The sequence below is a fragment of the Petromyzon marinus genome, chromosome 51 (genome assembly GCF_048934315.1).
Source record: "Petromyzon marinus isolate PM22_M1 ecotype Great Lakes invasive population chromosome 51, UKy_Petmar_22M1.pri1.0, whole genome shotgun sequence".
NCBI classification, from domain to species: domain Eukaryota; kingdom Metazoa; phylum Chordata; class Hyperoartia; order Petromyzontiformes; family Petromyzontidae; genus Petromyzon; species Petromyzon marinus.
The window spans coordinates 538883-645063 of record NC_133717.1 but is presented as its reverse complement, the minus strand read 5'-3'; the positions used below and the strand labels follow the sequence as shown (position 1 = coordinate 645063).

The following is a 106181-nucleotide window of genomic DNA, read 5'->3' as shown; positions in this document are numbered from 1 at the left end:
CGGCTCTGTTAGACACAGCTCGGCATTACAAACGGTCCCCGGTGTGGGGATGAGAGTCCAGCCCAACGTGCAAGCACAGACCAATGAAACGAAGTCTCATTGTAGTCCCCTCATGACCCTGGTGCACGACTACTGGCCGGGTTGGACGTCTGCCATATTCATCACATTCCTCTTTATGGCCACTACAAATGCCATCACATCTTTTCACACCACCCAATGAGAGGCCATGATTAACATAAAAAATTTATGACTTGATATTACGATTCTTTACCCAGGGGAACTTTAATGAATTAGTAGGGTCCTGTCAAGTTTTCACAGTAGGGGGCGATGTTGCTGCTGCTGTGTGATCCAAATTGAGTAATTGGCAGGTAATGTTTCAGCGCTGTGATATTGTGGCCAATACCGGTTGCATTGTGTGGTTTTGCCTTTTAGCTATGGGAGGACACTGGAGAAGCCGGTGGAAAACCCATTCCAGACCACCAGGGGGCGAGTAATCTCCACAAGCAGAATTGGAATATTTAGACTGGAGGAATCCGATGAGCTATAAAGCGCTTTCAAATATGTTCAGTAGATACAGGGTGAGAACGTACAAAGAAGAAATCAAAAGGGTTGGTGAGATGTTAACTACCTCGCCTGGTATACAAGAGGGTGGAGGTTCGATCCCAAACCTGACGCCTCTATATTTGGAGTTTGCGTGTCTCTCCCCGTGGTCCTGTGGATTTTTCTTCGGGTCCTCCAGTTTTTCCCCTCCACATTGAGAATGAACGTCATGCGTTTAGAGTATTTGGCTGCTATTCATTTCCACATGATACGCCACTTCATTGAGCTATCATTTGTGGCAGGTCGCTTCTGAAAAAGAGATATATCGCTCATTGGGCCTTACCTAGTAAAATAAAAAAAATATTTTTAGTTTAGTCAAACCTGGCCTCTTCTTGCTGCGACTGTTGCCACTGCACTGCTACCACCCCTGCCTGCCCTGTTGGTTTGTTTGAGGAGAATAAGTAATATTTTTAAAAAAGATTTAAACACGCTTTTCATGAAATGTACCGTACGAGTAATGGCAGAACTCCACGACTCCAGGAAGTGGCCCCGAAGCTTGCCACAAAGTAAGGGGCCGTGGTGATTTACAGCCAACGTTAGTTGAGCGTGGGCAATTAGACCCAAGCTGAAACAACATATAAAAAAGATTGTTACATGTTTTGATAGAATATAGTATTGTCATCAGTATGACATACGTATACCAAGTTTGCAGTCGATACCACATTGGGAAGTGGGTTAAAATTTAGTTACAAGGTTTGAGGATATGTGGGAGCTACCGTCCCCCGCCATCACCGAATTGTCGGGGCCATTACTCTCCGACTCCCCCGTAACACTCGTCCCACTACCCCCCGGCTGCTCTGTGGGGTCCGGGCTACCGACCCCCAATTCGTCGCCCCCTTGCGCTCCCGACTTTGCGGCTGCCCGCGTCGGCGTGTTTCAATTGGTGCAGTGGTCTGCTTTTACGCTTGCAGCGCGGTTTGCTGTTCAGGGGCGGCGAACCGCGATGAGCGTGCTCGCAAAGTAAAACCCCGTCTCGCCCGTAAACAAACAGGTGTGGCGCGCCTACGCGTGATTCCCTCACTCACACGCTCCACGTGCTCTGGAAATGGCGTTAGACAACCGCGCGAATACGCGCGCGTGCCAGGCGCTTAGCTCGCTACCTCGCTATTAGACAAGCGCGCAGGCGCGCGACCGCAACACAATCACACAGGCGCGCGGGCGCTAAGCACTGCTGTAGCCGATCGTACGGGTACGCAAACACCAAGCAGCACCCCGCGGACAGCCGCGTAGGCATGCGCACGCTAAGCGCTCCGCCTCGATGTAGACAACCGCGATCACCCGACGCCACACTCCCAGAGACCACACGACACCAGTTATCCTCCTACTAGTGATTGTATTTACCGAGAGTAACCCGCAAACTACGTGTGTCTGTGCGAGTCAGCCGGCCCTCTTAGCCTATCCTACGGGGACCCTAGGCTCAATTTACCCTGCCTACCGCTCCGCTCTCTACCCTCGATTAAATAGCTCCAACTCACCTCTCCTTCACTTACGCTTACGTCCACTCTGCTGCGCTGGAAGTGGTGGGAAGGCGATGCTGGGAGTCGTCTCCGCAGAAGATCGTGCCTGGCTGCGCTGAAATTCGTCACGCGGACGATCCGAACGGCCGGCCCCAATGCTCCGTGGACCGCGATGATTTTGAAGAATGACTCTCTCTTGCTACGCCAATCCCCCGTATTTTATACACCCGATCGCAAAGGCTGTCCGTGGTCCTTTCATTTGTCTACCCGTGCCCCTTTTTCGCAATCGGAGGCCGAATTATTCCCGTCTCTTTCACATTCGGATTCGTGACCTTACCTAGAACAAAAGGCATTCAGATGCTTCCGCACCCGTGCCCGTCCTGTTCATTCAGAGGCCGAGTTACTTTCGTCTCTTTCACATTCGGATCTGTAATATTACTTATGACAAAGGCGTACCGCCGTTCCCACCCTCTGTGCCGCCCTGTCCATTCAGAGGCTGAGTTACTTTCGTCTCTTTCACATTCGGATCTGTAATATTACTTATGACAAAGGCGTACCGCCATTCCCACCCTCTGTGCCGCCCTGTCCATTCAGAGGCTGAGTTACTTTCGTGTTCCTTTGTTATCTAGACCCCTAATCCTAACAAAGGCATTCCGATCTGTACTCCCCTTGGCCTCCTGACTCGTGCTCGTGTGTGTGTGGTTTCACTCGCGGTGGCTCAACGGCCTCCGCCGTGACCACGCAACTTTAATGTCAGGTCACGGCGCCGCGGTGCGTGTCGGCCTCTGGGGAAGATCGCCCAATTTCCCGGCCGCGGGAAACCATGAAGCTTGATCCCATTAGGGGCTTCTGGATAAAAACCTGTCGGCCAGGTGACCTTCCCTCCCGGCCCTACGTGGGGTGTGTATTCGTGGGGGGGGGGGGGGGGGGGGCGTGCCGCGTCGGCGCCGTCACTCCCCGGTGGCGGTGTCACGACGGTGCTTACGGCCCCCGACGGAGCTGCTCCGCCGCGGCGGTACCACCACATACGACAACAACAGACAGTTAAATAAAAGTGTGTAATAATAATACAAACACCCGGATTGAGAAATATTTGAGGGATGTCGATTTCAATGTTTCTCATGTTCAGGATTGTAAACTAGAGCGGAGAGTGTGTTTGAGTGATGTTTCTCTGTTATGTAAGTGTTCAGTATCTCAATTGTTTTCGATGAATCTGTTGTTTAACATGTTGAAGTCTCAACACGGAGGAATCTTCCTACACACACACAAGGTTAGTTAAGTCGGAAATGTACTGTGCTAGATGGAGTGAGTCTCAACGTCAACAGTTGAGCGTGCGTGACGAGCAACGACCAGTTAATCGGTGTACGGGGTAGATCCGTGGGGGAGTAACGATCTATAGATAGTGCTAATTATATGCAAACTGATACGCTAGTTTTAGGCTAACGGAGCAAACAAGACAAACGAAGAACACTACAAGTGAGCTGGAAAAAAAACTAGAATCCATGCTTGAACTTATTTTGTACCATCTGTAGCCAACCGTGCTAATGGGAAATGTGTGACTGAGGTGGTGAGTTAATTTCCACTCTCGAACGTGACGATGCTCGGTGAGGATCTGTAATGCATGCCGCCCGATTTTCATTAGATTTCAGAAAGGGAATGATTCGGGGGGAGTGATTCAGAACCGTGGGAAACCCGCAGGCAAACGGTAAGGCAGTCAGAACCGACACCGCCAACAATTGCCCGAGCTCTATGTTCCTACATTGGGATGGTCGACTTCACCGTTCACGAGGGTTTGTTTATACCTGCAGGAGAAAAGCGGAGCGCCTGGAGAAACCTCACGCGGATGGCATACAGATGTAATTTAAACCAGCTTGCTGTACTGCCATCATACCCCTGGCAAGCCAGGAGTTGGCAACACCGAAACTCACGGGTAGGAAGGGAGTTCCACGAATGTTGAGTGAGACCAGTCTTAAGCTATAAACATTTCCCAGGATGTATTTTATTAAAAACTGGGAACTCGAAGCGGTCTCTAGATGTGAGTAATGTGTGTGTGTATTTTAAACTAGGCAGTTGCTCGAGCATAGACGCAAAACGACAAATGACCAGCTAACGGCGCTGTCGAATTGTAAGAGGTAAAGGGTTTTAACGCGTTTCTTAAAATTCCAAAGCGCAGCAGTTCGAGGGGAAGTAGAACCAGAAGTGAGGTCACCTGCAGTGTGGTGAGTGAGTGGGTGAATGGTGAGTGTGTGAGTAGGTGAGGGAATGAGTGAGTCTTTGTGACCTGCAATATGGTGGTCTGGTCGTCTGAGTCCTCAACATGGGTGGAGGAATCCGCGAGCGAATTTCACGGGAAAGTGACCACGGTAGTAGCAGCTGTTGTATATGTCGGTTGTGAAAATTTGATGAAAATAATACAAATTAAATGAATTTTGGAGTTTGTGTAATTATCCGAAATTATGTAAACAGATGTAATTATGTGCATAAATTATGCTAATTTGAGAGCTAATCGTATTAATTTATGCGAGTGGGTGTGATTATGCTAATACAAGCCGTTATGATGATTAGGCCCCGCCTCACTGACGAGGGTCGGATTATCAATCAGGATCATGCAATTAATCGTATGAAGTTATGCCAGTGTGATGCAAGCATGCCAGAGTAACTCGGCTTCGTTTCCTAGGTTCGTATTAACGCTCGGTAATACAATTATTCTCTCTTTAATATTTACTGAGTATGTATTAGTGTGTTTATGTCAGGTCTCCAAATTCAAATCTCAACGCAGAATACAGTTCTTATAAATAAGATTATTACGCATGAACTCAGGAAGAAACACCCAGACACTTCTGTGTTAAGCAATTTTATTCTAAACGAAACCTTAACTTTATAATATGCGAACTCTCAGGCTTGGAATTATCAACACAGTACCAACACAGTAACCATCAACGATTGCGTTATTTCACTTTGGCAAGTGCACATATGATTAATTCCACCGCGTAACGTGAGCTCAGTTGGTGGGAGAGTCGTTAAAACATGCATGCATGCTATTCTAACAAAAACCTTAACACTCTATTATGAATTATTATACTTGAAATTGGCCACACAGTACTCCCGGATGCTCATTTATTGATCCATATGCAACCCTCAATGCAATTCTTGTCACGTTCTTAACAGGGTAGCAGAACAATTGATTAGGCAGAGTAACACAAGCATGTATGGCAATTAGGAACGAAAGGTCCTTAAAATTATTTGACGATATTCATACTAAAAGGCAATCAAACAATTATTTCCCAAAGGCACAAATAGACAATAGAATCATCGGCAAGATTATATAATTAATTAAATTCCTTGGAGTAAGGGCGGGCGACGGTGTGCGTGCTCTCCCACTAGCGATCCTTATCTTGGGCGAAACTTTAATTAATTTGTGGGCAAGATCGCTTGATAAAAAGAAACCGGTTTAACAAGATATTCTCCCCGTGAGCGGAGAGCTTCGTGGCGAAGGTTTCCAGGGTTTAATTTATAGTGATTAATCTATTGGTAAGTTATGCGATTGGAAGTACAAATTACAAAGAAAAATATAAATTTTTCGATTTAAAGCTTTCGTGACTGCAGGGATTCATCTTCTGAGTTCTTTCGGTAAAGTCACGTAGAATGGGAATAAAATAATAAAAATAACAATAAAATTCTCACGACGTTTCGGCCACAGCACAAGTAGCCCTCCTCAGGTGAAGAAACAGGACTGTCCGGAAGACAGCGCTTGAGTGAACACTGCCAAGCATGGACAGCATCTTTTAAGCTGTGTGGGAGGAACAGAGCGCCTTGACAAAGGAGTTAACATATAAATTAGCATGTGACTTTACCGAAAGAACCCAGAAGAAAAATATTAATGTACTTAAAACGACGTATTCTCATCACTCGGTGAGCCGCGATGCCTTCGCGGCCACTGATTGTTCACGTACTTGATGATTAAGCTCCTTGTTAATGATTTGTGTATGTGTTGAGTGATATGGATTGGGTTAAGTGGGCCAGTGTTCGGAATCAATTCCTTGCATCAAGCAGACACAAGGTGATGTGGTGGCAGTGTGGGGCAGAGTGCATATCATACAAATAGCGGGGTTTTCCTTCTTTCACGCGGTCGGCCAGAGTTCGGCCCCGCAGCAGGTGGGCGAGTTGACACGGTGCGCTGTAGGCGCGATGATCCGTCGGCAGATGGCGCTCGTAGTTTGCCCGCTGGCAGCTGACTCGGTGCTCACCGTTGACGCGCTCTCTGGCGATGAATTATGGCTCCGTTCGTTGATGGCCGGTTTGGTCAACGTTTGACCCTTTCCGCTCTCTGGTGGCTGATGCCGGAATTCTCGTCAGCTTCGCTAGTCTGCAGTGATTCTTGAGAGTCGAGGTTCAGAGCGGAGTGCTTTTAGCGAGTCTCGCCATTCTGGCGAGTTGTAGAGTCTTCTTCTGCGTCGGTGGTGGCTAATCTTCTGATGGTCGCCGTCTTCTCCGCTGGTTGCCGAGTTGATTTCAATGCTCGCGGGCCTCTCTTTTATGTAAAAATTTCTCCTTCTGGCTCCGCCTCCTCACAAGGGGCGGAGTTCCTTTTGATCTAGCTGTGTGTCGTGGGGTTGGAGTGTGTGTGTCCGTGGGTGTGTATGTGTGAAGTGGGGCCTTACCATCAGCCCCACCAAAACAAAGCACCTGCCTGGGTATTTTGTACCATCGGACACTCCACCCCCACAACTCCCGATCGGTGATGGGGCAGTTGTGGAGAGAGTGGAGAGTTTCCCATACCTGGGCAATGTGCTTATGACTGGCTCCAGTTTAACAGCAGAGGTCTCACTCCGAATCAGTCGAGCGGCAATATCTTTTCATCGGTTGCGTAACGCTGTGTGGAAGCTACCTGGTCTGTCGCTCCGCACTAAGCTTCAGGTCTTCTCGGCCACGGTCATTCCCTCCCTTCTCTATGCTTGCGAAACGTGGACCCCCCTAATGGAACATCTTCGCCGGTTAGAAACATTTAGGCTGGCCTGCCTACGATCCATCCTGGGTTTAACCAGACTGGATTGTGAGGAGCTCACAAATCCTTGAAAGATCTGGGCAAGGTCCCATCGGTGAGCTCCTCCGGCGGGCAAGGCTGCGATGGCTGGGTCATGTAGCCCGCATGCCCAGCCACCGCATGCCGAAACAGCTTTTGTTCAGCCGGATTGAGGGGGCAATCGGGCGCGGCACGGGCTAGAGAAGAGATGGAGTGATGTGGTACAGGAGGACATGGAGCTGAGTGGACTTGCCGATGACTGGTACCAGCGGTGTCAAGATCGGCCTCTGTGGAGGAGGCTCTTCAAGGATGCTACTGGGCAGTTGGAGGTAGTCGCCCTCCAACAACAACGGAGGGCGGAGGAGCGACGCTCACAACAACGAGCGGAGCGCCAGGTGGCTAAAGCACAGCAGGTTGGCACAGTAGGGGGCACAGGTGGTGCATCAGCCAGTCATCTCAGTCAGTCGACCCGTGGCACCTGGGTCTGCCCCGTGACCTCCTGCCAGCGGGCGTTCGACACTTCACGTGGCCTCAGGGTGCACATAGCCTGGCACAAGCGTCGTGGTGACGTCACCGCCACTTAGTGGCGAATGGCGGTTGTTGTTGTTGTTGTATGTGTGCGTGTCATTTATGGCATGGTTCTGTTCGTTGCCTTCCTCAAGCCATAAACCATCAGAAGGAACAGATGCTCCAGATTGCCCTGAAGGCGTCCCTTTGACTGCGTTATACAATCTGGGGGGAGGAGCTAGCCTTCCGTCCGATCGAGCCCTCATTTCTTGACGCCCACATTTCTCAACACACAAAGGGTGGGTTGAGGCTTTTAAAGTTTAACATTTATTTTATCATATTTTGGTACCGTACCACTCACAGTTACGATTCTGTCTGTGACTCAAGGTATTGTAGTAGTTTTCCATCATGGTATTTGATTTTTATTTTCACGAGGAGATGATCCGCTGGTGTATGTAAATTCTTATCACGTGCTGCTGGAAGACAGATGGCCGGGAGGCTCTCTCTCTCTGGCTGGCTCTTGGTTTAACCTGCACAAATATTATTTGGGTCTATGTTTCAGGGTTTAATTTGTGTTGTAACACTGTCATCCCGACGCATGTCTCGGGTTTCATTCATTTTCGTCTCCCCGTCTGTATACAGAGATTTGCATTGTTATGATGGAGTTATTATTATTTTTTATATCCTGAGTTTAAGGTGTAAGTTCCTTGACTGTTGGAATTTGTATTCCTTGGTGTTTGCGAGGTCGGGTAGCGGGCAAGGTGTATCGTAATTTAAGGTGAATAACGTTAGCATTAATGTTATGTATGACACTGTGTATTTTGTGGCCGGGCTTCGTGTTAATTACTTGTCTGCTCGCTTCGCTGTCTGGAAGCTGCCAGGCCATGAGGAATTCCTTTGATCTCGCTCTGCGTAGTGGGGTGGTGTGCTGTGTGTTATTTATTAAGTCACCGCACTTCCGTGGGCGCAGATGTCCCTCGCGATAAAGAGTAATTCCTTCGCTCTGGTGTTAATTCCTGCTCTCCCGCGCTGCGGGAAGACAAAGGTGACCGGGGTCTCTCTGGAACACAGTTTATCCTGGCTGTGTAAGCCCGACCCATTCTGCCTCATCTCTTCTCGATAACCCTTAATTTAACACTGCATCATTATTATTTGTTTATGTTCCCCAAGATTTGTGATTTAACATTGTATAAACTTTGACTTAGGAATAACTCTGAATGCCAGAACTATTCTTGATGCTTCGGTCAGGTCGTGTAGAAAATTATTAAAGGTGAAAATAACATTTTAGTGTCGAATTAATAAATGGGTAATGATTCACTGATGTAGATTGTGTCCTGGTTTTTAATTGGAGTGAGTGTGAGGATTGATGTTAGCTTATCCTTGGGTTGAGTTCTGAACTTTAACCGTTGTTTTAATAGCAAAGAAGAGGAAAATTGTTTAAACTCGCTTGTGCGCGTCGCGTCACACTGTCTGCGGGCTGATGAAAGGGGGGGGGGGGACCCCGAAGCCTGGAATTCCCCCTTCCCTTTTGTCTTTGATTCTGGGTTTTATTGTTCATCTCCTGTGGTGTGTGGGGTGAGGGCCCCGGAATTTATTATTATTTTAATGGCCCTTTTACGATCTCCAGCTGCTGGCTGCTGGTCCTTGTCGGTTTGAGGGTGTTTATTTATTATTATTTATTGATTATTATAAAAAATATATTTTCGCAAATATTATTAATATCAATTCTAGATTTAAAGCTTTCGTGACATGTACACCTGGCCCTCAAAAGGAATGGATACTCTGACCGTACCATCCGCCAAGCTGTTTCTCCCTCCATACAGAAATAACCACTTGATACTCCGGTCAAAACCATCACACTACCATATATAGCAGGCGTTACTAAAAGATTTCCAAAATTCTAAACAAACACAAGATCCAGGTCCTGTTCAATACAGTACACAAAATTCGTGATCTGATCCCATCCGTGAAGGATGTCATTCCTGACTTACAGTACCCCGGGGTTTACAAATTGAGTTGTACCTGCGGTGATTGCTATATCGGGGAGACAAAGCGACATGTCTCTGACCGAATTCGCGAGCACAAATCAGATTTGAAACACGGCAAAACGAATTCTTCTGCCGTAGCTGATCATTGTTACAACGCTGTGGGTGATCACGATCTAATTTTCTCCGATACCAAGGTTCTTTGCAAACCCACGGGTTTTTATCAGAGATTTGTTCACAAGGCAATTCAGATCTACAAACACAGACACAATTTCAAATTAAGCAACCATTGGAAAGATGTTCTAAATCGAACCAAACATTAAACTAATTTTCAATGGTACAGTATATTTTTCAAGTAGTGGTACCCCAAACTTTCCCAGCTCTTAAATTCCCTTTTCACACCATCAATAGGTAAACTCCCCCCGCCCCCCGCGCCAACCGGCATGTGCACCCGCATGTACACCACCTCTATGCTAAGTCGGCCAATCAAATGCTAATTTTTATGCTAATTCCTTTGTCAAGGCACCTTGTTTCCTCGCACACAGCTTAAAGGTCGCGGTCTGAGCGTGGCTGTGTTTCACTCCAGCGCTGTCCTCGAGACAGCCTGATACATTCACCTGATGAAGGCCGCTTGTGTTGTGGCCGAAACGTCGTGATTTTTGTTGTTTTATTTTTTACCTATGTGACTTTACCGAATAGAACTAAAGAGTATTATTAATATATTTTTTTTAAAAAAAAGGCCTATATATCCAACACAGCTATAGAAGAGTGACAAGGAGGCGCCTGACCAGTTACAAATTTGGGATGGTGAAACGCTTGATTGATGTTTCGCTCGAATCGAATTGTGGAGTAAATTTCTAATTGTCGGAGGAGGTTCGTGGTAGCTGCTCCTGTGAAGATCCGCGTCGACTCCTAATTACTATTTTTATTTTGATTTGAAGCTTTCGTGACTGCAGGAATCTATACTCTTTGGTTCTTTCGGTAAAGTCACGTAGGTATAAAATACAATAAATCACGACGTTTCGGGCGCAACACACCTGATGATGGACGATTGTGTTGCGCCCTCACCACGGAGAGAGAGAGACACGCAAACTCCAAATATACAGCAGGCTTCACGGGTCGGGATCGAACCCACGCCCTCCTGTGTATCCAGCGAGGTAGTTAACATCTCACCACGGAGAGAGAGAGACACGCAAACTCCAAATATACAGCAGGCTTCACAGGTCGGGCTCGAACCCACGACCTCCTGTGTACTCCGCGAGGTAGTTAACATCTCGTCAGGCGCGAGGCGGCCTCGCGTGTTCCGAGCGCGCTCCGTGCGGCTCCCCTCCACGCGGGGTGGCGGGGCCGCGTGTCCTTCGCATCCTCCGTTTTCTAATAAATGTTTATTTGCCCTCTTCGTTCACTTCGTGTTGCTGTTGATATAACTATCATGTCAGCTCGTTAGCACCGTCGCAATGACACCGCTCGCTCCCGGAGGCGCCAGGAAGAAGAACGACAGACGGCAACAGTTCAGCAGCGAGGAGCCGGTGATACATTTTCCCCCTCCAAGCTCTGCAGTCCTCTCTATACGTGAAAGTGTAATTGGCCAATTAATGAATATTTTACACGGAGGGAGGAAACCGCAGCACCCGGAGAGAAGCGAGGGGTTACGGCTCCTGGACGCCTACCCACGGGAAGGAGCTTCACGGCGTCTGTGATCCACCAAACCTCGCGGCTGCCCCCCCCACCTGCAGCGCCGGAACACGGCCAGGAGTCGCAACGTCAGCAGCTGAAGCTTCTTCATCCTCGGCAGCTGAAGCTTCTTCATCCTCGGCAGCTGAAGCTTCTTCATCCTCGGCAGCTGAAGCTTCTTCATCCTCGGCAGCTGAAGCTTCTTCATCCTCGGCAGCTGAACCTTCTTCATGCTCGGCAGCTGAACCTTCTTCATCCTCGGCAGCCGCCTCGTATCGCGAAGCCCTCGCCTGCCGCTCGCCACGCGGGCAACGAGATCCGCGCCACAGCAGCAGCGAGCAAGACACGCTCGAAGTGAAACAACATAGCACGCGATATATCGCGACATATCGCACGGTACAGAACGATATAATGCACGATATAATATTGAGCGATATAACAAGATATCGCCATTTCGCACGAAACATTGAAGCATATCGCAAAATATCCCACAGTATAAAGCGATATATTGCGATATAACACGATGTACTGTATATCGTGATATATCGCGGCGACCCCGCAGAGGCGGGGTCAGCCGCGCGGGCCGTGACGTCATGCGACCGCGGCCTCTGATCCCGCGGCGCCACACGTGGTTGCTACTGTACGCGCCACGACGTGCCGCCTCTTAGTCTCCCCTCGCTTCCCGTGTAACTCCCTCCTCGCGTCTCCCCTCAAGTCTCCGCGTGCCTCTCTCATTCTCCCTGCGTCTCGCTCGCCTCGTCTCCATGGAGTCTCGTCTCCGCTACTCGGGCTCCGCGTGGCTCAGGCCGCGCCTCGTCCTCTCCGTGCTGAGCGGCCGCAGCGTGACCATCAGCGCCGTGAGGGCGCGGGGCTCCGAGCCGGGGCTAGCGGGTGAGGAGGTGGAGGAGTGAGATCCCGAGCGTGAGACTCAGCAGAGACACTGGGGATACGTGGGCCCCACTGTGGCTAGACGTTATCTCCCGCGCCTGGTATGCAGGAGGTCGTTGGTTCGGCCGTGACGCCTGTTGTATATTTGGAGTTTGCGTGTCTCCGTAATCGCGGGTAATTTTCTCCGAGTCCTCCGGTTGTTTACGCCACATTTAGAATCAACATCACGCGTTTAGAGTATTTGGCTGCTATAAATTACCACGTCTTGAGCCACTTTGTTGAGTTGTCATTTGTGGCCAGGTTGCCTCTGAAAGAGCTACATAGCTCAGTGGGCCTTACCTGGTAAAATAAAATAATGCTTTTGATGAGTTGTAAACTCTGCAGGGTTGCCACTGCCACGAGCGAATTAACTTCCCCGTGTTTTTCTCCAGATTTTGAAGTCAGTCTCATTCGATTGCTGGACAAGATCACAAACGGCTCCCGCATCGACATCAACGAGACAGGTGCGCTGGAGTCTCCTTCGTGATAATCATCGCCATCATTGTCAACCATGGTGTATCCACTTCTGAATGAAGGCCTCCCCACGCTGTCCCCATCTGCATGTTCTGTTTGTTGAACTTATTTTGCACCGTACGTAGCCAACAGTGCGTACCGCTCCACCTCCTCGGTGGACGCCCCTTCTCGAGCGCGTTGTACCATCCTTGGCCCCCATTCCGTTGTTAGTCTTCACCATCGTCCCTTGCAGCCGTGATGCATCCCGCCCAAGCCCCGTTATTCGCGTCGAGCGAGTTTGGGTGGCGTCATTAACTCCGTGCACTGTCAATCATCCACCAGTTCCTCGCGTCTCAATAGAATTCTAAGCGCGATGTTTCTCCGTGTTTTGCGCACGCTTTAGGTTTTTGTTCACTGTTTTCATTCGTAACCCACGTTCCTAAACTGCGTGTGTGTGGAGAGTGGTAGTGTGCTGCAATATGCTATGAACCCGGTGACAAGAGTTTTATTGCCGTTTACGGCCAACACCAGTGACGATTATCTGAGCCGGTTCTGGGCCTCCCCTAGGTCGACTCAGCCGCAAATGAGTACCCGGTGCGATGTGTAACCATTGCCACTGGGGAGACAAAGGCAGTTGGGCGCTGGCCACCCACCGCCTCGTGTGCCGTACCGGCCTTCATAGGTGCTCGCTAAAAACACTTGCCCCAACATTCTTTTAAGGCTATACGGGGGATCTTTGTCTTTGTGTAGGCACGATGTTGCGCTTTCATCCCGGGTTGCTGTGGGGTGGCCCCGTGGAGCACGAGTGTCCGGCCTCACGCAGCGTCGGCTACTTCCTGGAGGCGCTGCTTTGCCTTGCGCCGTTTTGCAAGACGCCACTGAGAGCCTCGCTAGCGGGCGCGACCAGTGGCACGCACGACCCCTCCGTACGTCACACGCACAGAAGCACACGCACGCACGCGCAAAACAACAACAGCCGCCAATCGTATCAAGGCTGGGTGCACTTTGAGTCAGTGTGAAGCGTCGAAGGCTTAAAATTTGACTGGGAGATGCACACCTGCGCTCCCCCACTGTGCTGTGTTTTAACCACCTGGCGCTCTGCTCGTGAGCATTTGCTTCTCTGCGGTTGTTGGAGGGCGACTGCCTCCCAATTGTCCAGTAGCATTTGTCTCGAGCCTTCAGTTTCAGTTTTCAGTTTATTTATTTTGGTATAGCCCTGTAAGCCATTCGGCTCTTGATTCGGGTGCAACCACAACAAACAAAAAAAACAAAAACACGAACAAGAAAACATCTTAAAGTGACTATGTGACTGTGCAAACAGAAAATCCATGAAAAAAAACAGCAAAATATTCCTGAAAAAAGCACCGTACACCAACGCTGTGTGCAAAAAATCCCAGTGGGATGCAAGTAAAAACAACAACCACAAGAAAACTTAGATTAAGGCCGTCAGTCTAACTCCGTACTACAACAGCCGCCTCCACAGAGGTTGATCTTGACATCGCTGGTACTAACCATCGCCAATTCCACTCAGCGCCACATTCTCCTGTACCACAGCCCATCTCTTCTTGTGGTGTGACGTCACCACTTCGGTGCGCGTGTTGTCGTGATGTCTCCGTGTGGTGTGACGTTGATGTGTACGTGGTGTCGTGACGTAGCCACCTCTCCCATGTAGGTGGATGTGATCAAGGCCACGGCGCTGCCTCTGCTCCGCCGGTTCGGGATTGGGGAGGTCGGACTGGATCTGCAGGTAAACGAGGCCACGTTGTGGTACACAGCGCGAACACAACACCTGGGTTCGATTTCCATATCAGGCACCGTTCTGTGTGCAGTTTATATGTTCTCACCTTGTACTGTGTGAGTGAATGTGTCGCTCCGTGCTCATGGCTCCCCACGTGTGTCACTCTGTGTGTGTCGCTCCCCGTGTGTAGGTGCTGCGGAGGGGCATGGCCCCGGGAGGGGGGGGGTTGGTCCTGTTCTGCTGCCCTGTGCGGCGCCACCTCAAGCCCCTGCAGCTCACGCAGCCGGGGAAGATCAAGCGCATCCGCGGAGTGGCGTATCCTGCTCACCAACCAGCACTCGCCACCAGCACCCACCAGTCAGCACTCGCCAGCCATCACTCACCAGTATTAATCACCAGCCAGTCCTCGCCACCACTCACCAGCCAGTACTAGCCACCACCACCACTCACCAGCCAGCGCTAAACACCACCACCGCTCAGCAGCTAGCACTCACCAGCACCACTTACAAGCCAGTGCTCACCATCCTCCACTCACCAGCCAGCACTAACCACCACCACTGCTCACAACCATTGCTAACCACCACTCACCAGCCAGCACTCCCCAGCCAACACTCACCAGTACAACTCACCAACCAGTGTTTACCAGCACCACTCACCAGCCGGCACTAACAACCACCACTCACCACCCGGCACTAACCACCACCGCTAACCACCATCGCTCACCACCACCACCACTCACCATCTGTTTTTAGCGAGGTTAACTTCCTTAGCGTGCGCCACAGCTTCGGCACGCGGGTGTCTCCCCAAGTGTCCAACCGCCTGGTGGAGGCGGCACGCGGAGTCCTCAACCGCTTCCTACCCGACATCTACATCCACACGGACCACCGCAAGGGGGCGCAGGCGGGGAGGCAAGACCCACAGTCACACACACGGGCGCCAGCACCACCCCGACAGCCCCTCAGTCACACACACGGGCGCCAGCACCACCCCGACAGCCTCCCAGTCACACACACGGGCGCCAGCACCACCCCGACAGCCTCCCAGTCACACACACGGGTGCCAGCACCACCCCGACAGCCCCTCAGTCACAAATACGGGTGCCAGCACTACCCTGACAGCCCTTCAGTCACACACACGGGCGCCAGCACCACCCTGATAGCCTCCCAGTCACACACACGGGTGCCAGCACCACCCCGACAGCCTCCCAGTCACACACACGGGTGCCAGCACCACCCCGAAAGCCCCTCAGTCACACACATGGGCGCCAGCACCACCCTGACAGCCCCTCAGTCACACACACGGGTGCCAGCACCACCCCGACAGCCCCTCAGTCACACACACGGGCGCCAGCACCACCCCGACAGCCCCTCAGTCACACACACGGGTGCCAGCACCACCCCGACAGCCCCTCAGTCACACACACGGGTGCCAGCACCACCCCGACAGCCCCTCAGTCACACACACGGGTGCCAGTACCACCCCGACAGCCCCTCAGTCACACACACGGGCGCCAGCACCACCCTGACAGCCTCCCAGTCACACACACGGGTGCCAGCACCACCCCGACAGCCTCCCAGTCACACACACGGGCGCCAGCACCACCGTGATAGCCTCCCAGTCACACAGGTGCCAGGCGGTGACGCGTCCCGGCGGTAGCGTGTTCGCCGCTCCTTGTAGAGGTTCGTGGTTCAACTCCGGCAGGCCATCTCGGTTATTACTGCAGATGGATTAACCGTAAAATACCGTGTGCCGTCTTAATTCGCATTGGACGTGAAAGAGCCGGTGGCATCATTCATGTCCTCCTGGACATCTGTGAGAAAAGAGCTTTGTAGCTCATCGGATTCCTCCACTATACATAAATACAGTGAGGGAAAAAAGTATTTGATCCCCTGCTGATTTTGTACGTTTGCCCACTGACAAAGAAATGATCAGTCTATAATTTTAATGGTAGGTTTATTTGAACAGTGAGAGACAGAATAACAACAAGAACATCCAGAAAAACGCATGTCAAAAATGTTATAAATTGATTTGCATTTTAATGAGGGAAATAAGTATTTGACCCCTCTGCAAAACATGACTTAGTACTTGGTGGCAAAACCCTTGTTGGCAATCACAGAGGTCAGACGTTTCTTGTAGTTGGCCACCAGGTTTGCACACATCTCAGGAGGGATTTTGTCCCACTCCTCTTTGCAGATCTTCTCCAAGTCATTAAGGTTTCGAGGCTGACGTTTGGCAACTCGAACATTCAGCTCCCTCCACAGATTTTCTATGGGATTAAGGTCTGGAGACTGGCTAGGCCACTCCAGGACCTTAATGTGCTTCTTCTTGAGCCAATCTTTTGTTGCCTTGGCCATGTGTTTTGGGTCATTGTCATGCTGGAATACCCATCCACGACCCATTTTCAATGCCCTGGCTGAGGGAAGGAGGTTCTCACCCAAGATTTGACAGTACATGGCTCCGTCCATCGTCCCTTTGATGCGGTGAAGTTGTCCTGTCCCCTTAGCACAAAAACACGCCCAAAGCATAATGTTTCCACCTCCATGTTTGACGGTGGGGATGGTGTTCTTGGGGTCATAGGCAGCATTCCTCCTCCTCCAAACACGGCGAGTTGAGTTGATGCCAAAGAGCTCCATTTTGGTCTCATCTGACCCACAACACTTTCACCCAGTTGTCCTCTGAATAATTCAGATGTTCCTTGGCAAACTTCAGACGGGCATGTATATGTGCTTTCTTGAGCAGGGGGACCTTGCGGGCGCTGCAGGATTTCAGTCCTTCACGGCGTAGTGTGTTACCAATTGTTTTCTTGGTGACTATGGTCGCAGCTGCCTTGAGATCATTGACAAGATCCTCCCGTGTAGTTCTGGGCTGATTCCTCACTGTTCTCATGATCATTGCAACTCCACGAGGTGAGATCTTGCATGGAGCCCCAGGCAGTTCTTTTGTGTTTCTTCCATTTACGAATAATCGCACCAACTGTTGTCACCTCACCAAGCTGCTTGGCAATGGTCTTGTAGCCCATTCCAGCCTTGTGTAGGTCTACAATCTTGTCCCTGATATCCTTGGAGAGCTCTTTGGTCTTGGCCATGGTGGAGAGTTTGGAATCTGATTGATTGAATGCTTATGTGGACAGGTGTCTTTTATACAGGTAACAAGCTTAGATTAGGAGCACTCCCTTTGAGAGTGTGCTCCTAATCTCAGCTCGTTACCTGTATAAAGACACTTGGGAGCCGGAAATCTTTCTGATTGAGAGGGGGTCAAATACTTGTTTCCCTCATTAAAATGCAAATCAATTTATTAAATTTTTGACATGCGTTTTTCTGGATTTTACTGTTGTTATTCTGTCTCTCACTGTTCAAATAAACCTACCATTAAAATTATAGACTGATCATTTCTTTGTCAGTGGGCAAATGTACAAAATCAGCAGGGGATCAAATATTTTTTCCCTTACTGTATTTAAGGAGGCCATTGTGTGCCAGCGTCATGGTCCAAATTTGAAAAATAACACTGGAAATTAGTAAATTGGGATGACGAAACATCGCCCCCCCCTTACTACCGGAAAAACTTGGAAAAGCCCTTCTGGCAAAGAGACCCTTGAGGCTTTCTTGGGTGAACGAGCGTGGCGGTACTTGTAATGGGCATGGCAGTGACGGCACGGCTCCGCTCCCTCAGGTCGCCGGGGTTCGGGATCTCGCTCGTCGCCGAAACCACGGAGGGGTGTTTCCTGAGTGCGGAGTCAACCTCAACTCCGGGGGGCGAAGGCCCCCCCAGTATCCCGGAGGACCTGGGCAGGGACTGCGCCCGGCTGCTGCTGGAGGAGATCTACAGGGTGAGTGGCGGCATCGCTCCTCCTGCGCATCACCTGGGGCTCCACAAACAGGGGAGGTATCGCCGTGACAGTGACCTCAGTGAATGCCCCTGGCCCGGGTTCTCAGCCGTGGCTCGGCCTCGGGGTGGAGCTACTTGGTCGCTTCCAGAGATGCGCGGGTGGCGCAGCCATGGCTAGGGCTCCGGCTCCTGCTCAGATATTAGGAAACCACTGGAGCTACGCACTTTTGAATCTCTTTAGTTTGTCGTCGTTCCCCTGCACCTTTGGTGAGCACGGTTGGCTACGTATGGTTCGAAATCAGTTCAGCATACTTAAATACAGACAGCTCATGGGAAGCCTGAGTGTGCCTGGGACCAGACTCAGAGCCAGCTCAAGTGCATAGCTTTCAGCCAGCTCGCTTCAGCCAGAGCTGAGCCTGAGGTGAGCCTTGATGAAGAATGTGGATCTCAAGAACTGGTGTGACCCACCACCTCCACGGAGCCGTCGCTGAAGCCTTCGTCTCTGACTGAACAATCGCTGTTGCCACACAGAGCAGACACGTGGCCTGAGATGCAATCCTGCTTCTGTTGCTGCTCTCACGCAGGGTGAAGAAACGCTTTAACTCTTCGTAATTATAACTTTGAAAAGTTCTCAACGCATTTCTCAATAACAAATTATAATCGGTGACGTTTTGAGCAATGACTCTTTTTCATAGCACACAGAGGCGGGGGGGGGGGGGGGTTGAGAGGTGATGGCGCATGGGTGATAAGAGTTGGAGACTGCACAAGTTTATGCCCGGGGGGCCCTGGAGAGAAATGTATTTTTAAAATGTTATGGGATCCCAGTTATATAAGGCACCACTGGCAACGCCACATTAAATGAACGTATTGGTGGTGCACTGGCAGTGCTCGGTATAAAAAAAATAAAAAAATTTGGAAAAAATTATTATCTTTCCCGCGATTCGTAACCCCGGTCGGATAATCATCCGAGGTGGTGCATCAAAATCAGTTCCCGCGATGTCGAGGCAGTCGGAAGACAAACGTTACGTGAGCGGCTGAACACGAAGCTTCACAGTCTGTTGCCGTATAGCAGCATCCAGCCTGATAACGATTGGCTGCTCCGTGCTCCAAAGGCAGATTTGACTCCTTGTGCCCTGACTTGGTCGGACGGTTCCTCGATTTTAACAGACCCAAATCAATGGTCAATTGATAAACAGATTTGCTGATTAAAATTTAGATTTCAGACTGTTTTATGAGGACCGGTGTGTTATGCTGCACCGGTGTACTGCCAACACCTCCAAATACACTTTGTGAACAATGTTGGTATTGCTGGGTGGCGGCCTTCCGTTTGACGTTTTGTTGCCTTTGGGTCCTGGCTCGGCATCTGTGTTTTGAAAAAAAAGAATGCACCCTTGGTGTGAGGAGGCCACGATGAATGTTGTGGCTGCCTGGGAGAGGGAGCATAAAGCATCATCGCACAAACTCCGGACATCCTCCCAGCAACAGCGGCTTTAGGCTGGCTATACTCTTTGGTTCTATTCGGTAAAGTCACGTAGGTAAAAAATAAAACAACAAAAATCACGACGTTTCGGCCACAATACAAGTGGCCTTCATCAGGTGAAGGGACCAAACTGTCCAGCGGACAGCGTTGGAGTAAAGAAAGCCAAGCGCTGGTCGCCTCCTTTTAAGCTGTGAGGGGGTAAACAGTAAACGCCTTGACAAAGGAAATTAGCATAAAACGTACTACTGAAAAAGCTTGAAATTAGCATAAGGTGATAATACGCCACCTTGGAAGTTTAGAGTGCCACTACTGAATAAATATACTGTACCATTGAAAATTAGTTTAATGTTTGGTTCGATTTAGAACATCTTTCCAATGGTTGCTTAATTTGAAACCCTCTTCTCGGTTGAAATTGTGTCTGTGTTTGTAAATCTGAATTGCCTCGTGGATAAATCTTTCATGATAACCTGTCGGTTTGCAAAGGACCTTGGTATCGGAGAAAATTATATCGTGATCACCCACAGCGTTGTAACAATGATCAGCTACGGCAGAAGAATTCGTTCTGCCGTGTTTCAAATCTGATTTGTGCTCGCGAATTCGGTCAGAGACATGTCGTTTCGTCTCCCCAATATAGCAATCACTACAAGTTTGCAATCATCTAGATTGCAAACTTATTTTGAACTGCTTTTTGTGGTTAGTTTGTTGTCCTTCCCCCACGCACCTCCGATGATCGCGGTTGGCTACGTACGGCGAGAAAGAAGTTCAACATACACATACATATGCACGTACAATTTGACGACGCTCTTTAACGTGATGATGTGGCTGTGTCGTGTTTAGGGCGGGTGTGTGGACTCGACCAATCAGAGTCTGGCGCTCCTATTCATGGCCCTGGGCCAGCAGGACGTGTCAAAGCTCCTTCTGGGCCCCCTCTCTCCACACACGTGAGTGTCCACACACAAATCAGAATATTTCTACTGGAGGAATCCGATGAGCTATAAATATATTTTTCACAGACGTCTAGTATTCACAGATGTCCAACACGGAGATCCCCTCCACATGGCCTGCACCAGGCTGGTGGAGGCCAGTCCTGGTTGAGCGAAGCATGTGTTGTGCAGCCATGTCACAAAAGCGCCATGTTTCACAGAGTCTTTCAGTCGGGGGGTCATGTTGCTCAGTGCAATCCACGTTGACTGCTTTGCTAAGCCGTTCGAATTCGAGTAGGCCATTGCGTGTAGGCGTCGCGGTCAAAAGTTTGGCAAATTTGAAAAATGACACTGGAATTGACTCAATCGAGATCACAGACATAGCAGCAGAAACATTGCCCCCGCCCCCAGGACCCCCCTGAAAAACATCCTTAGGACCCCATGTAGCTTTCTTGGGTCAACAAGCTGTGTACACGATGGCCCACTTGTTTCGAATGACGTCGCAGGATCTTTTTAACGTCCACCGAGACTAAAACCGCAGTATTAACCAGGGCGTCCTGGCAGGTTTGGACCGCTAACCTCTGCAACGAGCGCAGAGAACGCCCTTCCCCCCCCCTCCGAAACGGGTTGGTGCCAGCCGTTTAAAAACCCGCGCGTGCTGCGCCCCCATCTCTCCGTTCCCTTCCGGCAGAGTTGGGTTCCTCCGCCACCTGCGGGACTACTTCTCCGTCACGTTCAAGCTGGAGCCGCGCACGGCCGAGGAGGGAGACAAGAAGGGAGGCGACAAGGTCCTGCTCACGTGTGTCGGCATCGGCTTCTCCAACCTCAGCAAGACGGTCTCTTAAAGAGCCTGAGCTGGCCTGAGCCAACCTGCACCACAACTCTGTTGACTGTCAGATTCAATTCTCCAGGGCGGCCGGTTGGCAGCGCAGTGGTGATGTGCCTCACGGCAAGAAAGCACGCCTGGGTTTTAGAATCGGAATATTTATTAATAGGAATCCAATGAGCTATAAAGCTCTTTTTCGCAATGTCCAGTAAGGGCAAGTCAGAACGTTACAACAACAAACAGAACAGAAACACGATAGGAGTGCAAAGTATTAGAAAGGTAAGCAAAATCACAAAAATCTACAAAACTGAACCATTTTTATTTTACCAGGTAAGTCCTACTGAGCTTTTAGCTTTTCAAAAGTGATAACTCAACGAAGTGACTTATGTGAGAACATATAGCAGCCAAATAATCTAAATCTAAATGCGTGTTTATAAATGTGGATGGAAAAACCAGAGGACCCAGAGAAAAAATCCACGTGACCACGGTGAGAGAGAGACACGCAAACTCCAAATATACAGCAGCAGACATCAGGGTGGGGATCGGACCCCCAACCTTCATACCAGACAAGGAAGATAACATCATGCCACCGTGGTGCCCCTTAAATAAAAAAATTAAGTATATAAGTTCAAATTACATAAGTACATCAGTTTCCAAGCTTGGGAAAGGCTGCAAAACGGAAAAAGGAGTCCCAGACCACACCAAGACAGCACGCAGCCCCTCAATACAATTTTACATTCAAATGTAACTATCAATACGTGGCTAATGATCAAAGTTACAAATCACATTGGCAAATATGGCTGTATCCAGCACTAATCTTTTGCTTCAGAATGTTTTAAAGATTTCTGATGTGAAGGGAGCAAACAAGGTTGTTCCAAAATGTTGGTGCTGCAACGGCAAAGGCTTTTTCACGTATTCCAATTCTTATTCTTGGGATAGATAAAAGGCAACTAGATGGACGTCTTGGATTTGACAATGGGGTGAATGAATTAGCTAAGCAGAACACAGATTTGCCAATTAGAATTTTATTGGATTAACAGGGTCCAACGTAGATTTATTTTTGCACCAAGTGATGTTGAGATTGAGTACAGATCACAATGGTGTGTTCTGTATGGTACATCCAGTGCAAATCGAAAGAGCAGAATGATGAAGTGGGTTTAGTCTGTTTCGTCATTCATTAGCTGATCTGTACGCAGCGTCAGCAGTCAAAACTCCACACCTTTCTGTATGGAGTTTGTTTGTTCTCCCCGTTCTGTGTGGGTTTCCTCCCAAAGCTAAATTTTTTTACTGGCATTGGCCAAACATCCCAATGCTAAAAAATACTTGAAAATTACTTTATTGGGATCACACACAACAGCAGCATTACCAATTTATGGCCAAAATTTGGCAGCAGCTTCCTGAAAAAAAATGATCTTGAGACTCGGTGAATCGAAATCTATCTCGTGCTCCCAACATGCGCATCCAGCCGCGTGAATGTGCGAGGGGTGCTGTCAGACTTGTCAAGGTTGCGCATGATGTGTTTACGCGTTTTTCTTACACCCAAAAGCCACACTGGTAGCGTCGAACTTCAGCATCGTTGATGCAACTTGAGCAACACTGGGCCAGTTTTGACATTCGGTGTCTCCATCAGCAGCCAAGCTTGCTTGAACCATTGGTTTAATAAAAGCAAATATCTGGACTGGTTTCGATGTTTAGTGTCCCGTCAACAGGTCAGGCTCGTGTGAAACAATTATGGTGAACTGCCAGAAGTTTATAGGCAAAGACCCTCTCTGTGGTGTATGGGTGCTAGTCTGACACAAAGCGCAACTGCATAATTATGTAATGCATAACAAGATAATGTCGGCGTCGCTGTGGAGAAGATAAATAACGCCATGGGCAGAGGGGAGACGCCGCCCCCTCATCTGCGCGGTCTTCGGCGCGAGGGTCCAGCAGTAGTTGGGGTGCTGTGCTGCGCCTTCGACTCGCCGAGCGAGCGTTGTAATAAAGCTGTTTGCTTTCTTACGCTTGCTTGGTGTCTGTTGGTACCAGCTATAATTGTGGTTGGTAGTGATTGTATGGGAAGCGGTAGTGTAGTGGTTAGCACTACAAACCCGGCAACCCGAGTTCGATTCCAGCTCACGGCCAACACCAGTGACGATTTCTTGTAGATCTGAACCGGTCCTGGGCTGAGTACCGAGTGCGATGTGTTAACCATTGGTTATGGTGATGATGGTTGTGGTGGTGATGGGTGTGGTGGTTGGTGATGATGGCTATGATGGACTCGGTGCGTGTAACGCCAGACGAGAGTGCCCGCACCCTTCCCCGCCTTGTTCAACTGCCGCGCCGGAGGGGGAATCGAACGTACACTTTCAAGTCCATTGCGCTGTCAGTATTCCACCACTGGCAACTCTCTTCATATATTTACTATTGATATATATAAAAGGGAAATTTGTGAATGTTTCTGGTAAAAATGTTTAGCGTACTTCCCGACATGCAATGCAATAAACTTGAACTTTGCCATGTCGGTATTTTCCATACTGTACACCATGCAAACATAAAAATAGACTTTTGTATTTTTTTAGGGGGTGGGGGCACAATAATGCATATATTTTGCACGGCACAGCTGTGTAGCGGTTAGCACGCCGCGCTACGAACTCGGCGACCCGAGTTCGATTCCCACTCACGGCCACCACCGGTGACGATTATTTTAACCGGTCCTGGGCCTCCCCTAGGTCGACTCAGCCTCAAACGAGTAACTGGTGTGTGAACATCGCCACTGGGGAAGACAAAGGCGGCCGGGCGTGGTGAATCCAAGTCCCGGGCGAAGCCGGGTCGTAAAGCTAGTCTATATACAAGGGAAATTTGTGAATGTGTTCGAAATGTTTAGCATACTTCCCGACATGTAACAAACTTGAAATTTGGCATGTTTCCAGACTGTACACTGCAAAAAGTATAAAAATAGACTTTTGTATTTTGGGGTGGGCGCAATGTATATATTTAGCACGGCAAGTGAGCGGTGACGTCCCATCTGTGATGTCACCCGCATGCGGCAGCGTTACGCAATGTGCCTGCTGACGTCACCCACCCCCCACCCTCCGCGTAGGCCGTGTATTAATCCAAGTCTCGGGCGAAGCCGGGTAGTAAAGCTAGTTTATGAATAAAAAAAGTATTGCCTTTGTTATGTCTGTCTTTATACATTCAGCAACTATATATCTATGAAGATAAAATATCTCAATATATTTGCAATATAAAGTTCGTGAGAAAAATCGATAACCGTTTTTTTAATCGGTTACCGGAAATGGAAGAGGCGACCCCAGGGGAGGAGCCAGCCTCGTCACCACGTGCCACGACCGCTCATCACGTGACGGCGAGCAATGGCGGCGCCCAAAAGCTACCACGCTGAGCAGAAAGAAGGGTGAGAGGCAGAGACACTCGTAGAGACACGCACTCGGATACACTCACAGAGACACACTCGTAGAGACACTCGGAGACACTCTCAGAGACACTCGCACTCGGAGACACACTGAGACACAAAAAACAAAGATCCTCTGTATAGCCTTAACAGACTGTATGGGCAAGTGCTGTTAGCGAGTATCTATGAAGGCCGGAAAAGTACACGAGGGGGTGTGTGGCTAGCACCACGCCCGACCGTCTTTGTCTACCCAGTAGCGATGTTTACACACCACACCAGGTACTAATTTGAGGCTGAGTCGACCTAGGGGAGGCCCAAGACCGGTTCAGATAATCATCACTGGTGTTGACCGTGAGCGGGAATTAAACCCGGGTCGCCAGGTTCATAGCGCAGCGCGCTAACCGCTCACTACCGCTCCCACACACTGACACACTCTGAGAGACACAATGAGACATTCGTAGAGACACTTACACAGATCCACTCACACTCATAGATCCACCGTCTCTTGTAAAGACAAAAAAAACCCGCGTACAGCATAATCTGACTATTGGGGCAAGTGCTGTTAGCGAACCCGGATCGCCAGTTTCGTTTCGCAGCGCGTTAGACGCTGCACTACCGCTCCCCATAGACTCACACCCATTGAGGCACCGTCTCTCGTGGAGAAACTCATAAAGACACGCTCACTCGTAGAGGCATTGTCGTGGAGAAACACGCTCATAGACACTCATAGAGACGGTACTCAAAGACGGTAAGATCCCCCGCATAAACTTAACAGGCTGTTGGGGCGAGTGCTGTTAGCGAGCACCTATAAAGGCCAACACGGTACACGAGGCGTTGGCTGCCCAGCACCACGCCCGACCGCCTTTGTCTCCCCAGTGGCGATTAATTTATACGCCGCACCAGGTACTCATTTTTAGGCTGAGTCGACCTAGGGGCTTTCCAGAACCGGCTCTGCACCGGCTCGGATACTCGTCACTGGTGTTGGCCGTGAGCGGGAATCGAACTCGGGTCGCTGCACCACACATTAACACGCACTCATCGAGACGCACTGTTTTTTATGCCCTTGCGCTTGTCATTTTTGTTGACCCAGGTCTGTATTGCTAGATGAGAGTTCTCACCTGGTGAACTCGGTGTGTGTCTGTGGTATGTGCTCTTGGGCAGCTGTGAGGTTTGCGCAGAGGCCCTCGCCAAGTACCGCTGCCCGTGCTGCATGCTGCGCTCCTGCAGGTGAGAGTGGCGCCGTGACGCCGGTGCCCTCGTAGGAGGAGTCCACTGGAAGGGGCCAGCTGCCTTCGTGACCCCATTCGCGGCCACGTGTGTGGCAGAGGAGGTTGGGAGCGGTAACATAGCGCTTAGCGAGCAACGCTACGAACCCGCTCACGGCCAACACCAGTGACGATTATCTGTATTGGTCCTGGGTCTCCTGGGCCTCTCTTCGGTCGACTCAGCCTCAAATTAGTCCTTGGTGCGGTGTGTAAAAACATCACCACTGAGGAGACAAAGGCAGCCGGGCATGGTGCTGGCCACCCACCCGCTTGTGTGCCGTTCCGGCATTTATATTTGCTCGCTAACAGCACTTGTCCAACAATCTGTTAAAGTTTATACGGGGGATCTTTGTCTTTGTAGGTCTTTCACTCCTATTCCGCCACATCCATTCACACGGTGTCTTTCCGGTGCTCGCCCTTCATAAAATGCAGACACCACAAGCTTGGCTGCAATAACGCCCCTTTATTCACACCAACGTCCCTTTTTTCACACCAACAACACCACAACTTCAGTTTCATTTATTAGGTACTAGCTTTACTACCCGGCTTCGCCCGGGACTTGGATTCACCAGGCCCGGCCGCCTTTGTCTCCCCAGTGGCGATGTTCACACACCACACTAAGTTACTCGTTTGAGGCTGAGTCGACTTGGGGGAGGCCCAGGACCGGTTCGAATAATCGTCACCGGTGGTGACCGTGAGCGGGAATCGAACTCGGGTCGCCGGGTTCGTAGTGCAGCGCGCTAACCACTACACTACCGCTCCCCCCACACACACGCGCGCGCGTCCATAGGTACACATACACGCGCTTGCTGCAGACACACAAAACTTTGCGGGTGCGTACGGCAGTAAACGACTAAAAAAAGAAACCAATGCTGGGCGAAGAACGCCTTAGACCTGCAACACATTTGTATGGCACTTTACTCGCGGAGGGTTGGGGGGGGGATGCGTGACATTAGCAGGCACACTGCGTAACGCTTCCGCTTGCGGGTGACATGACAGAGATATGACGTCACAGCTCACTTGCCGTGCAAAATATATCCATTATTGCGCCCCCCCCAAAAAAGTATATATTTTTAACATTTTTGCATGGTGTATATTCTGGAAAGTACCCGCATGCCAAATTTAAAGTTTGTTGATTGTCGGGAAGTATGCTAAACATTTTGAACAAACACACATTCACAAATTTCCCTTTTATATACAGTGGTACCCCGGAGATCGAACTTAATTCGTTCCATAAGGCCATTCGAACACCGATTTGTTTGAACACCGAATTAATTTTCCCCATAAGAATGAATGTAAATGACATTAATTGGTTCCAGACACAAGAAATCTCTTATTATAAAGCATTTTTACACGAAGTTTACAGTAATTACATGCATAAAATCATACAAAAAAAACAAGAAACAATAAATAAATGGAATAAATGAATAAATATATTAAATAAATGAACATTGAACTTCACTTTACCTGTAGTAAGGAGAGTTGATGGCTTGAGTGGAAGGTGGTGAGGAGGAGGTGGTGTTATTGTTTCGAAGGGGAGTCCCCTTTGTCTGGGCAAGCGTCATGCACGCTGGCCATATGCGTCTCGGCCGTACAGGTTCTTTCAAGTCGTGATTGCCCGTTCGACCTCCGAATTTCGTTTGGTTTCCGGGGCAAAAATTGTTCAGAAATATCGTTCAAACACCGATTTGTTAGAGTTCTTCTGCGTTCGATCTCCGAGGTTCTACTGTATATAGATAACCCTGTGATTAATGCGGCTCTTGACTCGGGTGCAACCGCAACAAACAAAAACATGAACATGAAACATCTTTAAGTGACTACACGGAACAGAAAAATCCAGGAAAAAACAGCTAAAATCTTCCAGAAAAACACTAATTCAACGCTGTGTGCAAAAATCCCAGTGGGATGCAAGTCAAACAATAACAACCATAAGACAATTTAGATTAAAGTTATGATAAATCTGTACTACACAAACAAACATGGCTAAACCAAAACGTTTTCAAAATCACCAAAATAAAGCTATAAAAACAATGTTACAGTGATCATAGGAACTGTGATTCAAATTTAACAATAAACGATATACATAATATGTACGACCAAACTTTGCAGCCATAGCTGGCTGCATGAGTCACTCCATAACAACAGGAGTATCAGTAGCAGTATAAAAAAAAATCAATACACCTTTAAAGATCAGCAAACTATAATCAGAACTCAAGATCATACATTGCAGCTGTCATCCGGAACGATACATTTGATTTCAGGCCATTATGAATAGCAGTGGCAGCTAGGGGTGTACAACTCCTCTAGAGCAGTTTTGAGTGAAGATCTTACAGGTAGTGATCCAAGTTGCAGTTTATTGGCGATAGCATTCCAGACCCTGTGGGCATCAATAGAAAGGGCCCTTGAATCAAAGATGACCCCAAGGTACTTATAGATCTTGACTTGGTCTATTTGATGATTATTTAAGGAATATAATTGGGGAAAAATAACTTCCTGCTTTACTCCTGATGAGAAGCATAGCACCTTGGTTTTGGAGGTATTCAGGACTAGTTTAAGAGCAACTAGCTGATGTTGTTTGTTGAAATCACCCTGGAGGCTAGCAATCACGTCATCCGGAGAGCGGCCAGCAGTAATCAGTATCGTGTCATCTGCAAACAGATTTACCCTGGAATGATCCAGGTCAGTGCCCAAGTCATTGACATAAAGAGAGAACAAGAGGAGGCCGAAGATGGAACCCTGTGGAACCCCTTTTGTTATCTTAACACTGTTTGACCTTCAACCATCTATGAATACAGTTTGGGTGCGAGAAGAGAGGTAATTTTTTAACCATTCTACTGCGTTTTGATTTAAAGCTTTCGTGACTGCAGTAATTCATATTCTTAGCTCTTTCGGTAAAGTCACTTTGAAGGGAAACAATAAAATAATAAAATATACTTTATTTTATATATATTTTATTGTTTCCTTTCAATGTGACATTACCGAAATAGCTACGAATATACATTCTACTGCGTGTTTGGAGAAACGGAGGCAACTAAGCAGGGTGTTGTGGTCGACTGTATCAAAGGCTTTGGAGAAAAAAGACTGGCGCAGTACTGCTAATTAAATTTGTCAAGTGCCAGTAAGGGAATTACTAATCCTGAATGGCAAAGTGCATCTGGGTTGAAAGAAAAACCAAAGGAACAATGTCCCCCAACGCCCCCACATAGTTGTATGCACCTGCCATGCCATTCCACAGAGTTCCAGTCCCAGGTCCTTCCAGCATGGAAACGTTGGACCTCAAGAAACGTTGGAATAAGGCGATTGCAGCAGCATATTCTGCCAAGGTCTCTAATGGGTTTTGGGGCTCTCGCTACTCTTGATGATCCAGAGCAGATGTGGGAAGCCTTGAAGCTGAGGACCCTTGCGGCCAGCCATTGGATACTTTGGGAGTCAGGCCTAGGTCAAGGTGTCTCATCTCATCAGAGACACTGGAAACCATTGCGCAGAGTCGCTTCGCAGCAGTTGGAGGGTAACTCCAGCCTGCGCGGGCACCTGGCGCATCAGATGAGGCCTCATTGAGGAGGGATAGGGAGTGTTTGGTATGGAAGCTGATGGGTGTTGTTTGAGAGTCATCTGTGTGTACGGGCGACTCCTGGCCAGTCTGTCCGGCCCTCAAACGCCTCCGCTGAAAACTCCGAACCTTGAGAGGCCTCACTGAAGGTGTCCGATGGATCTCTTGTATCAGATCCTGGAGACTGTAGTTGGCCTGTTTGGGTCGGGTACTTTTAGCAGCTCCTCGCTGCCTCCCCCTCCGGCTGTGAGGCTGGACGTGCCTGGCGCTGATCCCAAGGCCGCCGGTCCCCTGATATCAGAGCCCCCCCAACGCTGCATGAGATTCTGACAGCTGTGAGGAGGCAGAAGGGGGTAAGGCAGCTGGGATCTGTGGCATCACGGCCAAATTTCTGAAAGCCGGTGAGCAGGATACACTAAGGGGGCTCCACGTGGCGGTGAATGTTGCAGCATGGAGATCGGCCGCTCTCCTTCCCAGCTGGAGACAAACCTGGAAGGGGAATGGAGACAAGAGCTAACTGCAACATATCTATGGGACCGTTTTTGCCAGTATAAAAAAGATGAAATAATAATAGTAGGCCTTATCCTTTCTGGCAATAAAAACAGGTGTTTGGACAGTCCAGGACTTGATGCCTTTGAAATAGATATCTATTCGGTGTTTGAGCATCTTTCGTTTGGCTGCATATAGTGGGAAAGAAGTTCATTACACACACATACATACATCTTAACACCTGTTTTATTGCCAGAAAGGGGAAAGCCTATGATTTTTTTTTTCATCTGACTGCAACAATTGCCACCGGGTGACGCTGCTGTCGGTACCTGATAAGATACTTGCCCAGCCAACCTTCTGATTCACCGGAGGCCAGAACAGGTCAGATTTACATATGGAGCGGATCCTGGCTCACCGCGCCTTGTTGGAGCACCGACCTGAAGAAGGACTTCGGCTCGATGCACCGGGGAACCTCCCTGTGGTTTGGCCTGTACTCTAAAATACCGGAGGGCATTGTTGATTTGATCTCCACCCTGTATTCCAGGCCGCTGTTAAATCGTGAGTGGGGGGGGGCCTCTGACTTCTTCCCGGTGAATGCCGGGGTGAGACGAGGGTGTGATTTTGGCCCCCACTCTATTCAACAGCTGCATGTACTGGGTGTTGGGGCTGGGTATCGCACCAGGGCCATCATGGTGCATTCTTCGGACAGTCCAGGTTTACGGAGCTGGACTTTACCGATGATGCGGTGATATTCGCGGAGTCATTGAATACCGTAAAGAAGGCGGCCCTAGGGGGTGTATTTGATGCGGAGGCTGAGCCTTGGGGAATACAGGTCTCCTGGATGACGACCGAGATCCAGGGGTTCCGTTTGGAATTGATAAAAGCTACCATACTGCCTCTACTTGATTACTGTGATATTGTGTATACATCGGCCCCAAGTAATGTACTGAAGAAGCTTGATTCCATCTATCACTCGGCCTTAAGATTTGCATTGAACTGCCCATATAGGACTCACCACTGTGATCTCTACATTGGGTCAAACTTAACATCTCTTAATGTTTGACGCCTTGTGCACCAAATCTTATTTATTCACGATGTACTTACAAAAAAATGCGCAGACTACCTGCTGGATCTCGTCTCTGTATCAAAGAACAAATTTGACCTCAGGTCTTTGCTTATATACCATCTTCACATTCCCTATTGCCGTACAAAAACCGGAGGAAGGGCCTTTGCTATTGATGCCCCCAGGGTCTGGAATGCTATTCCCAATAAACTGCAACTTTAATCACTACCTATGAGATCTTCACTCAAAACTGCTCTAGAGGAGTTGTACACCCCTAGCTGCCACTGCTATTCAGTGGCCTAAAATAAAATAAAATGTTTAGCTCCGGATGACCGCTGCAAAGTATTAACTGTATTTTTATTTAGTTTGCTGATCTTAAAGGCGCATTGAAAAATGTGATACTCCGACTGATGCTCCTGTTGTTGTGGAGTGACTCATGCAGCCAGCTATGGCTCTAGGCTTTGGTGTTACATGCTATTTATTTAGTTTATTGTAAAAAAATCGGTCACAGTCCCTATGATCACTGTTACTGCATTTATGGCTTTATTTTGGTGATTTCGAAAAGTTTTTTGGTTTGGCCATGTTTTTGTTTATTGTAGTACGAAGTTAGACTGATGGCCTTAATCTTAGTTGTCTTGTGGTTGTTGTTGTTGTTTGACTTGCATCCCACTGGGATTTTTGCGCACAGCGTTGGTGTACGGTGCTATTTCAGGAATATTTTGATGTTTTTTTTCCTGGATTTTCTGTTTGCACAGTCACATAGTCAATTTAAGATGTTTTCTTGTTCATTTTTTTGTTTGTTGCGGTTGCACCCAATTCAAGAGCCAAATGGCTCACAGGGCTATACCAAATAAATGGAACTATGAACTAAACTGACTCTTTGGGTGTTGAAATTCAGAAAGTTAACTCGCCGCATGGAGAGGGGATGTGGTCTGGCCTACGGTGCAATAGAGGCACTCGACCGCAGTGTGGGGTGCTGCCAGGGCATCAAGTTGGATGATGTTTCTTTGTCAAACCACCGATTGCTTTGGGAGTCTGTTCTAAGAGGTTCCTCTCGTGCCTCTGTGGGGGCGGGGCGCTAGCTGCGGCCGTCTGATGGCCGCGCGGCTCGCTTCCCTGGAGGCCGACCCCCGCGGGGCAGCCCACTTCGAATCGGGAGTTCCTGCCCGGCTGCAGGAGGAGGCCGAGGGAGGGAAAGCCGAGTGGGAGGCCGAGGCCAAAGGGGAGGGACAAGGCAAAGGCTGAGGGCGAGGCCGGTGTCCTCGTGGCTCCAGCAGCTTCATCGTCACCTCCTAGGGGCTGGGACTGGGAAGGGAGCTGGCCTTGCATCTCGCCGTGCGTGTTCCGGAAGGTTGTGGAGTAAGAGGGTGAACGCGGCCACACGAAATGTAGGTGTACATCCCCACCTGATCTGATATGCAAGCCATTCTTTTAACGCAAGGCTGTCACAGCCATGCCCTGCAGTAGTTTGACAGTCGGGGGCGATACTGCTGTGCGCCATCCCAATTAAGTAATTTGCTGGTAACTTTACAGCATTGGGATGTTTGGACAATACTAGTTGCGTTGTTTGGATTTTGTTATGGAAGGAAACCCACACAGAACAAGGGGAGAGAACGTACAAACTGGACGCATAAAGGCATTCGAGTCGGGAATCGAACCCAGGGCCTTCTCATTTTCTTTGGGTCTTTCGGTAAAGTAATGTAGATAGGTTCAAAGAAAATAACAAAAAACTACGACGTTTCGATCGCAACACAAGCGTTCGTCATCAGGGAGAGGGGGTTAGCATCTAAAGGGATAGTTGTGTGGAAACCTTTCCTGTAGAGGCGGTTAAATTTTGACTTAAAGCTTTCGTGATTGCAGGAATTCATATTATTTGGGTCTTTCGGTAAAGTCACGCCCTACCGCAGGATTATTCGATGCTCGGATGCCTCGTTGCGACTCCACAGTGAGCGTTGTTTTGAGTGGCGTGCGTTTGTCGTGCTGGGCAGCGTGGCGTGTGTGCAGGCTCACAAGACGCAACGCCATTGCAGTGGCGTGCGAAACAAAACCATCTACGTGCCTATGGGCTCCTTCAGCGAAGGGCATCTGCTGAGCGGTGAGACTACCTACTGTCCCCACTCACCACCACCTACTCTCCCAACCACCACCACCTACTGTCCCACTCACCACCACCTACTGTCCTCAACCACCACTTACTGTCCCGCCCACCACCAGCTACTGTCCCACTCACCACCACCTACTGTCCCCACCCACTGCCACTTACTGTCCCACCCACCATTGCCTACTGTCCCACCCACCACCTATTGTCCCACTCACCACCACCTACTGTCCCCACCGACCACCCTCTGCTGTCCCCACCCACCACCTACTGTCCCCACCGACCACCACCTACTGTCCCCACCCACCACCACTTACTGTCCCGCCCGCGACCATCTACTGTCCCGCCCACCACCACCTACTGTCCCCCCCACCACCACCTACTGTCTCCATCCACCACTATCTACTGTCACCAGCAACCACCACCTACTGTCCCCACCCACCGCCACTTGCTGTCCTGCCCACCATCACCTACTGTCCCGCCCACCACCACCTACTCTTCGCTACTATAACGGAGGAGGAACAGCAAAACTACACCAACTCTCTCCTGCAGGCCTCTCGAGGCCGGCAGACCTCCACGTTGGCATTGGAACGTATCGGTGGTAAGCCGGTGGTGCACGGTATAATGAAACTGACATTTTTCGCAATAATTATTTGTTTTCCCGCGATTAGCAATCCCTGGTGAGAAAATGTTGTGGGGAAGTGGCGCGTCAAAATCAGTTCTCGTAATGTCGAAGCAATTCGAAGCCAAATGTCAGTTCAAATTTAGATTTTATACATTTTATGAGGACCGACTGGTGTGTTAGGCTGCACCGGCGTACTGTGAATACATCCATTTAGCTGCTGAACACACTGTCCTGTGCAAGCACGGAACGGAATGGTTTTACTGTAGATAAGACGAGCAATGTGATGTTGTGTGGCGGTGGCGCTTTGCGGGTTCACAGATTATCGCTTCCTGGAGGATGTCGGCCGGGCGGTGGAGAACTCGACGCGGGACGCAGTGATGCATGGACATGGCCACAGGAAGTCCGTACGTGATTCCTGCCACCTGTCTTTGTTAAGCTTGGTTACCCGGGAAAGTCTCACTGTGTCTCAAGACTTTTTCGGGAGGGTCCTGTTAAAGTTTTCGTACTGCGTGCGATCTCAATTGAGTAATTTTCAGGTATTTTTTTGCATGGGTTGTTTTAAGCTATGGGAGGAAACTGTAGAATCCAGAGAAAGTCCATTGCAGCACAGGGGCAGAGAACATACAAACTCGACACCACGCAGAAAGCCACCCGAGTTGTTAATCATACCCAGGACCTTCTTGCCGTGCCCACGTTTGTTTCCGGCAGGTGAGCATCTTGAGGAATTATGCGCGGAGAGATGGCGTCGATCTGCGCATGCTGCCCGCCGGCCTGCAGAGGCACCGCGACAACTTCTCCTTCTTCCACAAGCGGTGAGGCGGGACGACCCCTCGTGTCCTCATGTTAAACACTACCCCCCCCCACTAAAACGTTACTGGCTGCCGTAGACACGTCTCATGGAATTTTGGTCGGAAGAGGTTTTACATTTTATTTTTTATTTTGGTGATGCCTCAAGAGACAAGGATGAGTCTCATTTGCTGGAGTGATCTGGGGCTTTAGTTTACCAGTAAGGGGTCGATGATTGCTGATGTCCCGATTAAGTAATTTGCGGTGTAATTTCCAAACATGGAAAATTTGGACTCCGATTCTATCACACAACGGCCCCCTCCTGCGAATCATGCCGTGAGATCTTTAACGTCCACTGAGAAGCAGACGGTGCGTCATGTTATCGCGGTCGTTACACTCACAGTAATAATTGGGGCGGCCGCTGTATTTGAGCCTGCATCACCGCCACCTGAAGTCGCCTCTACCCCCACCGCACGCAACCTGAACACCAACGGGGTTTGTGGTGAACCCATCGTACTGACGCTGGGTGGACATGGGCGGTGCGGGGAGGGATGTAAGAAACCTGCACCGTTGCCGGGACATAGAGTCCAACCGGTACCCTCTAGGTCGCGAGTCCAGCGTGCTGACCATTACTTCACCGCTGTGGTAGCAGCTCCCTTTGTGTTTCAGTAACAAAAGTAAACATTTTTGCATTTATTGCACATGCTGTGTCCGTGTTTGAAACCAGTCACCGGGTTTTTACCGGGTGTGTTAATGATGTTCCCAGTAAACGCAAAAAAAACAAATGTTTATGGCGATGCTTGTTCACCAAGCAAGGACTCATTTTCAGTGGGGTCCTGCCAATATTCTGCAGTATGGAGCGATGTTGCTGTTATGTATAATCCCAATTGAGTAATTTGTGGGTACATGTTAAGTACTGGGACATTTAACGAATACCAGTTGCATCGAGTGCGTGAGTGTTTAGCGTTTATATTCTTTACGAAGAGCAGCGTCCCCCGCGTAACGCTGTGAATGCGTCAGTGCTGATCGCTGCCTGTGCTGGGCTGGGTGGTGCGCAGGGAGAAGAGCTTCTTCTGGACCGTGAAGCTCATCTTCCCGCAGAGTCGGGCAGAGTTCACGGAGCGCAGGTAAATGCACCACGGCACACGCATCACTGGCACGTCACACTGTGACATGCGTCATCAATGGCACGTCACTGTGACACGCGTCATCAATGGCACGTCACTGTGACACACGGCGTCACTGGCACGTCACACTGACGTCATCATGCAAGTTCCACTGTGACACGCGTCACGCACGTCAAGCTGTGACACGCAGTGTCACACGTCACACTGACACGTCATTACGCATGTCGTAACACGTTACACTGACACATGGCATCACATCACACTGATACATTGCGCCACACTGATGCATCATCAAAAACTGCCATTCAGCACTAAGTGGCGGTGGCATCACCACAACACTTATCACAGGCTAGGTGCACTTTAAGGCCTGGAAGTCACAAAACAGACCCAGGTGACTGAGACGATTGGCAGATGCATCAGCTGTGCCCCCTACTATTCCAACTTGCAATTTTTTAGCCACCCGGCGCTCTGCTCGTTGTTGTGACCATTGCACCTCTGCCCTCCGTTGTTACTGAGTAATTGCCAATCTTGACACCACTGGTACCAGTCATTGGCAAGTCAACTTAGTTCCTTATCCTATTTCCATATAATTCTATCTCTTCTCTAGCCCATACTGTTGCCCATTTAACCCCCTCTATCTGTCCGAAAAAAATCTATGTGGGCTACTTGACCCAGCCAATGCAGCCTTGCCTGCCGGCGGGGCTCACCGATGGGACATTGTCCAGATTTTTCAAGGATTTGTGAGCTCCTCACAAAATTCAGCCTGGTTAAACCCATGATGGATCATAGGCACACCAGCCTGCATGTTTCTAACCACTGTGTTGTATATATTCGGTCTTGAAAAAAATATAAAAATTATTACATTTAATGTTAGTTTAACAGTGTGTAATTCCAAAATTATGAAAATTTGTGTAATTATGCATTTTTTTATTATGCTAATTAGGAAGGTGTAATTGTATGAAGTTATGCAAGTGTATGTACTGCTAATGTATGCAATTAGATAATAAGGCTTCGCTTCGTTGTCTAGGGTTATATTATCAATCAGGATAATACAATGAAGGTGTACAGTAAAACCTTGGATTTCGAGTAACTTGTTCTGCGAGTGTTTTGCAAGACGAGCAAAAATTTAAAATAAGTATTAATTTGATAAACGAGCGAGGTCTTGCAATACGAGTAGTACGTATACGCTTTGCCGAGAATCACGTGATCACAACTGATATACGAGTGCTTTGATATACGAGTGCTTTGAATTACAAACACGTTTCCGGAACGAATTATGCTCGCAATCCAAGGTTTTACTGTAATTGTAAGTTATGCGAGTGTATGTAATTGTGATAATTAGGCTCTGCTTCGTTGTCTAGGGTTGTATTATCAGTCGTGATAATACAATGATTCTCGCTTAAACTTTTACTGATTATGTTTTAGTGTGTTCATGTCAGGTCTCAAAATTCAGATCTCACCACAGGAAACAGTTCTTATAATTAAGATTATTATGCATGAACTTAGGAAGGCACCACCCAGACTCTTCTGTATTAAGCAACTTTAATATCTAAAAACACTAACATGAGAACACTTATGCTCAGAATTGTCAACACGGTACTCCTCGAGATGTCCTACTCATTGATCCTTACATTTAACCCTCAATGGTTACGTTTGTTAAACTGGGTAACAGAACAATCGGCGAATTCCTCAGAGTCGAGCGAGCATACACGGTGATAGGAAAAAGTCCTTGATATTAACGTGACAATATTCATACGAACATGTGCCTAAAGCAAAAGTAGTTATCAATTAAATCATTGGTAAGATGCAATTAACAAAAACAAATGACTCAAATACTTCTAAACAATCGGTTTCATGGAACTCGAAGGGCAGCAATGCTTTTCACGATTAGCTGATATTTAAGGCACCACCTTCGAATGGCAACCCTTCTTGAAACACTGATAACTTTTTGAAACAATCTTATTAGTCCCAATATGCGTGTTATGTGTGTGTGTGTCTTCTTTTACATTTGTTGACTTGGCGGCTTACGCGGTACGGCGTTCCTTGTGCTGAAAATACCTCGGGTTCCCAGCAAGGCCGCTGGAAAGGCATGTGTGTGTATTGAACACACGGCGCTCTTGCCTACGCCATCACTCTTCCTCTTGGCGTTGCCAGCTCTCTCCACTGCTGGTTGGTTGAGTTGGCGTGATGCTCCCCGTCGGCGGTGCGCGATGATTTTGTCGTCAGATAGCGCTCGCAGCTCGTCCGCTGGTCGCCGTTCCTCATTCTTGTCTTGGTTCCCAGCTGGTGCTGGTCGGTGTGTGTGGGTCGAATCCACGGCGCCCTTGCTGGCGCTCTTCTCTTCCTCATGGGCAGCTGGTCAGGCTCTTTCCACTGCTCCGTGCTCTCTCCTTGCAGGCAGCTGCCAGCTTCGCTGGCACTCAGTGGTACCTCTCCCATTTAGCGTGCAGCTGCCAGCTGCACCCGGGCACCCGGTGGTGCCTCTCCCGCCCTCCTTCAGGGCTGCGCTGGCTCAGGCTCTTTCCACTGCTCCGTGCTCTCTCCGTGCTCTCTCCCTTTGCATGCATCTGTAGCGCCATGGATGGGCTGCACTTGCAGGCAATGACAGGCAGCCCTGAAGCAGTTGGGGGGCTGTGAGGGATTCTACGATCCCTCGCAAACACTCCCAAAGGCTGGGGGGCTGCGGCTGCACTGACCTGCAATGGCAGACATGCGGACCTCAGTGGGGGACTCTGGGGTCACCCACGTCCCTCACTGGGGTCCACACCTCGGCTGAGAAACGGATATAAGGCGAACCTCTGGAGAGGTCCAGGCAGTTTAAAAACCAAAGCAGTTGGAGACAGAAGCAGTTGGAAACTGGAGCAGTTGAAGATAACCAGTTGAAGAAAGAAGACCTGCTAGAGTAGGACTCTGAACCCCTAGCTTCACCGTCTTTTTAAGGGCCAAAGCTCTGTGAGGTCAGTGTTGGACCTGTACCTTGGCTGGGTCAGGTCAGGTAGCCTCACATAGTATATTATAGACGGAGGACCTGGAGCGTAGTCGGGTTAGGCACGCTACACAGGGGGCATATAATATACCAAGTGGAAGAAGTCCTCAAGATCAACTGTATGAAGAATTGATGTATAGTGGTTAGGGTACGTGTGGATAATAAAGACGTGCCCCCCTACGAAGTGTGTCCGGAGCAACACTACACATCTGCCAGCTTCGCGCAAACACCCGGTGGTGCCTCTCCCATCCTTACCTCAGGCTGCGCCAGCTGTCCATGCTCTCTCCGCTGCTCCATTCTCTCTCCGTGCTCTCTCCTTTATCGTGCAGCTGCCAGCTTCACATGGGCACCCGGTGGCGCCTCTCCCGCCCTCCTTCAGGGCTGCGCTGGCTCAGGCTCTTTCCACTGCTCTGTTCTCTTTCCTTTGGCGGGCAGCTGCCAGCTTCGTGCTGGCACTCCGTGGTGCCTCTGCCACCCTTCTGTCAGGGCTGCGCCTTGTCGTTGCTCAACTTTCGTGCTCCCCGCCATTCTTCCAAGAGGACTCCTGCTTTGAGCTGCTCGTCGCTGGCTGGATCACTCACTCTCAAAACTTGTAAATTGTATTAGCACATCTCTTACACAACTCTGATAGCTTAGTACAAGACAACTTATTCTTGGTTCTTTCGGTAAAGTCACGTAGAAGGGAAACAATAAAATAAAAATAAAAAATATATATATAAAACAAAATTTCCCTGACGTTTCGACTGCAACACAAGCAAATTTTCTTGCTGTGGTTTTCACACCTGATGATGATTGTGCTGCAGTCGAAACGTCGTGAGAATTTTATTGTTTTCTATATATAATTTTACATTTTTTATTGATTGTTTCCCTTCTACGTGACTTTACCGAAAGAACCAAGAATATGAATCCCTGCAGTCACGAAAGCTTTAAATAAAAAAATACAATACAACTTATTGCAATCCTTGATTCTGCAAGGGACCCAAAACATCAGGATAAATGTAGAATAAAACATTCAGCGATACTCTGTCGGTCCATGCCGAACTCAGTTCTTAACAATACATCGTCCCTTTTCTCTGCAAGACACGACACCCATGGTTGATCTTGAGGTCATGCCCCGGAGCCTGCCCCTTGCAGACTAAGTTGCATGATCTGTGTCCTTGCTTATATGTGAAATTCTCTCCCCTCTGCACATCTCTTACGAAAAAAAAACATGCCCTGTCTCGTTCTCCTCCCGTGGCCGCAGCCGCTTGGTTGCCCCCCCCCCTTTTGATCTTTGACTGGCTGCTTTCCGTCACCATGTTGATCCTATGGAATACATTTTATCTTGGTCGTGTGTTACTGACCTATTTCGCCTTGTATCTCTTTTGAATTACCCTAGGTCTAATACTTCATAATTATTATTTGGTTTATGTTTAACCAAGATTTGTGATGTACCATAGTTGTTACCACAGGTATTCCGAAGGTTTATTACATTTTGTTCTCCGTCTGTGTTGCCAGAGATCCGTGCTTCTTATTCTCGAGTTATATTTTGATATCTTGAGGTTGGAGATATACCTCAGTTTTGACTTAAGCATTAGTGACTGCCGGAATTCATATTCTTTGGTTCTTTCGGTAAAGTCACGTAGATAGAAAGATACAATGAAAAAACAATTATATGCGGTGAAAAATAGTAAAATAAGTAATAATACAAGCCACTAATGTAGACTGCGGTCTGGTTCTTAATCTGAGAGTGTACTGGCAGTCTATAATGTCAATTTATTCTTGTCGCTAAGTTTAGAACTTTACAGTTGTTAAAAAAAATGCCAGTTGTAATGTCCGATTGCCCTTGCTCTGCGTCCGTGGAGATCTGAATGCGGTGGTGCAGCGACCGTGTCAGGAGGTCATGTCATATGGTCCTTTGATAATCTGGAGATTTCCCAGATTGTCATTAACCTCCCTTTGTCCCGGAGTTGATTATTTAATGGCTCTTTATGACCTCCCTCCAGTTGCTTTAATGTGGCAAGGCAGCTGCCCAATGCTACACCCCAATTGATTATTACAAAAAAATATAGGCAGAATCATTCTTGATTTGAAGCTTTCGTAACTGCAGGAATCCATACTCTTTGGTTCTTTCGGTAAAATCACGTAGGTAGAAAATTAAATAAATCACAGTGAACTGCTGGATTATATTTTTTCCGCCTGAGGATGACCGCTTGTGTTGCGATTGAAACGTCGTGATTGATTTTATTTTATACCTATGTGATTTTACCGAAAGAACCAAGGAGTATAGAATAATTATTAATATAAATTTTGGAAAAAGGCCTATATGTACAAGAGTCCGCCCTTTTAAAAATTATCAGTGGTCGATTGGCCACGGGTTATTTTTAAACAAAATAAATGCCTTTTTCCATTATGAACCAACAATTGTCCTCCTGGTTTATCATTTTTATTGTTTTGATCAATTGCCCTCTACTGGTTCGTTTTTGTATTTTATGTTCCTCTTTCATGTGGGACTATGTGGCATGAAGTTGTGTTGCACATAACCAGAATCAGTACACACCACGATTTCCGTGCTCAACTGTCAATGTCGGTTTCCATCCCCAGGACAATATGCACATTTGTCGACACGGATTTGTGTGCCACTCTCTCGCTGGATTGTTGCCTTGCCATCTGTGTGTGTAATTATGTTGGTAGTTCGTGAGTGCTTGCTCCTCTCTGTATTGTGGGGCTTGGTGTATTATATACCTCACCTGTGGTGTGCTGTAGCTGAATTCATTGTCTCTCTCCCTTGGTGTTTTACCCTGTCTATGGCTCCTAATTCTATATAGCCATGCCGTGTAAGCCCTATTCTCTATGTGGTGTTGGGAGGCCGTCTCTGGGTCCAACATCATTCACACAATTTCTGTAATCTCTGGACCCAATGATTAAAAAAACATAATCTTGAACATTTTTTCACCTTCGTGGTATTTATCAACGTCACCTGCTTAGTACGCTCTTTTAAATCGAAGGAGGTAATCTCGCGGATCCTCGTCTATGTACCGGGTCATAAATTAAGCCGCATTAAACCCCCTCAGACAGTGTTGAATAGTCCCCAATCTTCCTAATCACTGCCAGGCTCAGTTGTTTGAAATCATTCCTAAACTTGTGGTAGCGACTTTACCCATGGTATAGAATGTTCATGTATACTTCTTTTCACCAGACTTGCTTTCTCGTCCTTTTTCCTCAGATCCCTCTGATCATTGCCTCCGCTTCTACTGTTGCGATATGAGTGTGTATGTCTCTGTTCCTATTGTATGGATCAAAATAAGGAATTCTGACGAGAGCTTTGTCCATCATTTTAAGAGTCTTACTACTGAATGAGTATTTGGAAAGTTGGTCGTCGTCAGTGTCAGAGGAGCTATCACTCAAACTGTGGCACTGCTTAACATAACTTCTGTCGTGTATTTTGCGCCTGTAACGTGGTTCCACTTCGCCTGGTAATTCATGCCTGTCCCGTGACTTGTGTCCCTTATGTTTCCTATATTGGTCTTGTGATCCTTGTTTATGGGTTGGTGTGTGTTGTCCCCTTTGCTTGTGCTTATGTGGTGAGTGTCTTTGAGCTCGGCCTTCATGCCGCCCACTGTGTACGGTGGTTTTTGCGTAACATGCGTCTCTCTGGAGAGCTGTCCATGCTGTACATGTCGTGTTGCCCAGGTTCTGCCCTTTTTGGCACTACCCGTACAGTGTATCCTGGCAACTTTGTTTTAGGATTGTCTCCCTCTTACTCCGGGATTGTCAGCCCAACTTGTTTTCTGGTTAATTTGTATTGCTCCGTCCCTTCTCTCGAATTGCGAGGGGGTTTCTTTGTCAAAGCTACTTTGATCGATAGCCATACTTTTTGTGTGGTCTGTTCCTGGACTATGTTCACATACCCCGGGATGTGGTGTACTGCTACTTTCGTATTTGTTCTGTGAATCAACGTCTTTGAGTTTCGCTGGTGCCGCTAGCGCTGATTCCTTCTCTCTTACGAGGGCGTGAAGACGTCTTACCTCGTCTATCAGGGACAGTTTCTCGTATCTTTCCCTTTCGATTTTTTCCTCATTCCATAATCCCTGTCTGTCTGAGTCTAATCTTGCTATTTCTGCAATTTTTACATGTTCACTTTTGTCACATTTTATCAAGTCCTTAAGTAGTTTCCCTCGATGTGTTTTCATGTCATCGATATGGCTCCCCTCCCATATGTCTCTCTGCTTTGTCTGCTCTTTAGCAGACCGGCCTGTACATTTTAATACGAGTTCACGATATTCTGCTTCCATTGATTCCATCTTACCCTGGAAGGTCTGATCCTCTGAATCGGAGTCACGCGTCTGGGTGTCGAACTCAGGTTTTGCGGATCATGTGCCATCTCTACTATGCAGTACAATCAATAGACTCAAGAAGTTTTCTTAATCTTAGCATCTCATGTGCGGCATAAGCTACTCTGGTTTTCAGCTTCAGAGTGCGTATATATAAAAAAAATTCGATCACAGGATGCAGTCCGTTCAACTCGCAACACCTATGGTGATAGGTGTTGCGCTGTCCCTTTTTCTCAGCCAGCCGAACACCTCCTCCTTTAGTCAGGGTCTTTGGGGAGGTTTGTACTGCGTACCAAAAGCAGCCATTGCAGCTGCATGAGCCACAGTCCTAAATCTCACCCGTTTCCCCTCGGCCTCAGAAGGAGGGGGGACTATGCTAACCCCAGCTGCAAGCAATGATGAAATTATCGCTTGAAACTTTCATAGCCGAGACCATGCCACTGTGAGTTTGAATTGGGTACTAGATGTACACCCACCACCGCAGTGGAATAATGTCAGGTGCATTTTACAGATGATAAGCTGATGGTTAGTGGGCAGATCCGCTCCAAAGTAGATCCTGGTGTCAAGGACATGGGCCTGCATCTGCTGTTCTGTCACTATATAGTCTAGCAGATGTTCTTGCTCTGACCTGATGTGCATTCATGATGTTGTATTGATGCCTTGATTCCAGAACAGCATGTCGGTTAATTACAAGCCGATGGGCTGTACAAAAGTCGAACAGCCTCTTACGATTGTTATTGAGTGGACTCGTTCCATGCTTTCTAATCACTCCAGCCCAGGTGCCATTGTCATGATCCACTAAAGTCACTCAACAGGATGACTATCCTGAGGGGCCACTTTAGCTCGCACCTGTGACAGGTCATTCAAGGCATGTGACCCATCGGCCTTGTCTGCATCCCTCCACTGATCTTCATCTTCGATAGGGGCGTAAGCCACCACCACCACAACCACCACCACCATTCCTTGCCTACCGTTGATGGGGAGGCGAGCCCACAGTAGCTAGAACGTACAGCTTCTCACACCTCAACGACATGCTTCAACGCCCCCTTTATGCTATTGTTCAGAATAAGAACCACTCCCTGTTGTTTGGTAGTCTCCTTCCCCGAGTAGAGGACTATCCAGCCCCCATATAATATACTGGAGCCAGAGTCAGCTCACCAGACCTCCTGAATTCCACAAATCCAGGAGATACTGGTCCAGCTCCTGACAAAGGATTGGCAGCCTCTTCTCCGCAGTGGAAGTTAGAACATTCCACGTGGGCACTCGCAGTGGTTTTTTGCCATTTGTGGCGGAACCCAGAGGTTGTAGGTTGAGTCTCCTGTCTCCGCCAAATGGGGTTTGGCCAGGAGACGTCATACACGCCTGTTCCCCCGATGCCTCCGGCACATGCTTAGTTCGATTTTTAATGTGGTTTCATGGTAATTGAATTGAAGGTGGAGGGGTTGCCAGTGCCTCGCACCCGTCCAGAACTCCTGTTGGTCGCTGTGGTGGCTAGGAGCACCATGAGGTGAACAGCTGATTGGAATTCCCCCCGCCCCTTGGCATTGCTCCCAACCAACACATCGTCCGGCACCACTAAGGGAGTGGTTGTTTTTGCTGGACCACACACGTCATACTGACACGCGGCATCACACAGGTCATACTGTGATACAAGGCATTGCACATCACATTAGCACATGGCGCTGCTGTGTTTCGCAGGCACAGGCTGTTGTAGGGGGCGATGATGCCATGTGTAATATCCAACTGACTGTTGTTGTTTTTCATTCCATCATCGTTTTCCAAGCAAACAAAGCAAGAATGCATTCATCTGTATGGAATGTGCAGAGCTTAGCATTGGTGTCCGGTGTCTGGTGTCCGTGTGTGTCCATGTACTCAGGGTGGCCGGGAGCCAGAGCCTCGCCGATTTGCTGACTCGCTACGTGGGGACTGACCATGTAGAGCCAGTCACACAACAGAGGTGAGGACAATAATGGGTGCATAGAACGTCACAGTGGAGAAGGAGAGCGTGCAGGCTGGCAAGTTATCCAGGGGTCCCACTCAGAATGGCATCGTACCGTGCGGGAGAGAAGCTGTTGGTTAATCCTCCACATACCAAGACAGAGATCCAGACATCTGAATACAAAAGCCACTGGTACCACCGCATGTCACTCCCAACTCTCTTTACCCTCCGCCAGGCCCCACAGCTTCTGCAACTGCTGCACTGCAGGCACGCCGCGATGTCCCAGCATGTGTCCTGAGACTCGTACAGAGGCCCCATAGATGATCACAGAGACCCATAGACTCGCACAGAGATCCATAAAACTGCCACCATCTAGTTAGTGCTTTTATTCCCTTTATTTTCTGGACTTGTGGAGACCACTCATATGCCTATAAAAACTATAAAAATTTAATATTTTACTAGGTAAATTCCACTGAGCTATATAAATATTTTTCAGAAGCAGGCCACAAATGATAGCTCAACGAAGTACGTATCATGTGGAAATTTATAGTGGCCAAATACTCTAAACACTTGTTTCTAAATGTGGAGGGAAAAACTCGAGGACCCGGAGAAAAATCCACGTGGCCATGGAGAGAGAGAGACATGCAAACTCCAAATATACAGGTGCCAGGGTTGGGATCGAACCCACGACCTACTGCTTATCTCGCCACCGTGGCTGCCCTCGTCCATCCTGCTGGACATGTGATCCACCCAGTGAAACTGGTTTTGTCTCATAAAATGGAATGGCCCAAAGGGATGTTAATTGACAGAAACATTCAGTTGGATTTAGGCCCATCATTACACTCGTATGTAAGTACGAGTCGAATACAACTGCAAGTGAAATTATACAGATTCAACAGCTTAGCATTAAATTGTGGATTAGACAAAACAGTAACTATAGACATTTTTGACATAAGAACTTACAATGGCCAAAAGGGTGACGTGATGATGTCTTGTATTTGTCATGAGAGAGCGCCATCTAAGCGACGACAAGGGGTAATTGCATAGTCACTGCTGGGTAACTAATATCCAATCAGAAGAAAGGGTTCCATCTGGGCCAATGGTAACGGGCAGAGCTCGTGGGTACAGTGAAGGAAAAAAGTATTTGATCCCCTGCTGATTTTGTACGTTTGCCCACTGACAAAGAAATGATCAGTCTATAATTTTAATGGTAGGTTTATTTGAACAGTGAGAGACAGAATAACAACAAAATCCAGAAAAAACGCATGTCAAAATGTTATACATTGATTTGCATTTTAATGAGGGAAATAAGTATTTGACCCCCTCTCAATAAGAAAGATTTCTAGCTCCCAGGTGTCTTTTATACAGGTAACGAGCTGAGATTAGGAGCACACTCTTAAAGGGAGTGCTCCTAATCTTAGCTTGTTACTTGTATAAAAGACACCTGTACACAGAAGCAATCAATCAATCAGATTCCAAACTCTCCACCATGGCCAAGACCAAAGAGCTCTCCAAGGATGTCAGGGACAAGATTGTAGACCTACACAAGGCTGCAATGGACTACAAGACCATTGCCAAGCAGTTTGGTGAGAAGGTGACAATAGTTGGTGCGAATATTTGCAAATGGAAGAAACACAAAAGAACTGTCAATCTCCCTCGGCCTAGGGCCGAGGGAGATTGAGTTGCAATGATCATGAGAACGGTGAATAATCAGCCCAGACCTACACGGGAGGATCTTGTCAATGATCTCAAGGCAGCTGGGACCATAGTCACCAAGAAAACAATTGGTAACACACTACGCCATGAAGGACTGAAATCCTGCAGCGCCCGCAAGGTCCCCCTGCGCAAGAAAGCACATATACATGCCAATGACCATCTGAATGATTCAGAGGACAACTGGGTGAAAGTGTTGTGGTCAGATGAGACCAAAATGGAGTTCTTTGGCATCAACTCAACTCGCCGTGTTTGGAGGAGGAGGAATGCTGCCTATGACCCCAAGAACACCATCCCCACCGTCAAACATGGAGGTGGAAACATTATGCTTTGGGGGTGTTTTTCTGCTAAGGGGACAGGACAACTTCACCGCATCAAAGGGACGATGGACGGGGCCATGTATCGTCAAATCTTGGGTGAGAACCTCCTTCCTTCAACCAGGGCATTGAAAATGGGTCGTGGATGGGTATTCCAGCATGACAATGACTCAAAACACACGGCCAAGGCAACAAAGGAGTGGCTCAAGAAGAAGCACATTACGGTCCTGGAGTGGCCTAGCCAGTCTCCAGACCTTAATCCCATTGAAAATCTGTGGAGGGAGCTGAAGGTTCGAGTTGCCAAACGTCAGTCTCGAAACCTTAATGACTTGGAGAAGATCTGCAAAGAGGAGTGGGACAAAATCCCTCCTGAGATGTGTGCAAACCTTGTGGCCAACTACAAGAAACGTCTGACCTCTGTGATTGCTAACAAGGGTTTTGCCACCAAGTACTAAGGCATGTTTTGCAGAGGGGTCAAATACTTATTTCCCTCATTAAAATGCAAATACATTTATAACATTTTTGGCATGCGTTTTTCTGGATTTTTTTGTTGTTATTCTGTCTCTGACTGTTCAAATAAACCTACCATTAAAATTATAGACTGATAATTATTTTTTTCAGTGGGCAAACGTACAAAATCAGTAGGGGATCAAATACTTTTTTCCCTCACTATATACGGGAACCATCGGGAAGGCTCCACGAGGGGGCGTGGCTAGAGGTGGAGCTTAGTGCCGCTGAGAGCAAGAGAGGCAGTGAGAGGACTCTGGGTCGGTGTGGGGAGCCTGGAGTCCGGACTACATCATCGCCTACCTCTACTCACCACCGGCCACGTGACAGGCTCTGCCAGCGAAGCCTTCTCTCCTCCCAGCGCGCCGCCAGCCAGCGGCGAGCGTGAAGAGAGTACACGCCGCGACGGTGGAAGAGGGAGACCGCGCGTTACGGCAACAGAGAGAGAGAGGGACGCCATCCGGAGAGAGAGCGGAGCTGTGCAGTCGTTAATATTTAAAGACGCCAGTCAACATTCGTTATGGAAGATCTTTATTACATATTTATCCAGGAGAGACTATTTGAGCTTAGGACTCCTTTTGTCAAGAGGTTCATGCATTTAGATATTTGCCCACAATTCCAGTCAAGAGTGGAGTTCTTGATGTGTCCTGTGAACATGATCGTTCAACTTGATGAGTGACCCTGATCCAGTTGTTGTAATACTACACTGCTATGGTGGGGCCCAGTCTTTGCAAAGCACAGATCGTATTATAATGAGGCCCAGTCGCCATTATCTCCAGCGAGGGGTTATGACAACGTTGAAAGAGTGTTGTGATTATCACAGCCCTCGGTTGCTTGGCCTGGGCCTCCACCCCCCGGTGTGTGTGTGTGTGTTTTGCGGTTTTGCGATGTGCAGGCTGAGGGAGTACAACCGCGAGCGTGCACGCAGCGTGAGGCTCTTCATGAAGGAGGAGTGCCAGCCGGCCAATGCCGCGAGGTTCGGCTGCGTCTTCGCACACACACGCGTGCCTTTCCTCCTCGGTGCTCACGGTCCCGTGGCTGCCACACAGACGCACTGCGTAATCCACTTAGGCGGCCACTCAGCGGCGGAGGGAATGGCTCGCAATTGGAATGTTGTTAGTTTACATCAGCTCATCATTCTTCCCTCTAGGATGATACAATTAGTTACACTTTGTGGGAAAGACCAACAATGTACTGTGAAGAGGCTCATCCTTGCCATTTGAATGTGGAATTTCCACCACTGGCTCTGCATCGTTGTAAACGGGAGATGAGCGAGAACTCACTCTAAACTTTGACTAAAGGGAGTGTAAATTGGCAACCAAATACGGACCACACGCCCCCTTTAAGCGCAGCGAGCCCAGTTCAGCTGTGCACCGGGGTTGGATGCAAGCGAAGCAATGCAAACTATATTCTTTGGATCTTTCGGTAAGTCACGTAGATATAAAAAATAAAATTAAATAAAAAATAAAATCTACGACATTTAGATCACAATACAAGCAATCGTCATCAGGAGGAAAAAGGGAAACTAGTGTAAACTAGTGCACGTGCATTTCGCGCGTCGGCAAAAGAGTGTGCGGCGACTCCTCTCCTGGAATCTATTATGCTTGCCCTATGTAGAGTCATGTCCCGAGAGAATTGAGTGGAAGTTTAACGATTTCACTTTTGTATTTGGGGGCTCGCACTGACAAACTGGGTGTGTACACCCCTCCTGCGCCGCCATCTCTTGCAGGTACCACGAGTTCTTGGCAGACCTCTCCCTGCAGGAGAACCTGCGAGGCAAGACCATCGTGGAATATCCAGTGCTGCACGTGGTGATCGCGAGTCACGCGCACGCTTATCCCACACTCTCAGGTTTGAATAAATATGTGGGTCCCCTACAGTTTCATCATTGGGGTTACTATGCTTTTATTTACAAAGGAAATTACTCTCAAGTCCTGCGGAAGCGGGGCAATGATGTTACGTGCAATGCCAGTTGACTACTTTGCACATTGTACATGTTTTTATTTATCCAATGGCCAGTGACTTGAAGGCGTTTGTATTTTTGCTTCGAGGCAGATGCGTCTGGAGAAATTAAGACCGAAGAGGCTGAGGTGGAAGGTGGAAAGATTCAAGTGGACACGGAATAACCTGGAGCGTTCACTTCCTCTATCACTTTGTTTCACATAGACCGACTCGGCAAAAGCCTGAAGGGGTCTGGTCAAAGGGTTGTTGGGCTGGGCCTTTGTGTGGAATGTCTCAGGCTGATGCCACCTGCCCACCTACTGCCTTCACGTTTAGCCGCAGTCGCATGGAATCTTGTGATTTGCTGCTCAAATGCGCCGAGGGGTATTGGTGCTCATCTCTTAATCACAGCCCTTAGCAAGTGGTGGAAATGCCTCATTGCTGTGGTAGGGGTGAGTCTGTGTAGGACAACCACTCTTGATCGTCGCTACAAAGTGGTAATTATTTTTTCGAACCCAACCAGGAGAGATGATGGGCTAAGCCAAATCTCAACAAGGAATTGAACTCGGAACCTTCCAATTGCGAGCCACTCGCTCTACAGCTGAGTTATCTTGTTCGTGATGAAGATCAAACATTCACCATCATGATCATTATCGGATGTGATCAATCTACTGCTAGATGAAGATCTCCAAAGCCACGTCTCATGATCCCGCAATGCAACAAGCAATCCAGCAACTGCACACGAGGTGATTTCATCCTTCATTGGCTCTATTTTCTCAGTGGATGATGTCCTCTCACACGTTCCATTCTTTGCCTGCGGCTCCCATTATTGTTCCCGACTTGCGTTCATCCCAATTATTGATGTACTGCCCAAGCCCACTTTTCCTCCGTAGCATGTATAGCATTAATATTCAGAAATGCCTCACTGGGTCTCAAGACTTTAATAAAGAGGATCCTGCCCAGTTTGCACATCAGGGGTGATCTGCCTCTGAATGTAATCTCAATTGAGTTATTAGCAGGTCATTTTTCCAGTATAACGATATTTGGCCAATACCATTTACACTGTATGGCGTTTCAGCTATGGGAGGAAACTAGAATAGCCAGAAGAAACCCGTGGGATACCAGGGAGGAGAAACGGACAAAGCGCCACACGCGAAGGCGCTCAGGTCGAAAACTGAACCCAGGTGGACTTCTTGCTGTGAGGCACAAGTGTTTCCACTGCGCCACCATACCCACCCATTCACCTGTACGTGTTATCTAATACATTTGTTCCTCTGTCACAGTTTTGTGGCCAGGCAGGGCCACATCTTGGTGTTTTGATGAAACGGCATAGAATCATAGCTGTGAAACACCACGAATGCAGCTCAAATCTAATCGTGTGTTTTCAATATTAAAATGTTTTTTAAAACATATTCTCGGTGTTTTCTTCGTTGCGATGAGGCAGAATATTGCGGGGGCGTGTATTGGCATCGGTGAATAAATATTCGATACATTCATCCTGAACGCTGCCTCGAAAGCGGGGACATGCTCTGAAGAAGCGCCACTACGCAAGACGTCGGCCCTGATACGCTCATTGCACGCTTGATGTACTGGGAGCCAGCCACCGGTAGTGTTGTCAATGGCACGTGCGGCATCCTTGTGTTGCGAGTAGCTCGTGGCCGTCTTAGAGGAAACCTTTTGAGGCCATAAACACCACGGGGACACCACAGGAGCACGGTCTGGGAGTGGATTGGGGGGGGGGGGTTGGGGGTGAGTTCCAATGGGGGTCCCGGGGTTGGTGGGGGGGGGCTTCTTTGGGTGTTGGGGGAGGGGTCCTGGGGGGGGCACCAAACAAAGATCCCCCGCATATCTTTAACAAGATAGTGAAACCTTGGATTGCGAGTAACTTGGTCTGCGAGTGTTTTGCAAGACGAGCAATTTTTTTAAATTAATAATTTGATAAACGAGCGATGTCTTGCATTACGAGCAGTACGTACAGTATACGCTTTGTCTGCCGAGCGTCACGTGATCACAACTGAGCCAATGGTTCTCTCGCTGCGGGATTGTGGGTAATCATCTCCCATGCTCGGTCTCAGTCGGTGTGCCTCACTCGTATAGTCAACATCCGTGGGATCGTATACTGTTTACTATAGTACTATAGTGTTGTGACCACGTGTGTGTGCGTGAAGCATTTATTTTGTGTCCAAGTGTAGTGACTGTTCTTTAGTAACTACTGCAACAATGGCCCCCATGAAGAAAAAGGTTGACAAGGAGGCAAAAGCAAGTGTTATTGGATAGGTTCCTTGTTAAAGTCGCACAAAAATAAAAACATTCCAGTGAGCCAACAGATGGCAGTGATTCCGTTAATGACCGTGAAAGTCGTCCTACACAATAACCCTCCTCTCCTCTCGTCTCCCTCACACCAGCCACGATTAAATTAATACATTTGATTACTCTAAAAAAATATATAAAAAGGTACAGTATTTTGTATTCATCATTTTTTTATATTTTTGGGTTGTGGAACGAATCATCTGAGTTTCCAATTCGCTTTGTATATACGAGTGCTTTGGATTACGAGCACGTTTCCGGAACGAATTATGCTCGCAATCCAAGGTTTCACTGTATATGGGAATATATACATCTCCGATTAGCACGGTTGGCTACGTACGGTGCAAAATAAATTCATGTTCAAGACTGTTGGGGCAAGTGCTGTTTGCGAGCGCCTATGAAGGCCGGCACAGCTGGTTGACTGGGACCATGCCCGACCGCCTTTGTCTCTCCAGCCACTCATGTTCAAGACCGATGGGAGGCCCAGGAATGGTTCATATATTCGCCCCTGTTATTGATCATGAGCGGGAATTGAACTCGGGTCGCCATGTTCGTAGCGCAGTGCGGTGCTAACCACTGTGCCACCGTTCACCACTGTGGGCACATGGATGTTGTTGACCTGTCACATTAATTTTGTTGTTGACATGTCACATTTTGACCTTGTTGACATGTAATTGCTGTTGCTACTACTACAGTCAGTAGATATCGATGTTACACACCACACTCGCTACTCATTTGAAGCTGCCTTCAGACATATGGCTACACTTTATCTGGTGATGCCGTTCAAATAAAACGTCAGCACATTCGTCATTATATGTGTGCATGAGGGCCACTGCAAGACAAAAACTTCGCCGTTTATGTTTTTTTTATATTTTCCTTTCAAGGCCGCAGAGTAATTGACGAACGCGTTAGTGTTTGGAGAATCCCAGCCTTGGATATCGTGGCAAGGCTTATCGTGATGATGTAACAGACACGCGCCTCCTACGTGACCCGTGGCGACTCTCACACGTCATGCGATGACGTGACATGTGACGTAGACGCAGGGGCGACCGTCACCACAGCTGTTGATTCCGAAGAGGATATCAATCTGCTTCTACATCGCGACTTATAAAGATGTATAGCTTTACTAGTGGGAAGTACCCGGCGTTGCCCGGGCGAAAAAGAGACACATCGAACTGCACACAAACACATCGACTTATACACACACATCGACTCACACACATACATAGACTCACATATTTGCCTACATACACATATTGACTTACACACACATGGACTCGCACATGGACTCACACACAGACATGGACTTTAGATATACACACACATGGAGTTACACACATATGGACTCACACAAACACAGTGACTTACACACACATATGGACTTACACACACACACATATGGACTAACACACATACACGTCGACGTACACACACACATGGACTGACACACATAGACACACACAGTGACTTACATACTCAAATGGAGCCATGCACACACAACAACAACCGCCAATCGCCACTAAGTGGCGGTGACGTCACCACGATGCTTGTGTCAGGCCATGTGCACCTTGAGGCCACGTGAAGTGCCAAACGCCCGCCGGCAGGAGGTCACGGGGCAGACCCAGGTGCCACGGGTCGACTGACTGAGATGACTGGCTGATGCACCACCTGTGCCCACCACTGTGCCAACTTGCTGTGCTTTAGCCACCCGGCGCTTTGCTAGTTGTTGTGAGCGTCGCTCCGCCCTCCGTTGTTGTTGGAGGGCGACTGCCTCCAACTGCCCAGTAGCGCCCTTTACAAGCCTCCTCTGCAGAGGCCGATCTTGACACCGCTGGTACCAGTCATCGGCAAGTCCACTCAGCTCCACATCCTCCTGTACCACATCACTCCATCTCTTCTCATGCCCGTTTAGCCCCCTTGATCCGGCCGAACAAAAGCTGTTTGGGCATGCGGTGATTGGGCATGCGGGCTACATGGCTCAGCCAACGCAGCCTTGCCTGCCGGAGTAGCTCACCGATGGAACTTTGTCCAGATCTTTCGAGGATTTGTGAGCTCCTCACACATTCCAGCCTGGTTAAACCCAGGATTGATCGTATGCAGGCCAGCCTACATGTTTCTAACCGGTGAAGATGTTTCATTAGGGGGGTCCACGTTTCGCAAGCATAGAGAAGGGAGCGAATGACTGTGGCCGAGAAGACCCGAAACTTCCTGCGGAGCGACAGGCCAGGTAGCTTCCACACAGCGTTACACAACCGATGAAAAGAATGCCATTCGACTGATTCGGAATCAGAGTACTCAAAGAATGCTGCTGCTCACGATACAGGTTGCTGCTTATGTATTTAACATGGGGGGTGTTTAGAGGCGGCCCAGCGACCCAGAGGTCATAGCACTGAACTGGCACCGCGGAGTGCCTGGGTTTTAATCCAGGCACCCGCTAGTGATCAAAGTTGTTTTTTAAGTCTAGCGAGTTAATGATCTCAGCCCGGTCGTCGTTGACTGCACAGAATAAACAATCACATGGCAGTATTGTGGTTCTGCAACTTAATTTGGATAAATTTCATCTATAAGAAGTAAGAACATTGTTATGAACAACGTTACTCCTACTTAAAGAACAGGTGGGAGGGTCCTGCTCTTTACTACGTGGACCAGAGGGCACTTGAAGGGTACTCAGAAGCAGCTCCGTGATATCAGCTTCAGTGGGATATTTTCTAACACAAGGCTTGCAATTGTCTGCTAGAGACACGAATGGATAGTTGGTTCCATGGCAGGATGGCGACACCCCAACCCGGGTTAAAATTTTGGAAATACGGGTTTATCCATGCCGAAAAGCCACTATAGTTGCTTTTCGGCATGGATAATTGAGATAGGGTAGATGTGAAGTTTAACGTCATTGTGTACCCCATCTGTTTAACGACAAAGTAAAGACAGAGTGAATGTACATCCACTGTCGTTACTATCCACGGAATTGTCCATGTCTCTGACAAGGTCATTATGAACCTCGTGAAACAGTCAAAACTAGCGGCAGCATGAAGGATCTCAGCGCTGGTAGATCAGTGTCTCTGACATAGACACTCACCCAGAAGCATGTCGGTACACATACAAAGGCAAAGATCCCCCATATAGCCTTCATGAGACTTTTGGGGCAAGTGCTGTTAGCAAGCACACTACGAGGTACGTGGCCACACAACGTCCGGCCGCCTTTGTTTCCTTAGTGGTGATGTTTACACAGCATGCTAGGTACTCATTTTAGGTTGAGTCGACCTAGGGGAGGCCCAAGACCAGATCAAATAATCGTCACTGCTATTGGCTGTGAGTGGGAACCGAAATTGGTTAGCCGGGTTCGTAGCCCGGCATGGTAACCACTAAGCTACCACTCCACACATACAGACAATTACAAAGACAAAGATCTGTGGTGCCACCGCAGCGGAGCAACTCGGCCGGCGCTACCCTCTCCTCGCACCCACCCCCCCCCCCACATGAATGCATGTACGCCCCACTAAACACTCACATGCACCCCCGTAGGGTCTCGAGGAGGGATCACCTGGTGCGATGGGTTTTCACCCGAGGACCCCGCTAGCAGGGACGTTCCACGGTTTCCCTGGACCAAGAGATTGGCTGAGCCCCCCAGACCGAATTACATGGCGGCCCCCCCTAAAAGGGGGCATAGAGCTTTACAGGCCGGCCACGATGAAGCATACACAGCACGGGGGATGGTACCCCAAGGCGAGCACCCTGCGGCAGTGTAAAAAGTGGGGTGGGAGGGAAATGCCCCTAGGCATATAGGAGGATTTAAGAGAGAGGAACCGAGGGGATTATCGGTGAGTCAGCGGCGGGGAATGCAGGTACAGAGACAATGGAAAGGGGGGGATGACGTGACCCCCCCCCCCCCCGCCCCAACGGCCAGAGCGCTCAAAACGGCCGAAAAAGGATTCGATTGGACGCGCAGGATGACATCATGTGACCCGGGGATTTCACGGGCTTTGGGAACATAAGGGGGGAAGGAGGGCAAATTAGATCAGAGTTCTTCTGGAGTGGTGGAGAATACCAGCCGCCCTCAGCGTCCGTGGGACGCCTCCAGGGTGCAGCTGAAAACGACTGCCCAGGCAAAGTCTCCGAGGCGGGCATCTTCCCCAACCCCCATTGTGCAGCTGGAAAGGTGAGTAAGTACGGGGGGGGGGAGGCAATTCAGCCCAGCTCACAGTCAGCTCGAGCTTGGAGGATAGACGCACTCTGCGACGGCTAGGTGATAGGAGATTAGGCGCTGTCCGAAGGGTGCTGGCTGGAGGGGGCCATAAACAGGGGTTCACTAATCGCTCCGGGAATAAAACTTTAGCACAGACTGATATTTGACGCGTGATGCATGTGTGTGTGAAGAGCGGTGAGACAGCGATCGGCGCACGACGGTGTGTGGGTGACTTTAATCAGTATATGCACGAGCACATTAAAATAAATAATTAAATAGAGGGACGCTTGACCGCGCCGCGAGCATAGCGCGCGGAGATTAATTGATTGATTCTGGCTTAGTGGAAATAATTAATTATCTCTAAACAGCCGCGAGCGGCGAGTCAAACAATATTACGTAATCCGCGCGGTTAGGACGTGCGAGTGGGGGGGAGGGCGCGTGCGTAATTAACCCCTAGGTGGTGTCTGCCTGCCGCTAGCTATATCAGTCAGAGAGGGCGCTGGTGCGGGGGGGCGGTCACCCGGTCAGGGACGGGGGTGGAGGGGGCAGATGTCGCACCCCACCCGCTCGCAGGGTGTGGGCATTATCCCCCACAGATCTCCCGCATGGATTTATCAGACTGTTGGGGCAAGTGCTTTTAGTGAGCAACACCTATGAAGGCCGAGACGGCACATGAGGGGGTGGGTGGACAGCAATACGCCCAACCGCATTTGTGTCTGGAGTAGTGATTGTTACACACCACACCTAGGAGAGTACCAGTTCATATAAATCACCGCCCTGCTGGGCCGAGGCTCGCAGTGCCGGCGTTATGCGATGCCCCACACCGTTACCGAGGACTCTGCCACATTGGTTGCCACCACCACCCCCACCACTAACTGTGCCAATATGCGACTCGTGATGGAGTGGTGTAGGACCTAGAGAGAGGGGTTAATGTTCAGTAGCTAGTGAAATGTCAACTTTACCATAATCATCTTCATCAACCATCATCTGCTGAATAAAGACCTCCGAGTCATCACCATCTCTCATTGGTCCTGCAATGAAACAACCAAATAGCTCCTGTACAGCTTTTAGCACGCCGCTTTGTGAATTCGCTAAACCGATGTTTGATTCTTGGCCATGGTCAACATTAGTGACGAGTGATGTTTGACCCGGTCCTGAGGCCGCAGCGTCCTGCACCAATCCCCACGGAACGACATGGCAACGTTCAGTCAATTAACTCCCTCGACCTGCATGGCATGGGAAGGCCCTCATACAACCATGGATATACAAATAGGTCTGCAATGTGTACACAGAGTCGTCCCGAGAATACGGCGAATCGGAGCAACCACCCAGGGCCGCGAGCATTGGGGGGCCCTGCGCTTCAATGCTACGGGGTGTCAGATGTAATACTTCCAGTGAAATATGACGGCATCGGGGGGCCCACACGCTGGGATTTGCCTCGGGACTCGCACTCCTATGGACGGCCCTGTGTGTACACTTTCAAAGTCTGGAACAGGCCTTTGCCAGACACAATAATGACAGTGAAAATTAAACGCATTACAGGACTGTGTAGGGCATGGCGTGTGAGTCCTGTATCTCTCCCAAGTGCTTTTGGGTTGAACCGCGTGTTGTTCGGCAGGAATTCAGTGTTTTTGAAGGGAGGATGAGGTGAGACAGTGAGACAAACCCGGGTGAGTGAGCGTGGCTAGAGGTGAGTGTGACAGACTCAGGTGAGTGTGGGTATACGGATGAGTGTACCGCTATTTGATTCCATCAAAAAAGTAACCTGCAGCACCACATCAATTACCATCATTAGGGGAAAGAACGGTGATCCAATCTCCAACCCCCAGGAACAGGTTTGCAGATTTACTGAGCATTTCTGTCAGGTCCTGGGGGAGGGGAAATCCCTCAACCTGGAAAACAACATGGGACAAAGTGGGGATGACCCTGCCGAGGCTGTGGTGCCTCAAATATTGTAAAAAGAAGTCACCCCCTGTGAGTGGCTGGCTGAGGTGCCAATCTGTTGAGGAAGTAATCAAGGCGATCCAGAGACTGAGACCAGGAAAGGGACCGGGCAGAGATGATCTCTCAAGCGAAATGCTGAGGGAGGGTAGCATTTGTGCACAGACTGCCCTACATGACATCATAACAACGGTCTGGACCACTGGACAAGTTCCGCAGGATTGGAAGGATGCCCTGGTGGTCCCCCTCTTCAAGAAGGAGGACCGCACAGACTGTAACAACTACAAGGGCATCTACTCCTCAGTGTGCCAGGAAAGGTCCTGGCAAGGATTATTCAACATTCCCTTGCTAGGCACGCTGAGGAGAGGCTTGCGGAGCCCCAATGCGATTTTCAGGAAAGGGCGGTCCTGCACAGATGCCATATTTTCCGTCTGTCTGTAGTGGGTCAATAGCCACAGGAGAACTTCTGTGAGGCAACACTATATTTATTTAACTGCTCTCAATACAGGGTCCCTAACACAAAAGGGTAACGGCCCCTTTCACCTGATACCTGAGGAGGTATGGCCTCCGGGCGACACTGCCGCCTAACACTGGGACCACTCTAATTCTTATCCCTCCGGCTAAGGGCCCTAGGGGAGGCTACGCTGACCCGACCGTGCCAAGGTCTCCGGGTCCCGACCACTGGCCTCACTGAGCTCCAGGCCCTTAGAAGCACAGCGGAGCTTGGGGTCCAGGGTCCTATCTTCCCCTGACCACTGGCCTCACTGAGCTCCGGCCCTTAAAAGGAGAGCGGAGCTTGGGGTCCGTGGTCCTATCTTCAGCTCCGTCTTCGGCCTTCGGCTTTGAGATGACTGAGCCGGACCCTTCAGAGGTCCGGCTTATATACAGGTCCGTGGCATGCTCCGCCCTAGCCACGCCTCCCTTCCATAACCTTCTGGAAGGTGACATCATCCCCCAGTCCCCCCTCCCGGGGTTTGGGGATTGTGTCCCAGGATCTGTTTCCCAGGGATTGGCGTTGGCCCCTTGGGCCATGATCTTTTACACTGGCGTGATCACGCTTCCGCCCCCTGTTAACGAGAAGGGGGAGCGACCCCCTAACAGCATGGGGAGTGCCGATTAATGCTTCTACACGTCTGCTACAGCAGAGGTGTAGGGAATTCCAAGAAGACCTGCATCTCTGCTTTATTGACCTGGTCAAGGCCTATGATACCATCATTAGGCCTGGGCTCTGGGTTGTTCTTCGTGCTTTTGGAGTCCCTGACCCTCTGCTCATGATCATTAAGGACCTTCATGATGCACCTCTCTGCCTTCTGTCGGGGTTGTCGACCCCATGGCAGTCGACTCATCTTCTTCTTCGTCCGGGCCCCTAGTACGTATTCGTCGTCTTGTTTCCATACTATGTGGCCACTTCTGTCACCAATTGTAGTGGGTTCAAGAAGAGAGCGAGATGTCTCTTGGAGGCAACACGCTTATTGTAACATTAAGGAACATAACACAAAGGGGTAATGGCCCCTTCCACCCGATACTCTAGGGAGGTATCTCCTCCGGACTAACGTGCCCTTCACTCTGGTTAAAGCTCTAACCCTACAGTGGTTAAGCTCTTAACCCGACCCTAGCCAGGGGTTCAGGTTCTGCCCTTCGGGCTCTTCTCTTCAGGTCTTCAGGTGGCTCTTCAGGTCTTCAAGCGGACGAAGACTGCTGGACCCGTTCAGGGGTCCGGCTTTTATACATGGTCCCGTCTCACTCTGCCACTAGCTACACCTCCCTTCTGGAACTCTCTAGAGGGGCCTAGAGTAAGACTACATCCCCCCCAACCCCCTCTTGGGGGTCTGGGGTCTTCACCTCTGGTCACAGTCCTCCCTGGGGGTTACTTTGGCTCAATGGCCTGACTCATCCCACATGGCTAATCTGCCGCCCCCTGTTGACACGTGGCCGCTACTACAGGTAAGGAGTAGTGGCGATTACACATAGCGCTTGACAATGCCAATACATATGTATTTAGGAAAATTCATAAAAAATATTTTTTGTATGCCAATTTGATTATCCACGAAATTTATACACGGGCATCTGTGGAATGTATCCCTCGCAAATAACGAGAGAACACTGCAACTCCTTGTTTAGACACAGCACTGCCACAGATGTATTACCACGGCCTTAGTAAGCAGCGAGATTCCTCACCTCTGTGAGCTCGCACTGTGAAATGTCCGGCGCGTCACCCGCCCCAGCCTCCTTTGCCTGGCCAGACACAGACCACCACAACCCACATTCAGCAACTCGGATGTGTAGATATAGATGTGTAAATGTGTAAATATAGATGTGTAACTATAGAAGTGTAGATGTAGATGCGTAGATATATCGTCTTAAAATGCCTTTCATGGAATTGTGTGATGAACGTGTTGAGTTGTCATTTGTGCTTTGTGCACCGCTGCCAACGTAGTTACAACCAAACGAAGTGTTTAAGTCTTAAAATAAATCGCTAACAGATGCCATTGTCTGTGATAACGCTGGGTGGGACTGTGCTTCGAGAGCCCAGCTGTCAAAATATGTTGAGTTCAGATTGTGATGAGCGATAGAATTATCCTATAATCACCATCCCTTCAGTGTCGATAAATAAGTACCATTTTGTGGAAAGTCAACCGTGGTTGTGATCTGGACAGAGGGAGCTGTACCCTAGCACTGTAGAATGTTCACGGTTTGACTGGAAAAAGGTTGCAGCAGCAACTCGTGTCAACAGAAACAATCCACACATTCGCCAATAATACCGTGACCTTTAATATTACTGTAATGAGTGGTCTCCGACACGGTAAGTAACTTCGGTTGTTTATTCAATAAAGCTCGGTACAACCACGTTGTCTCTTCCTTTTATGGACGTCCAACCTTTCTTGTGGCTACGCTGCCCTGCGCCACATGGCGCTCACCCACTCACCAATGCACCGCTGGCTGACGGTGTGCTAGAGAGCGGCTGAGCAGCTGGAGGACGAGCTGCCACGTGGCCGATGGAGATGGCGGGGCAGCAGCGGCGGGGAGCTCCTCTTCAGTCTTCAGCACCCGACCCTTGCGTTGCTCTGTCCCCTGCTTAAGAGAGCGGCTGAGCAGCTGGAGGACGAGCTGCCACGTGGCCGATGGAGATGGCGGGGCAGCAGCGGCGGGGAGCTCCTCTTCAGTCTTCAGCACCCGACCCTTGCGTTGCTCTGTCCCCTGCTTAAATCCTTCCTCCGGAGGCTAAGCCCCGCCTCTGGCCACGCCCCTCCTGGAACCTTCCCGAACGTTCCAGAGGCCTCTTAACCACAACACAGGCAGTCAAAATGCAAACAAAAGAGAAAACTCTGATAATATGCACTGTCCTTGAATTTGATTGGTCCACACCCGAGACGGCTTTTCTTAGAGCCTAGTCTCCACTGGTGTTGGACCAGAAGACGCTAAAAGGCGTACAACTTGTTTGCATTTTGACTGCTTGTGTTGTGCTTTAGAGATTCAAAAATGTGACATAATTCACTCCTGTTGTGCTGTATTATCTCTAGTAATAATAAGTCACTAGCTTTGTGTAGTATTTGGTTAGCTTTAACAGACTGTATGTGATGTGTTATTTTAACTGCGTTTAGTATTACCTTTGAAAAAAAAATGAACACCAAAGAAATATTAAATTATCTCAAACACAACTGTCGGCAGTGGCAGAACATGCTTACCAACAAGGACACTCAGTTGATTTTGATAACGTAGAAGTGTTATGTAAAACTAATTATTAATGGGCAATACTACTTAGAGAATCCATTGAAATTGAGAGAAAAACAAATAATTTTAACCGCTCTGATAGCTATGTGCTTAGTGCAGCCTGGAAGCGTATTATTAAGTAATACATATTACAATTCCTTATAAGAGGAAACATGCTAATTAACTGATTACTAATCTATTATATAAACACAATCACCCCCCTCCGCCTCGTATCTCTGCACCTGATTGGGTTCAATGATGACGTCGTCCTGCTCTATTTAAGACCGAAAGCAGGTGGATGGTTTCACTATTCTGGCAAATCGCCCGATGATGCTGGATGTAATTACCAGCGAAACGTTGTACTCAAATTGAAAATGTTTTTGATTCACTCTTCAACATGCCGGTGGGCTGAAGCAGTAATTATTTGTCGTTTTGTTTAAGTCACAAATTCCTTACTGATCGGCCATGTCAGGTGGTGGAGGGTTTTGACACATTTATACTTACGCGATCTAACACAAAAACCTTTATTTTGAATATACCTTCAAGCAATTAAAAACCTCTCCTTGGTTTAGCTATGTGGATGACACATTGGTGGTTTGACCATATGGAAAAGGTACACTTAACGAATTTATAAATAATCTCAACTCGCCAAACCTGTACATCCAGTTCACCATGGAAGTGGAAGTTGAAAGAACTCTCCCATTTCTGGGTATTCTGCTGCGGCCGAAACGGTCAAACACACAGCGTTTACCGAGAGAAAACGCACACCAACGCCTTTTGAATGCAGTGTCACAGCATCACCCCGCACAAAAATGCTCTCTCATCAAGATGCTCATACATCGGGTAAGAAAGTGTCAGATGTTGATAGTCTGAGAAGTGAAATTAAATGTTAAAGTGCTGCATGCAATTTAACAGTTACAATAATGCACCATTTAACAGGGCGCTGAATAATAAAACCAATAGCACAAGCATTGAAACTGACCAAGCAATTAGATCTATTAAAATGCCATACATTGCTGGAGTAACTGATAAACTATCCAGATTTTTTTTTTTAAACAAAAGATCCGAGTAAGATTTCGCATGGTCGATAAAATACAGAAACTTATATCTGGTACGAAAGATATATTACCGAAGCTATGAACAGAAGGTGTGTGCTATGTTTGTCAGACAGAACGCATGATCAGCATGAGACTAAATTAACACCAAAGCAATATTAAATACCCCCAAATACAACTGTCGGCAGTGGCAGAACACGCGTGAAAACAAGTACACTCAATTGACTTTGATAACATTGAAGTTCCGTGAAAAACTAGTTACTACTGGCGAAAACTAATTCTAGAATCTATCGAATTTCAGAGAAGAGAAAAAAAATAACCGTTTGGATAGCTACAGGCATAGTGCTACTTGGAAGCGAATCATCAAGTAATACACTGCATATCTATACAGGGTCACCATACGTAGATGGTGATTAACTACTCGCAGACAACTCTTTGTTTTTTTCGGTAAAGTCACACAAAGGCAGATGCACAAGCAGAGACAACACAAAGACACAGACCTCATACCTCCCTGTAGAGGTGGTTCAGACTTGATTCGAAGCTTTCGTGACTGCAAGAATGACTCTTTGTTTTTTTTCGGTAAAGTCACGTATAAATAAAAAATAATAAAATAACAATAGCGTACGACGTTTCGGTTGCAACACAAGCAGCCATCATCAGGTACAGAAGAGCTAAATTTACGAGAGAGAGGAAACACATAACCCCAGATGTATATACAGACACCCAAGTAGGGGGGAACTAACACAGATACAACAGGGTACAACAGAGAGAGAAGCATACCAAACAATCAGGGTTTAGCAAAATTTGGAAACCATATAAAGCAACACAGACGGTCGGTCAAAACACAATTAACGCAGTCTGGTTAATTACGCTATTTCAAAGATTGTTAAATTGCAAGTTAAGTATGAAATTTAAAATACAGACCACGCACACACACATAGACATCCAAGTAGAGTGAACCAGCACAGACACGCACACAGTGAAGTCGCCTTAAATAGGCAGAGAAGGTGAGGCTGAGAGACAATGGGACAAATTAGCATGAGGTATGCATGGAGCAAAGGGGGCGCGGCAGCACACACTCGGAAACACCAAAGCCCACACACAGGCAGAGACAGCACAGAGACACAAATCCAAGCCAAGACACAAAGGCAGATGCACAAGCAGAGACAACACAAAGACACAGACCTCATACCTCCCCATAGAGGTGGTTCAGACTTGATTCGAAGCTTTCGTGACTGCAAGAATTACTCTTTGTTTTTTTTCGGTAAAGTCACGTATAAATAAAAAATAATAAAATAACAATAGCGTACGACGTTTCGGTTGCAACACAAGCAGCCATCATCAGGTACAGAAGAGCTAAATTTACGAGAGAGAGGCAACACATAACCCCAGATGTATATACAGACACCCAAGTAGGGGGAAACTAACACAGATACAACAGGGTACAACAGAGAGAGAAGCATACCAAACAATCAGGGTTTAGCAAAATTTGGAAACCATATAAAGCAACACAGACGGTCGGTCAAAACACAATTAACGCATAGTCTGGTTGATTACGCTATTTCAAAGATTGTTAAATTGCAAGTTAAGTATGAAATTTAAAATACAGACCGCGCACACACACATAGACATCCAAGTAGAGTGAACCAGCACAGACACGCACACAGTGAAGTCGCCTTAAATAGGCAGAGAAGGTGAGGCTGAGAGACAATGGGACAAATTAGCATGAGGTATGCATGGAGCAAAGGGGGCGCGGCAGCACACACTCGGAAACACCAAGGCCCACACACAGGCAGACAGCACAGAGACACAAATCCAAGCCAAGACACAAAGGCAGATGCACAAGCAGAGACAACACAAAGACACAGACCTCATACCTCCCCGTAGAGGTGGTTCAGACTTTATTCGAAGCTTTCGTGACTGCAAGAATTACTCTTTGTTTTTTTTCGGTAAAGTCACGTATAAATAAAAAATAATAAAATAACAATAGCGTATGACGTTTCGGTTGCAACACAAGCAGCCATCATCAGGTACAAAAGAGCTACATTTACGAGAGAGAGGAAACACATAACCCCAGATGTATATACAGACACCCAAGTAGGGGGGAACTAACACAGATACAACAGGGTACAACAGAGAGAGAAGCATACCAAACAATCAGGGTTTAGCAAAATTTGGAAACCATATAAAGCAACACAGACGGTCGGTCAAAACACAATTAACGCATAGTCTGGTTGATTACGCTATTTCAAAGATTGTTAAATTGCAAGTTAAGTATGAAATTTAAAATACAGACCGCGCACACACACATAGACATCCAAGTAGAGTGAACCAGCACAGACACGCACACAGTGAAGTCGCCTTAAATAGGCAGAGAAGGTGAGGCTGAGAGACAATGGGACAAATTAGCATGAGGTATGCATGGAGCAAAGGGGGCGCGGCAGCACACACTCGGAAACACCAAGGCCCACACACAGGCAGACAGCACAGAGACACAAATCCAAGCCAAGACACAAAGGCAGATGCACAAGCAGAGACAACACAAAGACACAGACCTCATACCTCCCCGTAGAGGTGGTTCAGACTTTATTCGAAGCTTTCGTGACTGCAAGAATTACTCTTTGTTTTTTTTCGGTAAAGTCACGTATAAATAAAAAATAATAAAATAACAATAGCGTATGACGTTTCGGTTGCAACACAAGCAGCCATCATCAGGTACAAAAGAGCTACATTTACGAGAGAGAGGAAACACATAACCCCAGATGTATATACAGACACCCAAGTAGGGGGGAACTAACACAGATACAACAGGGTACAACAGAGAGAGAAGCATACCAAACAATCAGGGTTTAGCAAAATTTGGAAACCATATAAAGCAACACAGACGGTCGGTCAAAACACAATTAACGCATAGTCTGGTTGATTACGCTATTTCAAAGATTGTTAAATTGCAAGTTAAGTATGAAATTTAAAATACAGACCGCGCACACACACATAGACATCCAAGTAGAGTGAACCAGCACAGACACGCACACAGTGAAGTCGCCTTAAATAGGCAGAGAAGGTGAGGCTGAGAGACAATGGGACAAATTAGCATGAGGTATGCATGGAGCAAAGGGGGCGCGGCAGCACACACTCGGAAACACCAAAGCCCACACACAGGCAGAGACAGCACAGAGACACAAATCCAAGCCAAGACACAAAGGCAGATGCACAAGCAGAGACAACACAAAGATACAGACCTCATACCTCCCCGTAGAGGTGGTTCAGACTTGATCCGAAGCTTTCGTGACTGCAAGAATTACTCTTTGGTTTTTTTCGGTGACTTTACCGCAAAAAACAAAGAGAAGGTGAGGCTGAGAGACAATGGGACAAATTAGCATGAGGTATGCATGGAGCAAAGGGGGCGCAGCAGCACACACTCAGAAACACCAAGGCCCACACACAGGCAGAGACAGCACAGAGACACAAATCCAAGCCAAGACACAAAGGCAGATGCACAAGCAGAGACAACACAAAGACACAGACCTCATACCTCCCCGTAGAGGTGGTTCAGACTTGATTCGAAGCTTTCGTGACTGCAAGAATTACTCTTTGTTTTTTTTCGGTAAAGTCACGTAAAAATAATAAAATAACAATAGCGTACGACGTTTCGGTTGCAACACAAGCAGCCATCATCAGGTACAGAAGAGCTAAATTTACGAGAGAGAGGAAACACATAACCCCAGATGTATATACAGACACCCAAGTAGGGGGGAACTAACACAGATACAACAGGGTACAACAGAGAGAGAAGCATACCAAACAATGAGGGTTTAGCAAAATTTGGAAACCATATAAAGTAACACAGACGGTCGGTCAAAACACAATTAACGCATAGTCTGGTTGATTACGCTATTTCAAAGATTGTTAAATTGCAAGTTAAGTATGAAATTTAAAATACAGACCGCGCACACACACATAGACATCCAAGTAGAGTGAACCAGCACAGACACGCACACAGTGAAGTCGCCTTAAATAGGCAGAGAAGGTGAGGCTGAGAGACAATGGGACAAATTAGCATGAGGTATGCATGGAGCAAAGGGGGCGCGGCAGCACACACTCGGAAACACCAAAGCCCACACACAGGCAGAGACAGCACAGAGAGACAAATCCAAGCCAAGACACAAAGGCAGATGCACAAGCAGAGACAACACAAAGACACAGACCTCATACCTCCCCGTAGAGGTGGTTCAGACTTGATTCGAAGCTTTCGTGACTGCAAGAATTACTCTTTGTTTTTTTTCGGTGACTTTACCGCAAAAAACAAAGAGAAGGTGAGGCTGAGAGACAATGGGACAAATTAGCATGAGGTACGCATGGAGCAAAGGGGGCGCGGCAGCACACACTCAGAAACACCAAGGCCCACACACAGGCAGAGACAGCACAGAGACACAAATCCAAGCCAAGACACAAAGGCAGATGCACCGAAAAAAACAAAGAGTAATTCTTGCAGTCACGAAAGCTTCGAATCAAGTCTGAACCACCTCTACGGGGAGGTATGAGGTCTGTGTCTTTGTGTTGTCTCTGCTTGTGCATCTGCCTTTGTGTCTTGGCTTGGATTTGTGTCTCTGTGCTGTCTCTGCCTGTGTGTGGGCCTTGGTGTTTCCGAGTGTGTACTGCCGCGCCCCCTTTGCTCCATGCATACCTCATGCTAATTTGTCCCATTGTCTCTCAGCCTCACCTTCTCTGCCTATTTAAGGCGACTTCACTGTGTGCATGTCTGTGCTGGTTCACTCTACTTGGATGTCTGTGTGTGTGTGAGCGGTCTGTATTTTAAATTTCATACTTAACTTGCAATTTAACAATCTTTGAAATAGCGTAATCAACCAGACTATGCGTTAATTGTGTTTTGACCGACCGTCTGTGTTGCTTTATATGGTTTCCAAATTTTGCTAAACCCTGATTGTTTGGTATGCTTCTCTCTCTGTTGTACCCTGTTGTATCTGTGTTAGTTCCCCCCTACTTGGGTGTCTGTATATACATCTGGGGTTATGTGTTTCCTCTCTCTCGTAAATTTAGCTCTTCTGTACCTGATGATGGCTGCTTGTGTTGCAACCGAAACGTCGTACGCTATTGTTATTTCATTATTTTTTATTTATACGTGACTTTACCGAAAAAAACAAAGAGTAATTCTTGCAGTCACGAAAGCTTCGAATCAAGTCTACTAGCAGACAACTTTAGGTATTGCCATTTTCGTGCACACAAACGGCAGGATGTACAAGCACAATGTGCATACATAATGTACATCCATAATGTATGTTGATTACCATATGAATAACACAATCGGTAATGGTTATCCATTGTCATTTATATACATATGTAATGACAGTGCGGAGCAATAGCGGGACAATGTGGCTCCCCGGGACCATGGTTACTCATGGACGAGCTACCGGGACCATGGTGGCACGTCTAGCACAGTGAGCGGTGGGCTCACAGCGGCCAAAAGTGGTGGTCCCGTCTTGCTGTGGCAGACGGCTTGACCTGATGGCCCGGAGGTCGAGACCCTCTGTGGCACGTCTAGCACAGTGAGCGGTGGGCTCACAGCGGCCGAGAGTGGTGGTCCTGCCCTGCTGTGGCAGACGGATTGACCTGGCGGCCCGGAGGTCGAGACCCTCCATGGCGCGTCAGGAGCAGTAGGCCTGATTTGATGGCCTAGAGGTCGAGGCCCTTCGTGGCGCATCTGGAACCGTGGGCCGGAGGCTCGCAGAGCTCGGGGATAGTGGTCCCGTTACGTTGTAGCGAACGGTGAGACCTGGCTGTCCGGAGACGGGGGTTCTCCTTGGGCTGTCTGGAAGCGAAAAGGGCCGGAGACTCGTACTGCTCTGGGTGCTAACGTTAGCGAGTGGATGGGGGAACCATTCCTGCAGATCCTATTCGGGGATATGTAAATTGCGGGGGTTCAGGCGAAAGGAATATTGCTGGAGGCTAGCGGAATGCGATGGGTTCGGGCCGAGTGCTGAGACAGGAGTGAGTAAGGACACATGCTGAAAAGCATGGAAGGGTGAGTTGTGGCTTTAACCCTTAGTTGTTCGGGGTGCATGAGGTTGAGTGTAACTCCTGTTGCATGCGGTTCCTGTTGAGGGAATGTTGGCCATGGAAATTCGCCCCTATAGGGGTTGGATGGGGTGCGGCCTCAGGAAGGGACAAACCTTCCTTGTCTGTAAATCGTCAGACTGTGTTATGTGTCGGAGTGTGTGAGTCAGAGGAGGTGTAATACGGGATAGAGCATGGCTGAGTCGGTTGCGAAGTGCCATTGCTTTAGTTTCCAAAATTTGCACTGGCCAGGTAAATGGCCGGTGGAGGTCGTTGGAGTTGGACCGCTACGGTGCGGGCAAGGGCCAGTGAGATGTTGCCGTTGAGTTGCCATAAGTTGTGCTTGGAGACGTATGTTATCTTAGTCTTGCATCATTCATCCCGTGTTGTGTGGTCGGGGTCTGGGGTGTCGGATGGGCCGGGACCATGGTTACTAATGGACGAGCTAATGATGATTAATGAGACAGGATCTAATGGCGGGGGAAGTGTGAGAAGGGTGGTGAGCGGCAGGGCCAGGTGCGGTGAGTAGGTTTGCGGAATGGAGCTTGGCCGGACCGGGCGAGGATAAATAGCAGCGTGAGCGGAGGCTTGGGGCTGCTTGGTGGTGGGAACTGCCGTCGTCGTCGCCTGGGATCGAGTCGTCTCTCCATCGTCTGGCCTTCGCACCTGTGACATCACATTTATCACTATTTAAGAACGAAACAGGAGGATTCAGAATCAGAAAGGGTTTTATTCGCCATGTAAGTTCACACCGACACGGAATTTACTTTGGCAGGATGGTGCATACATTCAACATATAGGAATCTAAAATCTTAAATAAGTTGTAAACAAAAAACCCCACATATCTGGCTGTTGCCTGATAATGCTAATTGTATTTACTGGCGAAACGTCGAACTCGAATTGTAAATGTTGTGGGTTTACTCTCCAGCACACCGGTGTGCTGTACTAGTAACGAATTGGCATGTTTTGTTTACTTGACAAACCTTACTAATTGGATGTGTCAGGTGGTGGCGGGTTTAATGACATATTTATATATTTACGCAATCTAACCCAAAAAACTCCTGTCTTATGCATATTGGTTAGATGTCACAGTAATCAAGTAGAGGAAGTATTTCGATTTAAAGCTTTCGTGACTGCAGGGATTCATCTTCTTACTTGATTTGGCGCTTTCGTGACTGCAGGAATTACTCTTTGGTTTTTTTCGGTAAAGTCATGTAGAAATAAGAAATAATAATAAAATTAATAAAATTACATAATAGCATACGACGTTTCGATTGCAACGCAAGCACTCATCATCAGGCATAGAAGAGCTAAATTTAAGAGAGAGAGGAAACACAGAACCTCAGATATATACAGACACCTAAGTAGAGGGAGTTAACACAGAGACACAAAGAGAGACACAACGTATGGAGCACAGAGAGATAGGGTCTCTGTGCTGAGGCCTTAGCATGTAGGGGAGACAAATAGAGATGGAGAAGCACATCAAATCGAACAAGATTAAGTAAAATTTGGAAACGATATAATGCAACACAGAGGGTCAGTCAAAACACAATTAACGCATGGTCTGGCCATCTACGCTGTGTTATATTATATTCCTCTCTGTGTCTCTGCTTCTTCCCTCCCTACTTATATGTGTGTTTTTGTGTCTCACTTAACCTATAATTTAGCAATCTTTGAAATAACGTAATCAGCCATATCATGCATTAATTGTGTTTAGACCGACCCTCTGTGTTGCATTATATTGTTTCCAAATTTTACTAAATCTTGTTCGATTTGATGTGCTTCTCCATCTCTCTTTGCCTCCCCGACATGCTAAGGCCTCGGCACAGAGACCCTATCTCTCCGTGCTCCATACGTTGTGTCTCTCTTTGTGTCTCTGTGTTAACTCCCTCTACTTAGGTGTCTGTATATATATCTGCGGTCTGTGTTTCCTCTCCCTCTTAAATTTAGCTCTTCTATGCCTGATGATGAGTGCTTGCATTGCAATTGAAACGTCGTATGCTATTATGTAATTTTATTAATTTTATTATTATTTCTTATTTCTATGTGACTTTACCGAAAAAACCAAAGAGTAATTCATCTTTTCTAGATTTAAAGCTTTCGTGACTGCTAGGATCCATACTCTTTGGTTCTATTGGGTAAAGTCACGTAGGTCAAAATAAAATAACAAAATAGAACCGAAGAGTATAGTAATTCATATTCTTGGTTCTTTCGGTAAAGTCACGTAGAATGGAAATAAAATAATAAAAATAAAACATAATAAAATAAAATTATCACGACATTTCGGCAACAACACAAGTAGCCTTCTTCAGGTGAAGGAACAGAACTGTCGGGACAACAGAGCTTCAATGAACGCTGCTAAGATTCGCAGTGTCTTTTAAGCTAGGTGGGAGAAGTAAAGCGCCTTGACAAAGGAGTTTACATATCAAACAGGATAATTTAGCATTGAAATAGCTGTGTTAAAGTGTTTGATCAGCAGGGTGTTAAAGTCATAAATTAGCATGTAACTGGGAGATTAGCATGATGTTAATGTGAGGGATTAGCATGTGACTGGTCACGGAAATAGCTATGTTAAAGTCAAAGTTTACATATCAAAAGAGGCATTTAGTATATGGACGCTAAAAGACTGCAACTACCCAACTATCATACAATAAACCGATGTGAAAAAACTAAGTATAAACTACGTCAATATAATAAATGTACTCAATATATTCTTAAAGTAACTGGGTATACACTGCACTATATAATGAATACCATATAGTAAACTAATAAAAAACTAAAATATAAACTACATCAATGTTATCAATAAACTGTATATACTCTCCAATCAGCTGAGCTACTAACAATAAGTCGTATATGTCTCCAACTAAACTTTTTTCTACATTACACGACTATACACAGTAATATACACTGCCATAGACCAACCCACCCTTGAATTATACAATGCGTTACTATACACTACCCTATACTTTAGACTATAAAATATTAGACTTGTAATATTGCACTATGTATTATTCTACCAACCCTACTGTATACCACACTGCTGTATATTTACTATACAATTACGATACTATATATTGCTTTATGAATTATGGTAAACATTACAATGTTATACTATTTATTATTATACATGATATAAACTATACCATTGACCGTCATGTGAAAGGAATTAAGAGGCAGTGCCAGCGAATGGACTGCGGTCTGAAAGTCACCGTAAAATACAATCAATTAAGAACCAAAATGGTTTATAATATCTTTCCAATGGTTACTAAGCCAGAATCCATCTTCTCAGTTGAAATTGTCACTGTGTTTGTATATGTGGGTGGCCTCATGAACGAATCTCTCATGGTAGCCGGATGGCTTGCAGAGAACCTGCGTCTTGGAGAAGTCAATGTCATGTGAGCCCACTGAAATATAACAGTGATCTGCCATGGCTGAGGTGTTCGTCCTACCGTGTTTCAAATCCGCTTTATGTTCACAGATGCGGTCCGAGATATGTCGTTTGGTTTCTCCAATGTAGCTGCTACCACAGAGGCAACTTAGTTTGTAGACGCCCGGCACTCTATGTCTGGAACCACATCTTTTACAGACAGAACCAGATCACGGATTTTATGTACTGTACTCTTTGGTTCTATTTGGTAAAGTCACGTAGGTAAAAAATAAAACAACAAAAATCACGACGTCTTGGCCACAACACAAGCGGCCTTCATCAGATGAAGGGACCAGACTGTCTCGAGGACAGCGCTGGAGTGAAACACAGCCACGCTCAGACCGCGACCTTTAAGCTGTGTGCGAGGAAACAAGGTGCCTTGACAAAGGAATTAGCATAAAAAATAGCATTTGATTGGCCGACTTAGCATGATGAACGGTGTAGAGGTGGTGTACATGCGGGTGAACATGCCGGTTGGCGAGGGGGGGAGGGGGAGTTTACCTATTGATGGTGTGAAAAGGGAATTTTTAAGAGCTGCAAAAGTTTGGGGTACAACTACTTGAAAAATATACTGTACCACTGAAAATTAGATTAATGTTGGGTTCGATTTAGAACATCTTTCCAATGGTTGCTTAATTTGAAACCATCTTCTCGGTTGAAATTGTGTCTCCGTTTGTAGATCTGAATTGCCTCGTGAACAAATCTCTGATAAAAACCCGTGGGTTTCCAAAGAACCTTGGTATCGGAGAAAATTATATCGTGATCACCCACAGCGTTATAACAGTGATCAGCTACGGCAGAGAATTGTGTTATTTTATTTCATTAATTTATTATTTTATTCTCATTCTACGTGATTTTACCGAAAGAACCAAAGAAGATGAATCCTTGCAGTCACGAAAGCTTTAAATCGAAATTTAACCGCCTCTACGGGGAGGGATTCCACACAATCTTAAGATCATTCAACAGACTCCGGGATAAGAAGGCTCAACTAATCGAGTCTCTCACCTTTCTGAAGAGATGCCGCGACTCTAAGGTAATACCAACCGCATTTACACTAACCTCTGCTACTGCAACTTCTCTCAATGCAAAACCAATTCTAGATAAAACTAGCTTCGCTCTTATCTCGGAAAAAAATCAGACTTACACGCACCAAACTCGATCAGTTAGAAAAGACACTCTACAAATCACACTTAACATTGACAGCAACAGTGTCTACATCGGATTGGGAACATGTAGACAATATGACTACCTCTTCGGCTGCCACTATGTCGACCAAATGTAGGGACAATTTGATTTCCAAATTCAATCACCTCTCCAACAAAAAATCGGATCCACACACCGAAAAGATAGACGTCAACAAAGTCGTAATTAATCGCAGTAACAGTTCCATTTCTGACGGGCTGAAATCCGTTTTAGCTAAAGGTCTAAACTTTGCTGTCACACCGAGACACATACCGGTTAATGATATCATTGCCCATGTCGACGTTGCACTCAAGGGCTTGAGTCACATCTCTACAGATGTAGCAAGATCTGAAATCGCTGCAACCCTCAAAAACGCTAAGTTGCCACCTAGCAACATCGGCAAAGATTAATGCTTTGAATTATCTCAATAAAAAAATAGAGATGACATTGTCATCCTCTCAGCCGACAAGGGCAATGCCACTGTCATCATGGACAAAACAGAATATAACAACAGAATTCAAGAACTACTCAATGATGGCAGCTATACAAAAATAAAAAGAGATCCCACCAACAGCCTGGTTACCAAAACGAACAAAATCATGTCTGATTCAACAGCATTAATTGATCAGACCAAACAGTTCTCGTTGAAACCCTCTGCTGCCAGACCACCAAGATTATATGGCCTTCCAAAGATATGCAAAGATACACCCCTTCGTCCCATCGTCTCTACTATCAACTCCCCCACCTATAAACTGGCACGTTTTCTTGCTGATATACTGCGACCTTTCACTGGAAAAACCACCTCTGCGGTACTAAATTCTACTCACCTGGTATCGACAATCAAATGCATTTCCCTGTCCCCAGACGACCTGCTTGTCAGTTTTGATGTGGTGTCCTTGTTCACCAAAGTCCCGGTACCTGACACCATCGCTATCGTTGAAGACCTGGTTCATCAAGGACTGCATACTGATGTACCCCCCCTGGTGAGACATTGTTTAACCAACACATAACTCACCTGGAATGGAACTTTCTAGAAACAAACTGAGGGCACCCCAATGGGCTCCCCCCTATCTCATGGTTGCCGGATGGCTTGCAGAGAACTTCTGTCTTGGAGAAGTCATTGTCATGTGAGCCCACTGAATTATAACAGTGATCTGCCATGGCTGAGGTGTTCGTCCTACCATGTTTCAAATCTGCTTTATGTTCACGGATGCGGTCCGAGATATGTCGTTTGGTTTCTCCAATGTAGCTGCTACCACAGAGGCAACTTAGTTTGTAGACGCCCGGGTACTGTATGTCTGGAACCACATCTTTTACAGACGTAACCAGATCACGGATTGTATGCACTGTGTTAAATCGGACCTGGATCTTGTGTTTATTCAGGATTTTGGATACCTTTTTTGTGACCCCCACAATGTAGGGTAAGGTGATGGTTTTGAATGGCTCCTCAACAGGATCCTTCTTCATGGCTGGAGTGATGGCTTTGCGTATTGTGTAGTCGGAGAAACCATTAGCCTTGAGAGCTTGGTGTATGTGCTTGAGTTCACTGGCAATGTGTTCCTGGTCGGAAATGCATTGGGCTCTATGGTATAGAGTCTTGATGAGGGAATTCTTCTGGGATAGATGGTGGTGGGAATCCGGTTTTAAGTAAGCATCCATATGGGTAGCTTTCCTGTAGACAGAGTGGCTCATTGAACCAACAGGTCTCCTTTTAATTAGGACATCCAAAAAGGGTAGTTTGCCATCTTTTTCGACTTCCATGGTAAATCTGATGGCTGGGTGTATGGAATTGATGTGGTCGAGGAATTGGTCTAGAGCAGGCCGGCCATGTGGCCAGATGACAAAATTGTCATCCACGTACCTCTTCCATAAGGTTGGGCGTAGAGTGGCAGTCTGGATGGCGTCAGTTTCAAATTTCTCCATGAAAACGTTGGCTACAACCGGAGATAGGGGGGAGCCCATTGGGGTGCCCTCAGTTTGTTTGTAGAAAGTTCCATTCCAGGTGAAGTACGTGTTGGTTAAGCAGTGTCTCACCAGGGGGGTACATCAGTATGCAGTCCTTGATGAACCAAGTCTTCAATGATTGCGATGGTGTCAGGTACAGAAACTTTGGTGAATAAGGAAACCACATCAAAACTGACAAGCAGGTCAAATTTCGATTTAAAGCTTTCGTGACTGCAATGATTCATCTTCTTTGGTTCTTTCGGTAAAGTCACGTAGAATGAGAATAAAATAATAAATTGATAAAATAACATAAAATAACACAATAATATTCTCATTCTACGTGACTTTACCGAAAGAACCAAAGAAGATGACAAGCAGGTCGTCTGGGGACAGGGAAATACCCTTGATTGTCGATACCAGATGAGTAGAGTTTAGTACCACAGAGGTGGTTTTTCCAGTAAAACGTCGCAGGATTTCAGACAGAAAACGAGCCAGTTTGTAGGTGGGGGAGTTGATAGTAGAGACGATGGGACGAAGGGGTGTATCTTCTTTACGTATATTTGGAAGGCCATATAATCTTGGTGGCCTGGCTGCAGAAGGTTTCAACGAGAACTGTTTGGTTTGATCAATGAATGCTGTTGAATCCGACATGATTTTGTTGGTTTTAGTAACGAGGCTGTTGGTGGGGTCTCTCCTTATTTTTGTATAGCTGCCATCGTTGAGCACTTCCTGAATTTTGTTGTTATATTCTATTTTTTCCATGATGACAGTGGCATTGCCCTTGTCGGCTGAGAGGATGACAATGTCATCTCTCTTTTTTAATTGAGATAATTCAAAGCGCTCATCTTTGCTGATGTTACTAGGTGGCATCTTATCGTTTTTGAGGCTTGCAGCGATTTCAGATCTTGCTACGTCTGCAGCGATGTGACACAGGCCCTTGAGTGCCACGTCGGCATGGACAATGATATCATTAACTGGTATGTGTTTAGGTGTGACTGCAAAGTTTAGACCTTTAGCTAAAACGGATTTCCGACCATCGGAAATAGAACTGTTACTGCAATTAATTACGACTTTGTTAATGTCTAGATTTTCGGGGTGTGGGTCCGATTTCTTGTTGGAAACGCGGTTGAATTTGGAAATCAAATTGTCCTTACATTTGGTCGACATAGTGGCAGCTGAAGAGGCAGTCATATTGTCTACATGTTCCCAATCCAATGTGGACATTGTTGCCGTCAATGATAAGTGTGATTTGTAGAGTGTCTTGTCTAACTGACACTGCCGCGACTCTAAGGTAATACCAACCGCATTTACACTAACCTCAGCTGCTGTAACTTCTTTTAATGCAAAACGAATTCTAGCTAGAACAAGCTTAGCTCTTATCTCAGAAAAAATCAGACTTACATGCACAAAACAGGATCAGTTAGACAAGACACTCTACAAATCACACTTATCATTGACGGAAACAATGTCCACATCGGATTGGGAACATGTAGGCAATATGACTGCCTCTTCAGCTGCCACTATGTCGACCAAATGTAAGGACAATTTGATTTACAAATTCAACCGCCTTTCCAACACGAAATCAGACCCACACACCGAAAAGCTAGATGTTAACAAAGTCGTAATTAATCGCAGTAACAGTTCCATTTCTGATGGTCTGGAAGCCGTTTTAGCTAAAGGGCTAAACGTTGCAGTCACACCTAAACACATACCAGTTAATGATATCATTGCCCATGCCGACGTGGTACTCAAGGGCCTGGGTCACATCGCTGCAGATGTAGCAAGGTCTGAAATCGCTGCAACCCTCAAAAACGATAAGATGCCACCTAGTAACATCAGCAAAGATGAGCGCTTTGAATTATCTCAATTAAAAAAGAGAGATGACATTGTCATCCTCTCAGCCGACAAGGGCAATGCCACTGTCATCATGGACAAAATATAATATAACAACAAAATTCAGGAACTGCTCAACGATGTCAGCTATACAAAAATAAGAAGAGACCCCACCAACAGCCTCGTTACTAAAACCAACCAAATCATTTCGGATTCAACAGCATTAATTGATCAAACCAAACAGTTCTCGTTGAAACCTTCTGCGGCCAGGCCACCAAGATTATATGGCCTTCCAAAGATATGTAAAGAAGATACACCCCTTCGTCCCATCGTCTCCACTATCAACTCCCCCACCTACAAACTGGCTCGTTTTCTGTCTGAAATCCTGCGACGTTTTACTGGAAAAACCACCTCTGCGGTACTAAACTCTACTCACCTGGTATCGACAATCAAGGGTATTTCCCTGTCCCCAGACGACCTGCTTGTCAGTTTTGATGTGGTTTCCTTATTCACCAAAGTTCCTCTACCTGACACCATCGCAATCATTGAAGACTTGGTTCATCAAGGACTGCATACTGATGTACCCCCCCTCGTGAGACACTGCTTAACCAACACATACTTCACCTGGAATGGAACTTTCTAGAAACAAACTGAGGGCACCCCAATGGGCTCCCCCCTATCTCCGGTTGTACCCAATGTTTTCATGGAGAAATTTGAAACTGACGCCATCCAGACTGCCACTCTACGCCCAACCTTATGGAAGAGGTACGTGGATGACACTTTTGTCATCTGGCCACATGGCCGGTCTGCTCTAGACCAATTCCTCGACCACATCAATTCCATACACCCAGGCATCAGATTTACCATGGAAGTCGAAAAAGATGGCAAGCTACCCTTTATGGATGTCCTAATTAAAAGGAGACCTAATGGTTCAATGAGCCACTCTGTCTACAGGAAACATACCGATACGGATGTTAACTTAAAACCGGATTCCCACCACCATCCATCCCAGAAGAACTCCCTCATCAAGACTCTATACCATAGAGCCCAATGCATTTCCGACCAGGAACACATTGCCAGTGAACTCAAGCACGTACACCAAGCTCTCAAGGCTAATGGTTACTCCGACTACACAATACGCAAAGCCATCACTCCAGCCATGAAGAAGGATCCTCTTGAGGAGCCATTCAAAACCATCACCTTACCCTACATTGCGGGGGTCACAAAAAAGATCTCCAAAATCTTGAATAAACACAAGATCCAGGTCCGTTTCAACACATTACATAAAATCCGTAATCTGGTTCCGTCTGTAAAATATGTTATTCCGGACATACAGTACCCTGGTGTCTACAAACTAAGTTGCCTCTGTGGTAGTAGTTACATTGGAGAAACCAAACGCCATGTATCGAACCGCATTCGTGAACACAAAGCAGACCTTAAACACGGTAGGACCAACACCTCGGCCGTGGCAGATCATTGTTATAATTCAGTAGGCACACATGACATTGACTTTTCCAAGACAGAGGTTCTTTGTAAGCAATCTGGCTACCATGAGAGATTCGTTCATGAGGCTATCCACATATACAAGCACAGAGACAATTTCAACCGAGAAGATGGATTCTGGCTTAGCAACCATTGGAAAGATTTGATTAACCATTTCAGGTCTTAATTGATTGTTCACGCTTATGGTGGCTTTCAGACAGCAGACATTAATTTTTCGTCTCCCCCCTCCTCTTTTCAGAACATAGATGGACTAGTCCTTCTAAATAAACTGCCAAATCGCTGCGCGTGGCGCTGACGTTTTTTAAATAAAGAAATACACCGTTTAAAAATAAATAAATTAATGCTAACCGACACACCTGATGACGACCGTTTGTGTTATGGTCGAAACGTCGTGAGAATGTTTTTTATTGTTTTATATATATTTTATTATTTTATTGTTTCCCTTCAACGTGACTTTACCGAAAGAGCTAAGAATATGAATTACTGCAGTCACGAAAGCATTAAATCAAAAAGGTTAAAACTGTCGACTGTTTTTTGGGGCTCTGAAAAATAGTCCCCATTTCGGTTAAGCGCAATGGGAAGATTATCTGTGTTAGATTCCTTTTCAATACATTTTACTGTTTTCCAGAAGACCTTGGCGTTGCCATGTGATTTCAGGAGAGTGGAGGAAAAGTTAGCATTTTTTGCATGCCGTATTTTTTTGACACATCTATTCTTTGAAATCCTGTACTCTAGCCAGTTACTGACTTGTCCCTAATTTTCATGAGCTTAGTAATCAAAGGATCAAACCATGGTGGGCGGTTGCCTTTAATTTTAAATCTAACCAATGGAGCATGTTTGTCAAGAATTTGGAGAAACGTGTACCTGAAGGTCTCCTAAGCCATAGTCAGGTTGGGGATATCGCAAACTTTGTCAATATCAGAGTGAAGCAAATCATTTGTAAATGCTTGTATGCTGAAGTGTCTCATGGAGTGCTTATCAACCAATTTAGTGGGGGGGCTTTGGGTCTGCCTGACTATCTCACCACAAATATTTGTATCCATCTTCTCAGTTGAAGTTATGATGGATACAAATTGAGCAATCATTGGAAGGATGTTACTAACCAGGTAAAACCTTAAATGCTTTATGGTGTTGCCTTCATATCCGCATCTCCTTTTGCTTTGCCTCAGTTCCCCACTCCCAGCCCCGCTCTCTTCCCCTCCCCACCCCCCGACAATACCCTTTAATCCCATCTAGCTGGTCTTCACTCGGCAGCTCTCCACTCCCCCTACACCCCCCCCCCCTCTGTCTCTCCTCCCTGGAACCTCCCCCCCTCTCTTGCCTATATAGCCTCGTGTTACGGCAGTCCTTCTGCCCACTTCAGCAGTTGTTTCCTGCTGTGGTTGTCCCACCAGATGCTTGTGTTGCGCCCGAATCATCATGATTTAATTTATTTTGTTTTATACCTATGTGACTTTACCGAAATAACCAAAGAGTATGGATCCCTACAGTCACGAAAACTTCAAATCTAGATTAGCAGTTTCCTTTCTAGATTTGAAGCTTTCGTGACTGCAAGGATCCATACTCTTTGGTTCTATTCGGTAAAGTCACGTAGGTAAAAATAAAATAACAAAAAATCATGACGTTTTGGCCACAACACAAGTGGCCTTCATCAGGTGAAGGGACTGGACTGTCCAGAGGACAGCATTGGAGTGAAGACAGCAAGCCCAGGTTGCGTCCTTTAAGCTGTGTGGGAGGAAACAAAAAACGCCTTGACAAAGGAATTAGCATAACATGACGTACTGGACCGGCGAGGTGGGGGGGGGGGGGGGGAGTTTACATAATGTTGGTGTGAAAGGAAATAAGCTGCTGTGAAAGTTTGGAATACCACTACTTGAATAAATATACTGTACCATTGAAATTAGTTTAATGTTTGGTTTGATTTAGAACATCTTTCCAATGATTGCTTAATTTGAAACCATCCTCTCGGTTGAAATTGTGTCTGTGTTTGTAAATCTGAATTGCCTCGCGGACAAATCTCTGATAAAAACCCGTGGGTTTGCAGAGAACCTTGGTATCGGAGAAAACTATATCGTGATCACCCACAGCGTTGTAACAGTGATCAGCTACGGCAGAAGAATTCGTTCTGCCGTGTTTCAAATCTGATTTGTGCTCGCGAATCCGGTCAGAGACATGTTGTTTCGTCTTCCCGATATAGCAGTCACCACAGGTGCAGCTCAGTTTGTAAACCCCGGGGTACTGTAAGTCAGGAACGACATCCTTCACGGATGGGATCAGGTCACGGATTTTGTGTATTGTATTGAACCGGACCAGGATCTTGTGTTTGTTTAAAATTTTGGAGATCTTTTTAGTAACGCCTACTATATATGGTAGTGTGATGGTTTTGACCAGAGTATCAGGTGGTTGTTTCTGTATGGAGGGAGAAACAGCTTGGCGGATGGTACGGTCAGAGTATCCGTTTCTCTTGAGGGCCAGGTGTACATGTTTTAATTCACTGATCAGGTGGTGTTGGTCCGAAATGCAATGTGTCCTGTGGTATGACGTTTTGATGAGATAATTATTTTGAGCTGGGTGGTGGTGGGATTCAGGTTTCAAGTAGGGCACATTGCATTTCGGACCAACACCACCTGACCAGTGAATTAAAACATGTACACCTGGCCCTCAAGAGAAACGGATACTCTGACCGTACCATCTGCCAAGCTGTTTCTCCCTCCATACAGAAACAACCACTTGATACTCCGGTCAAAACCATCACACTACCATATATAGCAGGCGTTACTAAAAAGATCTCCAAAATTCTAAACAAACACAATATCCTGGTCCGGTTCAATACAGTACACAAAATCCGTGACCTGATCCCATCCGTGAAGGAGGTCATTCCTGATTTACAGTACCCCGGGTTTTACAAACTGAGCTGCACCTGTGGTGTGACTGCTATATCGGGGAGACGAAACGACATGTCTCTGACCGAATTCGCGAGCACAAATCAGATTTGAAACACGGCAGAACGAATTCTTCTGCCGTAGCTGATCACTGTTACAACGCTGTGGGTGATCACGATATAGTTTTCTCCGATACCAAGGTTCTCTGCAAACCCACGGGTTTTTATCAGAGATTTGTCCACGAGGCAATTCAGATTTACAAACACAGACACAATTTCAACCGAGAGGATGGTTTCAAATTAAGCAATCATTGGAAAGATGTTCTAAATCAAACCAAACATTAAACTAATTTCAATGGTACAGTATATTTATTCAAGTAGTGGTATTCCAAACTTTCACAGCAGCTTATTTCCTTTCACACCAACATTATGTAAACTCCCCCCCCACCTCGCCGGTCCAGTACATCATTTTATGCTAATTCCTTTGTCAAGGCGTTTTTTGTTTCCTCGCACACAGCTTAAAGGTCGCGGTCTGAGCGTGGCTGTGTTTCACTCCAGCGCTGTCCTCGAGACAGTCCAGTCCCTTCACCTGATGAAGGCCACTTGTGTTGTGGCCGAAACGTCGTGATTTTTTGTTATTTTATTTTTACCTACGTGACTTTACCGAATAGAACCAAAGAGTATAGCAGTTTCCTGTCCGACAACAATCTATTACATCGAAACCAATCTGGGTTCTGAAAAAATACAGCACCACATCTGCTGCATTAGACTCTCTGAATCACATTTACAGTAGCCTTGATAATAAGCAGTACTGCGCCAGTCTTTTTCTTGACTTGTCCAAAGCCTTTGGTACAGTGTACCACAACACCCTACTTAGTAAACTAAGTTGCCTCCGTTTCTCCAAACATGCAGTAGAATGGTTAAAAATTTTACTTCTCTTCTCGCACCCAAACTGTATTCATAGATGGTTGGAGGTCAAACAGTGTTAAGATAACAAAAGGGGTTCCACAGGGTTCCATCCTCGTCCCCCTCTTGTTCTCTCTTAATGTCAATGACTTGGGCACTGACCTGGATCATTCCAGGGTAAATCTGTTTGCAGATGACACGATACTGATTACTGCTGGCCGCTCTCCGGATGACGTGATTGCTAAGCTACAGGGTGATTTCAACAACATCAGCTAGTTGCTCTTAAACTAGTCCTGAATACCTCCCAAACCAAGGTGCTATGCTTCTCACCAGGACTAAAGCAGGAAGTTATTTTTCCCCAATTATATTCCTTAAATAATCATCAAATAGAGCAAGTCAAGATCTATAAGTATCTTGGGGTCATGTCTGATTCAAAACTGAATTTTCAAGATCACTTTGATTATATTGGTAAAAAGACAAAATTAAAAAATGGTTTTCTGTATTGACACAAGCACTGCTTCACCCCTATGTTCCGCTTGGAATTGATACTGCCTCTACTTGATTATTGTTTCCCTTCAACGTGACTTTACCGAAAGAGCCAAGAATATACTGTGACATGGTATATAAATCAGCCCCCAGTACTATACTGAAGAAGCTCGACTCAATTTATCACTCGGCCTTAAGATTTGCATTGAACTGCCCATATAGGACCCACCACTGCGATCTCTACATTGGGTAAAACTTAACTTCTCTTAATGATCGACGGCTTGTACATCAGATCTTATTTATGCACGATGTAGGTACACAAAAATCAGCAGACTACCTGCTGGATCTCGTCACTGTTTTGAAGAACAAATGTGACCTAAAGTCTTCGCTCATTTACCAGCTTCACATTCCTTATTGCCATACAAATACTGAAGGGCCTTTTCTATTGATGCCCCCAGGGTCTGGAATGCTATTGCCAATAAACTGCAACTTAGATCACTACCTGTGAGATCTTCACTCAAGACTGCTCTAGAGTTGTACACACCTAGCTGCCACTGCTATTCAGAATGGCCTGAAATCAAATGTATCATTCCGGATGACCACTACAAAGTATGATCTTGAGTTTTGATTGTGGTATGCTGATCTTTAAAGGTGTATTGATAAATTTTGATTCTGCTACTGATGCTCCTGCTGTTATGGAGTGACTCATGCAGCTAGCTATGGCTGCAGAGTTTGGTCGTACATGTTATGTATATCGTTTGTTGTTGTATTTGAATCACAGTTCCTATGATCACTGTTACATTGTTTTTGTCTTTATTTTGGTGATTTTGAGGATGGTTTGGTCTGGCCATGTTGTTTTGTTGTAGTACAGAGTTGGCCTGATAACTTTAATCTACATTGTCTTATGGTTTTTATTGTTTGACTTGCATCCCACTGGGATTTTTGCACACAGCGTTGAAATGCGTTGTTTTTTTTGGAAGGCTTTGCTGTTTTTTCAGGATTGTTCTGTTGCGTGTAGTCACTTTAAGATGTTTCTTGTTCATGTTTTTGTTTTGTTGCGGTTGCACCCGAGTCAAGAGCCGCATGGCTCACAGGGTTATCTCCATATATATAAAAGGCAAAGTTGTGATTACGTGTCTGTTCAAAATGTTTAGCGTACTTCCCGACATGCAACAAACTTGAAATTTGCCATTATGGGTACTTTCCAGACTGTACACCATGCAAAAATTATTAAAATACACTTGTGTTTTTTTTTGGGGGGGGGGGGAGCTCAATAATGCATATATATTTTGCACGGCAAGTGAGCTGTGATGTCAAATCTGTCATGTGACCCGCGCATGTGGAAGCGTAACGCATTGCAGTGTAGTGGTTAGCGCGCTGCGCTACGAACTCGGCGACCCGAGTTCGATTCCCGCTCATGGCCACCACGATTATTTGAACCGGTACTGGGCCTCCCCTAGGTCGACTCAGCCTCAAACGAGTAACTGGTGTGGTGTGTGAACATCGCCACTGGGGAGACAAAGGCGGCCGGGCGTCGTGAATCCAAGTCCCGGGCGAAGCCGGGTAGTCAAGCTAGTACCTAATAAATGAAACTGAAACAAGACGTCAAGCAAAGATGACTGTACTGGATTTTTTTGGTTTGGGTCTCGTGGGGACATTTATTAATTGAAATAGGTTAAATATATTTTGCAAAGTTTGTGGCCACGGCCAGCGAGTTTAGCCAATTCCAATTCAGATCACCCACTAAAACTATTTAACCTTTAGGAAGGCCCCCAAGAAGCTCTCAGTGCAGCCGCAGCTTCAACATCCTTACCACTAGGCGGTCTATAGCAGTATGCTACCAATATCTGTTGATTATTTGGGAGAGTTATTCTGAGAGCCAGACCTTCAAAGCAACATTTGTGACATAGCCAACACTGTGGCATATAGAATAGTAACGACAAGGTCGATTATTGCAACTCACTACTCTATGGGACATCTGGCAAAAACAGCAAGCTGTGATGGGTACTGCAAGATTGGACCATGTTCGTCCTGTGCTCGCTGAGCTGCATTGGCTTCAAGTTCCTGAACGAATACATTACAAGGTCCCACTCATTGGACACAAAGAGCTTACGAAAATTTAACCACAATTGACCCACAATACCTTGCTGATCTCATCAAGGAGCATAACTCATCATGAAAACTATTGTCATCCTTGCAGCGGGTTTTGGCTAACCATCATACAAAGACAGTAACTGCATCGCGATGTGCTTCTGAGGCCGTCTGGAACACTTGTCCTTCCAATATTAGGAAGCCACTGGAGGTATGCAAGTTCAACATACATTTCGGTTTCAGTTGATTTATTTTGGTATAGCCCGGTGAGCCATTCGGCTCTTGAATTGGGTGCAACCACAACAAAAAAAAACACAAACAAGAAAAACATCTTAAAGTGACTATGTGACTGTGCAAACAGAAAATCCATGAAAAAACAGCAAAATATTCCTGAAAAAAGCACCGTACACCAACGCTGTGTGCAAAAAATCCCAGTGGGATGCAAGTCAAACAACAACAACCACAAGAAAACTTAGATTAAGACCATCAGTCTAACTCCGTACTACAACAAAACAAACATGTCCAAACCCAAAAACTTTTTGAAATCACCAAAAAATAAAGCCATAATTGCAACGTAACAGTGATCACAGGGACTGTGACCGAATTTTTACAATAAACTACGTAAATAACATGTAATACCAAATCTTAGAGCCATAGCTGGCTGCATGAGTTACCCCACAACAATAGAAGCATCAGTCGGAGTATCAAATTTTTCAATGCACCTTTAAGATCAGCACGCTAAATCAAAATACAGATAATACTTTGCAGCGTCATCCAGAGCTAAACATTTTATTTTATTTTACGCCAATGAATAGCAGTGGCAGCTAGGGGTGTACAACTCCTCTAGAGCAGTTTTAAGAGAAGATCTCATTGGTAACGATTCAAGTTGCAGTTTATTGGCAATAGCATTCCAGACCCTGGGGGCATAAATAGCAAAGGCCCCTCCTCCAGTTTTTGTACGGCAATAGGGAATGTGAAGATGGTAAATGAGCGAAGACCTGAGGTCAAATTTGTTCTTTGAAACAGAGAGGAGATCCAGCAGGTAGTCTGCGGATTATTTTGTAAGTACATCGTGAATAAATAAGATGTGGTGCACAAGCCGTCGAACATTAAAATATGTTAAGTTTGACCCAATGTAGAGATCACAGTGGTGAGTCCTATATAAATCTTAAGGCCGAGTGATAGATGGAATCAAGCTTCTTCAGTACAGTACTTGGGGCTGATTTATACACGATGTCACAGTACTCAAGTAGAGGCAGTATGGTAGCTTTTATCAATTCCAAACAGAACATTGGGGGGAAGTAGTGCTTGTGTCGATACTAAAAAACAATTTTTATTTTTGTCTTTTTACCAATATAATCAATGTGATCTTCAAAATTCAGTTTTGAATCCAGGATGACCCCAAGATACTTATAGATCTTGACTTGCTCTATTTGATAATTATTGGACAGGTTGAAAATATGGGCTATAGGTTTGTATATTAGGTGACCAACAGTTAGTAGAGCAAAGACGGGAATACTATCTGCTCCGGTAGAGGAGCAGATAGAGGTAGGACAGTTGTTTCAGAACATTACTTTCGTGGATTGGCTGGAAACTAAATTCGTTTAATATTTGGACAGGGGTATAGGAATTTGCATGAGCAGGGGTGACTCCCAATACATTATCAAAAAGATTACCAATTTCAGAAAAATGAAGGTTAAAATTGTCGACTGTTTTTTGGGGCTCTGAAAAATAGTCCCCATTTCGGTTAAGCGCAATGGGCAGATTGTCTGTTTTGGATGCCTTTTCGATACATTTGATTTTTTCCAGAAAATCCTGGCATTTCCATGTGATTCCAGGAGAGTGGAGGAAAAGTAGGCATTTTTGCATGTATTTTTTTGACGCATATATTCCTTAAAATCCTGTATTCTAGGCAGTCATTGACAAAATTACTTTTCTGACCACATGCCCAAGCGCTGTCTCTAGTTTTCATGAGCTTTGTAATCAAATGATCACACCATGGTGGGCGGTTGCTTTAGTTTTAAATCTAACCAACGGAGCATGTTTGTTAATAATTTGGAGAAACGTGTACCTTAAGGTCTCCCAAGCCGTAGTCAAGTTGTGGATATCACAGACCTTGTCAATATCCGAGTGAAGCAGATCATTAGTAAATGCCTGAGTGCTGAAGTGTCTCATAGAGTGCTTCTCAACCAATTTCGGGGGGACTTTGGGTCTGGCTGATGATCTCACCCCAAAAATGAAGGAGTGATCACTAAGGTTACTACCCAGAACACCAGTGTGAAATTGTGAGGGGCATTTGTCAATAGGACGTCAAGCAGAGATGACTGTCCCGGATTTTTTAGGTTGGGACTTGTGGGGCCATTTATTAATTGAAACAGATTAAATTCATCTGCAAAATTTGTGGCCATGGCCGGCGGGTTTAGCCATTTCCAATTTAGATCACCCACTAAAACTATTTCACCTTTAGGGAGGCCCCCAAAAAGCTCTCTCAGTGCAGATGCAGCTTCAACATCCTTCCCACTAGGCGGTCGATAGCAGCACACTACCAATATCTGTTGATTATTTGGGAGAGTTATTTTGAGAGCCAGACCTTCAAAGCAACATTTTTTAAACAAGGAGTGAGCTAAATTTTGATTTAAAGCTTTCGTGACTGCAGTAATTCATATTCTTAGCTCTTTCGGTAAAGTCACGTTGAAGGGAAACAATAAAATATATATTTTATTATTTTATTGTGTCCCTTTAACGTGACTTTAACGAAAGAGCTAAGAATAAGGAGTGAGATAGTGAACATGCAATAGTATTACAAACATAGATGGCAATTCCACCTCCTTTAGATCCTCGGTCAAGCCGAACAAGGTTATAGTTGTCAATCGCAATCTGCAAGTCATTGACGGCAGGAGTGAGAAATGTTTCTGTTAGGCAAAAAATGTCCGGGTCACGATTTGCCACTTCTAGTTTTAGTTGACTTAATTTAATCACAAGCCCTCTGATGTTGACATGTAGAACACCAACACCTTTCCTGCCAGAAAAATCTAAAGAATTACACATACACTGAGGTACCCCCCCTTGGAATGGAACTCTCTACAAACTGAGGGCACCCCAATGGGCTCCCCCCTATCTCCGGTTATAGCTAACATTTTCATGGAGAAATTTGAGACTGGCGCCATCCAGACTGCCACTCTGCGCCCAACCTTATGGAAGAGGTATGTGGATGACACTTTTGTCATCTGGCCACATGGCCGGTCTGCTCTAGACCAATTCTTCGACCACATCAATTCCATACACCCAGCCATCAGATTTACCATGGAAGTCGAAAAAGATAGCAAGCTACCTTTTTTGGATGTCCTAATAAAAAAGAGACCTGATGGTTCAATGAGCCACTGTCTACAGGAAAGCTACCCATACAGATGCTTATCTGAAACCGGATTCCCACCACCATCCATCACAGATGAATTATCTCATCAAGACTCTGTACCATAGAGCCCAATGCATATCCGACCAGGAACACATAGGCAGTGAACTCAAGCACGTACACCAAGCTCTTAAGGCTAATGGTTACTCCGACTATACAATCGGCAAAGCTATCACTCAAACCATGAAGAAGGACCCTCTTGAGGAGCCTTTCAAAACCATCACTTTACCCTACATTGCGGGGATCACAAAAAAGATCTCCAAAATCTTTAATAAACACAAGATCCAGGTCCGTTTCAACACATTACATAAAATCCGTGATCTGGTTCCGTCTGTAAAAGATGTGATTCCGGACATACAGTACCCTGGTGTCTACAAACTAAGTTGCCTCTGTGGTAGTAGTTACATTGGAGAAACCAAACGCCATGTCTCGGACCGCATTCGTGAACACAAAGCAGACCTTAAACACGGTAGGACCAACATCTCGGCCGTGGCAGATCATTGTTATAATTCAGTGGGCTCACATGACATTGACTTTTCCAAGACAGAGGTTCTTTGTAAGCCATCTGGCTACCATGAGAGATTCGTTCATGAGGCTATCCACATATACAAGCACAGAGACAATTTCAACCGAGAAGATGGATTCTGGCTTAGCAATCATTGGAAGGATTTGATAAACCATTTCAGGTCTTAATTGATTGTTCACGCTTACGGTGGCTTTCAGACAGCATACATTAAATTTTCGTCTCCCCCCTCCTCTTTTAAGAACATAGATGGACTAGTCCTTCTAAATAAATTGCCAAATCGCTGCGCGTGGCGCTGACGTTTCTTATAAAAAAAACCGTAAAAAAATTAATTAATGCAAACCGCCACTTCTTTCAAATGTTTCTTGCGGTTGGTTTTTCACACCTGATGACGACCGTTTGTGTTATGGGCGAAACGTCGTGAGAATTTTTATTGTTTTATATATATTTTATTATTTCATTTTTTCCCTTCAACGTGACTTTACCGAAAGAGCTAAGAATATGAATAAGAATTATACGAGTTCTTTTCATTTGGGCCAGGATGAAGCTCAATACCACCCAGAAATAAGAAAGTAGAATTAATAGTTTGCATAAGTAATTTCTGTGAAAGGATGAAGGGCGCGAACCTTGAATGAATAGCAGTAGCTCGCAGATGGTGTTATTTTTAAGAGCAGAATGAAGTTTGGAAGGAGTGCTGGTGAAGTAATGGGAGAAAGATAGGGTTTAAAAGTATACAATGATGGAGTGTAGAAGTGTCTATGAGCTGTTTCGTTAGCAGGTGCAGTGGCAAATCGAGCAACAAGTATGGACGCAAAGTAACGAGGGTAGCTGTTTGTAGAGTTGAGTATGGCACTAGATATGGCCGGGAGGGACAGCAGTAGCATACACAGCAGAATTGCCATCTCTAAAATATCCAGGGTAAACAGATTAACACACAAGCGGAAAAGAAAAAAGATATATACTTGTAGGCCGAGCGCGAGAAAACGTCTTGCTGCACTCGTCACACATACACGTTGTGTATTAGCGAGGCTGTGTTGTGCATTCGTGGTGTTGTGCGTTGGTGTTCTTGTGGTGTGCGTTCATGCTGATGTGTTGTGGTGTTGTGTGTCAATGCTATATGTTGTTCGGTAAACTTGTTGTTTTGTTCGTCAGTGCTGTTGTGTTGTGTTAGTGCTGTATGCTGTGTTGGTGCTCTTTGTTGTGTGTTTGTGTTGCAGCCAGCCAGAGCCGGCGCTACCAACAATATCCCCAAGGTCTGTGGTCCTATATTGGGATTATGTCAATACCGCATTGACAGTGGTGCACAAATAACAAAGAATAAAAAGACATTAGTGAATGCCACTGCTGCATTAAAATGTATCATGGGCGATGTTTCAGGCAATGGTCCCTTCTGCATGGCATATGTTTAGCCAGCTCTATGGGGGGAAAGCTGAGTACCCCGAGAGAACCAACGCGTGCAAGGGGGTAACATTTAATCCGCTAGAGATGGATATTTCTCCGCTTGCTGCGCCGTCCTACCCTTGCCAGGCCAGGAGATGGCGATCTCAGCGCCCACGGGGAAGGAGTTTCACAACATTTGTGTGGCGATTCAGCAACCCTCACTGCCGCCTCCACACACAGTGCTGTTACAGGCAGCCACGTGCAGCCGCTCCAGATACAGGGCGTGTGGGGATAACACGATGTCCGCCGTGTGGCAAAGAGGTCACCTGAAGATGATCTCAGAGTCAGTTCTGTGACTTCCCCTTCTTCAGGCGATGTTGCGCTGCGACAAAGATCCCCCATATAGCCTTACCAGATTGTAGGGGAAAGTGATGTTAGTAGCGAGTAGCAACAGAAGCGCCTATGAAGGGCGGCACTGTGCGACACTCATTAACTTACCACCCCTCACCCCACCTCACCACGATGCCCTCCATCTGGGGACGAGGAAGGCTTTGTAGGGGGCTGGGTGGAAAGGATTCGCAGCAGCGGGGAGAGCGACGGCTTAGGAACGAAGAGGAGGAAGTGGAGCAAAGGGAGCGGGGACGCAGGGGAACCCAGTCTGGCCTAGACACACTCATGTGCACGCTCACACCGACAAAGATCCCCCGTATAGCCTTAGCAGACTGTTGGGGCGAGTACTGTTAGCGAGCACTTATGCAGGCCGGCACGGCACACGAGGGGTGGGTGACCAACACCACGCCCGGCTGCCTTTGTCTCCCTAGTGACGATGTTTACACAGCACCGGGTACTCATTTGAGGCTAAGTCGACTTTGGGGAGGCCCAGGGCCGGTTCTGATAATCGTCACTCGGGTAATCGGCCTCGGGTCGCCGGGTTCGTACGTAGCACCGCGCTAACCGCTGCGCCACCGCTCCCCCGCTGTTACAGTGCCGGTACTGTCCCCGGGCAAGATGGCTGCCCGCCTCCACGTGACTCGGCGCGCGTGACTGTCGCACTCAGCACGTGGTGTCATTCAGGGCGTGGTCTCGCGCCGTTCCTGCTCACGAACTCGCTGCTGCGTAAGTCTTCGGGCCTTTCGTGTACAGCGTCTATTGGTCTCTTGTGGGTCTTTGTGCGAGTCGCTGGCTATCTTTAAAGGGTATCTTCTGGGTCTTTGTGCGAGTCTCCTCTGCGTCTCTGTGTGAGAGTCTCTGGGTCTCTGTGCGCGTGAGTCTCTGGGCCTTGTGCAAGAAACAAAAATGGAGCCTGCCAATGACCCCTCTCCTCCACGTGGCGTGGCACTGCAGCCACTCCCGGCTCGTGTGGGCCCGTGCAGTTGCACCGCCTGCACACGCGGTAGTCGACACGGCCACTGGTGGTGTACCGCGTGTTCATAATTTTCTGTACTTTATAGTAATGTCCCGAATAGGAAAATAAAAGTGATTGTTTATAGCACAGCCTACATGCGCGTGCATTTTGTGTTTTAGTGTTGTCCTTGCTCCGCACACTCCGATTAGCACCGTTGGCTACGTCGAAAGGAGTTCAACACAATACAAGTTGTTTTACTTTCTACATCCGTTAAAGGAGCAGATGACGGCAAAAGTAACAACTAAAGTCTCGCGTAAGGCAGTGTGGCGCTCACAGGCAGACACGCCTTGAGTTCATGTGCATAGACAGGAGTCTCATTGACATACATTTCTGACGGGGAGAAACAGCGGCAACTCGAATCTAAACCATTTCTGGGGGCCTCCCTTAGGTCAGTTCGGCCTTAAACGATTACCCTATTTGCTGTGCGGACTTGGGAGACAAAGACGGCTGTGATGCTGCTTACACGACCACTAACATCACGCTGCTGGCCTCTAGAAGCTCTTACGCCGCCCTTGGATGTTCAGAGCTTAAAGTAGCGAATTGAGTCCCCGAAAGATCTGAGCAGGTCATAAAATAAGCGGACAAACTCCGAATAGTTTTTTACGCTTCCCATCGTCAACATCTGCCATTGTATAATTTTCAAGCATCATTGGTTCAACACAAGCAGGTAATAATTGTTTCAATACCACCAGGTAAATTAGTTGCTAGATGTACTGTTAATGTATGCAGTTCATAGGTTAAAGAATGTATTAATCTAATGGGTTATCCATAATAGCAATTTTTCTGGGTTAGATCGCGTAAATGTGTCGTTAAAACCCGCCACTAGTAAGGGTTGTTACGTAAACAGAACATGCCAATTCGTTACGAGTACAGCACACCAGTGTTGGAGAGTAAATCCAACAACATTTACAATTCGAGTACGACGTTTCGCCAGTAAATACAATTAGCATCATCAGGTGACATCCAGATTTGTAGAGAAGTCCACCTGTTTTGTTTTATATAGAGGCGTAGATGTGGTGACCACGCTTCTGCGCCCTTGCGCAAAGGGGTGCATTGAGTCAATTTACATATTGCATGCGCATTATGCGAGCCCTTTGATTTTGTCCTTCCTGTCGATTGTCTGTATTAAATTAGCTGTACCAACAGTAATCCTGGCCTAAACCTGCCCGTGCCTGGAGCAGAGCACGTGGAAAGCACGTGGTGAGGATGTCGTCATCCTTGGACACAGGCGCTGCGGGGATGAACTCGCGCTCTTGCAGATGCTGCTTCCGAAACTACACCCTGGCGTGTGAGTTCAAGCTACACCCTGGCGTGTGAATGTAATATAAGGCACCAGCAGCTTGCAAGCGTGGACTTTGAATGCTTCTGCAAAGGTCAAGAGGTCATCGGAGCCTGTGGTGTTGGTTGCACACACGCGCCATCGCTTCCTTCCATTTGCCAGAACCCTCAATGTCTATGCTTATAGCATCCCTGCTGTTTGTTGGTCTTTTTCCTTAGTGCATTAACCCCTGGGTTGCCACTTCCAGTGATTGAAAAAACAGCAGCCAACAGTGACGAGTGGTTGCTAAAATTTGTAACACTTTGGCAAATGAAAAACATTGGCCACGAATTACCCAATAGGGGCGCTATGGTCTCGATGTTAACTACCTCGCCTGGTATACAGGAGGTCGTGGGTTCGATCCTGACCCTGACGCCTGTATATTTGGAGTTTGAATGTCTCCCCATAGTCGCATGGAATTTTCTCCTGGTCCTCTGGTTTTTCCCTCCACATTTATGAACATGCGTTTATAGTATTTGGGCTGCTATACATTTCCACATGATAATCTACTTCGTTGAGCTATCATTTTTGATATCCAGGTTGCTTCTGAATAAGAGCCACAGCTCAGTGGACCTTACCTGGTAAAATGAAAATCGTTCGTTTTTATGTCGTTTTCAATTGGTGCAGCCAAGAATGTTTTGCAGTGGTTGACACATCGTTTTTGTGTCCTTTTTGATTATCCACGTGCGGTTTGTCTGATTTGCAGATTAACCGAACACCTGAGATTTTGGAATAAATTAATAATGTATTTTCCCTTAAGCCCAAATTCATAATCTAAAACAGTTATACATTGATATTCTTGGAATGTTTATTACAAGTCACGTGCTTAAACTGAACAAATATGTTGCTCCAGGTTGTTCTGAAATCCACGTGATCGTCTCTACAGTTCAGCAGTTGCATATCTTTACAACAGTGGGTGGAGTTTGATCTTGATTGGCATGGCTTTGCTGCTGTCTACTTAGTGGGCCGTGTTTTCTTTGCGGGAGCATCCGAGTGTTATCACTGAGTACGCGCATCATCGATCGGTCGATTCTTTACTACACAGTTTTATTTCGTAAACAAACTCATTTCTCTTAACTTAAACATAAGTTATATCTATATTCGTGGTTTTTGGCATAGAGGTCCGCGAAAAATGTTTCTTTTTGTCCGCGTTTTTGAATTATCCGCTGCCATCCCCGTCATTAGCACGAATAATAGATCGTCTACCGTACTTTATTAGCTGAAGTCCAAAGAAAATCCTGAATGAATGACAATCAGGTCTATGATTGTCATTCAGTTATAGACGTGATTTTCATTCAATCAGGTCTACGATTGTCATTCAGTCATAGAGCTGATTGAATGAAAATCAGGTCTACGATTGTCATTCAATAATAAACATGATTGAATGAAAATCAGGTCTTTGATTGAAACTAAAAACCTGGATGAACAGTAATTCCAGACTCGAGTTTGCCCCCTTAATCTGCTATGATGATGAGTCGCCGCTTTCAAATGGGAAAAAGCCGACACTGTTTTTGCACGTCAGCTCCTGCCTTAGCACTTCGTCCATGCCTCCGTCGTGATTTTAAATTTGTCCGTTTCCCAGTGGGGCCTGGGGCATCAAACAGCCGCCCCTACCTGCTGGTGTGCGGACATGTCTTTTGTGGAGCATGCCTGCAGGACAAAGGCACACGCGCAGGCTGCGAGTTTGTGTGCCCCACCTGCAAGGTACAGCTATTACAATTGTATAGCAACGTACATATGGTTATGTGCACGCGCGCGTACGAGTGTATGTATGGGTGTGTGTGTATATCTGCCTGCATGTGTGCGATAGTGTAGCGGTTAGCCCGCTGCGCTACTAACCTGGCGACCCGAATTCGATTTTCTGAGCCGGTCCCGGGCCTCCCCTAGGTTTACTCAGTCTCAAATGAGTACGTGGTGCAATGTCTAAACACTGCCACTGGGGAGACAAAGGTGGTCGGGCGTGATGTTGGCCACCCACCCCCTCGTGTGCTGTGTGGGCCTTCATCGATGCTATTCATTAACAGCACTTGCCCAAACAGTCTGTTAAGGCTACACGGGGGATCTTTGTCTTTTGTACATGAACGTGTCATCAAAATGCCTCTTGGCTAGTTGCGCATGAAGGCCCGAGTGGCGTAACTGGGCGCTACTGCAATGGAAAAAACAACCTGCAAATATGAGCCAAAGAGACTGACTAACTAACCCTTTGCGTTTCCAATTATATACATCCAGTTGTTAACGGTGAAAACTAAGTTGTACAGGAATTGACAAATATCTTTGGCAAGTGACCACAATGGATGGATGCGAGTCAACTAGATAAGATGCCACTTGCGTCTGTCTGTGATTCGCGGCGACGAGTTTTACTCGATGCCATGTTTGCAATCGTTTCCTTGTATTTGGCAAGTGTTCGGAGAGAGAGAAACAGTGACACCATCTCTTTGTACGCTCTTTTTTTAGAAGAGGCTATTGCTTTACATCGTAAGGTTAAACTACCAAACTGTCAGTTTAACACGTAGCAGGCTTTCGCGACCAATATTATCCATAAGAGGTTTTTGGGTTATATTGCGTAAATAGAAATGTCGTTAAAGCCCCCACCACCCGACATAGTTAATTATTAAGGTTTGTCACGTAAACAAAACATTCCAATTTGTGACTAGTGCAGCACACCGGTGTGTTGGAGAGTATAAAGGTGTATTGAAAAACAGTAAAATATCTTGTTATCCGGGACTCTACCATCTGGAATGCTCTTAACTAACCAGTATCTGTCGTAGACGGCAATGGAAATCTTTCTTCATGTACAGACAATATCCGGGTTGCGGAATACCCGATTATGGAAATCTGACCATACGGAAATGCTTCCATAAATCATGTAAGAAAAAAAAATTCAATCTAGATTTGAAGTTTTCGTGACTGCAGGAATCCATACTCTTTGGTTCTTTCGGTAAAGTCACCTAGGTATAAAATAAATTAAATCACGACTTTTCGGGTGCAACACAAGCGGCCGTCATCAGGTGGGACAACCACAGCAGGAAACAATTGCTGAAGTGGGCAAAAGGGCTGCTGTAACAAGAGGCTATATAGGTAAGAGAAGGGGGAGGAGCCAGGGAGGAGCGATAGAGAGGGGGGTGTTGGGTAGGGGGAGTGGAGCGCTGCCAAGTGAAGCGCTGCTAGAAGGGATTACCGTATCTTCCCGCATATAACCTGCGGGGTATACCACTTTTTACAAACAAGACCCCTGCGGGGTATATGGAGGTGCGGGCTATCCCAAAAATATTTTACACGTGTGACATGTGATAACTCGTTGAATTTTTTCATTGTAGGACTATCCACTATGCAACACTTAACTTTGACTAAAGCACTGCTGAATAAACCACTCAACACTAAAATTGCACATGTTATCACGTTTTAAATTAATTGTTTGTACAATTAAACGACTTTGAAGTGCGTGCACTGTTCACCCGCGATGGGATAGCTGGGGGGAGAGAGAGGTGGGGGTTGGGGGGTGGGGCATCTGCGGGGAGAGAGAGGTTGGGGGCGAGGCGACGGCGTTACCGTAGCGGCGCTATTATCTGCGCAGTGCGCAATATAACAGTGCTAAACCTGTACTTATCTACCAGTTGTGTTACTTATTTATTGGATATTTACTTTTGTTACTTATTTACTGTTTTAAGTTCACTTGTTTCCGGTTAGTTTGTGCACGTTATGACTTTAATGTTAACAATTTATAGTGGAATGTATTACAAATGTAAACTTCATATTAATATGATGGAATTAAGCTGCGGTAACGACGTTAAATATATGAATGCATGCGGGGTATATGGAGGTGCGGGCTATCTGAAATTTGTTTTACACAAAACGCTATTTTTGCGGGGTATATGCGTCTGCGGGTTATATGCGTATGCGGGCTATATGCGGGAAAATACGGTAAAGGGCGAGCACGGAAAAATGCCGTGGGGGGGGGAGAAGTGAGCGAGGCTGGGAGTGGGAGGCTAAATAAGACTGGAGATGCAGATATGAAGGCAACACCATAAAGCAGTTAATGTTTTACCTGGTTAATAACATCCTTCCAATGATTGCTCAATTTGTATACATCTTCTCAGTTGAAGTTATGTCTGTTTATATATCTGGATGGCTTCATGAACAAACCTATGATAGTAGCCCGAAGGTTTGCAGGGTACCTTCATCTCGGAAAAAACAATGAGAGCCCACAGCGTTATAGCAATGGTCAGCCACGGCGGAGGTATTCTGCCGTGTTTCAGATCTGACTTGTGCTCACGAACACGGTCCAAGGTATGTCGTTTCGTTTCCTCAATGTAACACGAACCACAGGTGCAACTTAGTTTGTAGACTCCAGGATATTGCATGTCAGGAATAACATCCTTCACAGATGGGATTAGATCACGCATTTAGTGTACTGTGCTGAATCGGACCTGGATCTTGTGTTTAAGATTTTGGAAATCTTTTTGGTAACGCCTGCTATGTATGGTAACGTGATGGTTTTGATCGGCGTCTCAGGGGGTTGTTTCTCCATGGTTGGAGAAACAGCTTTGCGGATAATGCAGTCCGAATGCCCATTCATCTTGAGGGCCTGGTGCACAGTGAGGGAAAAAAAGTATTTGATCTCCTGCTGATTTTGTACGTTTGCCCACTGACAAAGAATTGATCAGTCTATAATTTTAATGGTAGGTTTATTTGAACAGTGGGAGACAAAATAACAAGAAAATGTAGGTGACATTTTTGTCACTTGGCACATGGCCTGCCAGCATTGAACCAATTTCTCAACCACATTATTTCCATACACCCATCCATCAAATTCACCATGGAAATGGAGAAGGATGGTAAGCTACCATTCCTGGATGTTATGTTTGAGATGAGACCTGATGGCTCGTTGGGACACTGTCTACAGGAAAGCCACCCACACAGATTCCTATCTGAAACCTGATTCCCACCACCATCCGGCACAGAAGAATTCCCTCATCAAGACACTACACCATAGGGCCCACTGCATTTCTGACCAACACCACCTACCCAGTGAACTGGAACATGTACAGCGAGGGAAAAAAAGTATTTGATCCCCTGCTGATTTTGTACGTTTGCCCACTGACAAAGAAATGATCAGTCTTTAATTTTAATGGTAGGTTTATTTGAACAGTGAGAGACAGAATAACAACAAGAAAATCCAGAAAAACTTACGTCAAAAATGTTATAAATTGATTTGCATTTTAATGACGGAAATAAGTATTTGACTCCTCTGCAAAACATGACTTGGTACTTGGTGGCAAAACCCTTGTTGGCAATCACAGAGGTCAGACGTTTCTTGTAGTTGGCCACCAGGTTTTCACACAACTCAGGAGGGATTTTGTCCCACTCCTCTTTGCAGATCTTCTCCAAGTCATTAAGGTTTCGAGACTGACGTTTGGCAACTCGAACCTTCAGCTCCCTGCACAGATTTTCTATGGGATTAAGGTCTGGAGACTGGCTAGGCCACTCCAGGACCTTAATGTGCTTCTTCTTGAGCCACTCCTTTGTTGCCTTAGCTGTGTATTTTGGGTCATTGTCATGCTGGAATACCCATCCACGACCCATTTTCAATGCCCTGGCTGAGGGAAGGAAGTTCTCACCCAAGATTTGATGGTACATGGCCCCGTCCATCGTCCTTTTGATGCGGTGAAGTTGTTCTGTCCCCTTAGCAGAAAAACACCCCCAAAGCATAATGTTTCCATCTCCATGTTTGACGGTGGGGATGGTGTTCTTGGGGTCATAGGCAGCATTCCTCCTCCAAACACGGCGAGTGGAGTTGATGCCAAAGAGCTCCATTTTGGTCTTATCTGACCACAACACTTTTACCCAGTTGTCCTCTGAATCATTCAGATGTTAATTGGCAAACTTCAGATGGGCATGTTTGTGTGCTTTCTTGAGCAGGGGGACCTTGCGGGTGCTGCAGGATTTCAGTCCTTCACGGCGCAGTGTGTTACCAATTGTTTTCTTGGTGACTATGGTCCCAGCTGTCTTGAGATCATTGACAAGAGCCTCCCGTGTAGTTCTGGGCTGATTCCTCACCGTTCTCATGATCATTGCAACTCCACGAGGTGAGATCTTGCATGGAGCCCCAGGCCGAGGGAGATTGACAGTTCTTTTGTGTTTCTTCCATTTGCGAATAATCGCACCAAATGTTGTCACCTTTTCACCAAACTGCTTGGCAATGGTCTTCTAGCCCATTCCAGCCTTGTGTAGGTCTACAATCTTGTCCCTGACATCCTTGGAGAGCTCTTTGGTCTTGGCTATGGTGGAGAGTTTGGAATCTGATTGATTGATTGCTTCTGTGGACAGGTGTCTTTTATACAGGTAACAAGCTGAGATTAGGAGCACTCCCTTTAAGAGTGTGCTCTTATTCTCACCTCGTTACCTGTATAAAAGACACCTGGGAGCCAGCAATCTTTCTGATTGAGAGAGGGTCAAATACTTATTTCCCTCATTAAAATGCAAATCAATTTATAAAATTTTTGACATTCGTTTTTCTGGATTTTCTTGTTGTTATTCTGTCTCTCACTGTTCAAATAAACCTACCATTAAAATTATATACTGATCATTTCTTTGTCAGTGGGCAAACGTACAAAATCAGCAGGGGATCAAATACTTTTTTCCCTCACTGTACGTGTTCCAGTTCACTGGCTAGGTGGTGTTGGTCAGAAATGCAGTGGGCCCTATGGTGTAGTGTCTTGATGAGGGAATTATTCTGTGTCGGATGGTGGTGGGAATCAGGTTTCAGTTAGGAATCTGTGTGGGTGGCTTTCCTGTAGACAGAGTGGCTCATTGAACCATCAGGTCTCCTTTTAATTAGGACATCCACAAAGGGTAGCTTGCCATCTTTTTCGACTTCCATGGTAAATCTGATGGCTGGGTGTATGGAATTGATGTGGTCGAGAAATTGGTTCAATGCTGGCAGGCCATGTGGCCAAATGACGAAAGTGTCATCTACATATCTCTTCCACAAGGAAGGACTTAGGGTGGATGTCTGGATGGCATTTGTTTCAAATTTCTCCATGAAAACATTCGCTTTCACTGGTGATAAGGGGGGACCCATGGGGGTACCTTCATTTTGTTTGTAGAAAGTATCATTCCAGGTGAACTAAGTGTTGGTAAGGCAGTGTCTAACCAGAGTAGGAACATCAGGGTTCAGTCCATGTTGGACTAAATTTTAAATTATTGCTAAGGTGTCAGGTACAGGAACCTTGGTGAACAGATAAACCACATCAAAGCTGACGAGAAAATAATCTGGAGACAGTGAAATGCCCTTGATTTGAGAGACCAAGTGAGCTGAGTTATGTATTGCTGAGGTCGTCTTGCCAGTGAATGGAAGCAAGGTATCAGAAAGAAAACGGGCCAGTTTGTAGGTAGGTGCGTTTCCACTATCAACTCACCTTCCTACAAACTGGCCCGTTTTCTGTTTCCACTATCAACTCACCTACCTACAAACTGGCCTGTTTTTTGTCTGATACCTTGCTTCCATTCACTGGCAAGAGTATCTCAGCAGTACATAACTCAGCTCACTTGGTCTCTCAAATCAAGGGCATTTTATATTCTTTGGTTCTATTGGGTAAAGTCACGTAGGTAAAAAATAAAAATAAAAATCACGACGTTTTGGCCACAACACAAGCGGCCTTCATCAGATGAAGGGACGAGACTGTCTGGAGGACAGCGCTGGAGTGAAAAAAGCTACGCTCAGATCACGACCTTTAAGCTGTGTGAGAAGAAACAAAGCACCTTGACAAAGGAATTAGCATATAATTTAGCATTGAAATGGCTCATTGAAATAGCTAAGTTAAAGTATAGACATCCGCAGAGGCACCCCTTGACAAAGGAATTAGCATAGAATTTAGCATTGAAATAGCTGAGTGATTAGCTTGTAACTGGTCACAGAAATAGCTATGTTAAAGTCAGAGCATATACATTCACCGAGGCACCTAGTACAAATCAAACAGGAGAATTTAGCGAAACACAACCACGCTCAGACCGCGGACCTTTAAACTGTGTGCGAGCAAACAAGGTGTCCTGACAAAGAAATTAGCATAAAAATTAGCATTTTATTGGCCGATTTTAGAAAAGAGGTGGTGTACGTGCTGGTGGACTTGCCGTTTGGCGCGGGAGGGGGGGGGGTGGGAGGGAGAGTTTACCTATTGATGGTGTGAAAAGGGAATTTATAAGAGCTGCGAAAGTTTGGGGTACCACTACTTGAAAAATATACTGTACCATTGAAATTAGTTTAATGTTTAGTTCGATTTAGAACATCTTTCCAATGGTTGCTTAATTGAAACCATCTTCTCGGTTGAAATTGTGTCTGTGTTTGTAGATCTGAATTGCCTCGTGAACAAATCTCTGATAAAAACCCGTGGGTTTACCTACGTGACTTTACCCAATAGAACCAAAGAGTATGGATCCTAGCAGTCACGAAAGCTTTAAATCTAGAATTCAAGAGCATTTTATTGTCCCCAGATGATTTTCTCGTCAGCTTTGATGTAGTTTCTCTGTTCACCAAGGTTCCTGTACCTGACACCTTAGCAATATTTGAAGAGTTTATCACCTTTTGGCGTCCTCTGGTCTAACACCGTTTGAGACTAGGCTCGAAAGAAAGCTGTCTCTGGTGTGGACCAATCAGTTTCAAAGACAGTGCATAATATATCAGTGTTTTTTGTTTGCATTATGACCACAAGTATTATGGTTAATGCAGACAGGATTCCTTGTTAAAGGTTTCAGTTTGGTGTTTTAACATCTTAACACCTGTTTTGTTGCCAGAAAAAAGGGGAAAACCTATTCTCAGTACTCTATACTATATACAGTGTAGGCTTACATTATGTTATATGTGTGTCGTGAGTTATAAGTTTGTAGTGGTGACGTAAGTGTGACTCTTTGAGTGAAGTGGGTATACGCCATGTGCTGCCTAACCTAATGTTGTCTCACTGTACTGTACTACTGTACTCTCGAAACAGCCCCACTGCTTTTCTACAAGCAACAAATAAAATGCTCTACAACTGACTGGTGAATACCTCTGTAAAAATAAGATATTATTTCTTACATCAAAGTTAAAATTTGGGCTGTTTCTTTAAAAGTTGTATGCTCTTGGAAAATGTGGTGAACCATTAATATAACCCAGATATCATGGATTCCGGATACAGAGATTTTCCTGTAGACAGCTGCGTAAATTACACCACTGCCGATTCAACCACTAACTTTAAGTCTGGGCACATTTTGGATGAATGTGGAGAGGAGAGTGGCGAGCATTATCCCATACTCAGATACCACACTCGCTTGCAAACATGAGTCAGAGGTTTACATTTTTTTAAAGAAGTTGATAAGAGTTGGGAGAGCTGCGCACATTACGGATTGGTTGAGAAAAGGACGCTCCTAAGTTTTCACGTGGTCTTGGTGTGGTTATGTGCCGCCGATTGTGCCCCGAGCGTGGTGCAGATGGTGACCAGGATTCCTGGAGCCGGTGGCCTGTCTCAGCTGCCCCTGGATTTCTATTCACTTGGAGTTGTGGCCGCATACAAATACTCGTGCGGTGTCCTACGGTAATGATAATTTACAAAACTGGTTTAACTGGCCAAACGTCCCCAATGCAGCAGCACCCACCTGAAAAACTAGTCTTGAGGATTTGCGAGCTCAAGGAAGAGTGTGATCATTCCTCATTGCACAGCGTCTTCAGATGCTGTCGCTAGTCGATGCTTTGATGTTGTGGCAAATGGCATAAGAAATAGGGCACGTTCCCATCCTGCTAACCTATCATATTCCCAAACACATCGCTTTCTCCCTGGTTCTTTTTTTTTCTGAAAGAGCCATGCTATTTTTTCTGAGCCTTTTGACCTTTTAAACCTTCAATAATATTGTTAACGATTCAACCACTAAAAACTCGGTGATTTTTGTGTAACGAAGCTACAGGTTCATAAAAAAAACATTGTCGACACTTGCTTAATGGTTGTAATTTCAGGTTCTAAGTGTGATTTGGAGGCTTTGGATCACACAGAATCATCAGGATGGGAATATGAAAGGATGGGAATGAATCATCAGGATGGGAATGTTGCCATCGTTTTGTGAGTAAAACCGCCATTTAGCAGATGGGAGTGACCCAGTTACTTTGTTTTAGTATATTTTCTGTTACTTTCAACCGAGTTAAAATCAAGTAAGTCTATAACGGGAGGAGATTAATTCTGAGTGAATAGAGAATTGAATATCTCAAGTGTCTGGTAGTGTATATGTTAACGTTTCTGTGCAGTGGCTGGCACGGGGTTGATGTTTTTATTATAAATGTGCTCATATAAAATACAGAGGCCTACTGTGCGCAAGCGTGCACAACTGCACAACTCCTCTCTTTGTGCCACTAACTGTTTCCCGTCCCCCCACTCCCCACGCCTCTCAGGTCCAAACAAAACCTTGGTGGGAGCCAAGTGAAGTCGCATCATCTCTTGGATACGGATGGAGGAGGAGCCCTCACGAAGACCCGGGGGATCCCGGACAATGTCCGCTTGAACCTGACCAGTACATGTGGTGGGGGGATAGTGACACGCCACCACATTTGACGTACAGAGTTGTTGATGCACGTCTATATGATGTGATAGTATGAAAAATACATGGGAAGCTTTTTTACGTGTTGTATTATGATTTTGTCGTGAAAAACTATAAACTTGTGCAAGCTCAATAAGTTATTTTGTTATGGCTAGTACGGTTACCATTGTAAGCTCACCAGATCATGCATAGCAGCTTCACTCATCATTCTAAAAACCTAAATTTGATGAGGCTGTGACAATACAATAGAACATCGATTACCCCATGCCCGATTATGCGGCTTTCAACATCCGGTGGTCCCGGGCTTATCCGGCGAACCTACATCATAGCTGATGATGGAGTTGGATTTAAACTCTGAATAGCCACCTCCAATTCATGCAGAGTCTTTGAGATTGGAGTGCTAAGTACAGTACAGTAAATACACTATTTATAGTAGGATATTTTATTTTTGTCTATTTGTATGTTTATTCATGCCAATTTCATAGGAGTAAACAAATGTAAAACACTTGAAAAACTAGCGAGGTTTAAGGAAACAATGGGCAGGGCTGATTGATCAACAGTATGGTGGCGGCGGTGGTTTTCACTCTTCGGTTCTGTTGGCTCCAAAGTGTCTTGCCGTGTGGACAGGCAAGCGAGGAACCCCCACTGACCGACTGACGTACTGACGTGTGGATGGCCGCCGCCACTGTTGTCGGCTGCATTTCAGCAGGAAAGGAGAGGCGCTGTGCCGAATGCGAGCGGCAAAAAGCCGACCTGTCCTGCAAGCATTGCCAAGAGGACTTTTGCGACTCCTGCTTTAAGAAGGTAATTATCAAATGTGCTTTAACTGTGTAGGCTTTTGCAACCAATATTATCTGGTAAAAAAAAAAAAACCTCTTATGGATCAGACGTGCTAGTTGCAATCCATCGCACTTACGGCCTCTCGGTGCAATCTACTTGGGTATACACGCTTCAGAGTGAGTGTGCCTTACACCTTATTTGCAGTATAAATCCCCCTCCTACACACTTTTCACATGTCACTTCCAAATACCTGATCATTTCTCTCACTGCTAAAGAGCATCATACAAACTTTAAAACAGACACTGGACACGACTAGGACAAAAATCTAAATATTGTGAGCGCACACGTGACATCCCGATGGAATACCGTACTAGGCGTCATCCACCGTTTCTATTTGATTCAATTGTGGCAAACGTTGCACAAGGCTTTGCTGCAAGTCGGATCACCTTCACAGACAAGAAACAGACAGAGTTGGCTGTCGCTTGATGAGGCTGGTTGTTGTAATTACTGGCGAAAACGTCGCTGTTACTCGAATTGTAAATGTCGTTAAACCCGCCACCACCACATGACACAGCCAGTAAGTAAAGTTTGTCATGTAAACAAAACGTGCCAATTAGTTACTAGTTCAGCACACCTTGTGTTGGAGAGTAAACCTACAATATTTACAATTCGAGTACCGTGACGTTTCACAGGTAATTACAACAAGCAGCATCAGGCGAGTGGTGGCTGGTTTAACGAAACGTTTATATTTACACAATCTAAGCCAAAAAACCTCTTCTGAATAATATTGGTTGTGAAAGCCTGCTACATATTTAGATGCTGTACAAGTTGTAATTGTGTTCTGTATGTAGGTGTCTGTTCTAAACCATTTGCTCTTTTAAAGTAATCTACTCCCGCTTGGTAAATTTCCGAAGTCTACATAGTCAACCAGAATGTCTCTGCTCTATATTGCTGTTGGCTTCACGTACCCAACCTCAATGTGTGTTCTCCAGATATTGCCTATTTGCAGTTAGCTTGGATGTATTTTAACTTTCTCCGGCGAAATTTGTACAAACAACACAAACTCAGTCAAGACTCCAGCGTGAGTGTGCATCACCTAAACTCTTATTTTTGCATAAGTCTGAGATTGCATAAAGATAGATTATTCGATAATAATTTAATAAAACTGGGAATTAAAATTAAGGAGTAAGGTTTAAGTGGCGGTGAATGTTTCATAGGAGTTGACAGTCACGGTGTGTACCTGTGCTGGGGACTAATTATGTTGGGAAGGCAAGTCCTTCAGATTGGGTGGCTACCTTTGTTTACCTGTGTACCCTGTGTGTGACACTTGTGTACCTGCGTACAGTGATGATGTTGTGAAGGCCGGTCTGAGATTATAGTATTGCGTGTGTGCACGCGCGTGTGATGCGTTTTAGGTTCACGGAAATGCGAAAGTGCTGAAAAACCACAAAGTGAACAAAATTTATCCCAGTGACTGGTAAGTGGTGGCTAGAAGATATTAATTACCTCGCCTGATATACAGGAGGTTTTGGGTTCAATCCTGATACATTCATATATGGAGTTTGTATGTTCTCCCCGTGGTCACGTAGATTATTCTCCGGGTCTTCTGGATTTTCCCTCATTTAGAATAAATGTCACGCGTCTAGAGCTTAAAGAGCTGCATAGCTTAGTGTGCCTTACCTGGTAAAGTAAAATAAAACATATTTTCAATTGTAGCTATTAATGTTTTTGCAGTGATTTACACGTCATT

At 46.5% G+C, this 106181-nt stretch overlaps 3 protein-coding genes across 12 annotated transcripts in view; all 3 read left to right on the top strand.

Moving 5' to 3' along the window:
* The first annotated feature begins 10773 nt into the window (after positions 1-10773).
* On the top strand, positions 10774-23419 carry RCL1 (RNA terminal phosphate cyclase like 1). Of its 2 annotated transcripts, none has more exons than XM_032973378.2 (9): positions 10774-11642; positions 12566-12637; positions 13377-13552; positions 14299-14373; positions 14555-14679; positions 15147-15272; positions 18034-18190; positions 20507-20610; positions 21284-23419. In XM_032973378.2, the coding sequence occupies exons 3-9, from the start codon at positions 13382-13384 to the stop codon at positions 21435-21437; spliced, it is 912 nt and encodes a 303-aa protein (XP_032829269.1). In that variant the 5' UTR covers positions 10774-11642; positions 12566-12637; positions 13377-13381; the 3' UTR covers positions 21438-23419. The 2 variants fall into 2 exon arrangements, with proteins under 2 accessions (XP_032829269.1, XP_032829268.1); XM_032973377.2 differs by lacking the exon at positions 10774-11642 and adding an exon at positions 11813-12137.
* Positions 23420-23556: 137 nt separating this feature from the next.
* Positions 23557-50940, top strand: ZNHIT6 (zinc finger HIT-type containing 6). Of its 3 annotated transcripts, XM_032973349.2 has the most exons (11): positions 24782-24812; positions 25971-26036; positions 32259-32564; positions 33165-33271; positions 34218-34303; positions 34608-34711; positions 35744-35812; positions 44988-45068; positions 48483-48563; positions 49317-49438; positions 49643-50940. In XM_032973349.2, the coding sequence occupies exons 4-11, from the start codon at positions 33238-33240 to the stop codon at positions 49711-49713; spliced, it is 648 nt and encodes a 215-aa protein (XP_032829240.1). In that variant the 5' UTR covers positions 24782-24812; positions 25971-26036; positions 32259-32564; positions 33165-33237; the 3' UTR covers positions 49714-50940. The 3 variants fall into 3 exon arrangements, with proteins under 3 accessions (XP_032829238.1, XP_032829239.1, XP_032829240.1); XM_032973347.2 differs by lacking the exon at positions 32259-32564 and having other exon boundaries at positions 23557-24812; XM_032973348.2 differs by lacking the exon at positions 32259-32564 and having other exon boundaries at positions 23557-24812; positions 49639-50940.
* Positions 50941-90439: 39499 nt separating this feature from the next.
* The window catches only part of LOC116953304 (uncharacterized), a 167677-nt gene continuing 151935 nt past the window's right edge, over positions 90440-106181 (top strand). For 2 of the 7 annotated variants that reach the window (XM_076074892.1, XM_032973396.2), the window contains exons 1-7: positions 90442-91487; positions 92958-93064; positions 94677-94798; positions 102557-102660; positions 103506-103633; positions 104358-104455; positions 105847-105908. In XM_076074892.1, coding sequence (XP_075931007.1) covers positions 92983-93064; positions 94677-94798; positions 102557-102660; positions 103506-103633; positions 104358-104455; positions 105847-105908 — 596 coding nt within the window. In that variant the 5' untranslated portion in view covers positions 90442-91487; positions 92958-92982. Of the gene's footprint in view, positions 91488-92910; positions 93065-94676; positions 94799-102556; positions 102661-103505; positions 103634-104357; positions 104456-105846; positions 105909-106181 lie in introns of all 7 variants that reach the window. The other 5 variants (XM_076074893.1, XM_076074889.1, XM_076074888.1 and 2 more) reach the window with 5 other exon arrangements.

Excerpts from the sequence above, each read along its gene's own strand:
- ZNHIT6 (XM_032973347.2), top strand. The coding sequence starts at position 24,772 with ATGGCGGCGCCCAAAAGCTACCACGCTGAGCAGAAAGAAGG. Across the intron at positions 24,813-25,970 it reads CACGCTGAGCAGAAAGAAGG|CTGTGAGGTTTGCGCAGAGG; the intron begins GTGAGAGGCAGA and ends GCTCTTGGGCAG. Across the intron at positions 48,564-49,316 it reads CAGCCGGCCAATGCCGCGAG|GTACCACGAGTTCTTGGCAG; the intron begins GTTCGGCTGCGT and ends CATCTCTTGCAG.
- RCL1 (XM_032973377.2), top strand. The coding sequence starts at position 12,011 with ATGGAGTCTCGTCTCCGCTACTCGGGCTCCGCGTGGCTCAGGCCGCGC. Across the intron at positions 15,273-18,033 it reads AAGGGGGCGCAGGCGGGGAG|GTCGCCGGGGTTCGGGATCT; the intron begins GCAAGACCCACA and ends CCGCTCCCTCAG. Across the intron at positions 18,191-20,506 it reads TGCTGGAGGAGATCTACAGG|GGCGGGTGTGTGGACTCGAC; the intron begins GTGAGTGGCGGC and ends TGTCGTGTTTAG.